The sequence below is a fragment of the Toxotes jaculatrix genome, chromosome 3, assembly GCF_017976425.1.
Source record: "Toxotes jaculatrix isolate fToxJac2 chromosome 3, fToxJac2.pri, whole genome shotgun sequence".
NCBI lineage: Eukaryota > Metazoa > Chordata > Actinopteri > Toxotidae > Toxotes > Toxotes jaculatrix.
Window position 1 is genome coordinate 8,376,052 of NC_054396.1, and position 144,179 is coordinate 8,520,230.

A 144,179-nucleotide genomic window follows, 5' to 3' on the forward strand; every position below is an offset into this window, starting at 1 on the left:
CTATTGGATGCTGAACAGCCTCAAGTTGATATGTATACTCAAAAATCTGCTGCTGATTTTATTCTTTTATTTGTTACATCATTCTATAGATGATAATGTTCATGTATTTTAATTGAAGAGGTTATTGTATATTTAAGTGTTATTTATTTTAAATTACATTAATGTTAAGAGAACTGTCCATTAAAGAACTCTACCATGAATTCCACTTTATGAAGAATGCTGCATGGATGTCTGCACAGTGTTATATATTTTCAGGGTTGGTGTGGCCTACAGGGATGGGTTGGTGGGGTGGTGGGGCTCAATGTGATATCTTTTCATGGGGCATAAAATCCCTGGAGGTGCCCCTGTACATAGGCCTATTTGTCTTCCATTTGCTGTCTGTCAGGAAGAGTATGATACAGTGTAAAGGTAACTTTGTGACAGCTAATACAGAAAAGTACCCATGCTACATGAGTCACTTGGTTGTCAAAGTCACTTTTCAAACTCTAATGGGTTACAGAACGTTTTAGGAGGTTGTTTTAGGAGGTCTGCTGTATAATAGGCATACTGAATGTTCTGTATCAGGCTGAGTGTAACTGCTTCTGCGAGTGAAAGTTGTACCAGTTTAGTTAAAAAAAATAAAACTGCTCTAAATGAGATAATAACGATAGGCCCTGGTCGACTGAGTCTCTCTAGAGAGAGACTCAGACTCCAACTAATAGATCCATGAGGGACAAAGAGTGAACAGGACACTCTTTGCAAAGCACCCTGGATGTTTGGCACAGACTCTTATGCATCCATATGCTTTCAGGGCTCATAGTTGTCGTTGTTCAGGCATCATGGCCATTTTAAATTTATGTCAGCCAGATTTTCTTGCAGTCATCGTGCAGTATGTCAAAACTATGACCATAAAGGCTTGTCGCACAAGACATTATGCTGCAATCCTCCACACTGTTGTTCTCTTTGACATCAAGCAGAATACCATGCTTATGAGATGTGAGAGGCTATTACATAATGTAGTTTATGTAGAGTAATTCTAATGGGTCCTTTATATGCATGTGAACATGTCATAAGAAGGAGCAGGTTGTGGATGGAGCTGCTGCTACATGATTTAATGACATGGGCAACTCACAGTTCTTAGGAAAACATTGTGATGTATGGCAGCTGGTTTTAACACAGCACCTTGTGTTACAGCAGGCAGGACTTTCTGCGTGGTCTGTCTGTCTCGTTGCTCTCATCAATGTGGCCTGACAAATAAAATGCATTGTGCTGATGGCTCAGGCAATAGTATCTCACTTCCAATGTGGATCAATGGCCATCGCCTTGAGACACAGACACCATTCTATTTGGGATGATAGCTTGGGGAAAAACAAGGTGGGGAAGGTAATACAAAATAGAAACACCCTGGATAGTCATGCCCAGGCACTGTCGTGGGAATAACATCTAAATTGATTTCTGCACCATGCCTCATGTTAACATTCCATTCGAGCAGCGGGGTTTGCTATACTGGTTACTTAAATAAAGGAAGACGCTCTGCCCTTTTGCGTGTTTGTGTGTCTCTGTGCTTGTTGCTAGGTTATGGTGATTTGCCAAACAGCGTAAGCTGCGGTGAGTTATATGCATTTGGGGTCAGAGTAGCACATTGTGGTAATTCGCACTAAATTCTGGTTTGATAACCTTAACAAGACTTGCAAAATGATTACAGGTTACACACAATTTTCTCTATAGTTTATGCAAGGAATGCCTGCTTGTGTTCTTGGCTCTGTACAGTGTAAGCATGGCACTTAAATTTCACCTGCCTAAGTGAAATGATAGCATTGAATCTAAATGAGGCGTGCCTGGCCCTCTAGAGTGGCTCTGTCTCCTCCAAGTCCAAAGACGGTGTCCTTCACAATGCCTGCTTGCCCTTGTCCCTCTCATTTGCGTAGCAGAGAACGAGGCAGCTCATTGGCTGACGGTGGAATTGGGAAAAGAGACTCCATCCTGCTCCTATTAGACGACCACCTTTACCATTCACCCAGACTCTGCTGAGAGCTGAGCCGTTTCTAACTCTGATCAAATAGTGTGTTAATATGACATTAATGAATTTATACACAGGTTAAATATATGCACATTAAACACTGCAGTGTAGGTAACGGCTAAAATCCATGTCTGCAGATTCAGAGTACCAGTTTGATTTTAGTAAATCTGGAACCAGTTTTTTTGCTTTACAAAATGAATGGAGTTCTCTTACACTGTGTTTAACAGCTAATTATTCTATTGTTGCTAATAATTAGCGTTGATCAAGTGGCATGTTGTACTGAGAGAGGAAACAATATGTTCGTTTCAGATGAATTTCCCAAATGTTACAGTACTTTGACTCGGCTGGACTGTCCCTATGTAAATAGTTTTTCTGTTCTATACTTTTGTATTGATTACTTTAGAGCTTTTTAATCATATAAAGCTCAAATGATTTTATGAATTGTGGTTGTGGTTTCATGCTTGGATTTTTGTGATATGTTTTTAACGAAAATGGACAGTGATTCAGTTTCAAAGGCAACGGAATGAAAAGGACTTTCAGTGAGAAGTCCTTGAAGCATGATATGATGTAGAGCACACAGAGCCGGGTAATGAATGAACAGAGACATTCATCTGGACAAATTCTGTGTGAAAGAGGTGAAAGTTTAAATTCGTTAAATTGTCCCTTAGTAAAATAATGTGAGTTTGTCTGACATTCACTGCACATAGGTGAACTAACACAGTCACAATGGACCACTGTAAACTTTTTCTTTAAATTGCTCAACCCACTGAGCTGGGGATCTTAGAGTTTGCATGTCCTCTCTGTGTCTGTGTGGGCACAGGTACAAAGACCTGTAGGTTAGGTGAAGTGTCCACTAACTTGATTTCATGCGATCCTGAATGGGATGAGTAGTGTATCTACGAAGAATCTCAGTTATCGAGTTATATTTTAGAAGCAGAAGTTCAACATCAAAGGGAAGTGGATCTAAGTGTTTTAGTCTTGAGGACATTATTCCATCCATCCTAGGTGTTAAATCAGTTGTGACTGGTGGTGATTCCGAGTCATTGGAAGCACTTTGGGTCAATCACACTTGTGACATGAGTGTTGAGGCTGTGTGAGGCTGTAAATGTCATGAGGCAGTCACATATGAATCATCAGGAGACTCTGTGAACTGCTGGTGTGGAGCAGTGGAACCTCTTGTAAGTTAAAATAATTCAAGATTCAACTTGAATGTGTTGTTCTGTTGTACGATCTGCTAAAAAATGTACTCACATTTATGGAATAGAAACTATAGATTAAGAAACACAGCCGGCTTAACAGAGACTGAAAGAGAAATATCGCATGAACCCAGTGACACAGCAAAACTTTTTGGTTTGTGTGTAGGCAAGACAAGTGCTCTAGTTATCCCTTCCGTCGTCCAAACTTTAGATAAGTTCACTGCATCATGCTGTGTGTGTGGGCAGGTTTAGACTGACGGCACAGTGCTTTGTCTCTGGCAGGCAGCCTGAAGGCCAGGCTGCTGTTGTGAACTCTTCATCCAAACTTGGACAGACAACATGAAATTTCATGTGGCCTTCACAAAAAATAAATAAATAAATAAATAAATAAATCAAAAAGAAAAATGGAAAACCATAATCTGTTCCTGGTTATTATAAACATGATGCAGATAACAAAGCTGCTAATACACTGGGAGAAAATATTTCCCCAAATTAAAATATGTATGCAGCACAGGTGATATTTTAAACATAACCAAACAAATGAAGAAATTCACTGACTGACAAGTGAGGTAAAAATAATCTATGTGATATGTGAGGTAATGCAGTCCAATATCAGAACACAGAGGGATTTTTATTGTACTGAATTGCACTGTGCTGGGGTTTCTATTTTCTGATCAGCCAGTACACAGGCATGTAAGAAAACCCCCGAAAAACATGCAGTTATGCTTCTTGGTTTTCATATGTGAAAGAGGAATTTTCATAAGTAAGTGTATTTTAAGCCCTCAAGGTGAACTGCGTGTCCTCATCCTCTTGGGATGGTCCCATTCTGACAACAGCAGACTGTTCGCACCGTCTGTGGTGACCAGAGAGAGAGAGAGAGAGACTCCTACATCCCCATGTGTGCTACCATGAAAAGGCCACGAAAACAAATGACTGAACGCTAATGTTTCTTTATGTTTCTATGTTATTGTACAATATATTTTTCGCACTGTTTGAGACTCAAGCTAAACCTATGTGACTGAAAAATATACGTGGTATGCTTTATATATTTGCCGCTTCCTCTACCTGATTCTTCTCTTTTCCGAAACCAGCTCTTGGTTTTTCATTATCAAGCGGCACACAATACAGAGTTATTGTGTTGATGTCGGTCCAGCTGTGTGGACACACTGCTGCGAAAAATGCTCTCTGTTTAATGGGAAAGTGCAAGGTCTGAAATCTCCTAGGGAGGTTGGTCTGTGACAACATCGGCGCCCCTGGTGGAATAAGGCCTGTCGTGCTCAACGCTCACATGCTCATGTATGTCATGATGGATCTTGTTGTTTGACCCTTTGCAAGTTGCTGTGTTTTGGGGTGAAATGGGAGGGGAAATAAAGAGAGGAAAACACTACAGTAAAACAGCAGAGAAATAAATTATCATTATGGCAGCTGCTGACAATCATAGGCTGGCAAGTCATTTGGCTGACAAGTGTACTGGTGGTTGGCGGGCATGGCGCAGTGTCATGGGATTAGGACAGTGATGTATTGTGTACCCATCAGAGTGTTCATTTGTTACAAACGGTGGCGTTGCAGCAGGGCACTGCTGGGTTTCACGTCACACTTTGTCGTTTGCCGTTTTGACCTTGTTTAGTTCTACAAACGTAAGACACCGATACACAAATGTAGCTGTGGGCTACTTTGCATTAGTAACAACTTTTTGATTTTTGTGACGACTACGGCGTCTTGTTAAGGATCACATCTTCCTCATTAACTTGTTAGTTGTGATGGTGCTGATACTGTGTATAATGACATGTAATTTTCCCACTTCTTACGTCCAGTGATTAAAAGGAGTTAATCAAAAATCTACCCTGACAAAAGACCGTCTGATATCATTACTTTTCATGGCAAATGGGCCTCAGGCAATAATGCCCAAAGTCACTGAACAGCTATCATTGAGACTAAGTTTTAGTGTCATTAATGATTTTGAGATGCTCTTAGTTGTCCAGCTCCAGTGGCTGTTCATTGTAAAGGCAACATTCACAGTGACTCATGCCCGTAATGACTATAATTATAGACTGCGAAGCCCCCACAGGTAAGGAGTATGCCCTTTCTACAAATTATAGGTTGCTATGCAAAATGATTAAAGAATATGAATGTGATAAAGTGCAAAGACAGGACGTGCTGTCAAAGAGCAGTGGAGGCTCCTGCTAAAAGCTCCTAAAAGCAACCAGGCATTTAACTTCGACGCAGGGCAAAAGTTTGGATTTTATGAGATACCCTTGGAAGTTAGTTATGCAAGTTTTATAAACAACACTGTCCAGTATCTTCTTCACACGTCTCGGCTGCATGAAAAAGGTTGTCCTTGCTGTCAGGTGTTGATTAGCCGTCCAGCGTGATGTGGACATGGCTGTCTTTGTGTCTCAGTGGGAGGTCGGCAGGACTTGATGGATGTCTCTCTTTTGAGATTGCACAGCACCGTGGAGAGGGAGGAGGACCCTGCCCCTGTTATCTTTTCATGCTGTGTTCCTTTCTGCTTTGCCTAAAATGGAGCAGGACCTCTCTCCACAGCATGACTCCATCATTTCTGGATAGAGCTAAGGAGTGCATAAAAGAGAATAAGAAAAAGCACCTCTTCCATTTCTGATCCCCAAGCACCTTTTAAGCAGAAATCCACTTAGAACTTGCATAAGTAGGGAGGGAAAAATCCCTTGATTTTTAACACAAGCACTGAATTTGAGGATAATCTTCACAGTACGTCATTGCGGGACGTCTATCTCACAGACTCTACGAACTCTCTCTAAAAATACACAGAGAAGCATTGGAAACACAGACAAATGCACACATACACTCACATATACTCGTTTACAGCAACAGAAAAGCACCCAGAGACACTCTCGTGCATACAGAGAAACTCATTCCCTGACTCATTTTCTTTTGCACAAGCTCAGAAAGACTGCAGGACAGTGAATCCTATTAGATATGAGAAAACAAAGAAGGGAACGGCTCATTGAAGAGGAAAAAAAATACGCTCTTGCTCCCTTAGCATATTCTTTCATGATTCTGGCAAGACCACTGGGAGATTGATGTGTCTGTCTTTTTCATACCTTCTGTGACTGCTCAGTGAGGCACCGGGCTCCATGAAACTAGCCAAATTCCTAAATGATGAATGTACACTCGTGCGTCCACTGGGAGAAGAAACAAATCTCATATCAGCCGGGAGAGGAGGCTGATATTGAAAATCATCTGGAATTTCGCCTGGCACGATATTGGAAATCTTTATTCTAATTGCATGAATGAATTGAATGTGCTGTTCTGATAAATCCACTCTGCCACCAAGGGAATTGTATAAATGAAGCATCACAGATTTGTTTGTGTGTTTACTGCATGTGTGTGTTTGACTGCCCGTAAGTCATTTTCATACTCGCCTTGTGCTGCTGTTGATTGCTTGTTTACTCAAGCAAAAACTCTGCTCACAGTGTTAACATATCATATAAATGAAACTCTTGACAAGATCTTCCACCCACATATTACAACATATCAAATAGTCATAAGATGAACATTTTTCAAAATATCAGTTACCATATGAAGGAATGGGAGACAGCATATCAGTATAGAAAACCAGTTTTATTTCTCATAAGGCTGTCCTGTAATGTACTTATATCTACTGGGGGGGTAACTGTATGTTTCTCCATCGTGACTAATACTTTCTCACTGTCATTTGGAATAAATCATCTTTCTCTCTCTCTCTCTCGCTCTCTGGTGTGTGAGAGGGAGATCTACACGACAAACATAGAAAAGCAGTCGTCCGTGACCACTCTCCACAGCAGAGACAGACACTAACTGTCCGATTATGGTCCCAGTTTTTCCGATGCTGCTCTGGGTCCCCGCCGTATCTGAGTGGAAAGCTCAGGGGTTGTTGTTTGTGCTGCTTTCTTTTGTGAGGCAGTTCTATACAGTGTTTTCCTCATCTTTACAGAAACTACAAGCATTTTCTGGCTTAACCAACAGCATTGCTGAATGACGAAAGTGACCAATACTTATTTTTATGATTCCGTTGTGGCTTTTTCCAATGCAAGCATACTGTACACTGCAAAGCAGTCCTATACACACCGTTATTGGGAGAGCAGCCTCTGGATTATATTCAGAGACTGATCAATATTCGGAGCTCCTAATAGAGTCTTAAATATATTTTTCAGCTTCTTGGATCTGTCATCTTATATGTAATGTATTTATATATGTATATGTACACAAATTATCTTACATACAAAGAAAAAAAGGAGTGCTCATGAATTTACATTGGGCATACCCACGAATAAAAGTCAAATTCAAATGTCCATCAAGGAGTTTGAAGGTGAGGTCATGTGGGCAGACCCTAAAGCTTCCCAAAGATTCTTCATTAACTCATTATAGGCTGCTTGTGGTCGCGTTCACGGAAAATCCAATGTTTTTCAGCTAAATCTCCTCTGTGTCTTCGCAGCAAAGCCATCCAGCTAAAGTAGTAAGTCCAATACAAATGCCCTCCACACAGAAATAAAAGGATATCAGGGTAATTTCTCTCCCACAGTTCCGTGGATCCCATGTTCAGGTCCATGTAAGCTCCTCAACCCGTTTACCTTCAGGCAGGCGGGGCAAATGTCTTCAAATAATGTTTTAACAACCTCTAAATAACCCCTGCTAAGCTGTTTCAGTTTTTGTGGGGGAGACAGAGTGAGGGAAACAGAGAGAGAGAGAGACTAGGTCGGAGACTGGCCACAGCTGTGTGGAAGAGGAGAGTAACCAACATGGGGCTCATTGATCAAACAGGGGATTAGTTTGGTTTCAAATCCTTGGCACCACGCGAGCAAAGCTGTTTTATCTGGGTGGATATCCTTTCTGTGGTCCCAGGTAATCCAGTCAGTAGCCGTGGATGTAATAGTTTTAGTCCGTTCGGTGGGAAGAGAAAGGTTAGATGAGGGGAAGAGCCTGGCACGCAGCCCTGCAATGGGAGCTCTCTGTTAGGTCCTGGGATGAATCTGCAACACAGAGGAGGAAGAGGAGAGGAGAGAAAACACACATACACTTAGATAGAACAAAGGCATACAAGTGTGCGAGGATTAGACCCTGAAGAATTGCTCCGTTCGCATGTTTCAAAAACAAGGGGAGTCTTTTGAACTGTGGAGGCTTTGTACAGCCCCGTCTCACCTCCTGGTTCCTGCCTCTACTGAAAACAGACGGCTTATATCCACATTTCAATGGTACATTGTGCAACCTTGAGACTGCTATTGAATGTCTTGCTTTTCAGCATCCTGTTCAACCTGAAGCTCAATAAAAACTGTGCACGATGTGTTAAACAGTTAAAGCAGTTGAGTTCTTTACCCTCTTATGACCGTCTACGCAGCAAAAGCATGTAAATGTTTGCCAGAATATTTCTTTAACTTTCTTTTATCACATTTTCCAGTTACTTTACTGCTTTAAGATCTTACAGCGAAGTAATCGGAAGTCACCTGCACACTGTGGGGCCAATTAGAAATCCCATAATCCTGTTCAACTAAGAAATACAGCCATGACATTTCCAGCAGGCTTGGCAGGTGGTAGCCAGGTGTGTGGATTTGATTGTGGACGGTGCTGCTTGGGACTCTGTGAGCTGTGGCACATAAGAGAGTCTCAGAGCTCCAATATGTTGGACATGCTAGCAAGAGAGCCAAATGATTTTATTAACCTTTTTTTTTTCCTCCCTGTGGATAGAGTGGTGTGCACCTGTACTCACTTACTGTATTGTATGTTATTTTGGGACTATGCTTCAGAGGACACTTGGGGAAGTAAGGGACTCTCAGACATCATAATTTGGGTTTGATTTTACATCAATGTTGAGTGCAAAAGGAAACATAATGCAGTGCAGTTACAGTGCTGGTTGACTGCATTTGATTTGATATTAAAAAAAATAAACTGCAAAAAAAAAAAAAAAATTTAGCAAGTAATTTGGTTCATTTTAGAGTCATAACCTATTCTTTGAAAAACACTGTGATTGGGGTGATTTTATTTTGCCAGTTTTCATTCAAAATTAACTTAATTTAAGAATTTTGTAGAATAACTAGCTCTGACTCTTTCCCCTCATCAAAATTGGTATGCTTTCAGTTCTGTTCGGATCCGACTAATGCACTTTCTTAGCTGAATGAAAATACAATTTGTATTTTGATTCAGATCCAGATCTCGATGGAGATGAATAATTTCGTAACATTTTCTATCACCAGAATAACTTATTTGCAGGACTGTACAGCTTTTGCAGGGGTGTGTGCTGAGAATTTTCTCATTTGATCTTGTTTGAGGACACTGATTCCAGAAAATTTCTGAAACAAGGGAGGCATCACTGCAAACAACCCCGCTGGCTGATTCTTTGATTCTTTCTTTTTTTTATTATTATTATTTTAGAGATCGAATGATTGTTAAGACAGATGTCATAAGAGCTTCCTCATAGCTCCATGTAAAACAAGCACAACTAATATACACAGTACGGACGTATTCTCCTTTGCTGAGTATATCATGCCTATTTAGGTTGCTGCACTGCAGCTGTTCCTCTGTGTGCTCCAAATAGCTTAAAAACCTCAGACTTAACATGTTGAGTTCTCTTTCAGGTCTTGTCACAGCGTTTTTCTCTGTACATATTTGCTCTTTTCTCTCGTGATCCTTAAACAAAGTACTCCGCTGGGCTCATCTGTCCGGCATTTGCATCTGTATCATCTACCGTACGACGACATATCAAAATGTTGGAGCAGAGAATGACCTCTGCAGGAACAAGAGCATCAACAGGTTACACATTACAGCTCACTCCCTCTCTCAGACACAATACACCTGAGGTTTGTTAGCGGCAGAAGAGGGTTTGTATGCAAATACTGTCATTTCAACCCACGTGTGTGTGTGTGTGTGAAAGGGTGTGTGTGTGTGTGGGGGGGCGTGGGTGTATGTGTGTGAGACTAAAAGTGTCCTCTGTTCTTTTTTGTCCTCTGTCTCTTCAAATGAACAGTGCAGCAGGTAGCAGCGGATTGCTCAAGGATTTCCTGCCTATCCCATCTTTGCTGGCAACTAAGCCATCTGCATTCTAATTTGCTGGCCGCATTAAATTGCAATTTACTCAGACTTCAGTTAGTAAAAGGAGCCAAGGACAATTGCCTTAGCAAAAGAATTTAGCGCAAACACAGCCTACCCTTTCCCCCCTTTCTCATTTAGTGCTGAACAAATCAATCATGCCAGCTGAGAAACCTCTTCAAACAGCACTAAAGAGCACCCTCTAAAAACAGAAGACTCCAGACAACAAAATACATCAAGATCCATTTAATGTGACATTGACAATGGAAAAAGCAAAGAAAACAGGTATAAATTAATCAGTAGCACTTGGAATGAACTCCTCCACCCTAGACCTGTATAAAAATGTCATGAGGATGACAACCTGGGCAGTCTTTGCAGCCATCTGTCGGCTTACGGTCTCGTACCACAATCTCAAAAAAAGTCATTTATTATTTATCCCAAATGACAGACTGTTTACCATATGTGTATGGTTTTATGTTTGTCTTCATAGTGACGTTATACAGGAGTGAAGGCGGAGGAGAAGTGTTGTCAAGCACAGAGGTGAAACAGATGATTTTCTCTGTGAAGTTGAACTGTGTCTGGCATGGCTGCTGGGAGTTCATTTTGATCAACTGCAGAGTGCGGTCTCCCGATTTGACAAATTAGATGGTGATGCATCTGCTGGCAGGTCACTTTTGCTCTGAAACTATCTCACAGATGGGCTACATCTTGTCACAGTGTGTTATTTTGCTTGAAAAAGTGGCCTCCGCTCCTTTTAATAAGGGACATGGCTTTCTGAACAGCACGTAAATCATGTTGGACTAGTTGGAGGGGACACACACTGTAAAGTGTGAAAGATGGTGGTGTAAAAGAGCCGATTCACTGGAGTGCAATGCTTAGCACTCACTAATATGAGCAATTACATACTCTTTAGTGGAACGGCTGTGGGCTTGCACATTTAAAACAACTATTGCATATGAGTAAGTGGTTATGCTGAAGTGTGAATTTACTTTATAAAAAAAAGCCATTAAAATTCATGTAATGCCTGATGAGGATAGTATTACGTATGTATACTGCTTTGATCCTAGTGACATGTTCATATTCACTCTAACACACTAATAGTGAGGTTATCAAGTGAACATAATTCTTTTCACTATCATCAAAAGCAGGGGAGAAGAATGAGTAGGAGAAAAGATGTTTTCATTACAGCCTCTCTCATTCTGCCTGTCTCTCTTAAGGTGTATAATTGTTTGGAGGGAGCAGAAATGGATTGATCTATTTAGCCAGTGGAGCGCGTAATGCAGATCTATGGTGGGCGAGTGTTTTGGAAGGTGCTCCCCAGCCTCGCTCTCACTGTGACTTCCACAAACAAAAGGGCCTGCCTTGTCTGCTGCTACAGAACAGGCAATGAAGGGCTCCCTCTCTGAAAGACATAAAGAAAGAAAAGAAGAAACATGGGTGTCAGGCACTGGCTTTGCTTGGCATCTTACTTTTCATGCCAATTTTTATGAAAGATGGTGATGACGTCTGTGTTGTTTGTGTGTGTGTGTGTGTGGGTGACCGTGTGTGCGCGTGCCTGCCTCATTTGCGCTTCACTGACACCTTTCAGAGCAAAATGAAAACCTGCAGGAAGTAAAATGGCTGAGGGAAAAAAGTAAAAGAAAAAAACACAAACAAAAAACAAACAAAAAGAAAAACAATGCTGTGTGTTGTGGGCTTACAGAGTTGTGACGAAATAAATACAAATGAGGCCCGAGAGCCAGGTGAATGAGGAATGTTGATTAAAAAAGGGAGCAGAGTGCAGGATAAAAGGCCTTTCATGTAGCCTGTGGGCTATGCTGTGTGCTGATAGCTGCTTCAACAAGACCCTCAGAGGGGGATCAGGATATCAAGTGGACTCTGATAAGAAGCCACATGACCAAAAGGGAAGAGGCCTGCCCGGGGGTCTCGCGCACACATGTGAGCATACACGCGCAAACACATACATATCAAACACATCAAACACACAACTAGGAGCAAACACAGAGAGGAGCAAGTAGCATGTCACAGATTAGTGTCTAATGGGATTGGCAGACTGGTGCAAGGCACTGTAATCAAGCCCACACACTGGCCGATAGCAAAAACAGGACACGGAACAAAGGAGGCAATGAAAGGAAGAGGGACTGATCCTGCCATTAAACACTGATCACAGACAGCAGGGTTCTGCTAACAGGCGGACCTGGCTTTCTGTGTGTGTTTCTACAGTCCTCTATGAATGCACTGCTACAGTACATGCTTCTTTACCGATCTACACTACACTTTAGTGATACGTGTGTCACTGTGAAAAAAAAAAAAAAAAACGCAGCAACTTAGGTTTTATTTATGCGTGTGCTGCCTGTGCTGGGTGATAAATATTTACAGTGGGTGGCGGTGCGTTCAGTATTTGTGTCACGCCTGCCTAATCATGCACAGCATGTAAACACACACTTGATTATTTCGAGCTGAGTATTTGGGTTAATGAGAAGTCATTGAACATGAGTTGGTCCCACTCCTACTGCCCGACACTCAAGTGCATACAGTGATGTGAGAGAGAGAGAGAGAGACGGGAAAACAGAAACAAAGAACAGCTTGAGAAAAAGACTAACCTTTACAGAAGCAAGAATGCAGCTCAATTTCTGTTGACGCATCCTCTGCATTTTGCTTCCGGAAGCTAAAAAGGGGAGTATGGCTGGGTGTTCTGCAAAGAGAGGGTCAAGAAAAAAGGACACGTGTGTATTGGGTAGAAAAGCTTCAGGCCTGACCTATGGTCTTCTTCTCTTAGGATTTTGATTAAATTACTGATTTTACTGAAGAGAATATGAAGAAAATAATTTGTTCCAAGTTATATAAAAGCAATCATCATTTCAGATTTACTTAGTTAAAACTGTGCAAAGGACTGAATTGAGAATTAGAGATGCATTCTTTAAAGTGAACCAAGTACTGCACCTTACCTTGACAGGCTGGCATAACCCCATTCGATCAACTTCCTTCTGAAAATTTTAAGCCTGTGGTGGCTGTGTGGGGGCCCAGTGAAAGCTTTATGCCTATCTGCTGGCATATAAATCCGCAGAACAACCTTGGGAAGCCCCGTGTGGTCTAACCTTCACTGGCTGTTCCCTGTTTTCCTACCATCACATTAGTCTCTGCTTCTATTCAAAGTCATTGTCACCAAGCGCTAAGAGAATACAGGAGGCGTGGGGGGGGTTCCTGATCGCGAGCAGGGGGGGGGCGTGAGTCAATTAAATGAATACAAATCGGGTGATCAACCTGTCAGAGAGTGCTGGACTGCTGGCTTCGAGGACTTAACTCCCTTCATTATTTTTGCATGCCGCATTTGGAGTCACTTTACAGAGCTGAAAGGCAGTGCAGAAGCACAGTGGCAGTTAACTTTATCTCTGAAAAGAGTGTAGCTCGAGGCAGAGCCCACCTGTTTGTTTACTGCCTGCTTTATGTTTGTTCTTTACTACTATGGGCCCTTAGACAGACTCCACCTTATTATACAGAGGGTAATCTCCGTGCAGTGTGACCCGTGCATGTCCTTTTTTACCCACAGGTTTGATTTTGTGTGTATTTGATTGTTCAGTAGCAGCGGGCAGTTGGCAGAGGAGCTTTGTTAAAGCATTTAATCAAAGTATTCAAACACAGCTTCTTGTTCTTTCTCGCGACTTCCTCATCGTCAGTCTAAGAAGAAAGGTTGAATAGTAAAGTAAAATCTCTCTGACATTTTAGGAATATACTGTGTGGAAATGGTGTGAGTGCACTGGTATGTGCACATGTGGATATGTATGCAACTGTGTTTATACCTGGGTTAAAATGTGCACGTACAGAACAGGCGTGTATTGTACATGTATTGTGTTGATTTGAGCATACATATAGATTCATGTCGGCTGAGGTGTGAGTCTGTGTGAGTCTGTGTGAGTCTGTGTGTGTGTGTGTGTGTGTGTGTGTGTGTGTGTGTGTGTGTGTGTGTGTGTGTGTGTGTGTGTGTGTGTGTGTGTGTGTGTGTGTTTGTGTCTGTGTGAGGTCTCACCCTTGTGGTCTTGATTTTGTTCCCAGAGGAGCACATCCATCCAGAGTTGTCAGGCAGAGTCTTACACTCTTCTCCCTCCAGACATGGTTCCATCTCACACCACCATTTCCCAATTACAATGGACGCTGGGGAAGGAGAGCACAAATATGCAACAAAGCAGGTTAGTTTACCACACAGAAACACACACTCATACACAAAGAAAAAGAGCCTTAAATGGGCATTAAAGTAAAAATACATAATAACATACAATTAAAACCATAAGGAGTAACAAGGAGTTTAAAATGTAGGTGTGGAATCATCACAGTCTCCCACGTAAACACATTTTGTGTACATATTCGACACAGGCACACTCGCTCCCACACACTATATTATGAGCAACTCCAGAGGAACACCCAGACGTGTCTCTAAATGAATGTTTTTCCTCTGCTTCGGCCTCAGAGCAATTGTATCGTTGCTGCATGGGTACTTTTGCTGTTGACAATAATGTATTATACCAACAGAAATTAATCATTATTTTGTTTTGATATAGCTACATTGCATGTAGGGGAGCAATCTCATTTTTAATCAAAACTAATTGCCTCTCATTAACTTCGACTGAATTCTTCCTCCAGCGATCTGACAAAAACAAATATGTTCTCATCTTCTCATCAAGATCTTGCTCTTTCTTTCTCTCTCTCGCTCGCTCGTTCTCCCTCACTCTGTCTCTCTCTCTGTTTGTGTTTCTGGGTGTGTGTCTGTGTGTTTTAGGTTTGAGATTATAAAAAATACTTTTCATGATAGGTGAGTAACCTGAGTGAAGACAAGTTAAATAAAGAATATATGTTCTTCTAATTGACTTACCACAGGCCATATGTTCAGTTAATCACATGAGGAAATGTGCTTCCCTGTTCTTTCACATCCAGTTGCACTGTATTTGAAATGTCTCAACTGTGTTACTTGTAACAGTATTTTATAACAAGTGAGCCAAAGAGTACTGTTGCAAAAATGCATTTTATATACAGAACTTGACTTTCAAAGTCAAGTTCTGATTAATTTATTAAGCATGATTTATTAACCATGACGTCTGAAAAACTTTTTGTTTTTAACACTCCTCTGTATCAGTAGTGATGATGTTTCTGACAGCAAGTGTGAAAAGTTCAAAGCAATTTCTCAAACGACAAGTCATCTTTCCCCCAACTATTTTTTTTCAGCATACAGTATATTTTCTTAAAATCTGTTGCTTAAATCTCCAAAGAGCATCTTTCCTTTTATCATGTTGACATAAAGACGATGTGAAGGTCAAATGATTGGGTGAATGCAATGCGTTAAACTAGTTTCATTTCATTTTTGAACCTTTTGGAAAAATGTTGTTTTTTTTTTCCCCCCTTCAGGCTGTGTTGCCAAGGTTACAGGCCAGCCACCAATCAATTGTGAGTATGAGCAACATGCCGTCTCCAACTGATGGAAGAAGACGTTAAGTGTAGTCCCTCACAGCACTGAGCGTGCTTCGGTTCTGTGTGAGTGCACACACACACACACACACACACACACACACACACACACACACACACACACACACACACACACACACACACACACACACACACACACACACCGGACATGGAGTTACACCCCACTGCTGTTTAGAGAACTTGCTGCATTTCCTGACTTCCTCCTTCGTTTTACCCTCCATGAGCCCTGAGGATACTGAATGCCAGAATCAGAGCATCCACTAACCAGCTGTGAACCCGCCCTTTGGCTTCACCCATGGCTGTTTACCTTATCCACTAATTACCACATGTTGGTCCATCATCCACTGTGCTCCTGCCATCTCGCTTTTTCTCCCTCTGTCTTCATCCATGGGCTAAATATACACTTCACATCCTTAATCATGTTTACATTCAGCTGCGTTTTAGCTGCAACACCATAACTATGCAGGAAGTCCTCGTTAAGTGGCAAATTATAACTAGGCTTGAGGAGATGTGTTTAATCAGTTCTATCGAGCGATGATGATGCGCCGCGACGCCGCCACTCTGTTTAGCCTCTTCTTCTCGCTGTGGAGAGTTGGGGGGAACCGAGCAAGTTGTTTTTCATCATACTACCAACTGCTGACGATTTATATTCGACAATGTGAATGCAGAATCCACTTGAAATTTAAAATGGTAAAGTAATACCTGCAAAACAAAAAAATCAATTCCTTCAAGTGGAACCAGAGGGAAAGCAGGAAAGAGACAGAAAAGGAAGAAAAACGAGGCAGGATATTAAAACACTGCCTCACACGAGCTGCTGAAACACGAGAGCTGCTTTGGATGAAAGTTGAATGGTATTTACTGTACTTCACAGTACTGAGTTCTCCTCACCCCCTGTGCCTTGAAATGTGTGCACATGAAGCATAGATAATTTATACACAGGGAGTCTAGAAAACGGCTGCATTTACATCGGCCTGGGAAGTTTCTGTTAGTATTATTTGTTGCAGCCAATACTTACTTCTGTGATGAGCAATATTAAATTCCTGCATAATGTTTTTCAGTTAGGGAAGAGTCAGAATACCTATTGGTTGTTGAATGTATTTTGTTGGGGAAAATTTCTCTGAGTGAATCTTAAATCTGAGTTTAACACGTGTATGTACGAGTGTGATTTTGTGAGATTACAGCCAGACTGGAAACCAGTCATGGTCCAATATGCAACTTACACAAGAGCGATGTGGAAATGAGGCAGAGGACATCCTGTGACTAGCGATGAAACTTTCAGTTTAATTTTCAGATTCAGTCTCAAGTCTGGATTTGAACAGATTTAATTCTACACATTTTTAACAAGGTATTTTAAGTTTTGTGTGGAAAAACCAGACCAGACACTAATTATCATTCTAATGATGACTTGTTCATCTTTTTATAGAGTTGCCTCATTTGAAGATTTTCTAAATGTTGTGGACACTGTCGAGTCCTGAGGCTGCGCTTAAGAAGCCTTCATGACTCTTTAGCTTGAAAATAAAATATCCAACCAGAGACAGCACTGCCTCCTCATTATCTGTATAGTATGCCCACAAGATCAAAGATGGATTACCAGAGTCTCGAGACATGTCACCATTCAGAAATTGTAAACTAGAGCAGGGTTGCAGTTCTGGGCTTATATAAATAAATTAAAAAAAGAAAAAATGAAAATTTATTCCACAGCATAGGCCAGATGATGTGGATAATCCACCATCTTTTGCACAACTCTAATTAATATCTTGACAGATTCCCATCCTGTAGTAAAAGGAGAGTAAAAGTTTAATGAGCAGCGCCTATGAAATACATCTCATAAATATTCAAATTTGATCTTTGCCTTAAAAACCTATTTCAGTCAATGTGGAAGGCAGCAGGCTCATCTCAGCACAACTTGACAACACCTTGTTAATGACGTGTCTGTTCGGATGGCCACGAGGAAAAGAACCAGACAGAGTCGAGCCTCATGTGAACACACGCATTTCATGTCTGTGGCTGTACCCGGGCCAGGACATCTGGCTCTGACCTTGACCAACGGAGAAGAGCCATTTCTGGGCCGAGGTCCATGCATCACTCTCTGGTGACCACTGACCTCCAACAGTCGTTTTACTTTAACTACTCCCTGTGCAATCGTCAGCATAGAGGGTATAACCTTTGTTCCAGCATCGGAAAACTTTACTCCTCCTCTGTGCCTGCACGGGAGTGAAGCAGGAGGGGGGATTACAGCAGGCCACTGTCCTACACCCTGCGTTGGGCTGACTATTAATTTTCAGACCCATCTCTTTAAGCTGAAAGCGTTCGATGTATGTGCACCAACACCTATTAACACCATCCTCACGTTACCATAAAGTAGCTGCTATGTACTGTCAAAGATGACAGATGGGGCTTGGAAAAATAAGCAAAGAAGAACCGAAAGAATGTTTGATTCAACGTGTTAGCAGGCTGGAGTCTTTAGCTTTGATGGACAAAGCAAGAGTGGGACTTGAATTGATTGAAAAACATGAAGCGATGGACCTTTTACAAGTGCATCTGTCAGATCACTGGTGAGCGGGCTCCGTGATGGATTGAACTTGCTGACACGTCCCTGCCAGGTAGCAGAATGTTTGAACACCTTGACGGATGAGGAAGAGAATTGATTTCTGTCCGTGTCAAAATGTGAATACGTGTCTTTGGGCTCAATGAATAGTTAATGGTTTTTAACTTGGAGCGGCCGCACAGCGCTTGGTGGACTTAATCATAGCAAAACAATGGCTTTTCATTTATGTCAGCTGTAGTGTTTGCTTTTTTTTTTTTTTTTTCCTGGCCAGTCACTTAGATGAGTTGCCTTCAGTCAAGATCTGGAGCAGAAAGCAATTAGGCTTTAAATTCTCAAGCCATTTGTTGGGTTAAATTTACAGTTTGTGGTGAAGGATCGATTCTTCCCACAGGATAACATCCAGCTCCATTTTTTCCCTTCACTGACTCACTCAGGTCATCTGGGAGTTTTTCTCTTCCCTTTTTACCTGAACAGTTTACGTCAGTGATCTGCATGTGCCCTGATTACTCAGTTACTAACCAAGCAAAAGGTCAATCAATCAATCAAATCAATCATTCATTCACATAATCATGCAAGTAAGCAAACAGTTCATTAATCAAATGATCCCTCTTTCGCTATACTAGAAGAATTACAGTGGACTGTTTGATTAAAAAAACACATTTCCATCTCAGTGAGACAGAGGTATGAGTGCAAGCTTTGTGCAACAGCAAAAAAAAAGTATTGGAAGGGTCAAGGGAGCATGAAGCAAATGAAGCAAGTGTATAATTACAGTGGGACTGAGACCTGGACCACTGAACCCGAGGTCAGCCTCAGATGGTCATTATTCTGCATTAATCTTTGCCTCTTTCAGAAAAGAGAGAGCCGGGGTTGATTAGCTATTCAGAAAATATTGTTTGGCTTTCTAATCACATGGCTTTAATGAATTTCTGAATTTGTAATGGCCATCCCGCAAATTTGAGGAACAATTCCTGCATTTTCATTTTCAGTGGGGTTTTTGAATTCAAATTAAGACTTAAAAATCCCTACAGAAGGTTTTACTAGTTTGAATGACCTCCGATTCATTCAGGTGAAAATGGAATGCACAGTTACACGGACAAACATCTGCAAAATTTATCAGGGATAATGCAAAATGATGGAATAACTCAGGGTCAAAAGTACTACAAAGAAAAATATGATGAATCTGTGTGTAAATTTTGAGCATCAATGAGCGAGTGATCAATGAGTAACTGTGTCTGTGGAGTTAGTGTGTGTGTGTGTGTGTATGTGTGTGTCTGTGTGTGCCTATTAATGGATGAACAATGACTCCTTTTGTTGTGTGGTTATTTCCTTTCTTTTGTGTGGGTACAAAAGCAGACTCACGAAAAATGTATCTCCCACACACTGACATAGATCTGCCCTATGTTTCTTTACCTCTCTGTCTCGATCGATACAACCACGAACTTGTTACTCCAGCAGTGAGAGCAAAAAGGAAATATGATGTTGTAAAAAAAAAAGAAGATAAAAACATAAGAAAAGAGGGAGAAAAAACAAAACTATGGAGACCTTTCAACTCCAGCTGAGGGTCAGATCCTCCCCTGGCAGGTTAAAGGTTGTGAGTCTAATCACATCACCACAATGCTGTGAGAGCTCTGTGGGATGTGACAAAGATGGAGGAGAAAACCTGCTTCACAATCATTATCTTCAACTTCTTGGAAGCCACAAACATCTGTTTTGACCCAGGAGGATTTCTATGTTTGTAAGTCTCTCCTTATGTCTGTCTATGTGCGTGTTTGTCAGTAAGAGAAAGGAGTTATTGTTTTCTATTGTACAGTATAATCTGCTCCTTCTGTCCATCCCCTCAGGCAGTATCTGCAGCAGGTTTGCGTGTAGCCAACAACATGCAGGAGGGGGGTGGGTAGGGGTGCAACAATATGACAGCCAAGCTGTGGGGGGCAAGGACATTATGATAAGAAGAGATGTCATCTTGGCTTTCTTGGCTGTCACCAGTTTGGACTTTGATATCCATGCAAGCAAGCACAAAGATTCATAAAGTCCTGCACATCAGATACGTCTATATGGACAAATCACATCAGGACAAGCTCTGTCTGATAAACTACCTTCTGGCTGATATCTATGATTACCCTGCTTGTAATGAAACTATTATGTTTTAAAGACCATATCAAACAGAGTGTCTTACTCTGGCATACTTCTGATATTTTGATTTCATTCATAATGTGCATCTGTGTGACCAGTAATGTATGTGGAAGAACTTGCAGGACTTCTTGTCCGTCCCTGCAAGTAGAGACCATGTGTGTCTCCCCCCCGGATGTATCTCAAATGTACCATGACAACCTGTCATGCTCGGCTATATGCGCCGGCAGCCAGACAGAAGGGTTCATTCCCCATCAGTGATCAGCGGCGAGCGGGCATCTGCGTGCATCTCTTGTTGAAAGAGTTTAGTGTTACAACAGCTACATGACAACATAAAGTGGTAGCATGTGTGCATATTAGGGCATCTGCGTGCATGGGCTGAGTAAATCAGTACATATGCACGTGTGTATCTTTGCGTATGTGTGTGTGTGCGTAGTCATACTGTGGCTGAAGGCTTTCACGTCTCATAGACTGGGATAAAGGCAGCGGTGCAGTGACGAGCGCCTAATCTGAGTCTGTGTGATCGGCCCGGTGAGGCTGGAGAGATATGAGCTTTTGACTTGTTAAAAGGAATGTTCTTCACTAAGAGCCTCGTTGGCCCTGACATAACTGGGGCATAGTTCTCCTTGTCAAAGCTAATAATCAATTCCCACTACAGGGATAATCTGACAGCAGACCCCCACTGAGCATGACGCCTTTCAACGCAAGCTGACGTCACATCCCCACATATTAATAACAACCAAAACAGTTTAGCAATAGCAACTGCAATAACCCCCATGGGGCTCATATTCACGAGATGGCGAACACTTGACAATGGGACTGATCTTCACTGCGTGCTTTGATGTTGGAGTTAGTTTGATGCTAATGACCGATAATACAGCAGATCATGGCGACTGCCTGCTTCTGCAAATTTGGACAAAGATAAAGGATTGTTCATTCCTCCAGGCTCTGTATGTGTGCCCAAACCAAATGACCTCTGAAGATACACTTCTGATTTGTTATATCAGAGCACTGGCTATTCTTCATTTTTTCTTTTTTCTTTTTTTTTTTTTGTTTAGGGAACACAACCTGTGTATGGTACAGTGGCGGCAGGTGTCCCCCAGGGGGTGGCGAGATGAGCTGGGCTGCGGCATCGTTCCTTATCTGGATGGAACATTAATAACGCTGGGACCTGGGGAGAGAGCTCCATCTGGGCCAGGCCGGTGCGCTGCTGAGGGGCCAGACCACTGACTCCGCAAGTCTATAATCCCTCACATAGTGCAACGGTGTCCTGCGGCGACCAGTTGACAAACACATACTTTCATGTGTAGCTTTCCTAGACAATCAAAACCCCTTAATGGAGTCTCCCCCCATCACCCCTCCGTGTCCATTTATTTTCACACTTACAAAAAAAGATTCCTTAATTAAATGGTGTGTTTGCAACGCCTGACACTTCTGACTACAAATGAGCTCTTATGAATAATCACATAATTATTTCTTTTGCCCTTCAGCCCTTACCCATGGTGGTTTCAGCGTTTGTTAAGTAACAAACAGTCTGATTCACTTTGAAGCAGGTGATAACCATCTATGAGAGGCCATAACGGCCCCAACTAAAGGAAATAAAAATTATTAAGAGGGCAGGTCACCTTAACTCTTTCCTGTGGTGCTCAGTAGCATGGCTTGCTGTTCAGTGGCTTGTCATTTCCATTTTTTCACCACTCCTTCTCTAAGTGCTTGTCAATCAATACACTAACAACAAGGATTCGCTCGCTGCGGGAGTCCGAAGCAGGGAGGCATGAAGTGTTAACAACGTCTCCCACTTCTCCACCTCTAGGCCTCAGTCCGTGTAATTTCGTTTTTGATTTCTATACCACAACTTCTTTGGATTTCTTTATCCTGGGATTTAAAAAAGGCCTATCGCATCAAGTTATACTCACCTTTTATTTTTCTAGTCAGCTAGCATGCTGTTCGTCTTAAGGACTGAGATGTAATTTTTAGTCGAGGGCAAAAAAATCTCTCAGTCTGATGTTAAGGTTTCCTGGTATTTTATCTGAAGTCTGTCTAGGCCATGTTTAGTGAAAAAGACAATCTGAATGGATACAAAAGCAGTCCAGAGTCCCTTGTCTGTTATGTGCGGCAGACGAGACAGTGTCTGGTTGTCTGCATCTCTGTACAAGGACAACACAGCCTGCTAAAAAAGCTACATCTCAAGGTCAGAGCTCTGTAAATGTTTCATTGAGGAGAGATGTCTCCAACCACAGGGCAAACACAACATCATTTTTTTGGTTTTCTTTTTTAAACAAAACCCAAGGACTAAAAATTTTCAGCTGTTCACTAAAAAGTTTTTTAGGGTTTTTGGGAATTTTTCATCCAAAGTTCTTTTGTGTCATCCTTTGGTCATACTTAATTCATATTATAGGATCTTCTTGCGTGTCAGCTGTGGCTAACCAACCCTGTGAAGCCCACTGTCTGGCCCTTCATGTAACATTCCTCATAATGAATGTATTTTTGGTGCCATTTCTTTGTGAGAAGGCAGTCAGAGGGTTATAACTTTGATCTCTGCCAAAGGTGGAGGTGAAAAGATCGAGACTGAGGAGCAATAAATGAGCTCCGTGGAGTGAGGGGGGCATCGCAGTTCTGTCTCAGTAGACTTGTGACTTCCTGTCAGATTTTTTTTTCCTCATGGAGCTACCTCTGCCTGATTGTTTTTCTCAGCTAAGGTAATTCAGGTGCACTAGCCTGGAGCTTCCCTGACTTGTGTTTATTAGTTATTCATTTCCATCAGCCTGAGCTGCCTTGGGCGATGTGATCTGCAACGTGCTCCTTGCTCAGGTGTTCAACAGCACAACTGGATCATCTTCTCTCTCCCATGATGCCCAGCAGCACAGCACTACTGGGTTTTTAATGGTTGAATGTATTTGTGTCATTATAAAATATCACAGAAAGACAGCAGAGAAAGTTATATGGGAATATGCTGTAGGTCTCAGTGTGAGGTGTTTATTAAAGCGTGTGAAGAATAAGTTCCACGTTGGAACTGTATTTCATTTCTGATATGAAAAGTATTTGGATTCTTTATTAAAGTAGAAGTAGCGATATCACATGGTAAAAATACTCAAGTAAAACTTCGGACTTCATTTTACTTCAGTCCACAAGTACTATCAACAAAATAGATAATTAGCATTGGTGCATTAACATGTAGGAAGTACTTTAATGTTGTACTTAGTTGAGATTTGTGGCGTTTAATATATAACAATGTTATTTTATAAATTGACCACATTTTTTATTTGTAAAACTTAATCTGAAACATAACTCCCAATTGCAGCTTTCTGATCTTTGTAGCAAAGTAAAAAGTATTAAAATATGATATATAAATTTTAGAAAATTGAAAAACTCAAGTAAAAGTACAGACACTTCCAAACTGTACTTAGGCACACTATTTGAGTAAATGTACTGTTGATTGCTGCAGTTTGAGAGATTGAGTCAATAGGAAATATCCAGTTCAATAAAGCATATGCCAAAGTAATACGATAATAAACCAAACTCAGACCTTCAGTGCAGTCACATGGAAAACTGGATTCGATCCTGATTTCTTGTAATTATTCTTATTCATATGACCTTTTTACACTGTATAATTTGGTTTAGAAAAATAATCATCCTAATTTTGTTTCATGGCGGTGTCCAGTTTTTGTTTTTTTTTTCTAATTTGACATTAAGTAGTTTCCATTACAGGAAAATACTTTTAATCAAAATACCTCTGCAGTGTAAAATTACTAACTACTGGTAGAACTAAATCTGTCACATCAAAAATCCCTTTTTTTTTGTTGCTGTTCATTAGGTTCCTCCTCTCTACATACGTACATACAAGGTCGTCACTGGATGTAATTTGTACATAACTTTTTTGTACACTAGGCTGGGTAGAACAGTTATCATAAATAATAGACAAGGACTTTCTCCCTCAAAAGAGCCTTCAGTAATAAAAAGTCAGCAGCAGCACAGTTTTAAAACAAATGAGTTGCGCTCACCATCCACACAGGAGGGTTTGTTGCGTGTCGTCCCGGCCACTTTCCCCGGTAAACAGGAGCACTTAACTGTCTGAGAACGCTCCTCGATACGATTCTTGTTACAGCATCGGTGGGCAGCAATCACCTCACACGTACCTCCCTCTGTAGACCGACAAACAGACACAGAGATACACAGTCAGTACATGTGACAGATTAAAAGGACACATATCAAAGATAATTAACTGAAGCAATCGCAGAGAGGTGCTGTAAGTTTTCATTGACTGACTATAGACTATAGATCGGAAGTATCTGTACTTTTACTTTTACTATACAATGTTTTTAACAGAAAAATCCAAATCCAAACCACAATAACATGAATGTTATTGTGTGACTACCACACATCATATCATGTGAGACACACTGCAGTACAATCACTGGGCACTGTAAGTATGTGTAACAAATTGGCCCTTGAGGCATCTCAATTATGTCATCTAATTGCCTCTCACTCAGTGCTGGCTGTCCTCACTCCATACCAATCAGCCCATGATGAAGCTCACAAAACACACTCAGTATGTATTAAGGTTCCTATTTTTCCATCCTTGATATCTTCCATGTTTTGTCAATATGATTAAAAAGGATGAATCTTTTTTTTTATTTCTGGACAACGTCAGTGAAGACTTGGCAATCATTAGACTTGACACATGACACAATACAGTCTTGGGTCATAGTACAGTAAAGCATTAAGTCCAAAGCATAGGTGATATCAGTCATAGCAAACGTTGTGCGATAGGTCCCAGTCTGACAAAGGAGGATGTCAAAAAAAGTCTGCGAAAAGAGAAGGCGATATGCGCCGATGGCGGTACTGGGTCAAAATAACAATAGGGAAGATTGCCCAGGGGAGGGAGAGGGGGTGATGGAGCTGAGGGACATCATGAAATGAGTGAGACAGGCAGAGAGAGAGAGAGAGAGAGAGAGAGAGAGAGAGAGAGAGAGAGAGAGAGAGAGAGCTAGAGGACAAGGTGTGTCTGGCTGCCAGGGACTGGCCATGCCAGTGAGTAATGAGAGAGCCACTGGAAGTGCCCCCTTCACACAATTATAAAGCGTGGGGCTAATGCAGCCAGAGGAGCTGCAGGAGAGAGGCCCTCCATCACCGCTCTCCCCTTTCCTTACGCCCCAGGAAAAACTCTTTATCTTCCCTTGACAGCCACCGCAACAGACACCAGCATCCAACAATTAAACTGGAGCTCATCCCAGGACAGAGGAAAGGAGAGGAGAGGAGAGGAGAGGATGGTTGAACTTATCCTATCCAATGTACAGAAAGGACAGTGCAAAAAGAAGGGGACATAACCATGTGCCACATTCCATTTTGCTTGTGACTTATTTTACTTGGCCATTCCAAGTTTTAAAGAGGACATCCTGCTGCCATGAGAAGATGCATTTGCTTCCACTGGCATGACAATAACCGGTGTGTGTTTCTCTGGCTGGGTTGGTTGTGCAAATGTTTAAAATGGCTCGGGTCATGAATTACAGAACTGAGCTCCCAGCAACCCAGACGGGTTTGGCAACAGTTTTCTTCTCCCATTCTCACCAATCTCTGCTGTGGCCAGACCAAAGGCTGCAGAGTCCTGGATTAAAAGGCAAACATTTGCGGTCCTCCTGTACTGTGCTGTCGTGCAGTATTAATGTCACTCTCTCAGCGCTTGTTGTTAGATATTTCTGGGCAGGAGGAGGCAGAACATAGACTATAAAAGTGAGGAGAAAAATCCCTTGAGTGTGCTAAAACCCCAAACTCCACAATGTGTTGGCTTGCTGAATATTTTACCGGCAGCTTCCTGACCTGCAGACTTGCTTTCAAGTCAAAGCATATCTCTGAATAAGTGAGGAGTTTACGTTGTGTCACAGAATACTGAATTGGGTTGAATCCCCTCAGCTAGCTTCAATGCCTGATTTGCAGGTTGGTACTACAGAGGTGTAACCAGCAAACATCTGACAAGGGACAACAAAAACACATTACTTATCATATTCATATCACGTGTTTGAATGTTACTTGTCCTGATCTGGGACTTTTGGATTTGATTCTTTAGTGGGATTTAAGCCACTGAATCAATTTTGTGTTTCCCCATTTCAGTTGGAGTTCACAAATTGACCATTTATGGCAAATTGTTGTACAGTTACAGTTATTGTTATATATTTTACTTTCAGACTTCTGACTGAATACATCTTTGGAAAAGATGTATTATTATGATTATTATGATGATTATTATCATTACTGCCATCATAATTCAGGAATAACCCTTATACACACACATAAGCACATGCCAGCATGTGCTTCAGCCATGGGGTGAAGTCCAGGGTGATCAGCCAGGTGGACATTAGGCGTGATCACTATGAACCATCTGGTATGTGGAGAAGAGAGCAGTGTAAATGGCTTCACGATGACTCTACTGGGCCACTCACAAGAGCCACTTAGACAACAAATGGCCACTTGGACTAGACATAATCCCATTCAGGTAGCAGGGAGCCCAGGGTGAAGTAAATGACCATCCATTATCTGTGTCTGAGCTTGTGTGCGTGTGTTGTGTATTTATGCATATGATGTTTCATAATGGATATTTTCTGCTCAAATGCACAATGGTAACGGTGCAGTCTGGCACAATATTGGATCATGACAACTTGAGACATGACTGCAGGTTGTGATGGATGTACTGCTCGGAGCCTGTCAGGCAGCTAAAGGGGTTAAACCAACCTGCTAAGATGGAATGGCTGGCTGTGCTCTCTAGCCTTTGGTGAGGGGAGGTGAAGGGCATCGATGGGACCGCTGACTGGTCATTTTTCTCTTGGTGGCCCACAGTGACAGCAGCCATTAAATGACTGGATGGGGTGATTATGTTTAAGGAAATCAATGCTTCATTGTTTTCAGCTTAGCCCAATGGCCAATTAGGAACTGTTAATGAGGTAGGGTTGTAAAATGTGGAGACAGATAGCGGGGGGATGGAGTGGAGGCTCAACATAAAAAGTCTCACTTCATATTAGAGTGTTTTCTGCACAGAACAAAGAGTTTGACATTTATGGTCCAAGGAGAGTTACAGGCACTGTGGAAAAGGCAAAATTCAGAGCTGAATGTGTACATAATTTATTACATTAACATAAATATACGACATTGGCCTGAGCATAGAACACCATATTTTTTAAATGAAAGTTACTTGAAAACTTGAGGATGGTCTTACATCCGAGGAGTAAACAATTTGCAAGAGATATTCTTTGTGTGCGGAGATAGCACTGGTCTTGTGTCAAAGTATGTTCCCTGAAAGTACTGCCTTATTGGTTGTTGTAACTGCCAGGAATTTCTGAAGGCTTGCGTAACATGCTCTGCCGCCACGGAGGAAATACATTCATGACCACTGATAACGAGTTAATAGCGCCTCCCGTTGTCTTTACTGCAGAAGCTGACCATGGGACAAATCGTCTGTCAAGCTGGTCAAAATTACTGCTGTCACACATGATGAGGAGCTCAAAAAGACAGTCTGAAAATTGCTAACTGCCAGAGAAAATCATTTTGACCTCTTCCAAGAGCCTGACAGGCTGGGGCGCCAGAAGTAGAGGGGGGGACAAGGGATTGGACCCCCACATTGCGCCCTTGTCCCACATTCTTTTTAAGTCGCGGATCACTGTATTTCTGTTTCAGTCATTCCGGTCCACTCTAAGACATAAGGTAAAATAAAGCAGGGAAACATATAATATAACATATAAAAATATTTATGCTATAGAATTTAAACTACAGAATTACAAATTAGTCCGACCAATTTATAGCCTTATCCCTGTGAGTAAAGGGAGCCAAAGTGATGAGGTTTCATGCAAGCACAGTTAGAAAATAAATGGAGCTATTTCAGTCCTCTTGTTTTTTTCCCCATAAGTAGGGTTCATTGTCACATACATTATCTGAAACTTTCTCTTTCTTCACTGTTTTCTTTATGAGAGAGGACGAGGTGATGTCCTGCTGCCACTTTATTTCTAAAGAGATCATCAGAAATGATCCTTGTTGTGAAGTCTCTGGTCTATCTCCTGCTACACACACACACATAGACACACACAACAACATTATTTTTGTTCATAAATTCAAGGTCACAGCAACAAACCCACAGCAATTCAGCAGAAGACTCCAGGCTTTACAGACAGTTTCTTTTTTATCTTTTGAGTGACAAAGAACGTACTCTGCTGGCAACTGATTGCCTTCTGATCTCACTGCATCTGGCACTTTTTTGACACAGAGATAAATGCAGGTGTTCATGACAATGTCACCACAAAAAACACAAACTCTTTCCACTACACCTTGGCTCAGCTTCAGCGTCAACAACTATAATCTATGCAGAGTACCCAAGAGCACTACTCACTGGCACACCATCAGCAAGCATTTCTGTCACCTCTTCTCTCTTTAACTCTCCTTAGCTCTCTCTCTCTCTCTCTCTCTCTCACACACGCTGCTTCTCTCACTGCTACAGTTATTAAGCAATGACATATGGCCGAGGGAAGGAATACAGCAGCCGGGAAAACTTAAGCCTTTCAAGGACTCGTCATAACAACTTAATCAGTATATACTCAGGTGAAAATGAGCCGTTTCCGCATGTTGGAGAGCCTGCTTTGTTTGCCTGCTTTGCCAGACAGGCAGCTGCTGCATCAACCACTGTCCATCTCTCTTCACAATTCATCCTTCTCCGTGGGCTTGCTGCTGTTCCCCAGTGCTTCTGTGTACCTGACAGCTATCCACTATCTTAGTGCTTCTAATTGTCAATTTACATCTCAGGTGGCAACAGGAATTATGGTTTCCATTGTCAGTAAATAATTGCAGGCACGTGTAGAGCACAGAAATGTAAATGTGACACTCGGTTCTTATTCAAGAAGCAGAGTGAGAGCTGCATTTCACATTATTGCTGAAAATGATGCACATTTGGAAGACAAATTGAAACTCTCACAGTTGCCAAATGCCTCTTTCAGTACAAAGTGAACAAAGTTGCTTTGTACTTTGTGCCAGACAAGTCGATTCAAACCCTCGCAAAGTTTTATTAAACAGCAGATTGTTTATTGAGTTGGTTTATTTCTGTCAACTTTTCTTTCTCTGAAATCATGCATAATGGAAAATGACCCGTTTTTTTTATCATGCACAGTTTGAAACATACTAAATTTCATCTGATTGAAAAGTTGTCAGATTTGTCCAATTTAAAAAAAAAAAAACTCTATTCTGTTTGTCCCAATTAGTTTTATGTTTTTCAGATTCGAGGGAAGAAAAAAGGAGGATATTAATGATCTGTTTCAAGAGGCAAAGGCATCAAAGTGGCTGCGGGCCAGCTGTCCCACCGCATATATGTTTAATGATGTTCATCAGAATTTTGCTTTTCATTACTTAAACATCAAGCTGGAACTTCATGAACACTCCCCCTGATTACTTAGGATAATGTTTAAACACGTTACAAAGCATCGCTGAGTGGATTCCAAATGGAGGCCTTAGAGGCAGTGCCAGGGACAACTTTTCATGTCCTTCCCCTTGGCAACTGATACGGTTTATATATTTTATCAGAAATTACACAACCCTCATTTACTGGTCAAATTCCTCTACCTCCGCATCCGGACCGGTTAAAGTGAACAGTGTTGAAGTGAAATCCCTGGAAGGAGCAGAATTAGACCTCAGTGCTATATTTTCATGATGGAGTATATCACTGCTGCTGTGCTAGTGCGCTCTAAATCACACCACATGGAGTATGGAGGGAATGGGTGAAGCAGCAAAAGTGCATGCATGGTGCATATTTCTGTGCATGTGCCACATATCAGAGCTATGCTGATACGCATTTTGCTGAACAGAGGAGGTAACGTGGACACTGACTGTGTGTGTTCACGCAAGAAAGCGTTGAACACCACAAACTCCTCTTAGAGTTAGGACATTCTTTGCAGTGGTGAAGACTCGAACCCCTGTCACTTGCTCTCACTTTGAAGCCCTCTCCCAGAGATCGAACTCTTGCCAATGAATAATAAAAAGCAGCCTCAAGGAGAAAGTCTACCAGAAGAGTTTGATCCACTCACTGCTAGACACATCTTTAGAAGCGGGAGGAATAGGAATGCCAGCTTTAGGACGTTTTACAGTGCGGATTATCTCCAAGAATAACAAACAAATTAATCTTAGGGATTGTTAGCCATTATTTATCTAATCTAAAAACCTTTTGAACCAATGTGTCACTGGTGAATCAGGAGCTGCAGTGGATTCTCCATTTATCAAGTGCCCATCAGCACCCTTCTGCAGTGATCCGTATGGTTTCTCTGACCTCAGCCAGAGTGAAGGCTTCAGGCTGGTTTCTCACTGACCCTTCTGTGGCCTGGATTTCACTTTCCTCCTGAGGCAGCATCACCCACAGTAATGGGAGTAGACAAACAAGTGGACATAGCAGCTATAGTAGTGCCTAGAGCTACCACAAACCTGAAGGAGAGCGGGGGAGAGAGGGGGGGAGAGAAGGGGGAGTAGGGAGACAGACACTCCAGAGCTCAAGCTGACTGACAGGAACCACTGACCCAGCTATACTGGAGTCACATGAATCAATGTTGTTTTTCCCCTCCGTTGGTATGGCTTACTTCTGAATCTAGCTATACTCTTACAGAATACTGAGTGCTATTCTACTACAGTGGGTCCAACTTAAAGAAACCTATTATGACTGGAGGAGAAAGGTGGAGACAAAAAAGACATAAAAAAGAAAAATCTTAGTATGCACCTTGCTTTTAACAGGCATTGCTCATGCAAGACATGGAAATAGGCTCCAGTTTACCAAATAGGAAAAGTATTGTGCAGCAATTGCACCATTGGTGGTAATAGTCTTGACATCTTTAACAGGTAATTCCATTAGTACAAATAAGAGATGCGAGGTGCTGCTGGCCACGGCCCTGGTCGATTCTTAATCACCTGTAAGGGTTTCCTCTCGTGGGCCCGTATGACTCCAATGCTCACATCTTTATGGTTATTAAAGTTAACGATTGCTGCGTGCCTCATTTACCAAGGCTCTATCAATACCAGTTCAGCACCATGAAATTACCCCAGTCCAGAGGGAACAGCGTGACAAACCGGATTAAGAAGGGCTCAGTAATGCCCTGGCATATATAACTCTCCGTGTCATGGACTCAGCCCGCCGCAAGAAGACCCACTGCCAAGCTCAAGCCTAGTGAAGGGAGGGGCACTACAGGGGCTGCTGACAACCATTATAGCTTAAATGTCAATCCTAGCTTTTATTACCCACATGGTTGTTCAGAAAAGTGATGAAGACTAATAGCTGGCAGGTAAAAAAAAAAAAAAAAAAAGAAAAAAGGCCACTTTGGAGAAAACACATTAAAAGTTCTCAGAAGTTACCTTACAGATGAATGGAGAAAGGGGGGTGATTATGGTAAATATATGCAGGATGTAACCTACTTCTGTGGTCTTTCAGGTGTAAGCATAACGTTGCTGGATACTCTTTTATGAGCACGACAGTTGCATTTTGTATGGAGATGGGCTTCATTGCATTTTAAATGTGGTATCAAAATAAAAACCTGCAGTAAAGGGGAGAGATGGCTTGTGTCCCTTCACTTACATCCCACTTATCTTATTTCCATGATAGAAGGGTGAGGCCAGAAATAGTGTAGTGCGATGTCAGAAACACTGTTGTATAGAATTTACTGTATGCTGTCGCACAGATGCACTAGACAAAGCCAGCAAGCGTTTGCCTATCACCTCTTGTTTCTCATTTTTGTCCCCTCATATTGTGTGTGTCTCTGTGTGTACACTTGTCTCTTTAAAAACCAACAGATCCACTGAGTCCAAGCCTGCAGGTGTGGCTGTACCTCTCTGTGTTTTACTGCACCCTGCAGTACAGTTGGTGGAGCCTGACCTCTATCCAATGTCCATATGACACAGGTCACTGCTCGCTCTAAATGAGAGTTGGATGGTGAAATGAGCAACTAAATTGTCCATTCAAAATCACAAAACTGCCTTTTTGAACGGCACCATAGAGCAGCCTTCAAAAAGTGACATTCCTTGGGAGAAAACAATTGGATGCGGTGAGCCCTGGAAAATGGCCTGAATCTAACCCATGGGTCTCAGTTCACCTCTTCTAAAAAAAAAAAAAAAAAAAGGGAGAAACAAAGGAAGAGGAAGGAAGAAGTTATGAAAATGGGTAAAAACTAAAGTTAGAAAATGCTATTTAAGTAATTTTAAGTAATTGTGTTTAGTATGACACAGGGTGTAGTTACTGTCTGGTCTGAGGTCTATTCTCAATATTGTGTGACACAGAATGACACAGTGGAGGAGGTGTGACACATGGTGGATGTCTCAACCAGCCATCACGCCATAATGGGGTTTCTGCGTGTGGGGTCTGGAACGATATGTCGGCCTAGGTTCAGGCAAGGTCTGCCTGGATTACACACAATGCATTATCTAACATGCATAATGCATCAACAGGCACTTAACATCAAATTATGGATGCATGCAAAAATTCCCAGAGTAGTGTATGTAGAGAAAGGGCACTTTGCTGTGCAAATAATCTGCCCACTTTCTGTAAAGCCAAGCAATCAGGGAGTTGCATGATTTTGCATGGAGCTGGGCTCCATATGCAATAAATGTTAATAAGCTCATATCCTTCTCACTGGCATGTTTGCATGTTTTAATGTTGCCTTTAAGCAATAAGGCAGTTGGCTACAGCTCACCGTCTGTCTGTTAATGTTCCTTCTCATTTATTTAATTATTTACTTATTCATTTCATTGTAAACACTTGCAGGCACAAACAGCATTTTAAATACACCATCACACATGCTGTACAAACACAGAATGCAATTGCAAATGTGGCTAAAAAATAGTGAAAAGCGAACCTGCTTTGCCTTGTAACTGGTTGAGATCCATTTGAGCCTGGTCTGGTCTTGAGCGTGTACAGTGTGCTATGCCTCGCTAGTTAAATATTCTAAAAAAGTGTCGAATGGTCAGGATCCATTAACAAACTCTTACAGGTTTTACCACGTTTTACCATTCGGTGAGTGCATTCCCTATTTAGGCCCGGTGTCATTGCCTGACATGTACATGACAAAGTGTTTTCCACTAAGCACCTCACTAAAACGGATATTGGCTTTTAAATGACGCATTCGTGAGATGATAATTGTATGGCAGAGCATTGATCACTTTCCCAAAGACTGACTTCCAAGAGATGATCAATCTAAGCAAGAGCAAAAGGGGGGAAAATCAATGTGCTAAACACTTAGCTCCTGTTTGACAATGCAGAGTAACGATGTCAGATGTGGCATTTAGTGGCTGACCTTGCTCTTGGTGGCGGCAAGGACGGGGGAGTCTTGTGGGCTGTGAAGAAGACAGGAGTGTGAGGCTGTCATAAAGAGCTATAATCTGTCATGACTGAAGAAATTTGATCCAAATTGATCAGGTGTTATTTCACACCTGCTTATTAGATGATAGGTCATACACTCAAGAATAACTTGAATTATGTTTTTTTCATCGTCACATTAATCCATGAATCAAACAAAGGACGCAAGGGTGATTCAACCAAGATGATGACTGTATGTCATTAGGTTCCCATTATTTCAAAAGTGGACATCTGATAAATTCTCTGTAGCTGTTACTTTTGCTCTTTCGTACACAGGACATACTTTAAGCTAGGTTATATTTTTGATATCACAATTTAAAATTACTTATTTTGAGCCTTTCACCACATCTTTGAATGTGCCTATCCAAAAAAACTATAAATACATTTGCCTCCTGACATGGTTGGACGATGCGTAGTACAATCAGGCTATTTTCCAGCAAAACCAGGCTTTAAGTTTCCAGCAAAAGAGGATTCACGGAGAGGATTTCCTAAATTCTGCATTCCCCGAGATAAAATGCAATTGTAGCCGCAGACAGCGTGGAAATGATTTGACAGGAGTCTTCGCTGTTAATTCTTACCGCTGTGAATGGTGTTTCTTTATGGTAGAAGCTAATTATTCTCATCATAAAGCAGAGCTGATACCTTTAGAGACAGGTTCTCAGCCCCATCAGAGAGCAGAATGGAGACTATTGAAAATACAGCACAGTACACAATGTACGCCAGATTAACTACAGGCCAAGTAGACATTGGACAATGGTAATCTATTTTTGTGTCACAGAGCACTAAACTGGGTTTTCAACCTATTTCTCTACCTTTGGGGAAGAATCATAGCTATGACAAATGACTATAAGCGAGACGAGAGATTTTGACGGGGGTAAGAATGAGCGGAGATGGGGAGCATAGTTATTTGCAGACTCTAAAATCAGAACAATATGAGAAGTGGGACACAATTTGGAATCAGATTACTCACAGCGATATCCATCAAAACACACAATTCAGTCACTCAATATCATTACTGTCGGCATGATAAGCTTTTAAGCTGGAGATAACATCTTGATGTGGTAACACAAATGGGAGGAGAGTCTCGGTCTCATCTGTTTCTATTGTTGAGGCCTCAGCAGAGAAAATGAACCATGTATCACAGCAATAAGTGAGATGATTTATTATAAAAAAAATGATTGATGAGTTTATCATTAACAAGCCACCATCTCACATCCCCACAGAAATGAAGACAACATTAAACCTTCCACATTATTGATATCTCTTTGAATCAATACTTAAATATTCTTTTTATTAAGAGTTTATTAAGAGCGTTTTTATATGAATCACGTTTTTTCTGTGTGCAGAAAAAAACATTGCAATCAAATGTGATTTAGGATTCCTGCAGCTTCTTAATAAACGTCATAACACTGGGAAGTCACTGAGCTGACTTCCTGAATGTGGGAGCTCTGCGAAAAGAAAAAACCCTAACTTTCACTCTTTTCTTTCTGACTTAGAGTGATTGCTTCATCTTACATAGCAATCCTGTGCCAAGAGGAATCAATCATGAACTGAAATATGCCATTCAGTCACAGAAACTATCCCCCATCTATGAGATTAAATATCAGCAGTAATGAATGACACAGGCTCTTGTGCACATTAATTATAAAGATTAGAATCATGACTTTGTTTTCAACTTGTGCCCAAGCCGATTCTCAAGGTCATTCTCTCTTATAAGTGGACTTTATTGCTAAGAAACACAGAGACAGAATGAATTAAATGTTTAAAAATTGTTTTCCATTCATTTTTATGTTGCCTCATAACTTGTTTATGCAGAGCTATGGTGAAAAAAACAAAACAAAAAACAACAACCAAATGAGCGAATTTTTACAATATTTCATTAACATTAAGACCCAATACCCACATACAGTGTATGTACCTTAGGCATTATATTGTCTCGTAACTGTGAAACCCTTAGAGATGAAATGAAAACTTGAATCTCCTCATCAGTCTTGCCTCCACATACCTGTAAATTTGATCTATGCCACCAGGGTGGACTGTGAAATCATGTGGCTGCACATCAAAGTGTGACTGCATCCACTGTGCATACTAATGCCAGAGCAATGCATGCACTGAGCTCTGTGATGGAGAGAGAGAAGAAGAAGAGGGAGAGGGAGAAAGCAAGAAAGCAACCAGAGAAAATTTCTCTTCAAAGAATAATAAATATATTGGAAAAACTGAATTATGTTGACATTTAGAGAATATTTTATTGGAGGAAAAAAAAATAAGGTTAAACACAATTTTCAGGTACACAAAAGGTCCTCCTTAACTAATTTTCCATGCTGGTATCTACCTTTTATCCATAGACTGTACTTGCAAAAATACCCCCCTCACTACAGCACACCAGCTTGGGAGGAGATATGGCTGGTGTGGTGCCAAAAGCAGCAGTCACCGTGTGTATCCTCTTTATCCATCATATCCGCTGCATCATTTCCCTGGTCATTGCCTGCGTACTGGTGGTGCTCCAAGTTGTGACTGTGGGATCAGAGCGAGAAGATAAATGATCGTCTTCTGGCAGACAGACGAGCTGCCTTGACAGGCAATGAAGAAAGGAGCCTCTGCACGGCACTTCAGTAGATGCTCTCCCTATATCTCTCTGTTCTGTCTCCCTCCATCCATCCATCCACCCATCTGTCCATCCATCCATCCATTGCTCTCCAAGGTAGGTCAAAAGAAAGATCCGGCTTGGCAGCTCATTCCTCACTCTGATGAAGCTGCTTGTTAGAGACTCATCAACTCCTCTCTGTCTCGCACACACACGCATGAACTGCAACACTATCTTTCACTTTAATACTTGTCTTAGAATGTCTCCATTTCACTTTTCACACTGCCTACCTTCCCTTCTCATGTTTCAGGTCTCATTAAGGACATCTCCAACAGTGGAGTGCATGAGGGAGGTGTAGCATCTGACCACACTGAACTGGGACGTGTTCAAAGAGGGCAGATTGCACCATGCATGAGCTCTCATTACTGCAGGTCACTTAGCAGAGGTCACTGAGGCTGAGTGGCCCCACTGGCTGGCAGCCATCGCAGTAAAAGTGCATTTTTGTCCTAAAAAAAAAAAAAAAAAAAAGCTTTGGGATGAGACGCATGCATGCCACAATGGAGAACATGCAAAAAAGGGGACATAAAAGTGATGTGTTTTGGGAGTACACACACACACACACACACACACACACACACACACACACACACACACACACACACACACACACGTACACATAAAAAGATCAGACTTTCAAAATGACTCTTACGTGTCACAATTACTGCAATTAAGTTTATCATACAAAGGAGGCATTCAGCACAGCACAAGCAAATGTTCCTAAATGGCAGCTAATGGAAATGTATTAGTTGTCTTCTGCTTGACACTATTGCAAAGAAGTGTATTTTTAATTAATTTCATCATGCAGTCATTTGTACAATAATTTTCACAAGATTGCTCCGATCTGTCAACACCTATGCACTCTAAACGGAAGAAAATGCAATAACGATATTTGCCAGCTGTTTCTTGCACACAAATCGAATTAGAGTGCAGCTCTCAAGGACAGCAACAGATGGTTGATCACAACAAGAGGTAAGTAAATCCCCAGTAGTTACTGTACAATCACACTCCCATGTTTATCTCCACAGACTCTTCTGGAAAAGCTCCATTAATTACCCATTTTCCCTACTAATGGCAATTTGTAAGAGTAAACTGCTGCATGTTTTTAACCAGACAGACTCGCTCCACTGCATACAATGGCAGCGTGTTTAAATGCGTTTAAAAAGTCTCCTATCTTTCTTTCTCAGAGTTGCTGTGGCTCAGGCAGATGCCAACTTCTTTTCAAAATAGAAATGTCTTCAGACCCGCCTGCTCTCTTTGGAATTTAATTAATCACCTTCAAATTTGGCATGTGGCCTTCTGACAATAGTGCCGCTTTTTGTTGACATCACAAGTGGAGCTTGACACGCCCCCTCTGGCTGACACACCTCTGTTGGCATCAGCTGGAGGGCGCCGATAAGACGAAGGAACAGGGTGAGACACAGACTGTGGCAGTGACGGTACCTGTATCTATAATATCTACTCTCAAAGCATAGCTGCACAGCAGTATCTCCTACAGAGGGACTTATAGGAGGAAGGACAAAGCTGATAATTTTTTATATTCAGTCAAGCACATAAACGAAAATTCTGGTTTCAAACAACCTGGTCATATTTGGCGTAGTTCTGACCACTTCTATCGGTAATAATGTGATTCTTCCTGCCTTTCCTTGCTGCAGCGATATCACAGTTTTCCCAGGTCTCGGCAGTTACTTTGGTGAATACAGTGTCACGACGAGGCTTCTGTGAGGCTATTTCACTTTTGACTGAATTGCTGACACTGTAAAGACGTCAATTTAGGATCTGGAAGAATTGGTCATTATTTTAGGATATGTCGTATATATAGACTTAATATACAACCAATTAAGTGATTTATTAATCCAAAATGAAAAAATCAATAAATTCATTGATATTGTTAATTATCCTGTGTTGCAGCTCTGCGAGAACGGCAGATGAAAAGGATGAGAAGAGACGGCGGAACAGGCAGTTGGATAAAAAGACAGATGGAACAGGTTGCCAGCCAGCAAGCTCGCCATACTGTTATGTCTCCTCGTATAACTCATCACAACGTACATTCCTTTTTTCTCCTTTCCTCGTCAACACTGGGTCTCTCACTGACCTTGTCCCAACTTTAACCAAAACTTTTTCCTAGAGGACACAGTTTAACAAAACTTTCCCACTGTATTTATTTGCTCCTCTTTCAGGAGACAAACAGGACCATGAATATGGGTCAGCCCTGCTGGAACACCTGAAAATTTTCAATTGCAAAATTATTGATGCAAAATCTGGCTGTGAAGAAGTGCCCTGAAAAACTCTTTAATCAGTTCAACACTTGAGGAAACCATTAGATTTTTGTCTCTAATGCAATCAAATGGAAGGAGGGAGCAGGGATTGTTCTTTCTGTTTTGACTCCAGCTTCCTCTAACATTGACATAACAGGCAATTGAAGAGGCGGAGAGCCAACAGGGAGGCATGGAAACCCTTAACATTAGCTATTGTGAAATCATTTGTCAAACCCCTTCTTAAACACAGTTAAGCACGACTCTCCTGTCATGCTCTTCAGTAACACTGCAGCCTTGGAAATACCACACAGTCTCCTCATCAAAGTGCACAGACAAACCTTGAGGAACACATGAAAAACACTGTAATCCGTCAACTCTGTTACACACAACTGCCAATCCGTGCATATACTGTACTGTCCTGTAAAAGCCATTCATGACTGTCACATATGACTCAGTGTAGATAGTACATTAGCAAGAGTAGCAGAAGTAATTTGGTCCGGTGAACTTTACTATGCACTGTCTCTGAGCATCTTTGTCACAGGTCCTGAAAGGTGTAGCAGATTTTTAGCAACATCTCTTCCTTGACTCAGGTGGTTTTGCCAACATACAAAGCATATTAAATGTTTAACATTATTTTCTAAACCACCATCAAATATAATTAAACCCACCTGGGTGGAGGAAGATCCAGTCCATTTTACAAATACAAATCTTTTACATTGTATTTATATTTTACAATACAAATACAATATAAACCCCTTCTTGTGTCTTGTAATTGAATTTTCTCATGTAAATTTAATTTACAGGTTTACAAAGGTTAATTTACAGCTACAGACTTTGAAATTATACGTGAACGTCACTTTACTCAAAATCTTTTTTTAAACTATTTTGAGCCCACAGTGTTAAATCAGAACACCTTGTCATATCCTGCCTTCCAACAACCTCCATTATGTTGGAAGGCATATGGACGAACTAATTAGGAACACTCTGTTCTTTGCCACAGAGTGCTGGCTCCCAGCTCTGGGCCACTGACTACACTGGCCAGGTAATGAGCTGAGCTGGCGACATGCGAGCCCCTGTTTGCTGCTACGGGGGACGCCCAGCTAAGACCTCCATACTGGAGACGTGTTCTTTCAACACGTACAGCGGCATGTGGCAAGGTACGCCGTGCTGCCCCCACAGCAAAGCACTGTTCACTCAGTGTTAATGAATCAATCAATTTCTCCCAGATAAATCACAGTGAACGCCTCGCAACGGCCGACTGTCACCATGATGAATTCCTTCATTTCATGTAATAAGCTGGCTGGGAAGTGATTTATCCCTGGTGCGCAGGCGGCTATACACAGCAGTGGACAGAGGCGAGAGATACAAAATGAAGTGTACTATGTCGGTGAAATATTTCCCATGCAGGCAGTGAATAAGGTTGAGCTGCAGGAAAATCACTTAAGTCCAAAATCCAGTCGATATCAAAAGATTTCACTCAATCTCTGGTTGAGGCAGCCAGTTGGGGTATTCGGTTGAACGGCTGATCTTGCGCGGCACTGAGGGGTCCCTGAGTGACTGTGGGCCAAAACACATTTCCTGACATCACCATATAGCTTGGTGACATTTGGCTTGAATTATTCACTGGGTCTTTTCAAGGCTCATGTTCTCTCTGCTCCTTATATTACAGAATGAGACAAAGATAAGTGGGAGTAAGAACTACATTCTAATGCTATTGATTGCCTTTGCTCTGCCCTCGTTCAGGGCCAAGATTAAGAGCTGTTGTGATTTTTTTAAATGCACTCCTCTTCTCTGGCTAAGTAGGAGACTCTGCGTGCTCATCAATTTAAACCACAGCTGAGCTCACAGCATCGCACGTAACAATCTCCTCTCTGATTGTGAAAAGGGACTGATGTGAGTGTTATGGTTTTGTGCTGATCCCAATTAAGTGATGCTATTACTAGACTGAAGTCCATTTGCCATTTGACCCACAAAACTTAAAATACTACATCAACAGCAGAGCAAGCAGCACATATCAGTGAGTATTATTTTCACTGCAAAGACATTTGGATGTTCTTGTCCAGTTATTTTTTGACTACATAATTAAATTGATATTTGCAAAAGAAAAAAAAAGAACAGAGCAAGATAGAAGGGAAATGAAATGAATTAAATGAATTAATGTCACCCTTATGAAACTAATGCTGTATGAATAAAGAATGTCTACGTCTATAATAATAATTTATCACATTTATATTAAAAATTGATAAAAGATTTATACTGACCAAACTCTTTTCGACATGTAAAAATATCCTCCACTTTAATTTATGACTCATTAGGACCCTATAACAGTGAAAGTAATAATATTATTTCATAGTTTTCTGCAGAGTGAGAAAATTGGAAGCAAGGCATTAGGTGGAGAGTGGTCAATAAATGAAAATAAAATTACTTTGTGAACCGTCAAAAGAGGGTCCAGAAGCCCTTACCCTGAGTAATCTGTTTCAACTAATCAGCTATGCAGGGACGCTTTGAATGCATGTATACTGGATGGATACTTGTGAATATCTGTGGTGTAATTTAAACAGTTTTTCCACATGGTACCAAAAAGTAAAGCATTTAAAATAGACGTCTTTTTCATTGTGAACACAGAGTTACTTTTTTGATTCCTCCTTATCCAAAACTCAAAGTTCCCAAATGAAGCCCCCCCGTATTAGCCCCTGAGGAGCTGTGTGGTCCTCCACCTCAGCATTACTAACCCCTTTATGGTGCAATCTGATAATTAATTAAAAATAAATGAGATATTCCCTGAACTTATGGGCTGTAGAAATCGAAAGGTGATGTAGGAGGCTCTGCTTTAATGACTTAGCGTGATAATTAAGAAGCTGTCACCGTCTGTTACCTTGTCATTGTATGTGAGCATGTGTGACTGTGCGTGTCTGCCTGTGTGAACGTGTGTGTGAATAGATCCGAGCCCCCTAATCATTTAATATGTGTCTGAGGTCTCAATTGAGTTCAAAGGTCACCATTTAATTATACTGCAGCAAATACTTAATTTTCAATTATGATGGCGCCAGGGAGCTCACCTTGAAAAAGGACGACTCAGAGACAGGCGGACGGGGCCCTTCTAACCTTTTCAGAAGTGGTTTTTATTTTTTTTGAAACACCGGAGTTTGTCAGTGCGGTTGATTTGCATGGGGCTGTGGCATAATGAAGGTCTCCTGTTGGTGACCCTTTTTAGTTGTGACTTAGGGGTCATGTTGCAGGGATAAACTCCAGCTGCAAAGGAATCTGTCTTTCACTGGGGCAATTAGCGCATGCACACACACACACACTCTTTCAGTTACACACAAAAGCTTGCTTGTACACAAACACGCCGCTTAGAGAAACATTTATCCTTGTTTTTAGGTAAGAGTAAGTCACACGCAAACACTCCCTTTAGGTAACTGGTGAACAAAAGAAAACTGAATTTGGAGCAAGAAATGCTGACACACAGTATAAAGGGAACAGGGTCACGACACAGTTGGGCGACTATTGTTTGAGTCATTATTCAAAACATAATTTTCACTATGGGAAATTACCTGCAGTGGTGAAACTGCTATTCAATTATAATGTCCCATGTTTGAATTGAAGTCAAAGGAAGTGACTAGAACTGGAACACTGTCAAGTGGCAGGTTTGACAATGTACTTAAGCTCAGTTCAGGCGCTGAGCCACATTAGCAGAAACATTAATGTCCATAAGGCTGAAAGTGGCAGTTTTTTCTTCAGGGTATGACTTAAATATAAAGCTGAGAAGTTTGGAAATTTTTTTTTCCAGCAGAAATGAGGTTAGCATTATGCAAACTTGCCCATTTTATGTTGCCTCAAATCTTCTCAGAGTGGCAGCCAATAGACAGCACTCAGCGGGACGCTTTCCTCCGAGCAGTTGGCATCGCTGAGCCCAAGCAGTGGGACAGTCTCACAACACAATGAGTGATGAAATGGCTCCCGCACCACGCTCACTGCCTTGTTCACTTTCCCTCTTCCTCCCCCCTCCTTGTCTGTTTCTCTCTCACTCTCTCTTTTTCCTGAATCCACCACTTCAACTGAAAGCCTCCCTTGTTCTCAGCATTGAAGAGCGGATGCAGGTTGAAAGACATTTCTTTTTTCTTCATCTCAGCGAGAAAATGAGTCTGTTTCTGGCACTGGTAGTGAAACAGCTTTTACAGCTTTCAGGTAGAGTATGTGGGTGCCAGTTCTCAACATTTCCATTCTGCCAGATATACAGGTTCCCCCCACCCCAACAACCACCACACACACAGACACACTTTTCCCACCGCCAAACACTGTCACCTTTCTTACTCAACTGTTACAAAAAAAGGAGTGAGGGTGGAAAGACGAGAAGGATGAGGATTTTTTTTTTTTTTTGTTGAATGATATTTCCTCTGTTCTGTTTGTTCGATTCAAATGCTGCTCATTTATCAGGCGGAACTACCTGCCAAACAGGAGAGAAAATACACAATAGCTAAATCCCCACAGAGGTACAGAGAGAGGAGGAGGAGGAGGTGGAGGAGGAGGAGGTGGAGGAAGGAAGGAAGGACAGAAGGCAGTAACCAGCCCCGTTTCCACTGGTTGACTCACTTTTGTCACAACTGGACCCAGTCTGCCTTTTACTCTCTCTCTCTCTCTCTCTCTCTCTCTCTCTCTCTCTCTCTCTTTCTCCTCTTTCTATAACACCTACACTTGAACACCTCAGTCTAAAGTGACATCCGTCTGCATCATGAATGCAACCTTCACATCAACAGGAGAACAGCAAAGGTCAGTGATGCTGACTAAAATTTTGTTTATTCATGTACTGAACATAACTTCCAACGCAGGGTGGGTGTATTTATTTATGACATATACTTTATATAGTAAAACAAGCATATTAATGATTTTGTTTCACATCCTTTGTTGTGATCACCTTTAAAGGGTAGGCTATTTTTAAGTTAGATATTTAAATATTTTTAAGTATTAGTATAATTCTCTCCTGTCATGTAATTAATATAGTTATAATCACTATTATCATTCCCCACGCTGAATTTAAGAAACATTCCCAGCGTAACCCTACCCCTCAACCAAATGTTTGACTTTAAAATAAAAGAAATATATATTTTTTCACATTAATTTGATTTATTTACCTGTTCAGATAATATTTTCCAGTTAATTTTATACCCCTATATCATACCCAACAGTCATGTAATGATGGGATCAATACATGGTATGGAGAGCAGGAATAATTCCAGCATCCAGTTCCTCCTTCAATATACACTACATATGACATGTGAGTGTTGCTTATCCAAACCCACCCTTCCACGTCTGAGTGAATTTCACTGACTATTTTTACATTGTTCTAACCCTCAGTTGTGACTGAAGCTCTGAAGCAGCTCTCATTTCAAACACATTTTCTCCGGAAGAAGATTTCTGCTGCATACACCAGCTGGCACTTTACCAAACAGTTTCAGCTATGTACAATATAACCGCTGTTTTGCTTCACTTTGTTCAAAATTGCGTTTTTAAGCCAAACAATTTGGAGAATGTGTGTGTTCTTCTGGGACACAGCAATTGCCAATGCATGTGTGTAACTGAGCAGACTGTTACTAATTTCCTTTTTCTGTTTTCACCTGTTCCCTCTCTTTATTGGCAGAAGAGACCTTGAGGCTCTGTCTTCTCTCCAGCACTAGGGACCCTTTAGACATCCAAGCAGCACCTGGATTGCATGCTAAGATATGTGGCAGCTGTGACATTTCAAATACTGAAAGAGAGGGAGCAAGGAAAAGAGGGGGGCAGGCATTCAGGGAGTTGTGTCTACCTTTCACTGCTTATTGAAGGCATCAGTATCTGCATGTATCCACTGAGGTTCCTATGTGCACTGGACATCAAAAGTGCGTTTTTCTTGTGTGTAGCTTCCTCCTACTCACGTGGGCAAACCCACAGGGGTGTGAAATTTCAAGAGGTAGGGGGTCTACCAGGGTCTCAGTTGAACTGCAAATTGAAATGCACTATTTAATATAATCAAAGCAAGTAGTTAGAGACCGACTGTAAGTGAGAAAAGCAGAGAAGATGACAGTAGTGGTGGTTGTGGTCGTGGGGGGGGGGCCTTGTTAGTTTCCCACAGAGGTTTATCGCTGGGTAGTCAGAGCATTCCAGGGTGCTCCCTTTTTCTCCTGTTAGTGGTTTAATTAGAGATTCAACAGCATCGGAACAGACGAGGGAGAGTGGCATAAGGGCCGATGTGGAATGAGACAGAGAAGGTTACCGAGCAAAGAAACTCTTTGTGCTTGTTCTTGAGGCACAAATTGCAATGCCTTGTTTGTATTGGATTAATCAGCAACTGTCCTACAATTGAGAGCCGGAATATTTATTCTGCAGACAAGCTGATAGCACTAATGATGATAATAATAACAACAATAACAACAGTCGAGTCTCTTGGGAAAGCCTTTTCTGTGGGCATTTCTTCAATAATTACATGATACATACCCATAATTCAGCACTAATGTGTTGTGAAAAATAGCGGGGGCTGAGAGGTAGGTTACACAACCGAGGGAGGCTGAAGTCTGAAAATAAACCAGGCAGATCTAACATGAGGCTGCACTACTGTAGGACTCTGTATTTAAGAGATAAAGCAGCTGAAAGGCAAAAATAATGATCCCACTGAGACATGGGTGGCCCCTGAAAATGCAAATTATGGTTTTAGTTCCTATGGATGCCACAGTGTGGCCTGTGTGCCTGTGGCCCCCACACCATCCCTGAGGCGAGGCCAAACTGCTTCGAAAAGGGCGTCTGGTTTTACCCCATGCTTGGCTTGTCCAGGCCTGTGATCGATGCAGGCCTTTTTGAAACAGCAGTACTCATTGCGTTTAAGACCACATACTTGAGTTATGAATGTTTCATTCAGGAGACTAAATATGAACAGGCTGGGTGAGAGCCTCTCCAAGAGCACTGGGGAACAGAAGATTCATGCATGCTAATAATGGCCTCACAGAGGGTGGAAGAGAAAAAGAGGACGATAGTAAGAAAGAGGAAAACAACCACATCATCAATTCACTTCTGGCTTCAGTATTTCATTCAATCCTTTTCTTCTATGTGTTTCTACGCTTTCTGTCAATCACTCAAAATTCTTGTTACCAGCAACAAAAATTCTGCGACAAGCTTCCAAAAAACAGAGAAATCACATGCGCAGCTTCGACTAAACCAGCACAGCAATAGATCCATCTTGTTGACTTGAGAGACGTGGGGAATAGTTTTTTTTTTGCTGCAGTGACATGCTGGCCTGTCGTATCTGAATTGAGGCAAGATTTATCAATATAACATTTGCTGCAGTGGTGGCTGACAAGTCCTGCTGTGTCCCACTGTGAGATCTGCACGCAGGGGGAGGTGGAGTTGGTTGGGGTGGAATAAAACCCACAGCGTCAGTAAGTCACACCAACTCACCTTGCTCTGCACTCTTGATCTGACACGCCCCCCCCCCCCCCCCTCGGTGAGGTGAGGAGGAAGCCCCAACACACTCCATGTTAGGAGTTAGGAGTGGAAAAGATTGGAAAACCATTCATCCATGTGCCAAGAAATGTCACATCCACGGGAAGATAGTGATAGCTTTACATGTTCAAGCGGTGACATGAGTGTATTTTCCATTGGTTGCCCAGTAATGTTGGGACAGCAGCTGTGATATGTGCTAGGTGTGACATAATTTAGACACACACACACACACTCCCTCACTTAAACTCAATGTGACTCTTTGGCGTCAAGTCCCATCCATGCTGAATAGTTCCTCTCACCGTGAGCAGCTTATGATTTGTGGTGAACTGAGGCACACTAGCTGCTTAATGGAGTTGAACAGGATGGAGGAGTCTCGTTCTCATCTGCCAGTGAGAGACATTCGCACACACAGAGAGACTGATAGAAAGAAAGGGAACAGAGAGAGAGAGAGAGAGGGAGGGGGAAGGGAAGAGAGAAAGGATGGGAAGGGGAGATCCACTGGAATGTGTCAAATGTTGCATGAATCACTAAATGCTTCCTTCTCTAATTGGCTCTATTGAGTGCATCAGCGTCCCCTGTGGTGGGGGGCCAAATGCCTCCCAATGCATGCGTGTGTGTGCGTCTCACATCTAACACTCAAACGTGATGGCGATCAAAGGATTGCCACTGTGCGTACAGTGAGTCATGAAGTGATACTGTCAGCTCCACTAAGGCTCAGATCCTTGTATGCAAACGTATGATGGATCTCAGGACTACTGTGCAAGAGATCTACAACGCTTTATTCCAACAGTTGAAAGGATGACATCCGTGTCGAACAGACATTCAAAGTGAATACCAAAGGCCCTTGTCCCGGTCCATCATATAGAATGAGCAAATCTTGACAGTGTGATTTCAGTTTCATGCAAAAGCACTTAAGCATTCCTGACATAAACACAGGCAAGCACACATTAAACCACACACTCACTATAACGTGTGCGCACACACCATTGAAGTATGAAGAAGGCTCATAAGGATACCACCAAAAAGGTGAATTGGGGCAGAAAAAAAATGCTTCAGGTTTAACTTTTGTGATTAATGGCTTTCAGTGGCTTACATCACCATTACATCATTTTCACCAGGCACTTATTAAGTATTCATGGATTCTCCAATCCCTGCATTGTTAAAGTGGCCATAATCTTCCTGCTGTGTGTGCAACAATTGAAACCGACAGAGCAAAACGCAAAAACACACTGAGTGTAACTCTAACATTTGTATTTTATGGAACATGGGATATAAAAGAAATGACAGCATTTATGATACATTGTAATTGAATAACATCATTAGGCATAGATGCATTCATCATTTGTGTAATATATTCATGAATAAATAACAAATGTCATATTCAATGATTTTTGCAACAATGGCCTGTGTATTCAGTTGGACAGTGTTTACTAATGCACATTTAAACACTAAGAATACAAGTGATAAATAATAATTTGCCTCTGCACTCGATGGCCTGTATTCAGTTTTCTCATTCTGTCATATTGCTGAGTGCAAGTCTTATTGTAAAAGCTTGTGGCTTTACTCACATGGCTCACCATGTAGTTAATGCTTAAGCTTATTCACTGCGGTATCTTATGTACACAGTAAGACATGATGCCATGCTGATGCATGCACGTGCAGTGCAGTGTGAATGCTTCTTTTTTCCTAACAATTTGCCTTCTTAAATGTGTGTATACCTGTAGGCAGGAGGTTACTGTACTGCGTGGGCAGTCGGCACATGGCGAGTAGTTGTTTTCAAATCAGCATGCAGCTTGATCAGCCTCCTCTCCTCAACTGCACATCTGGGATGTTGTATGGTGGTCGTCAACAGGGTCTGTGTCAGTGCATGTGGGTGTGGCGAGGGATGGAGGGGGTATTGAAGGTCATCACGACCACATGTTCACAATAGGCAGGCTCACATGCAACTGACTGGGCCAGACACACTCTTGTAGGCATGTTGGCAGTGTTCACACTCACACAAAAGAGTTGGCCATGTGAGAGGCAGACTTACAAGCATATGGACTCCTGCAGCTTGATGCATGTGGGCTAGGACAAACTGTTTATGGATTTTGTTTAACCTACAAATATTTTTGACAGTGAAAAGTGTCAAATAATAAAATACTTAACATTACAGTTGCAGGACATGTTTGTTATATCTGTACATAATGTATGAAACAATATGAAAAATACAGGCTCCTCTACATTGCCCCTAGGTGTGAGTGTGTACGTGTGTGGTTGTCTGTCTTTGTGTGTCGGCCCTGCGATTGACTGGCGACCAGTCCAGGGTGTACCCCGCCTCCTGCCCGTAGTCAGCTGGGATAGGCGCCAGCTCCCCCACGACCCTGACGGATCAAGTGGTATAGAAAATGGATGGATGGAATATAAAAAATAGGTATTACTGAACAGGCAGTAAAACTTAAAATAGAGTAGGATAATGAGAGGATATGGCCATTATCACACATGAGCTTAGTATACTCTTGTGGAAGGTAATAGTTCTCAGAAATGTTCTAGGTAGATTGAAGATGGTTTTAAAAAGGTCCAATATTAAAGTGATAAAAGCATGGCCTGATGCTCTGTGTGCATTGTAATTCCTATTTGTGAATGAATAAACCTAAAATTTCAGATAGTTTAGATTGTTGGCAACGTTTCTGTTCTTAGTTTTCTAGTTTGCTGTTTGGAGCAGAATGGGATGTAAATGAGTTTAATTTCTAGATGAGAAAAACTAATTGACAACTAATCAGACAAACTTGCTGCTAACTTAAAAAAAGACATTATGGATTATAATTGTAGCTCTGAGTCATTCAAACATCTTTTACAGGACATATTTGCTTTTGACTGTTGCGCAAACTCAAATTGCACTTCACTTTATATAACGCATTCCAAATGTGTGCAGATGGCACGTGGATTGAAATATTTAAAGAACAGATGTTGGTATAAACTGAGCTCTCATCTGGCTCTTAATTAACAGCGGACTGCAGTAGTCTGTAAAATATACAAACAGCTCAAAACAGAACAATAGCATCAAGCAGTTTCCCATGTCCATTCACAAAAGCCGACAGAACTGGTGACAGAAACTAGAGTTACTATTGTTTTAAACAAGCTGGGGGGGGATGCAAGAATATTTAAGCGTTTTTAAAGCATTTTTGTGCATTTTATGTCTTTAATAGGGAGACAACAAGATAGAAATGAACCCTAAGTTGTTCATTTGTTGAGTAACCAAGATAAGTGAAGATGCCCTCGATGGGTTAATTTTGACATGCATTCCAGCTGTTCTCTGGTGAGAAGCTGAGTGGTTGACATGGTTGTCTTCTGTTCGGAAGTGTTGTTATGGTTCGGTTGTATGTTTCTTCCCATTCCCTAGTCTTCTGTCCAAATGCCCGGGGGGAGTCAATATAACAGGTAAGGGTCTGACTCTGGGGATGGCCTGAGTGCACAGATAACCCACTGATTGATAGAATACACTTCTACCAACACAAGGTGTAGGTAATTGCAAAAATGTGCACATGCACAGACACACAAACACAACATCATATACTGGAGGAAACTGCACAGTGGAAAGAATTAAGGAAAAAGGATGGTTTCTGGTTAAAAAAAAACATCCTTGTCTCTGACAAACCTCTGAAACTCTGGGTAATTCTCAACCCTCTGACCTCACTCTTCTCTTGCACCACTTGAGGCTGCTGGAAATAAACCTAGAGGACCCGTGGTGTACCCTGACCACTCTGTCTTAGCTAAAACTGCCAGGCCTCACCTCAAGAGAGACCTAATATCCTCAGATGTACAAAAACGGAGCCCTCCAGGCATTTGGCTCTCCCTTACCTATCTGAAAGCCCTTACAGTCATCACAGACTTTCACTAAAAACAACAATCCAGGGGATAAACATTCCAGCTGCAGTAAACACTGCCAAACAACATGTGTGCACAGTAACCCTGTTTTGCAACCATGAACCTCTAAAACTCCATTTAGTCTAACTTTGCTAACTTAACTTGGCTTCCCTCAAGCCATAGAGCTGGCAATGATCAGAGCACAGTCATTAAAGGAATAACACTCGGGGAACATCAATAAATGCCCAGAAGGCTCTTGGTTCAGGTCAATCATTCCAGTCAGTTAACGGTCTCCAAACAACAGGGCAAATTCATCATAGGGCTTAATCACATTGGGCAAGTCCACATTTCGCCTCAGAACAATATCCGCTAACGACATTAGCGAAGGGCCAGTAATATGATGTGATTTCCTGCTGTCACACAGAGGTGCTGATCGATGGTCGGGATGAGTGGAGCATAATTCAGGGAAACCCAATGTTCGAGTACAAATGTGTCTACCTATGTGTGTATGTGGACGTGTACCAACCACACAGTACGGGATTAAAAAGTATGGTACCTCAGTCTATGATAAATAAATAAAAAAACACCTTGGTTTGCTAACTTTTTAAGACCAAGGCAACACTAAATGTCACGCTAGTATGGCTAAAACATGTTGGCATATCGCTTTGAGTTTGTCTATTTTTGCTGTTTGCTGGAAGTGAGACTAATATGTTTTTTTTTCTTGAATGGGAAAAAAAAGAAGTATTTCTGGGGTCAACAGATTGAATTAACCTTTAAGAAGAAAAGCGTCATGGAGAAAAAAGAGAAGCAGAGAAATCCTTCAGTGAACCCATGGATGCACTTACACACACAGAATACAGTATCAGTTCCCTGTGAACTGAGCCCAGTCACTGTGCTTCCCTCCAAGGAAGGACTCCAATTCAAGTCCCATAGGGTGCACATCACTTGTGCCAATAATTGCTGGGTTTGCAGTTGAATTCTTGGGAGCTCAGATCAACAACAGATCCCACATATATCCTCGACACAGAATAAATCTGTAATAACTGAGTTCCCTTCACTATCCACAAACGGTAACTAAAGCTGTGGTGGTGAGACATGAATTGTAATTTTGCTGTCATTGTTAAAACCCACATCATTAGCCATGAACCTTTTCATTAACATGACTGGATCCAAAGCGGTGTATTATCAATTTTCAGAATGGAAATGAATCATTAGTATGATGTCCCTTCCAAGTCAGTGATTTTTATGAGCAAAATACTGAATCTAGATATTCAGTGGGGAGGCAAGGATTTTTATTTGAACTGTGCAACTGCAAAATTCTGACAAAGGCAGCAATTTTAGCAGTGTTTTGAGTTTTGAGGTGGTGACCACATTTATGCATCTCCTGTATTAGTTACACTTCACTATGTTGAGTCCCAGGGTCAAGCTGGGTCTCAGATGTGTGGTCCTGTGCTGAGCAGTCACTGAACAGTAACGTTTTTGGATGTTCCGTGATATTTAAGCGTTACTGGGCTCTTGAGCGGGGAGAGCTCAGCGTAGGCAGTCTGTCCGCTCTGCTACCTCGCTGACAGGCGAGCAATGGTCCCTGGATCCAGGCCTCTGTGGCTCCCCACCTCCTCCCCTTCCACCACACACCACCTACACCTCCCCAGCAGCACCTCCATCCATATTCACAGCCGCCTGCTCCCTGTCATTTTCGCCTTCCTGAGCCTCCACTGCTGCCCAGCTTCATTGTCACTCAGCTGGGGATGGGTGACCAGGCAAGCAGGGAGGGGTCCAGGGCCTGAATAATGGTTACTCCATCTCCTACCAAGAGAGACCAGCAGTCCGTTTAGAGGCAATCTTAGAGTGCCTATGAACACAGACTCCTGAGACACGCACACAATAAAAGTGTGAAAACAACAGGGGGAAAAAAGCAAAATGGCGTAAAAAAGAAGGCAGCGGAGAGCTCACAAAGAAAACAAAGGAAAATGTGTTTCTCCTCTAACAGTCTCCACAGCTGTTATTATCTGTGGCTCCATGCAATTACCACATCATATAGTTATTCAGCAAAATGAAAAACATAACACCACAATGCACCGCCACAACACAGACACTAATGCTGCAGTATCTGAACACATCACAGCCAAAATTTTGTGGCAAGGCAGCGTAGACTGGCCCTAAAAACAAACCAAAAATTGAAAAAAAAAAAAGACTGTGAGATTTCCTCTGTCTTCTTGCTCCGGAGGTCTGATGTAGTGAGCAGCATGGTGCAGGACATCCCTGCAGCTCTTGTCCAAGCACAGCTGCCCTCTGATGGTGGTCCCATACTGACTGGTGAACATTACCGGTCGGGCTCCAGCTGATGTCCCTTGACAACGTCTGATCAATCACGGCAGCTCATTACCAATCACCCCCCCCCCCCCCCCCCCCCCCCCGCAGATAACAGCAGGCTGTGGGGTACCACCTTGGAGTAACCTTGGATATTTAAAGTAACTGTTTACACAGCCCCTATATATGCCAGCCTGCTCAAGTTTACACTGTTGGTAGATGCTGTAGGTGGGCCTGATTTTATAAAGAAACACACCTGCTGAGTAATTGTTGTAAGGCTTGTGGGAGCTGGCAGCTCTCTACTGTCTGATCCAGCTTTGTGCCTGGGCCAGGTAGCTGTCAGCTCTGGTCTGGTCAGCTGGTGGGCTGGCAGCAAGCAGCATCATGGCAGAGAGGGCGTGCTGTGGTTCACCTGGGCACTGGGGCTCACACCCATCCATCCTCAACAGTGAGCTGTGAGGACAAGATGTGACAGAGGACCTGTCACACCTCTGGTGGAAGGTCAGTCTTGATGGAGGGTGCCCTGCAGCAGATGCACCATAATGAAGGGCAAGGTTAATGTGCCTGGCTTTACACTGGGGTACATTGCTTTGTCAAAAATTAACAGAGGACAGCTCAGTTGAACCTAAGAGCAAGCAGGTTGTCGACAGGCTTGCAAATCTAGAATGACCTTAATTGCAACCTCTGCGGTGGTTAATACACCTATGAGTCCAAAAACATTATGACCGTTCACAGATGAAGCTAATAACGCTGATTATCTTGTGACAACAACACATATCAGGACCTGGGATATATCATACAATACAAATGAAGCTCTCATAGGACAGTGTGTCGGATGCAAAAGAAACAGGCAGGTGTGAAGATATGAGTGACTTTGACAGGGGCCAAATCATCATGGCCACATGATCGGGTTGGAGCATCTCCGAAAGGGCAGGACTCACGGGGTGCTCCTGTCCAGCTGTGGTGAGTGCCTACTGACAGTGGTCTGAGGAAGGACAAAACCACAAACCCGTGACAAGGTGTTGGGGGATGTGGTGGAACAAGTCCCATGTACATACATTCGTTGGTTCAGAGCTGTTATGGCGAGATGCAAAGGTCCAACATCACGTTAGGCATAGGTAGTTGTAATGTCCTGGCACATGTGTAAATGTTTGTTTTATATACGTTTGTGTGGAACAGTGGCTTAAAAAGAACACCCCCCTATATATTTGTTTATTTATTTTGACATTTACTACTTGTTAATGGTTTAATCTGCTTATATGTTGATTTATTTATTTAACTAATTATCGTGGCTCAAAGGAAATGGTTGAGGCATTATAAAATCTTTCACCACAAGAGGGCGTTTGTGGTTTGGGGTTGCTCCGGGTCAGCAGACATTGTGTTGTTCCGGTGACGCTAAGACGAGCGCATGATTTACGGTGCCGCTGTACTTCTGTGTTTACAGGTAAGCAAGCCACAAAACTCACATAAGTAAATGTGAATTAGCGTCTCTTAGGGTCAGAGTCTAAGGAGTGTTGACCGTTTATTCCTTTGTTGTGTGTGTGTGTTAATGTTGAGTCGTAGTTGTTAGTTATTCCGCGCCAGCAGCTGGGCAAACACTTGTTGAGAGGACGCACGCGTGTTGTTTTATATGCTGTACCATAAACCTGTAAACAATGTCGCCAATGGGCAGGAGCAACAATACTTATATTTTTTACGTCATTATATTGTTTGTGCCTCAGTTTGCTGTTTGTATATATATATATATATATATAAGTATGTATTGATGTAAGTTTGCCTAAGTTAAGACGTTAACACGTGATTGTGTTGTTCCGGTGAAGCTATAAGAGGAGCGCATGATTTACCATGCCACTGCGTGTGTTTACAGAAAAGTAAAACAACCTACAACTCCCAGCACACTGTGGTTCAATCAAGTGTAATGCACTTGTTTACTGTATATGTTTGTTACCGTAAATAGCTCCAGTATACTTTGTGAACAGGACATGTGCTCTGTTCTCTCCTGACATATATGCCCCATCAAATCAAGGCCATGGCCATTATCTACCTCACCTATAAAAAAGAAAGCTACTGTAACAAATGTCAAAACTGCTGAAGCTATAACTTTGCTTTCCTGTAGATGCTACGTGTCTGCAGCAGCAAAGAACTGATGCTTTTATGTGGCAGACGTTGAACTGGAACTGTAGATCCACAATTACAGGTTAACCTTAGCTGTCACTGCAGGTCAGATAATAGATAATATTAGTTGATTGTGGCTTCTGTGGGACACTATGCTTGTTTACAGGATACAGAAACAAAATCAATTATCAGTGAGCTCTTAACTGATAGCATGCTGGGATACAAATTATGCCACTGACAAGTTTAAAGATTTCACAGAGGATTATCTCAAGAGAGCAGGTGGAAGTTTTCACAGGGAACACAATTTGGGGACAGAATTGTAAGAATAGTAAAAGAATTTGCCGTGGAGTAATGCTAGTTCATTTCAATGATGGAGGGAAGCTATTTGATTCTTGCATTCTTAAGAGCTTTCTGAACCAGGGTGTTTTCATCAGGGACCTGGAGCTCGCCTTTTTTTTCCACTTCCATGCTCATCGTTTTGTCATTCTGTTCTATTCTGGTACTGTCGATCTGCTAATGTGCACATCAGCTTGTTTATTAATATAGCTGCCAAAGCTGGAGCCATGGGTTAGCAGTTTTACAAGAGATGCCACTGTCACATTCCCAACATACCTCCCTGGGACATTCAGAGAAAAACACGAGTAGAACGTCCCACTTCCAGATAGTTTCTCCAGAGATGGCTGGTGCTAACAGCATTATCATTATACAGACATGTGCAGCTGAAAATTAACACAGAATTAAAAATTTATGAGGAAATTGTGAGAGTAAACTCCCAACAGTACACTTTCTTCATCTTCATAAAACGCTTCACATGCCACAGGCCTGGCATGGGAGACAAATACTGGAAAAGGTGTATTTTACACAGTGTACTGGAATAGAATGGTAAATATTGCAGCACCAAGTCAATGAAATGGATGTCACAGTGGGACTTGTGTGTCCACAGCTGTAGCCTGAAGGTACAACAGTGGAGTTCAACACCAAACGGAATTCTCTCTCGCGCGCGCTCTCCACTCTGAAGTCCAGTCTGCTCTATATAAAGCACCATGTCAGTGAAATTCACTTGGACAGCTACACGTTTTTCTATTTTTTTTCCTAGGGCTGTATCATACTCTCAGATCATTTATAAATGAGTTGGCGGGATGTCTGCATCACGAGACATGCCTGAGCACGGCGAGAGCACCGTAATAGACACACTAGCTCTGGCTGGGTGTCAGTTTTCTCTGGTGAAGTGGGTTGCGGTGAGGCTTATTATGTAGAATCACAGTACCAGCCATGTAAATTTTTTCTCCTCATCTTGGGCCTAAGTGCCAATTGTCAGTGTGAAATTCAACGGAAGGCGAAGAAATAACAGGCAGGAAAGATATTTTCATGCTCATACACATATTAGCACACGCTTACTGCATGTCCATGCATTCATAAAGCATTCACTCCGCATTGACGTAAACCATATCTGAATAATCCTTACAGTTACTGCAGGAAAGGGTGAAAAGGGGAACATAGCTGTAAGAGCAGGTCAACAAAAGGACTCCATGGCTCAGAGAGTGTGGGATTAATGCAATGAGGCGAGATGGTTGAGGCTGAACTATGTGTCTATTCATAGGCATCCATTTAAGAGCTGATATGAGGTGATTTATATGTTTGTGACCCAAGGTAGTAGGAGGTGAGTTGTGCAGCTCTCATTACATGCACATGCAGTTCAGATCTTTGAGTGATTATGCAGAAAGTTTGAAGTTAATAACTTTTGACGTATTTCTGTTTCGGGTAATTGAAAATTGCAAGTCAGCACTGTCAGAGAAAATGGACAGCATCAGCCTTCGTGCAGTCATCCGCTACCTCAGGGTTATCACCCAAGGAGGTCCTTGGACTGAATTGACCTGATACGGCACCGTCAGGCTGCTAACTTTTCTCCAAGGTGAAGAAGGAGCTCAGTGGTCGCCATTTTGACAGTGACGTTATTGCTGCTGTGGACCACCTTCTGGAGGTCCAAGATGAAGAAGGGATCTGTTTGCTCCACAGCTGCTGAACTAAGTGCATAAGCGTAGGAGGGGACCATGTTTAAAAATAGATATGCCAATGTTTTCTGACTCCTTCTACCTTAGGCTACAAACTTATAAATTATTGTATGTGTGGTCCACTGTAGGTTATAGTCTGAACCCAGCAACAGACATCAGATGCTCCAGTGCCAAGATTTAACAGCCTACAAAATGTCCGTGGTAGACAGCAAGAGAGAGGTTATGTCTGCGTGTGGGATGACAGGTCCAGCTACCTGAAGGTTGAAGGTGTACTGGTGTCAGTCATACTGTGCCTTACATGCTTGGGGGTTTTGGTGTCCATCTCTCCTATCATCAGTGACCTCCGCCTGTAGTTCTGTCATAACATGTGTAACATCTGTTCATGTACCAGAGATCTTCAGTTTTCTACAGTCAAGGTCATCTGTGCTTCAGGGGTTGGGGGATCTGCAAAACACTCTAAGGGTCTTGGGTAACGGTGGGAAATATGTTGAGCTTGCCTGAAAAAGCTGCTTGTCAGCAATTTGCTACACAGAGGTGGGGTCAGTGCATCTGGACATGCTGGTGCTGCTACTGCTGATCACAGGGGGACATGTGAAGGAGCCACCGTGGAGGGCACATGTTCCATCACAGAAGGCCCGACCTTTGACAGCCATGTCAGAAAATTGGGTTTTGAATGTAAACATCCTCTTCAGGAGCTGGGAGAAATGACTGTTCCAATGCTGTCTGAGTAGCTTTAAGATCGTGGTCTAGTGTGATCAAGCTTTAATGACATCTCACATAATAGTTAAAATATTAAGGCAAATGCAGCTTCTGAATGTCAACACAAATGCTGCAAGCTTTTAAAACAGCAGCAAAGTACTTTTTCTCTCTTTTCACAGTTGTGTATTGTTACAGCACAGTGGTAGAAGTGAAACAGTTGCATAACAATTGATCAAACCCCTCATTGTAAATGGCTGAACATTGCTGTCTGGCCAAATTTACCTGGAGGCTTGAGACTAGAGTTGTGGGTAGACGTGAGGCCTGCTTCCCCCTGGCTCTGACAGGGGCCCGTGGGCTGCCCAGGGCCACTTGACATCATTTCTAGCCCCAGTTCCCTTTCATCTCCATTATTTATAGACTTGGAGCAGAGGAACAATCTCCCTTGCGGCAGCTCATTGGGCTTATGTCTCCACTCCCTCCCCATTACACAGAACCTTTATTTACACAGACATCACTGGTTAAGCACTGGCCTCACAGGGACAATGCTGTAAGCCTTCCATCTTTGCCTTCTGTGTAATATACTACAGCGTGAGGGAGAGGGAACGGGGACTTAGCGTTCCACCGTGAGCAGCAAGAGAATTTATCAAGTTTTGAGAAACCAGTCTTTGTGCTTTGTATCCTTGCAATAGCTCTCAACTAGATGTCATCATCTTGCAATGTCCTTATGTTTTCAAAGTCTGTTATCCTAAAGGGAGAGAGAAATCAACTGAGAAAGCAACTTCGAACCTGAACTAATCCTGCTACAGTTTCATTTGAAATTTTCCATCTGTCACATTTACATCTTAAAAAAAATACTAATCAAGCAACTATGACAGACGTTTTAAAAAAGAAAAAAAAAAAAGGAAAATATACAGAAAACTCATGGAAAGAAGAGCTGGGTGGGGTAGATTTCAGATTCAGATTAGATTTATTTGCCATTTGCACAGATACTGGGGCAGCACAGGTACACTGGAAATTTAAGCAGGTCTCTCAGTGTCAACTTTGTAAAAAATACACAGTATATATACATATTGTATTTAACTAATAATACTACTAATAATAAATAAATAAATAAATTTATTGCACAAAGCAAATATACAGCTATATATTCATACTGAGCTTGATAATAAAGAATAAGACAGTTGCACAGAAATAATATAATTTCTGCACAAGGATAACAATTACATTAACTGCCAATAAATAAAGGACTAGGGAAAACTGTATGACAGAGATAAAGATATGAGAGTGGGAGAGGGGTGAGACAGTTAAATACAAAAACAAGATCTGTAAGGTGTGTGAGTTTTTGTGTGGTGTTAAGTGTAAGCACCCATCGTGTGAATGAGGTGGGGGATGTGGTATTTCCCCCCAGCCTTAATGTCAGCTGGAAAAAAAACTGTTATAGAGGCGTGCCTTGTGAGCAGTGAAGCTCTGTGGCCTGTGTTGTCTTAGGTTGTATCCAGAGTTCTTCCACCCCAACAAAGAGTGAGCTGGGCGATGTTGGTCACTCAGGATGCTCTGTGTTTTTTTCCTGCAGTGTTGTGTGTAGTGTGTGTCCATGAAGGGGAGGTCAGAGTCGATGATTCTCTCAGCCGTCTTGATGACTCGTTGAAGAGCCTGGGCGGTGTTGCCAAACCTCACAGTGATGCCGCCAGTGAGAATGAGTCCTCTGTAGCACTTGGTGAGGGGCTGACGGCTGAGTCTGGCCTCCGTCAGCAGCTGGATGAAGTAAAGCCGTTTGCTGTGCTTTCTTTCTTTGGGATTTTGTTCGCCAGTTGTCTGGATGATGACTCATCCCCACCTTCGATGAGGTCAAGGATGGCCATGTCATCTGCATTTTTAATTATGAGATTGTTATACTGTGTGGAAACATTGTCAGAAGTCTACAGGGCATTGAGTTTGGGACTGACGTAGCAGCCCTGGAGGATTCCTGTTCTGATTGTGAACTCAGCAGAGACCTAACCACCTGTGGTTTGCCTGTAAGGAAATCCAGAATCCACTTACAGGTGGGTGTTTGCACTCCAAGGTCTGCCAGCTTCACAATCAGCTTCATTGGTCGGATGGTGTTGAAGGCAGAGCTGTGATTCAGAAAGAGCATGCATGCATATGTTCCGTCCACTGCTTTGTTTTGGGGGGGGAGGCAAACTGTAGGTGATCCACCGTATCTGGAACCACAGAGTTTATGGATTTGAGAACCAGCTTTTCTAAGCAGTTCATGGCAAATGGAGTGAATGCTACCGAAATGAAGTCATTCGTTGTGGATGTGTTTGGTTTTTTAGGGACCGGTACTATAATGGAGGACTTGAAGGACTGTGGGACTGCCGTCTGTGTGACAGAGGCATTAAAAATGTCTTGTGTACACACCTGCCAGCTGTTCAGCACCAGCCTTGTGGGAGTCCTGCTTCAGAGCCTCAAGAACCTGTGTGTGTGTGTGTGTGTCACCTGGAGTGCAGTCTCCTCAGGGTTACAGAGAGATTTTGTGGGGATGTCTCTGTTCAGTCTGTCAAATCTGGCATAGAAACTGTTCATGTTCCTCCTGTAGTAGGTGAAACTGGATTCCCTGCTACATACATGTTGTTATCCAGGTAGCAGATCTCAAGTTTTTTAGGAAAATGGCCTTTTTGGAGCTTTGATGGAGTTTTGTGGCTCATATCAGGCCTGCTTATACTCCATGATCTTCATATGCACAGTGGGGTCCAAAAGTCTGAGACACTACCTTTGTCTAGTCATCCGACTGAAGAGGTTGTCCATTTTACTGTCCAGAGGCTTCACCGTGGCAAACAGTATGACCGAGAGGGTTAGCTTTCCTCTGCTAACCAGGCACTGGAGTCTCCACGTGGCACTTCCTTGTCTGCCTCCGGTTGCCAGGAAAGCACTCTGATATGGTATGGCTCGCTGTCAGTCCTGCATATGATTTAGCTCAGGGAAAGAGTTGAGCACGCCAAGGTTAAAATATCCTCTGTGACCCAGTTCACCTAGTTCTTTTAAAGTCGCCCAGTCGTACTTAACATGAGTCCTTAAGTACCGCACAAAAAAGGAAAGGAGAGACAGAACTAAAGAGCAAACTACATAAAGGTAAAGACGTCTCTGGGAAATACTTGGACAAAGCAGACTTTTTAAATCAAAAAGTGTCATGATGTAAAGAGAGAGGAAGGGGTTAACAGACGGTGAAAGAGAAATGCCAGGATGAGTATTGTGCATCCTACTTTATCTTACTCTAAAATATCAAAGGGTAATGTTAGGAGCTTTTGTCATCCTGATTTAAATACAAAGCAGCTAGATGGCTTTGTAGGACAGCAGGAAGACACAGTTGTCCCCTTCGGGGTGACACATCCAAAAACAGCCCATCAATCTCCAGACCTGCTGTGTCTGGGTCAGCTGCTTTGGAATTCTATGTGAATGCCAGCACTGATGAAACCTGATGCTGGCCAATTCTACTTTTCTACTTTGAATAATCAGGTAAAATTGCATGATGTATTAGGTGTCAACTTAATTCCATATGACTGTGTATGTGTCTGCATGAGTGCCTCAGTGTGTGTACATACTGTATGTGTCAGCGACGCCACATGTTAAACCATGTATGAAAGTAATTACATCCCTGGAATGAACCAATGTAAAAACTTGAGGATGCAATTATGCTCCCATTGAATAACTCATCCTTCCTGGCAAGAGCTAATTGCATTAAAATGGATTGTGTATAGTCCTCTAGCATGAGGCATTAAGATTAACGCCAGGAGAGTTAATAGTGTGTCATCTCCTGAGCCCTCCCACCCCCAAAACTAACCATCCGCCCCCTCTCCCCACAATCTCTAATATAAGATTAGAAGCAGGGAGAAAAAGAGAGTGCAGGAAGATAGAAAAACATGTTCTGTTTCTCCTCTCAGCATCTGCTCTCCCAGCTGGGAAAACACCCAAGCTATTCATCAGGCTCCATGCTGCTGTCTGCATGTATTCAACTCACTCAAAGGTCACAGCGTTAAAACACCAATCTGAAATCCTCTGGCCTGTTTTTAGAGCTCCGTCCCTTCAAATAGACCAAACCTTTAGGCCAAACTTATTTACATACAACACAGACGGGTGTGGGTAGATATATGCATTTCTGCATCATTTATCAACCTCTATTTTTCCTCTGTGTTTGGTGGCCCAGGGTCCTGTTGACAATATGCCTTCTCCCTTCTCCCGTACTCCAATATGCAAATTAATTTGTTTCACTTTTTGTGCATTTTAGATTTAAAATTCAACTTTCTAAGGTGTGTCCTACACGGTACTGCTACTGAAATCGGTCATGTGCGTCGACACACAGGAGTCCTCTGAGTACAGCTACCTGTTCTCTCTGAGGTACAAGTGTTAGGTGCGTGATCTGTGAGGCAGCTTACACTCATACACACTCGGGGTCCGAGAAAATGTGTGTGTGCTCAGTTGTAACACTCCCAAATGGCTCAACGCGCTGTGTCATAGTTCCCTGTCAGGCCCTCAGCGCTCCACCAGGCAGCTAATGCCTTGAAGAAATGGGCTCCCGAGCTCAACATTAATCCCTACAGCATTTCTGTCCTCACTTCCCTCCTTCCTTCCTGTCAGAGCAAATTTAATGTGAAACATATTAACAAGAACACGGGCCCTTGTAATTGTTTGGGCTCTGGTGGATCCCAAGTCGTGATAACAGCAGTTAGCCATGTGGCTGTAATGCCGGCGTACCAAAACTTCTAGCAAGTGGGGGCAAATCCTCACTAATGGCTGCTGAGATATGTTGAAAAAGAAACACAATTTCTCAGTTAAATGATGTGTAAAACAGATCCCACACAGGGGATGTTCCTCAGTTTTGTTTTTTCTTTTTTTTTTTTTGCTCTCTCTATTCTAGGAAGAGCCATCTTCGAAGTTCTTGGCTCATTTCCACAAAGCATTTTCTCACCCATAAATACTGTATATAAAACATAAAATATACATTCTGCGCAGCATTAAATTTAGGAACTGCTGCTTTTTTTTTTTGGGATGTTATGCACACAGTTTACTGTTTTAACAAGCAGTTCTAATCTTGAAGGGTGGACGTAACACTGAAAGATTAATCAATTTACGGTGATTCCGGCACTGACACAGAGACTCAAATGATAAAAAGTGTAGTCAGTGATTCATATTTCCTGCTTAAAACATCAGACATTTTGGGATCTCAGCTGTTGTTTCAAAGGACAATAATGAGGATTATTCATCGAACATTTATTATTAATTAATCATTAATTAAAACAAGACTGCTATAATGTAAATCTGTTACTATGAAATCATGAAGCTTTCAGCTAACACTGATTTCCACGAATTGTACAAATTATTTGTTTAAAGCTGAAGAGTGAAATAATCCGTTTGATGACTCAAAATCCGTGATGTTATCATTTAACTGTCCCAGAGATCTTGAAATTACTGCTGGATTTCCAACAAATCCAACAAACAATTCAACTGGAGGCTTCTTTAAATGTATCTGCTAAAAATAATAATAATAACAATAAAAGAACAAAAACAGCACATCTGAAATGTAGCTATTAAGCCATATTTTTGGGATGAGGAATGAGAATGAATGCTCAATCCAAAATTATTTCTCCATTCAGTACATAGAAAAGGAAGCACTAGGCTCAGGCTCTTACTCCACTGGACTGTGTGCCAAACCAATAATTCATGTTTTTAGTCTCTGAATTGCAATATGAAACATAAGTGGCAGTTAAGCTAACTGGTCTGGATGAAGGTCACTGTCTTACCGAAGAGAACAAAAGCAGAGACGAGTGTCTGAGAGTAAGTGTCTTTTTGTGAAAATAGATTGCTGCAAAAATTTGAAAGATTGTTAAAGTCCTCTGCCTGTGTGAGTGTTATGTTTTCAATATGTTTTGTTTGTTTCTTTGAATTAATTTAAAAACATTTATCAATAGTATAAACCTATTATGAAGTAATAGAGTAACAGCAGCTGATGTTAATACCATTGCTTTTGCTATGAAACGACTCATATACACAAATGCATTTTCATTGTTGCACCGCGAGACTACAGATGTAACTGATAGATTTGCCACATGAGATGAAAAAGTGGTTAATTTATGGGCAAATGAAAAACAAATCTATTCTGGTCAAAAAGGCTAAAGCCATAGAGTTAAAGCTGTGCATGTTTTATCTAAATGAATTGGATTATGTTATTTATTTTTGACTCTTCTGGTAGATTTATTACACATAATTTCAGCACCATGCACTGTTCATACAGCCTGGTACAGAATGAGACACACTAGCCCTGATTTCCACGCCTCTCCTCATGTGGAGGCAGTGGAAGATGTTACATGACCTTGTATTTACATTATCATCAACAGTGGATTTATTAAAAATCATCTTAAAGTTCTGATAAAAACTATGAAACAGCCACCCCTGACAAAAAATATGACAAAAATGTTCTCTGGCAGTGGAGGACTCTCTGTCCACGTGGTTGAGATAAGCCTTTTATTTACTTGAATCAGTCAAAGCCATCATGAGACAAGGTGGCACACATTGCTGCTACAGCTATGTATTATGAATATGTTTATGATCTAACAACATGCTCCACTGTGTTGTTCATTGATTCTGTTTTTACATTCAGAGTAACTATGCTGGCTCTGAGCGTTTTAATGTAACAGTGCTGCAGACTAAAGCTGAGGAAACACCAATCAGTGGCAGTCAGGCTGCTAAAACCCTGCACATCTTTTTTACTGGGACCTATAAGGGAGACATATATACTTAATTAATATCTTCTGGTCTGTAGATGTTGACAGTGTGCTGACAGTCAGAGGGTGTATGTGTCCATGGATACAGTACCAATATCTGAGTGCATGTACCTCTTCAGAGAAACGGTCAGGGAACGTACAATTCCAATGTGTGAGACTTAAAAGCTGTGGGGAAGGGTGATAAACTTAATAAGGGCTATAAAATTATTTTTCCAGGGTGTAACAACAACCTCAGGAAGAGGCTAATTGTAATGCGCTGTTATATCCTGGCTATTAAGTTAACAACAGGTTTAATGAATTCCTGCAATGGTAATGCCATGAAACAAATCAGTCTTTGAGTCTGTCTAAAAACGAAGCACTGAAATTGGAGCAGAAATCAATCAGTAGCCCTACGAGCTGGATGCACCCTGGTTCTCATTTGATATTTCCAACTATACTGAGCTGTAAAACCTTAGTTAGACCTTTTACTGGTGGATGGCTGTGAGAGAGGTTGTATAACAATCCCCATGCCTTAATTAAAGCTATTCTTACTGTATGATTTATTCGATATCTTGTCCTCACTGGAGCCAGGTTCAGTGTGCTGCGAGTCTAACCACATTTCACATTCCACAAGAACTGACTTAACATGTAGAGAGCTAAAAGACTTATTTTCAATGATATCAGCATAGTAACCACATGCTTGAGGGCATCTGAGTTCACTTTGAATCATTCAAAGCTCAGTCAGACTTCATCCGGCCAACTGACTCCCCGACATAGTTGGATGCATCTGTTCCACTGGTTTCCAGTCATGGAGGAATTGCAGATTTTGCATGATGCCATTCAACCCATAAGACGTAAACACTTACTTTTCCATCTGAGAACTTTGCATGCTACCAGATAAAATATTACTGGTTCAACGAACTAGACGAACAGCTAATACTTGGGGAAAAGAAGCGCAGGAAAAAGGGCTGCTTTTGCCATGTGTTGATTTGAATGACCTGACAGCAATCACGCCCAAACAGACACTGGGAAACAACAGCTGTAGTTTTGGGCGAGCGTACCGACTTGACGCCGTGGTTTCCAGAGAAGACATTTGCAGCCCACGGCGCGTCACTTCCATGTCGCTTAGGCGGCCGTGCATGTGAATGTGCTGCCATGAGCGAGGGGCAGACGTGTTTTTATGTGATTAAGAAGATCTTACAGCCAGTGCAGGGAGAGTACATGGTCTCGCTATTGATTTGGCCCTGGGTTCTCCTGCTGTGGTTGTTTATTGGCCCTTGACTTCGCTTTTGTGCTGAGGAGACACCTGCAGAGTCCTGACTGCCAGCTGACAGACCAGATTCCTGAGCTCATGGCTGGATGGCGGCCCACCCAATAAAAACCCACAGGAGCACACATGCTCCGGGAAGGTGTGAAACCTTCCCTTTGTGTGTCCGTGTGACTGTGCACCTACCAACTGTCTGTCTGTGTCACTGGACACATTTCTGATGTGTGTGTTCAGATTTGTGTATGTTTGTGTTCGCTGAGTTCCTATCGACCGATAGCAGCGCGATGAGAGTTAAATCTAAGCAGCCCAGGGAAGTGTGGATTAATCGAAGGCGCTGGCAGACAGATTTCTCTGTGACTGCAGACAGAACCAGTCAGACAGCTGGTCAGTCAATGCCTCTTTTTCAATACATATCTGTGTGTGTGTGTGTGTGTGTGTGTGTGTGTGTGTGTGTGTGTGTGTGTGTGTGTGTGAGCGCGTGTTGAAAACAGCCTCCACCCCTCATCCCCACAGACTATGGGGGTCTAAGTCTCAGTGTTTCAGAGCAGTTCAGGCACTGTTACTCTGAATAAATAATGCTGTCAAAATGTATCTGTTAGTTTAAAGCAATGTGATAACCCAAAGAGAAAGTGAAAGAATTTATTTTGAATCCAGCTTTTTTAAACATGCTGACGCTGGAGGCTCTTGTCTTAAGGAGGAAAGCTCAGTTTTGTTTAGTTATTTATTTCCTTTTTTTTTAACCTCAGAAAAAAAGCAAAGTAAATTCCATCCCCTACCTTTTAGAGAAGAAACCCATTAGGCCTGGGACAAATGGCTGATGGGACAGGAAAGACTCAATAATTCAACAACCATTGTTTCCTCTGATGTGCACCATGGTCTCAATTGACCTCTGCTCCTCTGTTGTTTTTCCTCTACCGGCTTGATGGATCTCCTCACTATGAAACAAGTTTTGGAAGACTCTAAAGACCTCAAGAATATAAATAAAAACATAGCTAGAGGCAGCAGCTGTAGTGACTGCATTACGTATAAATACGCACACACGCATGTCAGCCAAAATGAAACAAGCAGACAGAGAAACACACACAGATAAGTGCACATGCCCTGGACTTCTACATAAATCAACTCCTATCTGTTTATCAACGACAGGCGAGGCTCTGCCCCACAGCTTATCGGTCACTCAATGATAAATTAATTACTTGAGCACTGCTAGTCTCTCCACTATAGCTACAGGCTTATCTCCACCATACGATGAACTTGCATGCATGTATAAGTGAACACACAGGCTCACACAGAGGTCCAAAGCACGGTAACCCCAGTTGGAAAGTCATAATCAAATCTCTTTCTCTCCCATTAAAGAGCTTATTAGACTGCTGAATCTCCTGTTGTCGCTGACTTCAGTGGTTTAATAAACACATCAACAACAAAATGTGGATGTGTGTGTATGTACTGTACTAAAACACAACTATGGTAACCATTAATATGCACGACAGCCCAACAACTCACCAGAGGAACGTACTGTAAAAGCTTGTAATGAGGTGGCAGGGCATTTGGCAATCACTCACATTTTTTACTCAATTATCCAACAGCTATAACTGCCGGCTGACAAGTTTGACCAAATTAAGGGCTGTGGTACAACATCCAGCACTAATTACTGGATGGATGCTTTGTGCTTGTAACATGTGGACCTGCAACACCTGGAACAACCATTGTCTACAGGGCAACTGGGAAACCAGTGTTTGGACTGGGGACCATTGCATTACATACATTTCCATGTGTGGATCTGAAACCAGATTAAGATTAGGGTGGATTACTTACTTAGAATTGTGAGTTAACCTGGACTAAGTTTCCAACAAGTCTTTGACCCATAGGAATGTAACAGCAGCAGACGTCCCCTGACCTTTGTGGTCATGATTATAATAGTATATATATGTGGTTAAGGTTGTGGAATGGACAAATGTTTGGCTGGGTTTAGGAAAAGATCACAGTCTGGGTTAAAATGTGTTTACTGCTATTATCATCCTTCATTAAACTGTTTCATAATGTATTTAAAGGAGGCAGAAAAGGCAGATGACCTGTAAAGTTCCCCAGTTGTCCTTCAAGGTGTAAGTTATTCACTTCAACACTTTGACAATGAAATCTTATCTACAGGCTGAGTGTTGTGCAATTCAGCATGGGGCTTGTGTAATTATTGCTTTGAGTAATTATTTTTTTTCTCCAGTAGGCAAAGACTAATCCATCATATTGATAGTCCACATAGATCCCTATGGGGAGTGCACGTTCACTGAATATTTATATGTGGTGAACCACATTTTACTGAGTCATTCATTGAAACTGTGCGAGGTGATGTTCTTTTCTTCCGAGCCGAAGCAAAGACTTCCTCAACAGCCAGAAACAAAGTGGTTTTTTTTTTTCCTCCCCACTATATTTGGCTCATTGATGGTTTTTCATCTGTGAACTGGGGGTATCACAAAATTCTTCATCTGAAAAACAGAATAACTATTTCACTCGCGTCTTTTGGGGACAGGGCATTTGGGAATGATCTCAAGCATTATTCAAGGCCCTTAATAAACCAATACTATCACTGGGGTAGATGAAAGCAGACTCTCCCACACATCCAACAGTTCAGAGCCCAAAGTACTGTAAGATGATGCACAGAGATGTTTCTGGTCCTGTCTGGCCATGGCCAATTGGATTAGTTGAACCAGTGATAAACTATAAATGTGAAGGTCTTTCTCTGTGTAACACCAGCATGGTGGCAGGCAGATTAAAAGCCTCTTCCTCTTCATAGAAATGCAAAAAGGCGAACAAGTGAGACAGACGAAAAAAAAAAATCCTTTTAGTAAGAGAGGCGCCGGCTGTGCCTTTAGTGGCAATAAGCCTTCATAAGACCACTTGGCTCACAATACATAATGTAAAACTAGCTGGCTGTGGAAGCTATGCTATCATTGGAGAGGTGATGCATGATGGATGGAAACTTAACTCTGCCTACAAAGGCTGAACTCTGTGAGGAGGGGAAGCTGCTAAGCCGCGCAGACAGCATCTTAAGTTCCATCTGCTGCATCGCTGTTGGTTAACCAATTTTAACTTCGTTCCTGCGGGAGCTATCGGCTACCTACAGCACGAGGTCAAATTCTGTGTCAGTGTTGCCCCAACTCTTTAATCTGCACCAGAATAAAACCTATTATGATGGAGCCTAGAAGAGAGTGAACAGAGCACTTGCGCTGCATAATTCCAATCAGCTCATACGCTTCATCACACGCACTGAATGTGCTGAATATTCAGACATATAGCTTTTCCACTGTCTCGCACACAGTGAAGAGCGGTGTGAAAAAGCCTTATCGTCATCACAGAAATCTGATTAATTTAAAACTAAAACCTCATATATAGTGACAAAACGTACATTATAAGAACCAGCATACCAGTCTTTACATACAATAGTGTACGTTGTAAGATGTAATCAGCTGTTACTGATACGATTTACATAACATAATACGTCACTGTTTTATATAATAATGTACCTAAATATTGCACCTACAAGAAACCTAGATATAGCCCCAACCACGCAGCACGCGCCTACACCAACGCATTCACCCACACACATGCAGGCATTGTGTGTTTCTATTACACACGTTTTGTTCCCGTCTCCTGTTTTGTTCTCTACTGTAATTGGAAAACCAGTGAAGGCATTCTGGGAAACATGACCACACAGCCAGGGGAGGGCATCCAGGCAGAAGATATTAAAATGTATAAGTTTCAAGTTTTTTTTTTTTTTTTTGTTGGTGGTGCTGGTGATGTGCAGTTCAGAGTTAGGTGGGGGTATGCCACGCACCAGAGTGGAGGGGGCAGTCATCTTCTCACATAGCCCTGCGGTGTCTTCCCACGTCTGTCCCGGACGATTATCTCATGGGCATGCTAAAGTTTAACACTGATGAAAGCTGACTGACATCATGAGAAATTAATGTTACACATCAGCCAGAGTGCTCCTGCAGCTCAGGGTGGAGAAATTTAGATCTTTTACTTTTCCTTTAGCGAGGTGGATGGTGGTTTGACAGTTGGGTATTTGTGTGTGTGTGTGTGTGTGTGTGTGTGGGAGGGTAGTGGGTAGGATTATAGCATGTGGTATTCACGCGAGGGATATGGGTTATGGGTATGTGCGGTTTAAGATCTCACGAATTACTCTATTTTTCACATAAAGTTTATTAATTCCTTCATTATTCTTAAAGTGTGGCACACCATAAGAATATTTCCTATGTGTTTATATAAGTTTGCCTGAAAATACAAAGGTTATTTAACAACACTGGCCACAACCATGTCAATGGTCTCTGCAGATTAATTAGTGCAAAGACATCCCCACCTTCAGACTAACACCTAACTTGTGTTCTCGTTATGCGCCAGGTCTTTAATTGGCCGAGAGGCTTTCTGTTCTATGCTATTTTTACTGCCAAACATTTTTGTTTTGTTATCTCCTCTTTTATGCAGTGTCAGCCTGTACAGAGCCTGCACCCACAGTTCAAACAGTGATGTATCTGCTAAAGATGTGTCTGAAACCTTAATGTGTGTTGTTAAAAAAAACAAAAAAACAAAACAGAACTCATCTCACAGAGGAACATTACAAGTTACTTTGTTGAGCAACTTACAGTATACGCTGGACTTAATTACTGCTATAGCCAAACTGCCCATCGTCAGCATTCAGCAGGAGAGATCAGAGAGTTGACTTCTTTGTTCTTCTGGCTAATTAGTATGTATATGTAACAGCGGTGGATACTAAGTGTTGTAAAAATCATTATCATGAGAAGCATAAGTCTCAGAATACACGATAATTTTACACAGTGCTCCACTCTACACAGCTCTAATGTCTTAGTAGCAGATTTCTAGGTATATACACACAATCATTCAAATGTTTGTTTAACTGTCAGTTTCTTTCTTCCGTTGCTGCCCTTTGAAATCACTCATATATTAAAAAAATAAATAAAATGTTGTAACCCTCTTCTTGCCTTATTAATTCATGCCCTGTTTTCTGTGTGGCAGCTGGTGAGACAATAGGGTGGGGACTCCTATCTCCTCTGCTCATTGTGTAGCTGTCTGTGTATTACTTTGTAATCTGTTGTTTTTTTTATGCTATCTACTGCAGGGTGGGGCGGTGGGGGGGGGGCATCTTGCGGGCGGTGGGTTGGATGAAAGCTGGTGGGACAATTTATCATTCTGTTTCTCCCTTGTCAAGTCAAAACCCGAGACTGTTCTTCTCTTAGCCAAAGAGCAGTGATAACAATAGGCAAACAGTCGAGCCATTTCTAACATCTGTATTTCACACGCAATCCCCCGCTGACTGGGGTTTGAACATTCCCCCCACAGCCCCTGACACAGCAAGCTGCCTGCCTCCTTACTTTGGCAGTTGTTGCACACAAACATACACAGAGACACACGCCAGGAGCTTGCACATACCCCAGCAGAGATGCAGATAAACAGTTGAATAGATAAGGAGCCAGCAAGATGAAATGTAAAAACAATTTGACTTGACATACCACATACATGCTCGCACTCCTCCTCCTCCCTCTCTCCTCTATGCTTGCAATAAGAGCATCATCTCTGTTGTTGTCTTTGTCAAGCTGTGGTACTGTGAATAGATGCTTTTAGAAATGAGATGAGAGATCACAAGTAATTAAAAGTGAAGACATGGAGAAGGAAGTGGTGCCCCCCCTTTATGACCATACAGAAATAAGTACCCACAAGTCTTTTAGCAGTAGGAGAGCCATGCAGGAGTGAAACATGTTCAACACACACACACACACACATCAGTGTGGATTAAATGTTGGACAAACACCCAAGACCCACCACAGCAAGACAAATACAACTTTGGTTCAATTCAAGTGTAATTTCTGCTAACTATGCAACTATGTTTCCTGTGGGCATCATTTTGTCATTCACCTCACAAAATATGCCTGGAGACATTTTTTCTCCCTCTTGAGCACACGAGTTCTTTTCTATGCTGGAATTTCTAGCACTGAAAGTGTGGCTGTTTGTGGCAACTTTTCTGGTGTCAAAAAATGTACCTGCCTGGGAAGGAAAAAAAAAAAAAAAAGAAATCTCACTAAAGATTTTGATCCAACATTTTGTGACTCTCTGGCATTTGTAAAAAGTGTGTTCTGCAGTGAGGAATAGATATATAGTCCAAGACGTGAGTCTGAATAAAATTTTTAGTCTTGGTCAAAGGGGCTTTTACTGTGTCTGCTATTGACATTGTCGGAGGCTAAAAGTCTCCAGAGCTGCATGTTGGGTATCCTACTGAAAAAGGTACAGACAACTTTTGTCTGTACCGTGTTGTACTTAATGTAAGTCATCTAGAATATTTGAAATGAATACATTTGTCAAAAGTGATGTCCAGGAACTATGCCACATTTGTGTTACAGGATTTCGGCATCAAAAGGAGCAAGTCACCAGACAATTAACATCTGAATCAGCAGACACAGGGTGAAACACAGCAACATCTGATTTGGAACTGACCATAAACATCAGCTCAGGTCTGAGGCCCAAACAGGAAAAGTGAAGCTGCCTTGGTGCCAGAGGTGAGCACAAGTTCTTGTTCTTTGCCTCACTTCAGTGTGTCTATTTTATGTTACTTCTACATTTCAGAATGCAATATTAGTACTTTTTACTCCAGTGTAATTTATTTATGAGCATTAGTTACTAGTTACTTTTCAAATATAGATGTAAAATATAAAATATATAAAATATTACAATAGAATAGACAAAATATAATGTTATCAGTTATATTTAATTTATAATTAATTAGTATTCATATTAATCATAACATTAATTATTTGGTTATATTTAAATAATTGATCAAATATGATGCATTGTTATAGATTAAACTACCCGACATAAAAGCATCAGTACTGCAAGTCCCTTTATATATTACACTATAAATGGTGCTATTTTGCATATGAAGTACTTTGATACTTTAACATTTTGACTAATACATATTTCAGAGTACTTCACTAAAATCTTGAAGGCTTGACTTAGGGCACCAGTACTGTGTTACTGCTAATTTTACTTGAGAAAAAGTTCCCAGTACTTCTTCCATCACTGCCTGGCCACCCTCAACAAATCTAGTCAAAACATATTTAATCTTTAAAAAGTAGAAATGGAGCAAAATCTTCAGGAAAAAAAAAAAAGAATTCTGAATGTTCAGCAGGTAACCATGCTGTTCCCTCTGCACTATATGACCTGGGTCTGAACTGACTGAGCCACTGTTGGAGTGCTGCTGCAGTGACACAGCCAAAACAAGGACAAATTTGAGGACAAATTTAAGTTGTCTGTAACAGTACTTTTGCCTTATCTCTTAACATTCAGTACACCTTCATTTAGAGTTAGTGTGCTACAGAAAGAGTGTCCAAAGCACACAACCACAAAGCTGCAAGTGAGCAACAAAGCAGAGATCTAGGTTAGACCTCATCAGCCAGGCTTCTCGGGCTACATATTCCCTCCTTAAAGGTTTAAAGAGAAGTGATGATGACAGCACAGGTGTGGTTAGTGGCAGCAGATCCCATCCATTAGGAAACTAAGGACTCCTCTACTGCCCTATTTATACAACTTCACCTCCTTTTCCGACCGTTTTTCACTCTGACAGATCCTGCGCAGTCACTGCTTCTCTTGTTGTATTCTCTCCCTTATCACACTGTTTTCATCAGTTACTTCTTTATTTATATTTCTTTATTTATTTATTTATCTTTTCCCAAAAGCGTTTAGACTATGCAAACACTTTTCACTGCCTCTGGCAGTTTGGCTGGAGTTTGTCTTCTTTCCCTAAAATGAATATATAAGCATTTTGGATTTATTGTTGAAGCTAAAGTATAAATTATTTACACATTTATAAGTTAGAGTCTCCCCCACCCTAAAAACAATGAGGGGAAGCAGACTTGCATGGTTTATAATAATTGTTCAAGTTGGATCTTTTGCAGTTTGGCTCATAGTCTTATCACAAAGACAGTTTTTACCCAGCAGGGCATATTATTTCCATTTTAATTTAGACTCAAGTTGCATTCTCTTCCACTCTTCACATGCCAGTGCACCATCAAGGTCACAGATCTGCACCAGCAAATCAAAACACACATTCAAACTTCCTTCAGTCTCATCGCTCACCTTTGCATATTTCAGTTTCCACTACAGTGCATTATATTGAAGTTAAATAAACCTGCAGAAACCTCCAGTTAGCTTTGTGAAGTTGTCCCATTGAGTGAACAAGCTGTCTCTGCCAAATAGATGAACAGCGCAAATGGTACAAGTTTCTGCCAATTTGCATGATGAGAAAATGATATGCTGGGCAATGGCCCTGGTGTTGATGAAAAGAAATATGGAAAATAGTTTCTATATTTAGCATCCCCATGAGCATTCAGTTGGGGGTGGCTCTGGCTCAAATTCACGCTGCTTTCTGTGAGCACTGGGATGAAACATTGGTAGTGGCTGTTAAACACAGACATGGTAATCTACAATTTCAGGAATTGCTTTCTTGTCCTTAAGTGACACTGAATCACGCAGCAGAGATATCTCAGGGTGTAAAATGAAAAAAGGAGGTGTGTGAAGCACGAAATACATCAATTTTCATTTTTATGATAGATGTGGTTGGGGGGTATAATAAATGTCCAGCACTGGGGTGTAAGGGCTAGGAGCCGAGCCCTGAGTGGGCCCCTTTAGTACCATCAGGTAGTGATTACCGTTCAGGCCATCATCAGTGCAATACAGTCTCCCATCGCTGCCTGGTCCAGTCCTCTCTTCTACTCACACCAGGAGAGAGCCAAGCAGCCTGATTATGACATATACAAGTACAGGTGCAGTGTGTGTGTGTGTGTGTGTGTGTGTGTGTGTGTGCTGTGCGCATGTGTGTTTAGACAGATTATAGTGTATACTCTGCAGGCATACTGCTGTAGCCTCCACCTCTGATTAACTCAGTGGGGGTAAAATGACTGTGAGGGCTGCATGGGGACTGGGATGAAGAAGGCTTGGAAAGGAAAATAATAGTGCAGAGAAGAAGTGGGGCTGGATGGGAGAGTGGGTGGACAATTTGATGATGAGACTGTCCATTGTGTGTGTGTGTGTGTGGGTGCATTTTAGTGTGTATAGATGGTATCAAACTGTTTGAGACACTTTAAGAAAACAACTTATGTACAACAAACTCTTAACCGGCAGCATATTTTAACATTGCAATCTTTTTTATTCAATTTATTTATATGCAAATTCAAAAGCATAATGGACTATTATTTTAGTGTAAGCATGATAGACAAAAATACTTTTGTTCTATTGCAGGCTTTTCACAGAGGCAGAGCATGATGGAGTGACTCGAACTTTATAAATATTTTCTGTTGCTCTGGTTCTGTAAAACCATCATTGCAGAACTTGGCATTTTCCATTACAGCTTGACAGCTTCTCTCTGAAGTTTGAAAACATCGCCTCATATTTTTCTCAAGCCCTTTGGTCCTCAGCCTCATAACTGGGCTAGGAAAATCCAAGGCAACAAGTTGAGCCTAATAGGCAATTAGCTTTTCAATAAGCCCTACTCACTGTGATTACTGGACTACATTAGTCTGTGATTCTCGGTAAGAAATGCTTGCAAGCTAGATAATCACAGCCATATTTGAAAGTAATTAAAGTTTTGGTGCAGTCAAAAGTATTTAGCAGGTAGAGGTTATGTTTATGAAGCACGCGTTGGTACACAAGCACTCCAAGAAGCAAAGTGAATACAGTGAATTTAAGTATTTTTTTTTTTTACCACCAGACCGAGAACAGAGCATTTCTCTGGGGGTGCTCAGTTCAGGTTCACTTCACACATTTCGTGTTGTCTCTACACAACACTCGCTGACACGGCCCCTTCCCACTCTCATTCTCAAAGACTTCATAGTGCATGCCTCTGCTTCTCAGTGTCCCTGGCCTCTCCTTGGCTCCCCCCACATCTCTTCCTGTTTCCTTGCATCAGCTCCATTTTTGTCTCTGAGTGTCTGTGAGAGCTCCAGTCGTTCACCCGCTCCAGCCTGAGCCAAAGGATCGATGAGCGACCGGGCCTCTTACTGTAATCACTGACCCGTTCCCCAGCCACCATTTGGCCCCTGACCTCCTTTTCCTCAGCTCTGAGCACAGAGCTTTATTTCTGCAGAGCCAGGTCCAAGAGGTCGTAATGATTTCAGCTCACTTGGGTTACAGCCCCTGAGCCGCCTCAAACTCTAAATGTCGTGACAGATTTTGCTCCCATTATTATCCACGGCCCTTACTTCACACTGCTGGCATAACTCAGACAGATTAGCAGCATATACACACCAAGAACACAACAAGTTGTTTAGTTGACGGCAGCCTGGACGTAGCCTTTGTTTGATACAGGGGCTACATACAAAGGCAAAGTTTGTGACAGATTTACAATCCATCCCTCACTGACCAGATGCTTTGTGTAGCTGAGGAGTTTCTTCCTCTGAGAGCCTCAAGTATCTAGGCTACATACCTGGGGGTGTTTTGATAAATCATAACTTACGTAGTCCAGATATCTGTTTCCATGGCAACCCTCAACCCTTGTGCATAGAATCTGCAGGGCTGCATAGCATAGCATGGCTCTCAGCAACTAAGAGCAACAATTGTAACACACTTCCTTAACAACTAGTGAGAGAGGGATGAGAATTTGATTGATGTTCAGGGTCAAGTAAATAAAGGGTTATTTTCACGTTTGCATCCTGCCACTGTGTGTGTCACTGGACCTCGCCCTGCTTCTGGCTCGACAGTTCATCAGGTGAAGATCCTTTAGGGTGAAAGTGTAGTGTTTTGCTCAGGCCCAAGGATGCTCTTCTGAAAATACTCCTTGCTCAATAGCTGCTGAAATCAGATGGCAGAAAAGAGATTCTAGCTAATTAAGTGTTAGGCAATAAGGGCATAGCTGTCAGAGGAAGCTTTATGTCTAGCAAAGTGACAGCACTACTGATGCTGAATAACAACATCGGTGGTGTGGTAACGTTTGAAGAACAGGTTTTGTGCATAATGCGGGAGGTTGATAGGGTCGTTATTTACAATAACAGCACTCTCCCTGAGATGTTGAATACTTAATCCATCATCTGTGAATCATCTACAAAGAGTGATTTATTCCTCAGTGTCTGCTGCTACTGCTCCTCCGCACAGAGAGCTGATAGCAATCATGTCAAATCCTGCTGGTTTTAGAACTTGCATTTGTGGAGGCATGTTGATACTCTCTATAGCACTCGTGTTATTTCCATGTGCAGTGAATCATTCAATTATAATGAAATGAAAGGAGTTTCCCACTGATCTGCACAGTCATATATGCAAATCTCCTGCGTATCGTCATGTTGTCTGGATGTGATGTGATCAGCAATGTCTGAGTATTGTGTATGCATCTTTAATCTACACTCGCTCGCTGCTTGTTGCATATGACTTAATTCAGCTGAATCTTCAAACAGACTCAGAAATATGTGCTGAGAGAGGGCTGAATGAGTTAAAAGACACTTGACTTTACTTATTGCAAAGCAAGAAGACAATGTTTGCTTCACCTCAAGAGACACTGGCTGGCTCAGTGCTTCGCTGATGTTTAATTTGGAGGTTTACATTATGTTTTTGTGCTGTTGTTTTTTTATCTTGTTATGTTCTATTGTGTTACTTCCTAACAACAATGGCATTTAAGATAGCAAGTGGAACATCTAATATTTCTAAACTTCAGTAAAAACACATTTATCATGTTGACATCACAATAATCACATTAAACATCCTCATTATTTGCACACTGGAAAGCTTGGTACACTAACATCTATGCCCGGATGGGTTTGAAAATATTAAGACAGTAAAAATTAATTTATGGCTAATCTGTGATGTGCTGCAATGCATGTAACACTGAACTGAGAATCCCTGCTTTATGAAATAATAATAAAATTTTCTGTGGCAGTGTGTGCACGGTGTCAAAGCAGGATTTAGGTTTCAGTCTGGTCACCAGGCGTGCGAAGGGGACGCCCTGTTAGCTCCCATTAGCCAGTGGGCTGCCTTGTCACTCGATATTAGCATCACCCAGTGTCCACCAGGCCCTCAACCAAAGGTGAATCAGAGCCAAAGCTGCCATTTCTTACTATGGTGCCCAGACTCAGTCACTTTTTTTTTTTTCTCACTCATCTCTTATATGCTCTTCATCTTTTTTTTCCCTTGCCCTCACATTCCTATACAGTAAATCAGTCATATAACTGCAAGCAGCACACAATATTCTTTGCTTTGCAGCACATGCAGTTTGTTTTTAACATTGCAAGCTTAAAGAGTGCAGTGAGCAGCAAACACAATGGAACAAAAATGCAGAGACTGGATGCAGAAATGGAGGGCTAAAACCAGCCATTGTTTACTCTCTGAGGAGCCTAGCTTAGAGGTTGCATTAGGTGCTTAAAAAAGAATTTGTTTATCCCGGTGTATAGTCGGTAAATAATAAATAATGAATTAACTGATTCCTTTCTTCAGGGGTCCTTTGCTTTGAAGCAAGGTGGGCTTTGAAAACTTTGGCATCAGAGAGAATTTTGCCAGGTAGCTGCCTAATTACACTTCCAAGGCCTGGCTGTCTAATAGATTCTAGTTTTTAACTATCACAAAAGCTGCAGTCTACAGCCGTAGTAGGGATTAATAACACTTTTGTTTGCCAAAGTATTATTTTTAACTGAACCCATGTCTACACAATCAAAGCAGAGTCAGGGTATTTTTACACTTTTTTATGAAGTATAAAAAGGCATATAACATATTGTTACCCAGTATGCAAGTCAGTTTTAGATGCTGATAATTTATAGTGTTGATGTTTAATATGCAGAGGATCAGAGCCTGGCTGCACATGCAGGGTGATTCATGTTCAAACCCAGATCAAGTGTTGACTTTTATCTGACACAGACAAGGAAACATTTGATCAATATCTGTATCAGTTGTTCTGAAACATTTATAGGATACATGCTCTTGTCTCTACACTCTCTCTCTTTTCTCCAGCCTTTTTGTCTCTTTCCATCAGATATTTTCTGTTTCACCACGATATCCAATAATATTTCTCTCTTATAATTCACCCTGGACAATCATTCAAAAACCAAATTATATAAGAGCTTCCTTGCCTCCAACAGGACTCGTCTTAGCATAATGGAATCAGAAAATTCATAGTATCCTCTCTGGATAATCAAGAGTTATTTGTGCGTTTTTGAGTGGGAGGATTGTCAGTGTGACTACTCGACTGACTAATAAATTGTGACATTCAGGCGCAGTGGCCGAGCATCGTAAAAGATATGTATCTCAATAAGTAATCATCAGCAGCTCATGAGAGGAGAAGGTCTTTATGAAACATCACCAATTATATCTAATTATATGTAACATTGTGTCAAAGCACATGCCTTCAAGAAGTAAAGGAAGGGAGCACAGTTATGGGGGTTTGCATAGATTACAGATGATAACAAGGAGGTTGGCGATCAAATGCAATGACTGTAATATGACAATAATCTGATATAATTACATGTAGATGAGTCATTATTTGTGTGTTTGCTCATCTCTCAGATAGTGAGGCAAAAAGAGACCAGCACATTTAATGAGCTGGGAGGCGCAGACAGACAGGGTATCGCCGACTGAATGAGAACGAGCTTTAGGAGGTCAGGGTGGAGGGGTCCAGACTACCACGCTGAAATGTTGACGTTACAAGAGATGCATGCAATCGTTGTGCAAAAATGAACAATGTTTAACATGAATATGCATCTGTGCAGAAGCGCACACTCTCACATACACACACACATAAACCCACCCAAGCCATACGCCGCCTCACACAAGAGAGAGCACAGCACGTCCACTTGCAAGTAAATGAACCAGCAAATATCTCAGCATGCACACATCAATGTTAAGTGCCTCTCTTCTACGTGAAAAAAGTTAACTTACACCTCATGTCGCCAAGACAGAGGACTGCAGCATCTCTAAACTCAGTTTGAAGAATGGCAGGGAAAAAAAAAAATCAAATGATGTGTTGGTGCATTGCATTTTACAATGGAGCCAGACATTCCATCAAAGCTAAAAAGCATTCTTGACTTTCTCTTGACATTGCCCAATTCTCTTGTCTGAGTCACGCTAATGTGAGTGATTGTGAGTATACCAGTGTGGGTGTGTTTAATGTCCCAGCAGTTAAGACTAGTAGTGTAAACAGGCAGCCTCGCACCATCTGTTTCTTTATGATCTCTGGTTTGCCTGTGTCTAAGTTACTACATCCTCTCGCTTCCCTCTTAGTGGTAGCTCTCTAGAGACGACGCTAAAACTGAGGCCTTACTTTTAAAGAGCCACATCCACTATAACATAAAAGCTTAAACTGTCTCCCATTTTAGCCAACCTGGCTTGTGGGTTCATCCCATAAGTGGTAATGGGTTAGTGAGAGGACAGCCTGTGGTAAAGCATCCTAGTTAACAGGCGTTAACTGAGGCGTTTGTGTGTCTAAACTTGCATTATTTAGAATTTCTGTGTGAGACTCAACTCCTGCAGACTGCATTTCCTACTACTGCTCTCTCTCTCTCTCTCTCTCTCTCTCTCTCTCTCTCTCTCTCTCTCTCTCTCTCTCTCTCTCTCTCTCTCTCTCTCTCTCTCTCTCTCTCTCATCGTGTGTGTCTCTAATTCTGATTTCACTCACGGATCTCTTGGATCTCCTCACCACCCCCTGTACCACTAAGACTCTCCTTGTTTAATCTATCATTTAAGAGCATTAGTTAGAACGAGGCCTATTAAGGAAAAAAAAAACACCCTGGCCAATCCTCTCCCTGGCAAGTGTGTTTTTTTTACTGGAGGGATAAAAGTCTGCTGTAATCTCTCACCCTTTCTGGAGGTGCTAGGTTAAGTAGGTTAGCAATGATTTGGCATTTTGGAGTGCAGAAACAGGAGACATTAAAAGCCCTCACTAGTATGCTACATATTAAGATTGGATTCCTTTAGAGTCAGGCTTGCAGTATTGTAGACAACTAAGGAGCAGGGGAAGAAAATGTGGAAGCACTGTAGAGCGGTGAAAGAGGAGCTGCGTATCAGGGTGCTGCTGATTATCCTGTTGTTCTGTTCGGATTTCTCATATCATATGGATTTGCAGCTTACAAGCCCTGATAGCTCTGTTGCTCATAATGTGTGTTAGCGAGCATGACTGTATCTGTGAATGTGTGCTTGGGTGGTTGTGTGCAGTTTGCACACTGTGTGTGTGTGCGTCTGAGTACATGTAGGTAATATCTTTGTTTTCATCTCCAAGGGGCCTTAGCAGCTCGTGTGTCTCAACCATGACGGACAGGGCCCAAGTGGTTTTCCCAGCGTGCTGCTGATCCCGTCACATCATCATGAAATGTTGATAGCGCTGCAATCGGGAAGTCGAAGACTGTTTGGTTGGCGTGCTCCTTACAGGCAGCTCTGCTCATTGATTTGTGCTTGGGTTTTTAAGGGTTTGGGTTTCCTAACGATTCACCTGCGGTTCTTTTCCTCTTTGACCAGAAAGAGCGCACCCTAGGGATGTTACTGTACGCTATATCTGTTTGGCCTATCTCTGCAGCAGTAAGCCTAAGACACTCCCTGATACTGTAAAATTCAGATCTGTCTACATAAAGTATCAGCCTGGCACCCCGCAGGAAGGCACACATAGCATCAGCGTTTTACATCAGCCAATGAAAAGATCCAAGCTAGTGTTGCAAATACAGGTGAAGTGTGATGATACTGGTCGCACAATGTGTCAAGAAGAAAAACCTATTTGGAATCATGCTTGCCAATCATTTCAGTTGTTCACAACTATTCTGGATATAAAAGTATTACCAATTACCTGCTATTTTTTAGAGGTAATTTAGAGGTCTCCATCAGTCATATGAATCCGAAAGGCTCGAACTAATAAGTGTGACTCCCTTTCATGAAAGGCAGCTGTTGTGTTTTAATAATGACAGATATGACGTCCAAGTTGAAAGAGGAATTATGTATCTGGGAGACGTGAGACTGATTGACACAGCCGCTAGAGCTGTCTAATAATTGCATCTGACTCCTTCAACAAACAGAAAGAAGACAAGGTGTCGAGTGGGAGGATAATGGCTGAGAACATCAAAGCATTAGTGGCAGTTCTGCAACTTTGTATACAGAGTGCTTTGCTAACGCTGTTATCAGCGTGTCGTGTCACTCACACAGCTCTTAACAGCCAATCACACTGTAAGTAATGCACTGATCTGAGGTGACTCTGTGGATTATGGACCTCAAGGTAATCATAGTGGAATACTTATTTTTTTTATCATCCATGGAGTAATCATCCTCTAGTTCACAATAGCCAAATAGCCCCTTTTAGTTGACATGACCTCCGTCTGAGACCAAAGAGCTTTTTTTTTTTCTTTGTGGTATTAGTTGAACAAAAAGGAGTCTGATATAAGTCTGTCTGGTTTTGTAATGGCTTGCAGCCACAGGGACATGGGCTTGTTCATTGGAAATCTTAAACAAAGCACAAGGTCTTTTGGCCCTGTCTGATTTGGGAGTGGGGATAGCAGGATTGGCTATTATCTCACGGGGGTTGCTGCTGAGGAGCATCGGGAGGCTGCAGCCAGACCCCAGGTGCACCGTCGTACACAGAGGAAATTGAGCAAACAGGAGATAAGTGAGATGGAGGGCTGTCTCTCTCTGTAGGGCCGCGTCACGTAACCATCCCTCACTATTAGGTTTCCACTCCTCTCTCCTTGCCTCTCATTCCCTCTCTGCCCTCCTCTCCCTCTCTCTCCTCTCTCCTCTGCTATCGGACGAAATATCAGTCCAGACTAAGTGTTTGGTGGTGAAGGGCGTCGTGGGAGAGCGGTCCTTTTCAGTTCCCCCTCCACACATGGCAGTGTACATTTTTACTGCTTTAATTTAATAAATTTAACAATATTTTCATGCTATTTTCAACACATTGCTGTTCTGGATTACTCATCTAAATTATCTGATTCATTCATTCTGATCCACTTTGCTTTGTTATCCTTTAAATCCCATCCGGCTGCGGTTGCATATGCTATGCCTGCAAATGTTTCACAATACAAGCCCTGTTAAGAAATGAAGGGCTCCTGGCCCCTGTGGAGTGCTAGAGGGCTTTTAATTTGAAGCAGGTACAGGAAGTGGTGAGTTTGTATTAATGGCATAATGCAGAAATTGTAACACGGCAAATGGGAGCAGATAAAAACAAGGCTTCCGACTAAAATTTGACCAATTATACTTATGAAACAGAGGGAATTATAAATAAAGGACTGACTAATACAAACCTGCCTCACTTTCTGCAGTTGAAATTAAAAAAAGAAAACTCGGTAGGTTAGTTATTTTCAGTGACAGTTATAACTGTCACTGAATATATACAGTTATAACTGTATTTTTTTTAGTGGGTGCTAAATTAAGCCCTCAGCAGTTTGCCTGTCTCAGATGCTTCACTCAACAACATAACACCAGCCTAACTGCACCTGTGTATGTGACTCAGTCAAAGTTAGTGAGTTTTTTTGTGTGAAGTGAGTCTCTCCTATGTGAGAGAAGTACCCGCTTGTTGCCACAGCCAAAGAAAAGTGAAGTCACACTACTTTAGTCAGCCATAAAATGTGTAGATAAACTCAGGTTGCAGTATAGTAGTTACTGAGCCAGGAAAAGAGCTAGGCTAACTCAGTGGGAAGGACCTAAAAGAACCAGGAGAGAGATGCGTCACGGCCCCCCACCTAACTAAATATCTACCTCATCTGGTTTTCTCTTCCTTGGAAAATACCTAAGTTCATTTTATTACAGCTTTATAAGAGTCTCTGCAAACTGACAAGGTAATATAGTCAATTAGTGCAGTTTCTGCAAGTTCTGTAATGTACCGACAGCGGGCGAGGCAGGAATTGGTCTTCCCGGGCGAGTCACCAAGGCGTTGGATTGGATGATTGATTTATTTTTGCCCTGGTGGGGAAGAGAAAAAAAAAAAAAGATTTTGGAGTGGCGGAGAAATGTTACCAGCGGAAACTCTGGCTGTGCAGTTCATACTATAAATATGATGCACTGACATGGGTGAAGGTGGGAGGTAGCAACGGGAACAGAAGGGAAGGCATTTACGGTCTATGCAGCAGCTTGTGCTGAAACACCCTGAGGCAAGTGAATAAACAGAATGCTCAGACAATGCTCAGTCAATGCCTGCGTTGGCAGTACAGAAATGTGGCAGACAGGCGAGTCAGAGAGCAAGACAAGTCGCATTGTGGTGGTCCACCACGGTCTAGCCTGGCACATAAATGAACTGAACATTATTAGAATCAACACATGCATAAACATGCTCAGCATCTGTGTCAGCTGTCGGAGGTGTACCCCCACCCACCCACCCACCCACCCAGAGGAGATGGCAGCGACAGAGACAGGGGATGAGGGGTGGCCCGTGGTGGTCATCACAGCATCTCACAAGCCTGCTGGAACAGAGCGGTAGTGGCAGGCTCCAGATGTGTCAGGGCTCGGGGGCCCCGCTCGCATGTCTCCACCCATCACATACCCCCAGAGTGGGTGGAAAGATGAAGGGAGGTGGTCGCTTCTGGCTTGAATACATCACTTAGATTGAGAAGGAGGGAGATGGTTGCATGCCTCAGAACGTATTGTCTCGTTTTGGGAGGAAAAGATGGGAAATGTGGGGGCAGTTAATGACTGGTGTGTTATCTGTGTTGTACGCTGGAGAGAGAGCAGATGTGCTTGTCTATCTTTTGTGTGGCAGAAAAAAAAAAGAATGAGTTGTGAAGAAAAGTAAGACTTTGGTGAGTTATCTCAATAAAAAATAGAACTGTACCTACTGTATTCAGGAGCAGCTTACATAAGGAGAGATGATAAAAATGTCACCATGTTGCATCATGCTGGTGGCCAGCCAACCTTTACTGTCAGTGATAAAAAGCTTTTCTTTTTCCCTCTTTGCCAGAATCTGTCGTTAGCCTCATTAAAAATAATTATAATGAAATAAATTTAAATAAAACTGTGTAAATACTGTGTAAATGAAGGGAATGGTTAACGGTCACCCCCATGCACATCCACAGGCCTGAAGAAAATCAGCTGTGTGTTAAATGCACCGTGTGTTATGTGCCCGATAGTTATCATTACCTCACTGTCAGTGGAATCTTGTGCTTTTCCTTCCATGGCAGCCATGTTAACTTGTCTCGCTTGTGTGTGGGTGACATTATCATGAAAACACTGAACAAGTGGGAGGCTACTCGGTCTGCACTGACATGTGTAGTGTCATGACAGACTGGTGATATGCTCATTACAGCAATTGCATGTGTAGATGCCACATCCGCATGCCAAACCATGTCAATATTTCCTGCCATTTTTTTTTCTTTGTGAAATTTATTTCATTTCCAACCCTGCAGCAACTACCATCATCCTCTTACATCACACATCACCCCACTCCTGGCCTCTGACCCACTTAACTCCATACAATCCCAAGGAAAACATCTGCAGTAGGAGGAGGGAAGGACAACAACAGCAACCCTATAGCTCTCCCTTTTTGCACTCTATTCCTGCCTTTTCTCTCCATCTCTCTGTCTGTCTATGTCTGTCTGTGTATCAGCACAGGCAAGATTTATTAGTTCCTGGAAGTTGTTATGCCCAAAACATACTGAATCAATCTTCATTAGTCATTGGTCAGCGTGAGCTCAGGCAGAGGAAAAAAGAGGCTCCTGTCACCTGCAAAGATATCTAGGGCCATTTTGATAGATTCTCAGAGGAACTGACCTTTGTTGTAGCCAGTGGGGGCTCAGGAGGTGATTGAGGAGCCACTTGGCCCTGGTTTATTGAGTGTTTATTGAGTACTTGCTAAATCTTTGGGCTGATTGTTCAGTTGTTCTCTTTTTCCGACAATCAAATCATCAAAAACAGTATTTTGTGTCTATGATACACTAGAGACAAGGAGGACAAGATCCAGTTACATTCTAGTGTGTAAATTATTGATGAATGGTAATATTCAGTATGTGTGTGTGAAGATTCTCAGTTGTCCAGGTCATGGTCATCCAGGGGCAACCAGAATTGGCTGGAAGATTGGAAGAGGTTTCACCTCTCATCCAAGAGGCTTCCTCAGTTCTGACTGACTGTTGAGGAGGTATTTAACCTCTGCTGGGTTGTTAATGACGTCACTTGGTTTGTTAGTGCTCCTGGCTGTTAGTGGAGGAATGAAGGAGGCTATCTACATTAAAGCAGAGAAACCATCTCACAACAGAGGACGAGGTCTATGACACCACTGAAGAAGAAACCTCTTGGATGAAAGGTGAAACGTCCTCACCTCTACAACCAAATCCAGCTGTCCTCGATTCAACTCTTCCTGAGTGATTTTCAACACTTTCTATGTTCAAGAGAGAGATATAGGAGGGAGTTCCAGCTGTACTGATTATTCCTGATGAATCCTTAAGTGAAAGTGAGCGTGACTGAACATACATGTGGAAGAGTATGTGTACTTGTCCTTGTATTTTATCTACAAGGGCTTATGCGGCCGTGCAGGTTACAGTCATCCGTTTTCGTTCCGTTTATGTTAGTTTGAATCTTCTACTTCTATGAGACTGGCAGCCCACCTGCTACAAAAGCCTTAGTAGCTTATCCCTCATTACATGTGCGTGTGTGTGTGCGTGCGTGTGTGTGTGTGTGTGTAATGGGGGAGATTAGGTTAAAGCTCATCTAAAGCACAAATGTATGCTCTCGCTGAGTGTAGACATGTCACCATACTAAAGCCAATCAGCTCTGAGTTACACTGAGACAGGCGAATAAGTAGAGTTCTATGGTTTATTACTTCACCTATTATTGCAAACAGGCATCCAGCTGGTCCAGCAGATGAGCCTGTTATACCCCAGTATGTGTGTTTAGGTGTGTGTATGAGAGAATTAACAACAGAGGATGGCGGTAAGAAAGAGCATCTGAGGCAGCCATTCTCTTCCCACTGTAGATTTTCTCCTATCCTAATACTAATGTTCCCATCTTATAAAGTGCTATTGAATCAAAAAGAGGGCAAGGTGAAGTCTGGTAGACCAAGAGAAGCAGCAGATAAAGAAGCTATAGAGTGAGAAGCTTATTTTCTTTTCATTTAGTCCCAAGTGGTGATTTCGCGGCTCCAATCGATGTCGGGTAATAAATAAATAAAACAAACATAATGTGAATCTGTTTCTTTTAGATTAGCACACAATAGAGAGAGGCCTCACCATATCTTAATGCGAGGGGAAAGAGGGAAAAAAAATCTCTGAACTTTCTCCTGATAATGGAGAGTTTATTACAGTAAATAAAGCATTCCCTCGTTTCCTGTTTGCTAAAGCTGATATTTTGTAAGGTGTCACTGGCAGTCTGCAGCGGTTTTTCCGGCCAAATACACAGCGCGGTTCAGTGCTGGTGTGAATGCTTAAAACACATTCCCTGGGAGAGCATTTGTTCATGAATACCATTTACTGACATTATGATCCCCCAGCACTTGCATGCAGCTTGCTGAAATGTGTGAGGAGGGAGGAAAACTTGATTTTCATCTAATGCTCCACACTCCGCTTTTTTTTTTTTTTTTTTAGACCAAGCCAACGGTCCAATTATAGGGAGTGGAAAGTAGCGAGGAGAGGCAGAGTGGCGAGTATCGGAATACAATTTATGAATCATTAAGAGAGAGGGGGCATTAATATTTCATGGCCCTTAGACCACCAACAAGTGTTGGAGTGGATTCAGTAAACAGACATGTGCACACTCACATGTGTGTGCACGCACTGCTGCTGTAGCCTCGGCTGCGTCTATGCAGCACTGGATGTATTCACGCACAACCGCACCCTGCACTATAATGTAAATACACATATGCTTAGCCTCACACGCACATGTACTATAAACACACACTAAAATCCCTCTGGAGGAATTTTAATTGCCGTCTGTGGGGGTGACACAGTGGGTAATGTGAAATCAACCCCCCAGCGCAGTCTTCTCACCCTCACTATCTTCGCATTGGCTTCTACTCCAAAATGCTCGCTGCTCACTCCTCTCTCCCCTCAACCCTTAAGCATAATTACTCCTCTATCTACAGACAGAGTATTGGTTTCCTCTAACTAAAGAGCAGCAGGCTCCTGCTTCCTCCTATCACTCCAGACCTTAGCTGGGTCGCCTCTCCTAATCACCCACTAAAAGCCTGGAACTATATCAAAGGGTATGTGTGTCCACTCACTTGTGTGTGCTGGTAGAGGTGTATCTGTTTGTATGAGCACTTGCGGGTGAGATGTGCGCTCATTTGCGTAAGGGTGTCCCCCCCCCCCCCCCCCCCCCCACACACACACACACACACACACACACACACTGGGTATTGTGTGTTAGATCAAAGCATAAACCCCTCTGGGCTTGACACACTCTAGCAAGGCTGCTGCAGCGTCGAAGCTGAGCCGCAGTAATTCTGCTGATACTGTATGCTGCTATTAAAAAAAAAGAAAAAAAAAAAAGTTGAGTGGGGGAGTGAGCTTTTTTTGAACAATGGGGGATCACAGAATTCTCTCATTGTTCTGCGGAGGTGGTATGTATGTGTGTGTTGACGGGATAGGAAAGATGGCGGGGGCGCTCGGGGAGAAGAAAGTGATATGTGTTCAGTTATAGATCTCACCTCTCATGCCTCTTTCCTGAAACATTCCCCTGGGTAGAGAGGACGTTAGGATTTCTACAGAGGCTGGACAGTGTGGGTCACTGTTGAGAGAAAGCTTTGCTGATGGCCAACACTGAGCCCATGAAACCGCGTGTGAAAAATAAAAAAATAAAACAAGCCGGAACAGCTACAGCACATATGCTCCAAGGGGAATACAGTAGCTGAACAGAATGTACAACAAGGCCCCCAGTCGTATTTAGATTTCACAGGGAAAGTGTGAAAATTTTTTTTCACCTCATCTCCAGCTTTGTGTCTTCAGCTCTTTTCTATCCTTTACAGGGAATAACAGGTACGTGCTTTACCGAAAGGGGTGAGATGACACAGCGACTGCTGGGTGTGGAGCAGCTGCGGCTGCTGTTGATGGGGCAAGACAGGAGAATTTCAGGGGAGACTACAGAATGAATATTTTCTCTGTTCCTGGCAACTCCACTCATCTTGGCCACTGGTCGAGGGTCTTGGAGCGAAGTGGTGCTGGGAGTTGCAGACATCAGGGTGGCACTGCAGGTGTCATATTTTGTGTCACTTTCTGTTTTGGTCTTCTATCTCAGACGGGTGGCAGTGGGAAACAGGAGAGATGGCTAAATCAAGAGAAGGGGTCGTTGAGGTAGTGGGTCAGGCCACACAAGAGGGAGGTGCCTTCCCACCTCTCTTTTTCTCCTGCACACTCATTCATTTTGCCTTCTTCCTTTGTTCCTTATCCACAGGAGAGCGGGGGCTTTTGGAATAGCAAAGGAGGACTTTTGGCAGGGGCCTCTGTGGGAGGACAGGTATAGAAAGGGGGACGCTTCTCTAAATCAATCTCTCGATCTCTCTCCCTCCTTCTCTTTTCTTTCTTAATGCTCCCTGGCTTTAGCATGGGAGCCAGATGAATAATGGAGTGAATCATGACCTTTGCAGTGTGGGTTCAGGTCAGCTCTGGCATCCTACTGATCTGATGAGCGCTTTTGATCCAAGCCACCCCAGAGTGCAAAGAGACCCAGAGAAGCAAAAACCCTCTGATAGACTATTCTGTATATGGTTTGCCACTCTGATCCCTAAAATGACATTATTTACCTCAAAGTGGATCCACAAAAAGCAGAAGAAAAAAAAAGAAATTTTCGCTGCAGCTGTCACTGCATCATCCATGGCTTATAATACAACTTGGAACAAAGTCTGTTTGTTTTCTGTGCTGCTGAATTATTGGCCTGGAGCCAATATGACAGTCCCCGCACCACTAAGTGAGGTGTGAACACATGTGAACATAAGCTAAAAAAAAAAATGTGTCTTTTGTCTCATATGAGCCATATCCCTTTTTCACGTGTCGAAGTCGCCTTCATATAACAGAATGACAAATCAATCCACAAGATTAAAATAAAAGAGAAGCTGTGATTCTCTTTTATTTTAATCTTGTGGATTAAAATAAAAGAGAATCACAGCTTCTCTTTTATTTTAATCTACAAGATTAAAATAAAAGAGAAGCTGTGATTTGACGATTATAAAAGATTTGCTCAGCTCGATAAATGTGCATTGCCCTGGCCTTACCTTGCACTCTGCAGCACATAACTGACCTCCCAGGCAAAGCTCTTGCTCTTTTCACACCATACACCTTCTCTCCACCTTTGCCCTGGGGAATCCTCTCTCAGTGAAGACTTAAATAACACACTCACACATCAGGGAAAGGGAGAGGTGGACGGAAAAGTGCAAGGCAAAGGTGATAGAGAGAAAGCACAAAAAAAGAAAAAGAGAGAGGGCGCACCTGTCTCAGCAGGCCTGAGTGGGGAGATGATAGCCTGATTAAAACCAGATGTAGAGTGTGAAAAACATCGATCACACAAAACACTCTCTTCACCTTGGCCACAGAGTCCCAAGATGTGAGAGATATTAAAAAATCATGAGGAGTCAATCCCCTCAGTTATGTCAGGGATGGGGAAGTGAAGGTGTGAGAGAGGGAGAGAGAGTATTTCGATGGATGGAGAGAAGTCTTTAAGTGTTCCTGCCAAGTGGAGTGTGAAGTAAGGTCAGGAGAGCTGCATGCCAGAGTGCAGAGAGGAGGTGAGGAGAGGAGAGGAGTCCCCTCGTTCAAAGAAGGGAAAGCTCTGTCACCGTAAGAAAAAAAGTCACAGCATCCTAGACTGATTCACATAACGCAGTTCAAAACAATACAAAATTATGATTAGGCCTAATAATAGAGTCAAAATTAATACATTATCCTAGAATTTAACTTCATCTTTTGCAATAGTTGAAAAAAAATCTTCCTTGCCAAGTTGCTGTGTTGACAGGTGGCTGGATTTTGCGGTGTGTTGTCTAACAACAGGTGACGCAGTTGCAGTAGTAGCTGGGGGACTGTTTGTGCTCCCAGAGTGTTAGGTTTGTGTTATCAACCTTGGAAAAGGACTGATGAGTCATTTTGGTGCAGATGGGTTCATTCTCTCCCACTCTTCCTTTCATTTAAAACACAGAGGGGGAAGTAAAAGAGACAAAGTGAGACGGTCTACCACCTGTGTTACATTTGTCCCCAAATTGTGCTAAGTAATCAGCTGCAGTGAGACAAGTCAGAGGTGTGGTAATTCGTCAACTGCAGACAGTATTAATTTTGTTAATGAAAACTAGGATGAAAAATATTCGATGACTAATTCTTTTTCATAACAGAAAAATTAAGAAAAACTAAAAAATAATGTCAAACGGATGTGTTTTAATGCAAAGTCTTTTTCAACAACCTGCATCTGTGGAATCAAACTGTATCTCCTGATTAGTAAAACAGTTTCTTCCGCTTTTCAAATGATGATTTAGCCACTTGACTTGATGCACTACTAATAATAAGAAACACCTCGATACTTACAAAACCTAGACTAAAATTATAAATAAAAATCAAACGACTGAAATTTGACTAAAAAAACGTTCAGACTAAAACTAAATCAATATGTGTTGCCAAAATTTACCTTGGCTGGAGAAAGTGCAAACAAACCAAGGTGAGAAACACAACAGAAACACTTTGGAGGCAAAGGTGTGTTTTTTATTTTTCCACAGTAAATGCTTTTGTTTAAAAGCTCTGATGTTATGCACCTTTTCAGACCTGGATTTTTTTCTCAAAAATACGGTTTTATTTTCTTAGTGTGTTTTATACACACGTACATAAACACACACCATTCACAAATGGGATCAAAGGCCTGGCGGAGTTGAACACAGTGCCCAGTAAGTGTTGCTGCCCCTGCGTAAATGAGTGTCAATTTACTCGTGTTGTTGTTGTTGCTGCTGTTGAGCCCTATGAGCTGTGTGATCATGTTCAAATGCAGGGAAATGGAGGGAACAAATGGATTTTAGGAGAAAGGATAGCTCTCAGATCTCCACACCGCTCGCAGCTGAATCCATTGGCCACTGAACATTGCTCTGTGACAGACGCTCATTGCTTTTGAAACATGCCATCTGTAATTTTAGTTGCAGGTGCATGTACACTGGAAATGTGTGCAGTGACATTCAGCCACACAACCATGGATACACACATATTTATGCAGCTCTTCCCCTCTGCAGTAAAAAGCGTGACTATTGCACAGGTTCAATTGTGAAGCACAGTGTAGACACGCCTACCTGTTTTTGGGAATTTCAGCCCTTCAGAAAAAGGTCGTACTGTTAATTTGAAAACTACCGGATGCTAATTGTTAGATTTAGCTTTGTTGCTCAGCGTGAATTAAAGATCCAGAGTTAAAGTTTGGTTTCTGAGCCATTCATTTTTCTGAGATGAACTCCCTTCTTTCTGGGAAAAAGAAAAAAGAAAACCACAAATTTTACATTGAATTGTGGATACAACAACTTTAATGCTTTTACACGTTAAAGATCAATTTTGTAGCCCTTGCCTTTTTAAGCTGTGCTCAACACTATGCACCATATGTTTCCATTCTGTTCCTGCTTAGTCCATCCACTTCTCGAGTTAAGATCCTGGAGAGACAATTTGTGCAGTCCATTAAGGGCTTATGAATTGGATTTAGACCAGCAGACTGGTGTGAATGGAGGGTCTAAGCACACAAGCTGACAGCCACCACTCCCCACACGCATTTTCACTCTGTGAATAGTGTCGGCTCGATGTTGGCTTGCGTCTCAAACATACGTACAGTAACTCGTTAGCACAGTCCAGAGCTCACGGCTCTATTCACAACAGAAGCACAATAGAAACTTGGCTGTCTATCGACTGACATCTATTCTATGCTGTGCACAGGCCTGTGCAGGGAGTGTGCTGTTCGTTAAAGAAACAAAAGACACTTTAGTCTCATCGAAGTAGTGCTGAATGACTGGGCGGACGTGTTTCTTTGGGTGTCAAAGAACAAAAACTTGTGTCGCGTCACTAATATGATCTTGCACATTCAGTGAACAGCTTTTAATCTGAGCGGAGGTATGAGGAAGAGCTCGACACTTTTCTGCTTTTGATATGCAAGTGTTTATTCTGCTCTAAGTTTTAATATAGCTTGTGATAAGGGGAAAAGAAAAAAAATAAGTGCATGCTTAAATTTCCAATTTTTTGTGATTTCGATTTCTGTTTCATGTCAACAAGCCTTGTTTACTTCCAAGTCAAAATAAAAACATGCCTGGTTATAAATAACTAAATAATTCAGTGCCAAACCCTGTGGGGTGGTTTACCACGAACACCACACATCTATACATAATATCATACAAGGGCTCATGTCCTGAGCTAACATACAGATGTGCGATGTATTTATACAAACTACAGATATGCTGGTTCAAAGTAATCCAGATCATGTGGTGGTAATTTATTAATAAGACTAAGTTCTTGAGGTTAAAATTCAGATCTGAAATTGAATTATGATACCCTTCGAAAGAGATAGATACTAATGAATTGGACATGCATGATGAATGCTGAGTAAATCCCCTCCTGGCTCTTAAAACTGCAGTCCAGTCTGTCTTTCATTTAAACAGAATGAACAGCAGTATTCATATTTAAATACTGAGGCTGTGTTTGATACTGCCGCCATTATTAGGGTTGTAAAGTAAAGCAGCCAAAGGGAAAATTGCCAACAGTTCATGTGGTTTTCTACAGAGTCTGTGGAATAAGTCTTAATTACAAACAACTAGCTTGAATTCCTGTTTCAAGCCATTCTAATAAATATTTTCATTCTGGTTCAGTGGTAACGTTTCCTATCAGCATGATCCCTCCTTTTGTCATTGCTTCTGTAACTATCTTTGAATAACGCTGATTGTGGGGGCTATTAAAAGCAGGCACATAAGTCTTTCTTTCAGAACTACGAAGCTAATTTTGCTGCAGACCCAACCGTGCCAACGGCAATGCATTTCAACACCATGCCTCTCACATAACACACGAGTATGAATACTGTATGTATGTACATATTCAGTGATGTGTGTGCACACTGAAGTGACTAGGCAATAAATGTGAAATAAGGGCAGTACAGAGGGCATTTTGCTTTTAAACATATTTCATGTTTTAGATCAGCCAGTTGCTGTTAAAGGTGAGCCAAAACATTGGTTTGATATTGTTAAACCTACTGTGAATTTGATGCAATCACCCTAGAAGTGTCTGTAGCACCAGAGGCATTAAATATTAATTTCCCCACTTAGGATCCACTGATTCAGAGAGAAAGTGGAAGCCATGGGGCACTTAATGGGATACTTATCACACTTACTCCGATAGGCCCACTGCTTATCTTGCTATTTAACACTTGCCATACTCACAATCATGTTGCATAGTTTTTCATCAACACTAGGCTGAGACATCTGCTTTGGGTCTTTGTGTGTAGAAGCTGAAGTGTTTGCACATTTGTGTGTTTTTCTCTCTTCATTTAAACACATGGATGGTGCAAACGCAAGTGTCTGGGAGTGTGCGTGCGTGTGCATCTGTGTGTGGTTTAGTGCCTAACCGCAGCTGGATTTTTACAGTGGCCTGTTAAATGCCCAATATCAAAACTAGGCCCTGCAGAGCTGTCAGCCACACGGCAAGCAATAGGCCTAATATCTCACATGGACCGCGGATTAGTTTCTGTCTGTTGCTCAGGGTGAAATGTGTAATCTCGTATCTGAGAAGTGGGAGGGAGAGGGGAAGGAGGAAGGAGGGGATTCTCGCCATTAACGTCTAACCTTTTAAAAATGGATTTGCAATTGTGACGAGATAAGGAACTGAATGTGATCCTGAAAATTTCTCCACCCCGTGACAAGAAACAGGGAGAGAAGGAAGGGGTAGACAATCAGAGTGTTCATTGTGAAGTTAACACTGCGCTTAAGATGTCGGCTTTCATCTCATTCCAAATGTGTGTACAGAGGAGATTAACACTGTGTGTACTTAGCATATGTTCTGTGTTGGACTGATTAAGTTAGACTATTTTGACAATGCAGCACAAAGCTCTTCCCATTAAAATCTAACACCTTTAAAAGCAGCTGGACACCATCTGTATGAGTGGCAATGATAGAAAGTAATGAAAACAAGTGTGTTTGGGTGACGTTACTCAACAAAATCATAGCTGATATCTAACTCTGATAAAGAAATACATGTTGTTCCATTTAAATCTGTTTAGTAATCATACAAATAGGCTGGAGACCAGCTCTAACACTATGAGCTCTACTGAATCACACTCAGCCGTACAAAGCGTTGGCATTATTTTATATCTTTTTATTATTATCAAGAAATCCCGTTAAAAGACCAAAATCAATAATGGAATAATCCACTAACAAGTATTGTGTGTATGGCCAGAGTCTGATGTAGCACATGGCTCCAAGCCATACAACTTAATTATCATCCATCATCTCACAGTGGCCATGCTGACATGCTCATGTAGCAAGAAAAATGTTTATTCAACATTTCAGCTTAGCGTGTTAGCGTGCTAAGAGTTAATATTTAATATTTAAATATTTCTAACAGGTATTTGGTCAGCAACCAAATTACTGATTAAACTGAAATTCTGACCTGATTATGTCACTGGATAAAATATTAAGGATCATCAAGTGATTAAAATTCATCTGGTGAGGAACATGAAGGTCTGAACGTGCTATATTTGATTTGAACCAAATTTTGTGGCAATCCATCCAAAAGATGACAAGGTGTCTCACTAAAAAACAAAAATGTCAACCTCATGGTGGGACAAGAAGAAATGTCAGAGGATCATCAAAGTCAGTGGCAATAACAGGAAGTGCAGTGGCTGCACTCAAAAAATTACACGATACACAATTCGCTTTTTACGCAGCGTTGCTTGTGATGTGGCACAAGGATCATCTGTAGAAATGGGTCTTTCAGTGCATTGTCATTGCATCAGACATTGCATGAAGACAACCTCTACAGACACAAAGTCAGAGAAGAAATCCATTGCTCACAAAACTGCAAGATTAAACTTTGCCAAAGAACATGCAAAGAAGCCTGATGAATGTTGGCAGCACTAACTTTCGTCAGATGAAATCAAAATGAATTTGTTTGGATGAGATGGGGGTCCAGCATGTCTGGCTGTGAGACATGTAGGTGGGAGCGTGCTGATATGGGGCTGCATGAGTGCAAAAGGTGTAAGGGAGATGACATTTATAGATGGCATTGTGAATACGGGTTTTTATACCAAAATACTCAATGAAAAGATGACTCAAGAAGCTTAGCGGGAGAAGAATTTTCCAACATGACAATGGTCCCAACCACAATGAATAAAAAAAAAAATATTTTTTTAAATCACACGAGAGTTTGTAAAGAAGAAAAAGGTGAAAACTATGACGTGGACAAGTGTGTCCCCTGACTGTATCCAAAGAACACCAGGGAGTAGAGCAGCTGCAAAGAATAAAAAGAATAATCTGTGAAGAACAACATAATATCTCTCCACAGATTTCTGCAAGATCATCTATGGCCAAAGGGCTTCAAATCTGTCATAAAAAATCAAGGCAGACATACTGAAAAAAAATGATAAAAATGTAATATTAAAGAATGGAATCTCTGTCAAACAATTCTGCTTTTAAAATGAATTGGCTTCATTCTTCTACAGCTTTTCCAAAAACAAATTAAATTGTATTACATGGACAGTATTTATAATTACTGAATATTTTAGTGAGTTTGACCTGGAGTGTACTTATTTTTGTTGTACACTGTAGGTGACCGTACTACTGAATGCCAGCACACAGTACTTTTTAAAAGGTTCAAGTTTTCACTGCCTGGCAGACTGAGAGTATGGCCTGCTCATAAAGACCCAATAACAACATCTCTTAGTTGCTCCTGGCCCACCATTACAGCACCTCCCTGATCAAATGGATGCCATCTGTCTGGCCGGGCTTCAGCAACAGCACTGCAGCAAGCCGGTTGGCTGGCTCAGACATCCTATCTTGTTCTTTTGCATACACAAAAGCTCATTCTCTTCCCCCTCCCCTCTTTCTTGCAAACACACAGGCACACATAAACAGGTGGATCCAGCCAGACATGCAAATGTCCAGAGGAAAATGTTGCGAGATGGCAACTAGCATCTTGCTGGGAATGAGATGTAACGGGTAAATGATGATCGATGGTAGTGTAGTCAATGGACAGGGGACGTGAGATTGATTGGCCAAATTTTCTCGCTGTTCAAACACAATGCTGTCTCCTCCAACTGGCAGAAAGGTTTGAACAAGATCCACACATCCACAGAAAACATGAATCTAATTGTCTTCCCTCTCACTTTCAGCCACAAAGCACAGGCACAAGCATTCTTCCTGGCTAACAATAAGAGATTAGAAAGATTAGCAAGTCATTACCTTATGGTTCGTAAATATTTTACCCTATTATCAATGTTAGACCTACAAGTTGTGCCTCTTGCATTGCTTTGTATCCTTCACATGTACAGTATGAGAGCCACAGTCCTCCTTTAAGACTACATAATCCCCTCTTGCTCATGAAAAGGAATATGAGACTGTTTTTATCGCTGCTGTCCTATGCGTAAGACACTCATTACGAGTGCCCTTGCAGAGAGAGCCGGGATCTGTTCGCCTTCCTCATCCAAACTCAGGATGAAATGGTATGTTCACAAGAGACTGTAAGACCTTACGAGGGGCTCATATTCACCTCCCAGTATCGCCAGTACTACTAACGTTGGCACCTCTGGCTAGAGAGTGAGAAAGAAGTCCCCTCATCTCCAGTGCCTGTGTTGAATAACACCTGTGAGGCACAACTCTGGGGCTTTCATCCCCTCAGGCTCCATTAAATCTCCCCTCAGTGATTCAGCACTGAAGTGGTACTCAGGTTAATTCCAGATGTCTACGTCCTATTCTGATGGTAGTAGGTAAAATATTTATCACACAAACTGTTTGAGAGGATGGTTCTCACTGACACAATTGAATGTCTTGCTCAATAGGTTAGTGTGTCATATGCTTGGATATGGTGTAGTGGTTGACATTCATTACACGCGAGCGGTGATATAAAGGATGACAAGAGCACACGACCGAGTTCAGCATTAAATGTTAAACTGTTTAAATAGTTATTTGTGCATGCAGACCAATTAAGGCCAAAGCTTATTTTCACTATCAATTAATCTGCCGATTATTTTCCTGAGGAATCAGTTCATCATTATGTCAGGAAATGTCTGAATTTAGCTAACAATATTCTTATTAATTTCACAGAGACCAGGGTGGCGTCTTCAGGTTTTTTCATTTATCTGACCAACAGTCCAAAACCCAAAGATATTCAGTTTACAATCACGCTTAACAAAGAAAAGCATCAGATTATCACATTTGATAAATTAGAAACATTAAGTGCATTTTTGCTTGAACAACTATAGAAACAATTTATTGATAAACACAAACCATCAGTGATTTATTTTCTGTTAACTGGCTAATCAATCAGCTACTAGTTTCAGCTCAACTCTTCGGCCAGTGTTTTTTGTTCCTTATTGTGTTTTTTCTTATCATTATTGTTGATGGCGTTCACATAGTTTGTTTGTTTGTTTGTTTTGATTTTCATATCAGTTTATGCATTTACAGACCTTTCAGAATATTTCATGCAGAGTTCTGATCGAAGCCAGAAAGTCCAAAATCAATATAGATCTTGTTTTGACCAGACCAGACCACTGCAGCATTTAATGACCCCAACCTTCATTGAAACTACATTACACTTTCATAACACATTACACAAACATTACACTGACTGCTGACATCTTTTGTAATTGCCATACACTGTGCTTACTGTGCGTCTCCTAAAGCAACAACCTTTCTTAAACATGCAGCCATTAAATTTATTCCCACACCCCTTTATCTTTATTTGATGCATCTTTGTGAGCCAGAACAGAAGTTCATTTCAAGATCAATTTGACATTGTAAAGTTTGTTCTGCAAAACAAGTTCTGCAAAATAATGACACAGCATTAGATAACAGTGTGCCGTGCACTGTAAAATGATTTAGGTTACATAAACTAGACATGAACTGATGGAAACTGGGTAATACTCTAAATGACACTGCTATTCTACTGTAAGAAAAGACACCAACAGAAAGAATGTCTGACAGTATATTGTGGAACTGGAAGATGTATGACACATATCTAATACCAAGCTATCAAAAGGTTAAGGTACAATCTGACACAAGTTTCAAGGCTGAAAATGTGACAATACTATTGTACCAGAGTCTATACTTGAGTGGGAATGACACGTTTTCTGTTTGCACATCTCAAACCAAGACACAACGGCTCTGTTCATACCTTACATTAACATGCATCTCAGGTGATCCGATCACAAGTGCACAGGTCTAAGTACGTCAGCTCCCGCCTGGCATTGAAATGCGTCTCCACATGCATCTCAAGTGACCACTTGTGATCGGATCTCACGTCCCTGCTATATATGCAAATAAACAAATACATCATTTATGTCTGCTAAGACCAAATGCGTTGTTGTTTTTAACTGGTGAAAGAAGTAGAAGAATCAGAAGAAGAAGAAAAACGAAATCAAAACAACACAGCCTTTGTCTATTCCTTCCCATGTTCCAGGCAAACCAAATTGCCCAGGCTGTTTGATGGACTCGTCATTTACCTATATGGGCTTTTTAAAAATGTTCAGATGTCCTAGACAAAGCCACCTTATGCAATAAGAGAATGTTAATGAGTACATACATCTGCTCACACAGAGGAGGTCAGGTGGTCCTTGACTGTGGCCCAGGACACATTCACTTACACACTTCTAGAAGAATATGTCGGTATGTATTCTTCCCAGAACAATTCTAAATGTGGTTTGAGCAAAGCCTCTTGGGTGCGTTCACACCTTTTTATTAGAGATCCACATGTGATCGCATCACCCAAGAACCGTGTTAATGTCAGGTGTGAACAGAGCCAATGCTGCGATACACAAACAGATACACAACACACACAGCCCCTTAATGTTTGGCAGGGTGGATGTCACAATGTCAGACAGATATTCTCCATGTCTACATCTAATGAGTCTCAAATGGGGCTTGTTCAGGGGTTTCTCTCTTCTTCACCACTCTGCCCTCCCTCCTCCTCTTCATGAGCTAAATATTCCTTTGCCAACACCCTGCTTAGGGTTTATTCCCCTACCCTCTGGTGTATACCACCAACCACATTACAGCAGTGGAACAAAGAGTCATAGCTCTTTGAATATGTACCCCCTTAAGCCTGCCCCAATTGCAGCTGTGGGTGACATTTCCCATTTGCTGAAGAGCCAAGAGGGGAAAAAAAAAAACCACAAGTCTGTTTGCCTGTCTGTCTGCCTTCTCATGTGAATCATCCAAAACTGTAATAACATCACTACAGCAACACGTTGCCACTCAGACACCTTGCACATCAGCCCAGACAGCATGTGCACAGCTCCCCTGTAGCCCAACAAACTCTAAGAAAAAGCATCAGCTGCTGAAACCATAAGTCATGTTAAAATAATGCTCTGTCATGTATGAGCAATTAATAACAGCATGTGTGCATATCAATCCTGCAATCAGACAGCAGATAAAGGTGTGGAAGTGCAACATAAGTGAATAATACTGGTGACTGTGGCTAATGTGAATGTTGAGACAGAGCCAGCTTCACCTCTTTCTGCCAGCCATCTCCTGATGCACATTCTGCAAAAAGGCAAAAAGAAAAAAGAAAAGAAAAAAAAAGGTGTAGCATGCAAGCTAAACAGAGGTGCTGAACACTCCACTGAATGTATCACAAAACATTTCTGTATTTTATTCATGGTTCAATCAAAGACTTACGCTTTGATTGTGCCTAAGAGAAGAGGGGGAGTCGTGTTGAGATGGGAGCGCAGCTCTGTGCGAGGCTTGCACTCAGCAATACAGGGGAAGAGGTGGAATGTAATACTAAAAGCTAATATACAGTAAGTGAGCCAGAGGTACTTCTTTTTCTCTTCAGCGAAACATCACACTGTTACTCTGCTTCTTTGCATCTGCTGCGAGGGAAACTAAAGCCCTTGATCCTGACGAGAGCAGAGCACATTGGCTCAGCTCTGAGCCCACTTTTCATTACATGCACATACAGGAACACAGGCCATCAATAGGGGAAAAAATACTAACTTGCTTGTAAGAAAAGAGAAACGAAGCTGCATTTAGCTTATCTAAGAAAATCATTTTTGCAGCATGAAATAAGTAACATTAAAATGCATCTTGATGTTAATCACATATGTCTAGTATATTGATTTTCCTGCTTCTCCATTTGCTTTTGTATGGACTACAGGTTTTAACCAGCGCAGTTTGCTTTTGGGCAAAATGTTGGGCACAGATATGCCATTTAATCTCCCCATGCTTCTGTTTTGTGGATGCGAGGGATGGAATTATTTTGCACCATGACTTAGTTTGAATGTCCTACAAAAGTAAAAACTCAGCAGCAAGATTATAAAAAGTGTTCTTTTTGTTTCTCTTTCATGAAGGAGCTTAAGCTCACAGGCCTTGATGTGGATTCAACTCCACAAGGACGGAGAAAAAAACATATTATGATAAAAGATGAGGTGAGGGATCCAGTTATACATCAGTACAGTTCCAGCACTTTTTATTTAGCATGCATGCGTACCTTGCAGTTTATGCCTTGGAGAGGGCTGAAATCCACAAGGACGGGAAAAAGATGTTATGATCAAAGACGGCATGTGGAAAGGTATTCAGTTCTATCAGCTCAGTTCCAATAACACTCCTATTTTGTACACATGTGCCATCCTCATATTTTTGTTGATGCCTTCGGGGAAAGGGTTGAACAAGTTCCTTAGAGTAGACATTAATCCTCATTTAAACTCAACTCACAAAACCTACAGAAAGAGGGTCAAAAGGTCCTTTTGCTGGAAAAGCCTAGTAGCTCATACCACTTAAACCTCTGGGATGTGAGATGAGGAAGAGAAAATCCTGCATAGCCTGTCTGGCTGTCTGAGGTTCTAAATAATATTTCAGAATACACACTGCCAACTTTGCTCAGTTTCCCAAGATAATTGAAGTTAAACATGTCCTTTTTGGCAATGCCACAGAGGAAGCTGACGTATAGAGGAGTGTGTGAGTAAAAGAGCGGGACTGGGATTAGACCCAAGGCAGATGAGCTGTGCGGCTAATAGGCAGACCGCGGAACGACAAAGACGAAGAGCATAAAAGTGAGGAGGGAGAGAGTGTGCGAGAGAGAGAGGAAGCTCCTCTGGGTCATTAGGCTACAGACAGACACATGCAGGTGCCACCTCATCCTTCATTCTCTCACTCTCCTGGCCAACAGGCACAGAGCAGGAAGGTATGAGGGCACTGAGCCATGCTCACTGAACCTGACATGTGCTGGAGATACTGTGGCAAATGAAGATACATTGCAGGCCCAGCGGATACTAATTGTCCTCCTACATTTTCAACAGTCTGTCACCATTCTCGCCACGTACAGTACAACTGACTGGCACATTTAATACAAGATACACAATAGTGTGAAAAACACAACATGGTGGCTGATACAGATTAAAATAAGATATCCTGTCTATTTATTTAGGCATTTGGCTGTGTCCATCTTCTCTGTGTCGTATTCCATACAGCAGTGATGAACAGTTAGCTGTGACATCTCGACCTAACTTCCATTATTAGAGCGTCTGCTGTCAGATAAAGCTGTGATAAGACAATACAGTGCTGCCTCGGCACCGCAGCCACATAGATTCATCCAGACACATCAGACAAGACAAATAGACCTCAGCTAATGCTGACAGAGCACCCTGGGTGGAAAATTTAGACAGACTTTCAATCATACGTTTGACAAGTGGGGACATATTCAAGCAAGAGGATTTCTGTTTCCATAATTCCAAACCCCATAATCCATTTTTGGCCCCTGTCAGGGCTCGAATGAATGATTCACTGGGCTGAACTGAGAATGCAAGTCACCTTGGTAACAAATTGAATATATGCATCTCAAATTTCATGTTATTAGGAGTGTGAAAACAAATCTGAAACACAGAAGGTGCAAAGATGAAGTGATTGTCGCACATTTTGTCAATGTATGCAAACAAGGTGTGTTCACATGTAGAAAGATAGTATGACAGGAAAAAAGAAATCAATTTTAAACTTGCATTAGGTGATTTTCTGGCCACAACAAGCTGTAAACACAATGCTGACATTTTAAAAATGTTAAAGTCCATATAGCAAACTTGTTTCTGTTCATATCCATCAGACATAGACCAACATTAGCTTTCAAAATTCATTGTCTTTTGTTAGCTTTGTGTTAGTCTCCACCACACAACACTGTCAGAGCCCTGACACTGAACCATAACAGTAAAACTGACAGAGCTGAGGGATACTGCAGAGTAGGCTAATAATTCTCTGTGGGTTTATCACTATGAGGAACTTCTTTCACCAGTAGTCATGTGATCCATTGTTAATATCAAAATATTTATTATGAGTGCTTTAAAGCAGAAATACTGATTTTTTTTTTAATCTATTAATATTTCAGAGTCTAAAATATCAGTGAACGAGGAATTGATCAATTCAAACCAGAGGCAAAAGATGAAATTCAAAATCAATGATTCTCTCTGTGTCTATTTCAACATATCAGAAGTGAAGCCATAAAAGACGGAAGCATGGGTGAAATATTTTCTTGCTCCTGGCACTCTGCAAGTCCTGGCTACAGACAATGGAGGTCAACATGCAAGTTTCCTTTGGATTCTGTTGGCTCTATTTTCACATTTCCTAATTTGCGACATAAAAGCCATGCTGAAAATAATTTATGTTTTGCTTGTCCCACTAGAGTCTTACAAAAAGTGACTGCAAAAAGCAAACAAAACAAAACAAAAAAAAACAGAGAAGTGAAATTCTTTAGAAACTAAATTAGTAGTACGGTTAAGACAACATAATTTGACTGCCACTGGGTAAATGAGCTGCTGGGACAAAGTGAGTCCCCTGCAAACGAAACACTCAATGAGTAACATTTGTCCCCCGCAGTGGTTTTAAATGATGCCACGAGGTAGCTCTGCTGCATCACAATTACCTGGCAGTGTCTCTTTGCCCCATTAACATAAGCAAGCTATTTCACTTCCGTGAGATGCCACTAAAGGGCCTGAGGGGCCTAGAGGTGATAGAGAAGCTGCATAAGATACGAATGAATAAAGATGATAATGATCTATGATATAGTAACTTTTGGTTGCTCTGTTTAATGTAAGTAAAATGGATGTGCTGAATGAATAAAATCTGACAGGAAAAAGTACACATAGAGGACAATTTCAACTAGATGAAAATAGGCTGACTGTGAGACATGCATGTCATGGTACTGCAAGGCAGTTGGGTTCTTTGGACAGTCTGTGTGGCTGGTTTGTCCATTTTCTCACACTTCAATTTATTGAAAATAAATGGGGGAATGAGCCACCTGTTGTAAATAGCACCTGTACACTCTGCCTGACATAATTATCTGAGATCAGACAAGAATAGGATCTAATCTGCTACCATCTAATCTCAGTCAAGGAGGTTGAAAATGCACATTCACTTAAAGGTTTGTGATGAGAAAGACCGCTGAGTAAATAAATACTAATGACACGGCAATATTGCCAGAGGTGGAATGAAGACTGTTTCCCAAGATAACATGAAACTGTGAGAAAACAGAGATCATTTCTCACTGGGTGTCTCACTTATTGCTGTCAAACACTCAGGCAAACAAAAACCTAATTGAATGTTGACCAAACCCCGCCCCCAACAACAGCTTAGCAACCGTAACTAAGGACAGGCAACGACACAGCCAATCAAGCTTTTTTTAGTTAGGAGCTATAATCTATTCCTAAAAAGTGTGGACAGTGGTGTCTTCTTCAGCCTTTACAAAACCAAAGAGACAAGAGCAAAAGTAATAAGGAATAGACTGAAGTGTGTTTGTCTTCTCTAATATAAGCTGAAAATCTTAGCATGTCCGGCTAATTAGCTCACTACCAACAGGAGTTAGTTCCAAAGGCGTGCGTCGGTAGCTATTATTTTGTAAGGTTACAGGTAACGTTAGAAAAATAGGACTGGAACATCCATTGTGTGGGCGCTTAGCATGACAATAGCATATTTAGAGTTTTAGTAATAGCATTAGCTACAGCTGATTAGCGATAATTATCATTTCAGCTGACAAAATCCAAGACAATCAGAAATAAAAAGCCTGCTTTTGTTTACCTCCATTTGCAATCAAAGACAATGTTTTAACTAGAATGGCACTCAGCAGAGCACATACCTCTGCCACTGCCAAATATTGACAAAAAATACCCTGGCAATGTTAAAGGAAGTGATGAATAATTCCTGGAGCAGCACCAAAATTTAATGTGTTCTTCCCTGGCCCATGCCCCATCCCTCCACCAAGTTTGGTGAAAATCGGTTCTACACTTTTTGCGTAATCCTCCTGGCAAATAAACAAACAAACAAACAAACAAACAAACAAACAAACAAACAAACAAACAAACCAACAAACAAACCAACAAACAGACACGGATGAAAACATAACCTCCTTGGCGGAGGTAATAATTGCAAACTTCGACTGGTACATCTATCACTGTACACTGTTAATGTGCCGTGAGAGAACGCAAAGCTTGGCAGGCAGTGGTAACTAAGGAGGCAGGGCTTAGTGAACAGTCAATTAAATAGAAACATATGCAGCAAGTGGTGAGTAAAGAGAGAATTTATAACTTCTGGTCTGCTTCCTCAGTGGAGCTCACCTCTAAGTGAATATCTGATTATGTGTGGAGGAAAAAGTCAAGAAATGGTACACAGGCCATAGAAACTGCCAATTCAACCTCCACTCCTCCCTCCCCTCTTGCTGGCCATAAAACGCAGTGTAATAGGATTCCTAAGCTTTTCCAGTGACTGCTTCCACTATCACACAGACATTTAAGTGCACTAATCCATGACAAATTGTCTCATCTGATCCATGACAAATCGTCTGAGGGGCCGATAGAGGCGAAGAGATGGAGGGAGGGAGGGAGGGAGGGGGGGGGGGACAAGAGGATGGAGGGCTGGGGGAAGAGGCCAGGCGCGGCACCTGAGTGATCAGGCAGTTATTGCCTAGTTTTTTGGAAAGGTTGCGTTCATTACCTCAAAGGACACGCTGTGTGATAGAGAGAGAGAGAGATCACGTAGTGCTGATGAGCTCTCTACCTAAGCCCACAGTTTTCAAAGCAATTATAATCCCATGTGGAGGTAGATTATAGGATTTGAGTTCCTCTGTTGGCAAGAGGCAGGATTTGTAGATGTCATGTTCGCAAAATGAATGATTCTAATTAAATTTATGTCGTATATAATTTATGATTTTCATCAGCCTGTAGTTTAATTTAGCTCTGACGGAGGTGGTTTTACATGATACGCATACAATAAATATTTAGTTATTAATGCAACAAAAAAAAAAGCACAGATAAAAAAAAACATGGCAACCTGCAATCTCATAAAAAGCTATTCCACAACAGGTCAGTAATGACAGTAATGATTTGGATATGTGTGTGTGTGTGTGTGTGTGCAAATTAATGTGTGCCTTATACTGTATGTTGCTGTATTTCCACATGAGCCAATGCTGCCAGCCAGATCAAACAATTTTTTTCATCCACTCTACAAAATTATGATTAAGGCATCATCCATTCAAGAGGCTGTAATTTAATTGAATTTTCTTTCACCATCAATTCTCACACTAATTAGTCCCCACAGTTTAATGGGGATGTAAATAAACCTGATTTAATGGAAAAACAAAAACACACAGAGCGTATATGGACAGCTGTTTTTGTGGATGGATCTGCCGCTCATACTGTAAAAGCTTACACCTCCACAGAGGAAGTGAAGCAGCAAGATTACCACTTTGAAGATGACTGTGTTAAGCAAAAGTGCATGTTCGCTTCTGTGTTTCTGCCACGAAGACTGAGCTATTGTAATGAGGACCCTGAGAACTATGGAAATGAGTTCCAAGTTGAAAACACTGCTGTGTGCATTCAGTTCGTAAGCCAGTGAAGCTAATTTCTTAACATTCCCAAACAGTGCCAGAAAAATCATCAATCTTCTAAAGCAGCCATCCGCTCAGCAATGGAAAGAAAGAGTAACCAAAAAAAAATAAATCAATTTATACCGTGTGTATATATGGCTTCCAGACTTCCCCCCACCTTGTCCTCATTTACAAAAAAAGACAGCTATCCTAAATCAAGCTCAAGGTTTATTTCAAAACTCTATATTTTGTCAGATTTTCCATTCCTCAGAAAACTCCAAACCTTAGATCTAAAGTTAAAATATTGGAGCTTCAGTGGATACATGAAGCGAAAATGCAGCACTACAGTATTTTGACAGGTTGTGTTCTTAAAGCATCTTTATATTTACCAAAGACATCCCTGCTTATGAGCACACTGTTGCTCTTGTTTGACCATCTTGGCTAATCAAAGTAATTACATGTTTTCTTCCACCTCAAAGACTTTGCTACACTGAGGGAGCATTATGGCACATTGAACAATGAGCTCATTAAAATGCCTTCCAATCATGTGTAATTAGACTTTACAAGCCATTTCAAACCAGTGGATAAAAACATAACAGCAGCACCACTGCATTAGTTATCGGCCTTTTCAGCTATTAACCCAGTTTGTGCTGTCATGTGTAACATTTTTCATGTACATGCAAAATCAGCATGCCTATGGTTGCCAGTCACTGCTGAATCCTATTTCATTTCGGCCTTTGATTATGATACTCTTTCAAATGAACAGCAGGTAACTTACACAATAAGTGGTTTAATGCAGAGTTGTGTAAAGGTGCACGTATGCAGTACTGCCTCTTCATCATGGCTGACAAAAAAAAAAAAAAAAAGGTCAAACAAAATGTCAGCCACAGACTGCTATCAAAGTGTAACAGGCCAGTAGAGTTAGTTTTACAGCTGCACCTGGAACAGGAATCATGCTGTTCTATTAGATCTGAGACTCTCTTAAACTACCCTGTCATAGTCATAATAAAACAAAGCAGCAGCTCAGGTGTTGTTATATTCAGTCTGCCCCTCTGGGTATTATACATTATGAACATGGCTACTGTATGCGTACTTCAGCTGAACAAGGGTAAATAAATACAGCACCCGCGAAGAGTAACTTATTGACAATATGGTACAACAAGGAGTAGACAACACATTATGGAGCACTTTCAATTTTAACGATAGAAGACACCAAATCTACAGTAACTACTGCCAGCAATGCACTGACAGTGTAAATTGGTTGCACTTTTACTGACTTGTGATGGAGCCCAGTACTATGTGCTGTCAAGAGCGGCCTGGTTTATGTGGCAGCAGTCTTGGCAGTGAGAACTTGTGCTCGCTGTGTTGGCAGGTGGGGAGAGCGCAGAGCCGGGCTTGTGTGTGTCATGTCACATTCAGCTCATCTGTCAATGTAGTGGATTATTTCTTGAGAGACCAGAATTGGCTGCCCAGAATCAGGCCGCCATCAATCTTCAGCCGCATGAGCAGGATGCAGGGGAGGCTGTGTGAAGCAGGGGCTCATGGGAAAGCGAGCGGCGCCGCTTCCTGAGCAGGTGACGAAGCAGTCAGGCAACTCGTTACTCAATCTCCGCCTCGGTGGTGACTATGCCGATTTGTCACGGAAACATAAATAAATAAATAAATAAATATGATCTTGAAACTTTATCTTCACAGTCACTTTTTTTTTTTTGTGTGTTGTTGTTTCGGGATGCACTGTCAGCTCACCGTTACAGGCGGCGAATAAGCTGATTTCTCAAACATTGTTAGATGCTTCAACAGGCTAGAGGATTACATCTGTACCTATCCCTACATGACCTTCACTTCCCCTCCTTAGATACCCACACAACCCCTTGTCTGTGTATCTTTGTCTATGTGGGAACATTTGTGAGTTTTTGTACCACTCTCAGACTCTCAGACAGTCGGCTGGGCTGCGTGCCAAGATCCACAAAAATTTATTTCAGGACACGGTTTCTTACAAAACACCAACCCAATATTCCACTTCAAGACTTATGCTTATGATTGTCCTGAAGACAATACAGTAGCACAGCATGCCACAGTGCAAGGCACAGGAAAGCCGCTTCACCTATCTTATCAAGAAATTTTAAAGATAATAAATCAATAATCTGAGTAAATGCACATGTGAGTCAAAGATAAGATACTATTTCTTTTCATCTTTTATCAGCACAAAACATGTTTTCAATCCCATAAATCACAAGCTTCAATGAAGAAATCATTCCACAACTTAGTTTACAGTATGTCAGACAGTATATCACAGTTTCATCTTTTAGAAACACAGAAACATTATTTGATTACAGAAAACAGCAAAGCATGAAAACCAATGGATTCTTCAAGGCAAGACATCTCTTTTTTTTTTTTTTTTTGCCACGTCCTACATATCCATATCTATTTATATCTGAGGGCTCTGGCCTCAATGAAACCAGAGAGCTTCTCAAATTATAAAATCAATTCTAATTCAAATATTCATCATAGCATTTCAATTCTGAGAGAGCAGTTCTGGTTAAATCGGTTAACGCCACTCCACGGCTGAGTAAGATTGATGTCAGCTTAATCCTCTTAAAAAAACATGATATACAGTAAATTGTACAGTTGCCGAGCAGCAAGGGAAAAAAAGAGAAAAAACTGAAATGAGCGCCCAGTTATAAAATATCATAATATATCCTAAGATCATGATTGTCAGCAGCAATTATGGCTGTCATATATCACAGTTTATTTGATTTTAAAAGTTTTCTAGAGAGTACACTCTAACAGACTTGCTGTGAATGCTGGTGTTTTAAGTATCTCTATTTTGATTATCTCTTAGTGTTATTACTTAAAACTGAGTAAGTAAGTCCCAATAATGTAAATGGAGTCTGAGACGTTAAAGTGAGCAGGGTGTGTGTTTATCTTCCGTCTCTACAATATAAGTTTGCATCCTCTCAGACCTGACGTGTCCAGAACACAGCTCCAGTATCCCCAGAGGACCCATGGAAATACCACACCGCAAGAGCCTCAGTGAGCGGATGCTTTGTGAATGTGCAAGAATGTACATGTCCGTACCCTCCTTTGCGTTGTATGCAGTAAGTGTATGAGATGATCTGTCTGACAGGAAACCTTCCAGAGACGACTCTCAGCCATAACCACCCTTTGCCTGAAGAGTAGACTCTTCTAGGTCTTCGCTGGAGGTGGTGGTTGGAGGAGGGGGCTGGGGGGACTATTTTTTTCCCTTCTTCCCCTTTGGGACCACTGCATTATTCAAAAGACACTTACTGAGCCTTGCACTTCCTTGTACATCTTTGGCACCAAGCTCGACTTGGTGTCAAAAAAAAAAGAAAGAAAAAGAGAAAAAAAAAACACAAGAAAAACTGGAAGCTAGCCTTTAAAAATTCATTCAGAGCTCTCTGTCGCTCATCCCTCACCCTCTTGTTCCAATTAACGGGACCGGGATACTTTGAGAACTTTCTATCATAGCTGGGATTTTCATGTGTCAGCTGTTCCATCGCAAAAAGCAAGCCAATTGCTGCGACATGCTGCTTAAAGTCACCAGTGTTTAACACAAGCATGGACGATTCAGGGCTGGATTTTTTTCCCACTTGCTGTGCTTCAATTACTGTCTTTTAGCTTGGCAATGCAACACACACAAAGAGAACCAAGCAGAAGATAGCATCAATGTTTAACAGCCGCTTGGCTTCCAGAGAGAGAGCCCCACTCTGCACAAGGGTTCAGCATGGGACTCACACTCATTGTTAGAAGCTTAAAGAAAGCCTTTGCTTTGCTCGAAAAAACCTTTGCCTTCCCTGTTACACTCCCACATACACCATAAGCAATGCTGGTAAGCTTCTCCATAATCAGAGAATTAGAACCGCCTCGGTGTCTACCCTTCCCTTTTGCCCCTACAGTGTAGAAGGCGTCAAGCTTAATTGCCAAACGTTTCCAGTGCAAAAGAGGGAAACATAATTGTCATTTCCATCTAAGCCACAGTGATCAAAGCTCCCTTGGTTACCAGCACAGTAATAGGGATTTTTGCCTACAGCTTGTCCTACTCGCAACAGTCTGCCAGCAAGATTCAGGGTGCAGTAGTCGAGAATTCCTCACCGCACACAAAAATCAAATCCCTACCAGCTAACTCGCAATGTTTCAAGATGCTCTTTGTCTAACAAGGCATCCACATTCAGATTTAAACACAAGCGTGCAGCTCAGCCAAATAACCAAAGTCCAGCAACCACATTACTTCCATAAATATCACAAAATGTATGCAGATAGACAGATTTGAGTATGACTAAATACAAGAATGTAACATGCAATTAGAAGCGCAATTAGTAGTCTTCCCCTTCGCTTATCTTGTATGACTGTGAGCATGGTGAATCATCATGTTACAGTACAGTGCTGTGGCAAATCATTCTGACTTACTGCAGCAATCTCTTGCTGTTGCTTTTAAACAGCCAAAGCTGAGAAGTGCTGCCCGTCTCACACTGTAACACTGTCCTGTGAAGCTGAAATCTGTCAAAGAGGCACACGTACCCAGGGTGAGAATGTCGGTGCGACCGGGCCGGGCCACATGGTGCTGCTGGATGGTCTGGTACAGTGTGGCCTGGCACAACAACAGGAAGCCGAGGCTAATCCACATGGCCAACAACCAGGACATGGTAAGGCCGAGTCTGCAGAAAGAAACACAGCAGGAGGGAAACAACAGGAGAACAGGGACAGGGTTGTATTACAGTGTGTCTCCATACATATTTACAACGCACACATCGTGTTTAATTTACTGTCAAACAAAAGAAAGAAACAAGAATACTACCACGTCTTCTGAAATACTGTGTTATCAACTAGAAATATTTAGACCAATATGTCTACTAGCATGATTTATTTACACGTACGCACATGGGTATTTTCTCATAATAACACTCGAAATGAAAAGCAAAAGATGGGCCAGAGGCTTCAAGGAAAAAACCCTGCAGAGAAAAGACTCAAACAAATGATCAAACACAAATTTAATCATGTCAATATCTGTCTTGACCAAACCTGCTGTATTCTAAAAGAACTCATACCACAGCAAAATAACAGATGAAATGCAGGAGAGAGAAAATAACCTGCTGCGATCTCTTTGTCAGACTAATCATTTTATAATGGGCTATGTCATCTTTTTATGAAAACTACAGTGCCATTAACGACATCACTGGAGCCCTGAATATTCTGAAAAGTTTATAAAAAGGTTTCATTTCTAAGTACAAACAGCCTTTTTTTTATTTTTGGCAGATTTGTTCGGTGACTGCCTAATGGCTGGTGAGGGCCAGCATATGGAGACACGCCTTAGCCCTCATTGAATAATGAGGCTCTCCTCCTCTCCAGGTGTTATTAGCTCCTCTCTGCATTCAGGACCCTGCAGTGGGGAAATTTAAAATCATCACCCTACCTCGTCTAAAACAAACTGTGTGCTTGGGGTGTTTGGACTCCCTGCCTCAGACTTTTAAAACGGCACGTCCACATCCTATTCAGTGAGACTGTTTATTGGCTGTTTGGAAAAATTGAGAAATCTTGGACGGATGACCAGTTTTGAGAGGGATATTTTCACTGTATCTCTCAGGCTCTGGCTGCATTTGTTTTAGTTTTTTAGTTTTTTTTTTTTTTACTTTTCACTGAGAACGTGATTTTCTGTGTGAATCTGATGCTCTAATGTAACAGTGTGAAGTTAATACTCCTTTAATCTTTGATTCTGCCAAAACTTAAAACATAAGTGAGGACCATAAAGCAGACTATGAGCCCCAGGGAGTCTGTTCAATAAATACATCAAAAATAACTGATTTCACATTTGAATAAGGAGCGTGTGTAGTCATAAATGAAGAAAGTGCCATGAAAGCAGGCCTGATCCAGTAGGTTATTCCCAGAGAGCACCAAAGCCACTGCTTGCTTGCCTGTTTGCTCAAACTAGACTCCACTTTCTATGCATCTCAGATTAAAGCTATTAGGCTACTAAATGTTGCCCGTGTGTTGTGTGCCCCTGGTGACATTGAGACTGCTTAATATCCAGCGAAAATTAAGCATATAATTATGAACAGCACATTGTAAATCCCCACCCCTGCACTAAATCCAGCATAATCCGCGGTTTTTGTGCAAATGTGTACTGGTCCCATGGGCATGTTTTCCCTCTTCTTCTTCTTCTTCTTCTTTTTTTTTTTTTTTTTTTTTTTTTTAAACCACACAATATTTTATTTCTGCTCTCCGAGCTGGCTTCATATTCCAAAGAATCGTTTGCGCTTACACAGCTAACTGCATATTGCACAGAGACCCCGAGCTCCTCCCCGGTTCTCCCGAAAATAGTATGTGGTTCTAACCGGCAGCGTTTTACCAGAGGTGAACACGCACGGCAGACTTTAAATAAAACAAGCGAGCACGGCACATATCATTTTAAAGGAACTTCAGAGGAAAACAAAGCAGATTTCAAGAAAACAGAGCGGAACTCTTGTTCTTAGAGCCTCATTTGCCCAGCGCAAGTAAGCCTTTTTTTTTTTTTTTTTACAAACAGGCTATCCATCTCGGTCTCCGTGCGAAAAAAAAGAGACACATTCAAAGCAGTTTACTTTCAGTTCTGTTGTTGTGCCACGTAAAACGAGGGAGCAGCTATCCCCACATGCGTAAATCCGGCGTCAGATAGTGGATGCGGTGGAAGAGTAGAAGCAGCAGACACACCTGCAGGCGCATAACCCACCGGCGCACCTGCGTGCAGCATCGATTTCACAAGCTTAGACTCGTTTTGTTTCCTGCTCTTCTCCTGGAGACAACTTTAGCGCTGACTCCCAAAAGCGTACGTGTGTGAGCGTAAAGAGGAAACCGCTCCGGATGATAGAGATGTCTGAACGTAATTCAGGCTGCCATAAGAACTTTTTGCATTTTATTAGATGCACTTAGAGTATTTATTTCAGGATGTCGTCAAGATGACTGCATCGTATTTATCCCCATTTAAACGCCATGTAAGCACGAAGTTAAAACTTATATAACATAGTCAAAAACAACATTGGTGTTATGATATACAGGATGTTTTAATAGAAGGTGTTTTTCTATTTTCAGCTCTTGCATAAAGTCTGAGCCCAGTCATCTTTACTCAGCTCAGACACATTTTTCTATTTCGTGGGAAACGTATCGATAAGATATACCGTTGTCCTGGGAGATCAACCCCATACCCCACCCATCCCATCCCCAAACATCCTCGAAAGTTCCACACCCTTACCTGAGCAGTGCGTTCAGGAGGAAATGGGCTCAGTCTGAATCACAGCCTGCCTGTCTGCCCAGCAGACTCACTCCTCTGTCTTAAATCCATCCATACTTTGAAGCCTTGGGATTCCCGCGCGAAATTCCAGTACTCAAGATAAACCGAGCGCCGCACAAAATGAGCTAAAACGCTGTTCTTTTTTTTCTCCTCAGTATCCCCCTCCTGTGGACCCCTGCTGCTCAGTCCCTTTTCGAAATCCTTGGCAACACAAAACAGTCACCAAAAGCAAAACACCCAGGGGTCTGTGTCACACAGTGGCCAGGATGTGAGGGATGGAAGGCTGATCATGTCACTGCTGTATCAGCCACATACGCGCAGATCTCTTCTCCTCTTCCTTCCTTCAGTCTGTGTGTCTTCTTCTCCGTCAGTAGAACTCCTGTGTTGTGATGGCAGGGAAATTTACCCCCCCTCGCTTGTCGTCTCCTTCTCACGCGTGCAGCGGAAGGCTCCAGTGGAATGACTGCTCTGTCTGCTCTTGGCTGCGTCCCCCCATTGAGAAGCTGTGCTGATAGTGTGAGCCTCAGTGCTCTCTCCAGCGCACTAAGTAGAGTCTGTGTCAGAGAGGCAGAGCGAGTGTGTGAGTGAGCGTGCGCGCGTGTGTGTATGTGTGTGTGTGTATTACAATGTACCCCAGCTGGAAAGAGAAAGAGAGAGAGAGAGAGAGAGAGAGAGAGAGAGAAAGCTGAGAGAGAGTCAGATCACATGTCTTAAAGCAAGACTGCCCACTCCTGCATCAAGACTTCATCTGCAAATGAAGCATGCTTTATTAACCCACTCCTCTGTACATCCCAACATCCCATCCACAATGTCACGAGACATACCAGTGTTGCCTTTAGCTCACTTTGTATGTGTCTGAGTGTATTCATGTGCACATGTATGTGTCTGAGTTGGAGGAGGGTGTGCAGGGAGGATGACTGAATGTGCCTCTTTTAGTCATCGCCCTCAAGCATTTGAGGGGCGAGAGTGAAACATGCTCCAAGCGCAGCACTTTTAATAGAAAGCAGAGTGTCTCATCAGAGATCTGCAATCACCATATTACCCATTAAGAGCTGGCTGTGCTCTTTCTACCTTTTTTTGTGTGTGTGTGTGTGTGTGTGTGTGTGATGAGTGAGGGTTTTGTTTTTTCTATGGCCAGCCCCCCTTTTGGATGTTGTCCACCCCTGAAACAAACTTGCATTTGCAGTGGCAGCCTGAGTCTATGAGCATCCCTCTGTCACTTGCTCACAAACTGAATCTGCTGGCTCTGAAGGAGAGACAGCCACTGTCTTTTGTATGCGCGTGTGTGTATTTGCGTGGGCGTATGCCTGAGCGTGTTTGCACTGTGCCCGAGCCATGCAGGCACAACACATTTCCCTCCATATGGAGGAGCTCCCCTTTAACTCATTATACTGTTAACCAGAGATTTACAGTATATGCCAATCCTACGCACCTGCCATGGCTGACTCACTCACAGTCTGACATTTCACAGAAAATGAACTCGGTGCTACTCACAACAATACACAGCTGAGGGGCTAAACAAGCTGGCAGACAGTGAGTTAGTGCTGTTTCTGTGGGGGAGTGCAGACAGATGAACTTAATGATGAATATCAAGATAAACTTTGTCTCAGAGCTGTTATCTGCACTCTGTTTTCTTTGCATGCTATGATTTGCGTGAACACAGCACCATCCACGTATGTCTCGGAGAGATGTGCAAAATTATCAGCTTCCTGATTGGCTGTCATTATCCACTTACCCAGGTTTGCCCTGTGCCATGCCTGGACCATCCCTGCTGCTGCTGCTATCACTTCTGCTTGTTCTTTATACGCCATAGTGTGATTTGACAGCCAGATGCGCATAGCCCCACAGAGTTACAATCTGCAGGGGAGAGAGGGGCTGAAAGTAGAAAAACACAGTGTAACAAAATGGAGGAAGAGATGTGGAGGGGGATTTATTATTTCTACTGTAGGATTACCCAAAGTGTGATGTGAGTGGGGAAAGTAGCTGTTAACAGAGACCTCCTCTTACCTCGCTGAAAACTGGGCAAAAATAAATAAATAAAAAATAAAATAATAGTGGTGTGGTTGTAATTCCTGGATGTGTTTTTAACCACATGCTGATGTTTTTGCCTTTGGACCGTGTCCTCTGTATTCACATAGTTCTGTAATAATCTGATGGATGAATAGTGAAGCTGCCATCTGCATCTCCATTGGGTAAAGCACCGCCACGTGTTAAGTGACCAGATTCACATTAAGCAGGAACTGCAGAGTAATTACCACACTGATTAGTGTTTCTACACTGTCAAGCTATATTTACACAAAATGGCTTGATTACCAATAAATAGGCTTATTTGTATTTATGCATATTTGTTGATATTTCCTTTTGTAAGGAGCGTTAATAGCACTCACGCTTAAATTTCATTTTGTCTTCAACGCTTAATGTCTTTATGATCTGTCCCATTAGACTGAGATGAAGGCGTGAAATGAAACAGGCCCACAAACAAGCCTCAGAGGAGAACTTAAGATTGAAGGCATCCAATTACTACATGTTCCTTTCAGCAATGTGCAGCACCAGCACAAGTGTCCCATTTGTATCTTAATTTTTTTTTTTTTTCCAGTTGTTAACTTGTTGCAGTCTCCTATTTTTCATTCTGCGTCAGTCCGAGCTATGTTGGGAGAATGGACTGGACATGAGAATTTCACAGTAATTCTGGACTGTTGTCGTGGTCCTGCTCTTCTCTGTCTCCCTTCTCAGGGGCTTCCATCATTTCCAAACAGCTGTTGCCTCAGTCTGTGCCAAGACCTAACCACAACCGACCAATCACTGGCCAACTCTGTGTTTGGAACTGGGCAGCCATGTTAAACAGCAGCGTTTGCCAATATCACTGTCCCACTCTCTGTCTGTCACTCTCTTTCTTTCTGTTTCTCCCTCTGGCTAATAAAATCCTTCCTTCCAATGCAGCCAACAAGCTTCAATATGCACCCGCTAGCAGTAACAAAATACCAATTTAAGCCCACCCCCCTAAGCAGCTTTCTGCTTTCCTATAAGAAATGAGTCCTTGTCCACTAGTATTCCTGCATACTTTACATCATTTCTCACTGGAGCAAACCAAGCATTTCTTCATCTGATGAGGAGAGTTGTTGTGTTAGTAAATCTACTCTCTGTAGACACTCGCTGCATAAAACATTGTATTGGAGAGAAAGGCAGAGTGACACAGGCAGGCAGAGAAAGAAAACAGCAAGAAAGAAGGAGAGATTAAGGCAGGCAGGGAAAATTCATTTGGAGGAAGTATGCAGCAGCAACTCTTGCTCACTGGTGGACGGTGAAGGGAAGAACATGATTAATGAAATGAAGGAGTCTGATCTATAGTAATAATTTATTTCACATTCATCAGACCGTTCGTTTTCTGCTTTTGCTCACAGGTGTTCATCACTGAAGGAATCTGGCTTTGAGGATACTGTCGCTATGTAACAGTGTAAAAGGAAACATTGGTGGATATAAAGTGCTCCACACATAAACCTCTCAGGCTTTACCTTCAGATTTTCTCTTCTGTCAGCAGATCGTGTGAGAATAAACGCTAACATGTTTATATGAACTCTTAAAGGATCTGATACGCAGTTCCACAAAAGCAAACTGTTATTTCAAAGCCATGAACATAAATGGGTTTTGTTGTCACTTCCCTAAGTACTTTCTCATTTTCATAAAGACGCAAATTCAAGTCAATTAGTTAGTCAATGTCACACTACTCTATAAGTGAACCCTTTTCATTCACTGGGGTTTATGTTCTATAACAAAGGCATACGTTGTCTGACATTACACCACTTCAAAAAAACTAAAGGAGGACGTCTGTTTAAGTGGTTGGGCATGGCTGTCTGCACAGCTTTCCCTTACAGTTCCATCAGTGCAGGGCGTATTTAGCATTAGCATTTGAGCCTTAACAGTGTTTTGCCTGTGCTTGTTGTTATGACCTGCTTGCTGTAGCCCTTTCGATTTGTTTGCCTGGTCTGACTGCCCTCACACTGCTGGCTGTAAGCCTGCCTTTCCACAATGAAATGATTGTTTTTACTATACCTGCACTGTCTCTGCTGAGACTGCTTTTTGTTTCCAGCTCTGTCATCATCTGTTATAACAGGCCACTGGGTATAGTATGTACCTTACTTATTTAACCATTTTCTAAAAAAAATAAAAAATAAAAAAACCTGGACTTGTGCTGTGTAGAGTGAGCAACCAGCAAACTTTCTACAACTCACCTCTGTGGGTACCTGTGATCTCTCCATCCCTGCCTCTGACATTGCTCCATCAGCTCCTGCTGTTTGGGCTTCCTCAATCTGATCTTCCCAGGGCACATTCAGCTTGGCTTTGAACCTTCTGATAGTCTTACCACAATCAGGTTTCACTGTTATCAGTGTAATTGTGTCAGGAAAATTTGAGCTACCTGCCCAAATGCAGCTGCCCTGGGTTGCTGCACTGAGTACACCTGTTGGTACCTTGGTTTGTGGTTGAGGCTTCTCGCCTGCTTGTGTGGAAAAAGAACTTCACATCACCACGTCCAAGATGTACAATGTGTGGAACTTTAACTGCTATTTACTAGTATGTGCAAATCCTCTATCTGCTCATACATTTATGTAAAATATGAGGTTCTTTATCACTGTCTGGCATGGGGGCATATTTATGCTGATGAACATATGACAAGAACTATAAATCTCGGCACACAAAACAGCATCTTCACAACTTTGTTGCAGGCGAGTGTCAGTCTACTACTCTTAATACCTAATGTCATCTAGTAAGCACTGAGACGCCAGGCTTTTACATCAAATGAGGGCATTAAAATTCACAAGTGAACTACTGAGTAGTTTATTTTTGATGTTGTCCATGTCATTCGTTCAGTCATTTGCAAACTGCTGACCCAAGACATATGACTCCACTGCTCATTTTAAGATCGTGTTAAATTAAGCAGAATTCAAGAAACAGGACTTTTCAATTCTATTTACATCAAGTCATTACATTCTTCTTTCCGGGACTAGATCAAAGTCAGCGTCATGTTGTATACATGCTGTATGCTCATACATATTGTCGAGAAACAGCCCTGCAGGGAGGAAATATAACCAAATCATATGCATACAAAAATATCCAGTCTGGCATGAGTTCAGTTTTTTTGTTTGTTTAAATATAAAGCACTTCAGGAGGCCTGCTTTGTTTTGTGAAGAGCTTTACAAATCATAGTTGTTAGCACTGTCAAATTGGCTTTCACTTGTTTATTAATGTGTACCTTTGAGATAATTTATTACTTACAGCATCTTTGCACTCAGACTTACTGAAATTGCTTTAAATGCTTTTTATGTGTTGTATGTTATTAAAGAATATGTGTGCTTGTGACTCTCTACCCAAACTCCTAGGGAATATTACTCACCACATATTCAATCATATACTGTAGGTAGCAGTGAAAATAAGTTGCGGGGTGGGGTTTTTGTGTTTGAAGTAGGTCAGAAATTCTTTGCTGGTAATGCGCTGGGACTCACCAGGTCTCAGCAGGGGACATTTTCTTTCCCTTGCCGGTTCAGGATGGAGGAGTAATTGAGCGCTAGACGACTCTTCTCCTGGAGACGATGGCAGCCATGGAAATGTCCCCTCACAGACCAATAAAAATGTCCTCTCCTTCTTGCTGTAATTGGACCAGGGACAGTGGGGTTGGGTTCTGGCCCGAGGAGACCACCTGTGGAAATGCTTTGCTCAATACACTACTATTAAACTGATGAGACAGGGGACTTGCTGAGAGAAAAAAGTGTGATAAAAAGAGTGATGCTGATCAGAGCAAGGAGACAAAAAAAAGCTGTAGCCACTGCTTTTCACTTTTCAAATTGGAAAGGTAGAAGATATGTAATTGCTCAAGGCTTCCTGTCAATGCTCCTAAACACTACTTAATTGATTTTAGAAATTAGTGTAGTATTCAGAGTAAGGAAGAAGTGAGTGATTTATTTGACTGCTTGATAATACATATTGGGACGGTGCCATGCCAAAACTCAGGATTGGAGCACCTGAATCAAAATTTCAAACGTTAACAATGAAATGAAAGGTTGGATGCCGCAAACATGAAAACTCTCTGTGAACATTTCTGGGAAAATTCTCTGTGCGTTGTAAACATCCATAATAAGTTACCTAGCAACAAAATTCATTTTACATTATTTTCACATCCAGCTACTAGTGTCAATTTTTGAACCTGCATTAATCGATTTTTTTTTTGGCCCCCTCGGGGGGCTTCAAAACAAGCTGTAAACAAGACATTGACAAATTTTTACCTCATAAAGTTGATATGGTGAGCGTGTAGTGAGCGGTTTCCTATTTACACATCCAGCACACGTGGAACTGCATTACCATTCACTTGACAACTCTTGGAGAAAAAAATAGAGCTCTTTAGCAACTAAATGCTCCTCTGGTGTTCAACGACTAATCACTAACTAGCACAGTTCAACACCTTTTTTTCCCCTTAATCTTTTTCTTATTTAGCCAAGACCAAAACCTTATTCTCTCATTGTTACCTAACCTTAGATCCCAAAGTCAATCTCTACACTCAACCTTTGCTGTCTTTAAATAACACTGTCACGTGATGAACGGCACAAAATGTTTTTTTAGTATATTAGGAACAATGCATATTGATCAGTACTGAGAATTTTAAAACACTGACAGTGTGCCAGGGTAACAGCATGAATATCAGGCTCTTTTCACTTTTGGTACTGGGCAGGTAGCATACGGTTGATTTATGAGGTTTTTTTTGCTGAAAATAGTTGATCAGAGTGTGAGGATGAACCAAAACATTAAAGTTAAAAGCCCTAGAGACCAAAAAAAAAAAAAAGAGTAAAGTTGGTAAAACTCTCTGTAGAAGTGAGGGGGCCTGCAGAGTTGCAGGACTGGGTTCATCACTACAAGTGACCCCTTTCACATTACACAGTTATTTATTCCATTACTAATATAAAAATATTGATTAGCACAGCTTTAAAGAAACACAGTTTGTCACTATGTTTTTTTTTTAATCTGCAAAGCGAAACTAAAACTGTCTGAAAGGTCATGTAGAAAAGAAGCATATCAGAGTCAGTGACGTGTTTTCTCAGCTGTGTTTCACTGTATTCATCTGGACACAGTGTTGGAGAAGAACAGGTTTCATCCTATCCCAACCTGTACAAAAGGGCATGATCCCTTTCAGCAAGACTCACTCTTCACTCAGGTTGTCTTAAAAACAGACAGATCACAGACAGGAGACGGATTCAATTCCTCACACACAGGGTTACTGATTTTGTGGAAGAACAGACTGAGATAAAAGTAAGAGAGAGGGAAACAAGAGATAGAGGGTAGAGAGAAGCTGGCAGCAGATAGAGTGAAACAGGTAAGGCATTCACACTGGAGCTCCATTCAAACATTCATCTGGCTTCTCTCTCTTCTGCTGCATTCATGCTGCACAGCCAATTCCAGGGCAATGAGCCAGCTGTATGCTTCTCAAGGTAAGAGAGTGAATAGAGCGGTACAATCTTTGGTTGATGCTGAGGAGGGACAGAGCCTACACACACTGACCTTCCTTATGCCAGCTTTACTTCAGCAGGGGAGGAGGGTTTCATAAAGGGATTATTCCGCTCAGTCACCTTTGACCTGTCTGGCTGCCTTCCACAACAGCTCAAGCTGCCTGTCCATCACTCAAAGAGAAGCAGAAAGAGAGGGAGATAAGAGGAGAGATGGTTTCAACCTGTGGGAAGGGATTAAACCCTCTGTTGCTTTGCTGGGAAGTAAAAGGGGGATCGAACAACTGAGTTGTCAGCGACTTCATCGGTTGCCTTGTGACTCGGCAGGTCAGCGTAATATGGAGGAACTGAAGTGACCTTTTTCATCATCCACGAGACAAGGGTGTTTAATGTTTTCCCTCTGCTGACAATTATGATCTGTCAAAAGTGGCGGTGAAGCCCTGCGGAAAAATTCAGGCGCTGAATGCCAAACACCCAGAGTTGCATTTTCCATTGCAATCCACTGGAGTTGGAGGGGGACTTCCAACTCTTCATTGAGAGGTACTAGGGATGACTCAGCCATACTTGAAAGCAGCATTATAGAGCACACGTCTGTTAGACTGACTCACTAAATCTGGATAATAACGACTGCAATTTAATCCAGGAGCTGAGTACAGCCACTAAGAGCACGCAACAGCAGGAACTTGTTTTTTCCCCATCCCTTCAACCTTCAGAACAGGTCATAAAAAGCATCACTGAAAAACATCTATAGAAAACCATAGATAAATCCTCATATGTTATATCATAAGTGTATGTGGGGAATGACGTGATAGAAGCCTGTTTTGTTGTCTGAATGCTTCGAACTCTTAAGGCCATACCTGACCATAGCAGACAGTTGATGTTCTGGATGACAATGAGCCAGTGAGCTGTAACCACTCACTCCAGCAGAACAAAATCTCCTACAAGTCTCAAAGGAAAGAGCTACAAGGGAAGCATCCAATTCCACCTTTCTTTCAGCAATCGTCTGCCAGGCACACAAGAATGAAAGAAGCAGGATTGAGAGGGCGAGAAAGCAAAGGAGATTGAGACATAGAGAGGAGAGATGGGGGAGGAGGAGGAAGCAGGCAAAACATGAATGCATGAAGTAGTGTAAGCAGGAAGCAGAGATAGAACGAAAGCTGGTGAGAGCACAGGGGATTTTCTCCTTTACACTCTCTCATTTCTCCTCCTCTGGCAATGCAGTGGTTATTCACTACATCCCTTTCTTCTCCTGGTGGGATGGAAGGGAAATGGGCTCTTAACTGGGTTTCCATACATCACCTACTGACACTGATGCTTGTGGTTTTGCAGTGACGACATCTGATGTTTCTTTTTGTAATCAATTATTTACAGAGTATCTAAAGAGTCTTGCAATTCATCACAGGTAATTGCAGTGCATCACACCTGCCACTGATCACGTCAGCACCCTCTTTCTCTCTTTCAACGTTGTTTTAAATGGTCGGAGGAAAGTTGGTGAATGTCTCTGACAGTTTGAGTGGTGAAATGGTAGAAAGGGAACTGAGCGATTTACCTTTCATTAGCCCGAACCCCATTAGTAGTAACAACTCTTCATGTTAAAGTTAGTTCAAACTCACGGTTGTCACTGTCAGTCCCAAACAGCTAGAGAAATGTGTGTTAGCTGCAGTTAGCTAGCAGGCAACGCACCCAACAAATGTGTATGGAGTATGTGTTTGAGTTTGTTCATGACAACTCTGACTGCACCCACGAACTTTAATTCTGTTATTCTGTCTTTATCCTATTCCTCTCACCCATTTGTTAAGGAAGTAGAAACACAAAGCATCAAGATCACAAGCTCCCAAACTGAAACATTTCACCCACTTGTCTCTTTCTAAGGACTTTGTATGTAATCACGCCACATCTAAAGTGCATTTTGCTTTTTGCCTGAAGTCAGCTTTAGGGAGGAGATCATGGATAGTCGGTGTGTAAAGTGTTTGACTGTGACACCAGAGACACTGACCAACAGTCAGTGTTACTTTATTTGAGCTAAGGCCCTAAAAAATTTTGAAGCACGTTTTAGTCATGGCCATGACCTTTCAGCAGCCCTACCCAAGCAGATTTAGTTGCTCAAACTTATGCTAACCTCAACCAAAGTGTTGTCAGATGAGAAAACATGTTTCGGTTGTTTTGAAAGGCAGTTAGGAATGACCTATTCTGTTCTCAGTAGGCTTCTGCCTTGTGTCTTGAGTCCTGATAATGTAGCACAAACAAATGAGACTCATGAAGAAGTACTTCACATTGAGATGGAAGCTGGGTCTACCTTTAGCCCACAGGGTGGATTAAGTTGTCATCCAGTGCGGAAATATGTTTAATTTTCTCCTCATTGTGCCTGCCCCCCAGCAAGAGCTTTCACAGTCTGATTGCTTTTACAAGAAACTAATGCAATATGATTACATTATGAGGAAATCCAATAAATATATTAACCTTTACAAATCAAAACATGTCCTGGCAGTTGCTGTTTTCCTAAAATGGTTGGATTAAACAAACACATACTTATCATCTTCCACTTTTACTGGGTTGTCCAGTGTTTATTCAGTCAGTGAACCTGTTGCTCCTCTCCACTGAATGAAAATAATAGAAATGTTCATGTAAAATCTAGCGTTTACTCACCCTTGTCAGAAAGGAAGGACTTTATTTCAAATGCCACAGACATGTAGCACAAACACTCAAAAATTCACCCTAGACATCCTATTTTTCTTTATAACACACATTACAGTGAATTGATGAATTTTGTATGCACATGACCTTCTCCACGCTCATTATTTCATTCAGCCTGTATGAAGTTCATGTCAGTATCTCTGAGGCAGATCAAGACAGAGCTGACAGGAAAACAGGAGGTGGGGTTAATATGTAAAAGGATGTAAGAGGAGACTGTAAAATTGGTAGTGAGAGCAAGCTGAATTATGGCAAGATGATCATGGGGAACAAGGTGAAGACAGCAGCAAGAGACGGGGAAGCATGAGGGGAGGGGAGAGAGGTCTGATTGACAATTTGCATCCTCTTCAGAGGGTATCAGGGGACATGATTGAATCCAGTCAGGCTGAACCCATTAGGGGAGCGCTGCTGTCGGAGGCCGAGCAGAAAGCCATTCACCGGCACCCAGTCCCTGCTCTTCACCGGTCTCCATTTATATTCATGCCGGGGCTGAGTTATTGAGGAAGAGGAGTGAGAGAGAGAGAGAGAGAGAGAGAGAGAAAGAGGGACTAAAGTGAGCCTCGTCCAGCCATCCATTTGCTATTTGTGAGCCGTGAAGTTCTTACCCGCTGCCAAGATCGCTCACTTAACCTGTGTGCGACTGATCCCATTTGCATGTGATTTTCATGGGTCAATATGTCTATAAATTGGATTCAAATTGTAGACATGTAACATCTCAAACCACTTAAAAGCACTGGGAAAAACCATTAAAAAGCTCTGTGGAAAATGCAAAGGACATTTGCATTTTGAGCAGTTTAACATGTCTCTTCTCATTAAAATGCCTTGACAATGTTGCCATAGCTGAAACCTATCTGGTGCGTTTTATTGGAAGACAGCTATGTGACACATTTTGGTTGAACTGAGGCAATCACTTAACTGAAGGTTTTCCTTTGTACTTCTCAGTAGATCCCTGGGCACGATGAGAGCAGCTGAGATATAACACGCTTGAAGGGGTGATAAGCTGCAATGGCCGAGGGACGCTGGGAACAGTTGCTGACAGCCATCCCACCCCTCATGTCTCTATTCACCTCAGCCAGACAGCTGATCCAGAGCAGCCCGAGAGTTTGACTAGGTGACAAAGAAGGTGGAGTGTTGTTGAGAGTCATCCATGTGTCGCCATTTATCTCACAAACACAGCACATATGCCCAAAGCTACAGTATTTTGGTCTGTACCAGCCAGCTGTCAAAGCGGAGACGATGGGACCACACCGTCAGACTTCTCTTTCTTCTCAAGAGTGAAAATCAGGAGTCAGTAGAGAAGATTTCATCCTTTGTTTGTCAATGCTTGGATTGGACCTTTTGTTATGTTCAGCAGTTGTGCGTGACTCAGAAGTAAGCAACAAAATAGGGACACTGTGGTATTAGAAAACAGTTGCATTCATATTTTAGTCTGTACCTTAGGAGTGCACTCAGTAGGACGCCAAATTGCCTATTAGGCTGTTTTTATAGAAGCCGCCATGGCGCCACTAATCCAGTTTTTATGCATTTACTCCTTGCTTTGATGTAATTATCAAAACACAAATTTGATAAGCCCATTCAGAGTATTTTGAGAATCCAGCAGTGGCTGAAATAATATTTAATATCATAAATATAGAGGTCATTTGAAGGAGTGGAAATTAGATGGATACATGTGCTCATGGGACCACTGTGAAGTGGACTAGCCATATGCATGGTCCTTTAACTGTACATGCAGCAATACATCTGTTCCTAATATGACTGTCTTTTATCTCCCTTGGTCTTTTCTCTCTCTCCCCGTCTGCCTCTCATTCCCTGTCTCCTGCTTCTTCCTCTGTGTCCCTGAGGTTTAAAATAGTCACAGAGGGATCATGTTCGAGTTATGAATGTCCCAATTAGCAGGAGGTGGAGGGAGAGTCTTGAAAGTGGTACTCAAGTGACTGGTGCAAAAACATTGCCAGGCCATAGTTTTATTTAGGCAGGCTTAATGCAGGCTATTGACTTCTCTGTGAGGACCAGGATTAGGTCAAATATACTTCACTCACTAATGCATGCCTAATGGTTCCACTATAGATTAGCCATAAAAGTGGATGATCATAAATATTGCTGGATTTTAAAACATTTATGAGTGAAATCCAATGCCCTGCTTCTAAAATTGTGAGTCACTAAGCAGAGGCACTGGATTTAGTTATATGCTTCATGCTGAAAAGTAGTGGTATAATATTTGGACTCAGCACAACTACATCGATTCCAACATCGTTCAGTATCACTCTGCGAGATGCGTTATTGTTTTGGTTGTTTTGCAGTCGACTGTGTGGCACTTTTTCTCCAGCTGGCATATCCATAGCAGAGTAATGATAGAGGGGGGAACAGCACGTCTCTAGGCTTCCAGAGTTGACATGTTCATGCTGGATTACCATGGTTACTTCTGTCTTCTGTGGCATAGCTACTGACAAGTGTCGGCTTCACCTGTCACAAGCTCATCTGTCACCTTTGACCCCTGGAAGAAATTTAAGTAAGGGGCCGCGGAGCTCAATTTCAGAAATCCAGAGACATTCACACAACATTGTCAGTCCTCTATGATTGAAAACAAGAGTGAAACTACCATATGTGGCAGAGTTGTAGTCAACAAGAATTTCCTGCCAGTTGTGGTTTGACAAATGTCTCTGCTTGTAGGAGTCAAGTCGAAAAAATTTCTTCATCCACCCTGATGACGGCTTCGGCTGCTTTCATACCTAACCTGCTTGGTTCAGTTAACATGAACTCTGGTGCTTTTGCCTGTTATGTACGGTTCATTTAGGCTGTAGAGGTGATCAATACACGTAAGAACAAATCTTTAACAGTCAATCTTTAAACTGAGCTGGATATCCTGAAACATCCATTGTCACTGAACGAATCAGCCGCTGAGCTAGAACTCCTTCTGCTGATTGTAACAGCAAATAACAGAGGTCTCTTGTATCCTGCTCTGTTTATTTTAGGTGAAATGTTGTGGCCACACAGTAATTACGCTCCTGTAATAATAAGGTGCCATGTGCCTCTCTTGAGTGTGTTACAGGCGCAGCCTGAGATGGCTGGGAAAGGGCCTGGACATACCTGTGTGTGTGTGTGTGTGTGTGTGTGTGTGACGTTCAGGTATGGCAGAGAAAGTCCCGCGAGAAAGGGCAGCGAGAGAATGTGTTCGAGGGGCGACATGTTGAACCCCCGTGGGTGAAGATATGCAGCAGAAAAAGTGTTTAGAAAAGCTCAGGGCTACAGTTGTATCGGCCTCTGTCCCTGTCAGGTGAAAAGGAAATATAGGAGTATGAAAAGGAGTATAAAATAAAGTTTGTGTTATGACCGGGTCTCCTCTCCAGTGGTACCCCGACTTATGATTAGCGTGTTACCAGCTAAGCTACGAGCCACAAGAAAAGTAGATAAAAGCGGCCAGAGCGCTCCCAACTACGGTTTGGAGCCGTCCGGACTGGTTCAGGTAACACTGGGGGCTCGTCCGGGATCGCCTCTGAAAAAGTTTGGCCGCGGGGCGCGAGGATAACGTCGGGGCAAGTCCAAGCGCCATAACTAACCCGTTGTTGGCGGATATAAGAGAAACTGTTCGGACTAATATGGACTTTGTTTATCACGCTGACGGAGGATACGCCGGTGAGTGGAACAGCAGTAACCTGTTCCTGACGGACATGGAGCTGGCGGCGGGCGATGTTCGGACTTCGCGATGCGGCGGTGCATGGCTGCTCACCCCGCCACCCTCGGCGTCCACCAACCCCTTTATATCAACAGTAAAGCCGCACAACGCAAACAGGTGGTGAGTGTGAAACTTTTCAAAAAGACTGTGACTATACTAGGAGTGTAGAAGGAGCGCTTTGTTATGGTATGAGGAAAAGCCAAAATGTTAAGTGTTAACCCTTTCACTCCCAGAAACGGTGACTGCGATGCAGCGACGAGCTCCACTGTTGTGGCCCAAGCATTATTCCCTCAGCAGCCTGTAACAAGTGCCTCTCGGTTAGTTTGTTAAAGACCAGTGTGAAAACAATCTGGGCAAAAACTAAAAGTCAGCAAAATACTTTTTTTTTTTCAGACCAAAGTCCAAGTCCAGACCAAAGGAGCCAAACTGTGTGAAAGCACCTTAATATGGGAAAGTACAGGGCTGTAGTCCCACTGTTTAATGTCCGTGTCCACTGCAACTTGTGCAACAATTGGTCAACAAGTCCTTCACTATATAGATTGTTTGTTGTGACCCTCTGAGGTGACCCATAGGAACGTCTCATGAATTAGTGCCCCTGTGGCATATCAGGCCTTGGTTATCATGCTTATTGAATGGTCACATTTTGGTTAGGTTTGAGCTACTTCGATGGGTTCAGGGAAATATCCTGGTTTGGGTTAAAGTACTTTATTATGGTTAGAGGACCTTGGTCATCATGCTTACTATAATAAACACACAGTTAAGGTTGTGGTCATGGTCAAAAGAAACATTGATGACAATGACTAAGGGAAACAAACAGCTGTCTCCTGTGTCAAAGTCCGGTGTTTTGCTGACTCATCCATCCACCCCAATCTCCTCCCTATGATTTTTCTGCAACATCACCTGACTTCCTTATTTTCTCCCATAATAATTACAACCACCGCAAGAGGTTTGCTAATAATAAAATGTAACTATGGGTAATAATCAGCTGCTGGCACAGGTGAGCTACAGGGTTGTTTTTTTTAGGGGAGGACAATCTCGGTATCTATGCATCGTCAGAGAATTAGACATGTTCATTACATATTTTCTCCTTTTATAGCTTTATGAATCAGTTGCTGACTTATCTTAAGCACATAATGCTATATGCATGAATCTCACCGCTCACTTTTCTGCTGCTGTTCTCATCTTCCCCACTCGTCCCACACATTATCCCTGCAACAGATAAATACATCTCTCCGTCTCTTCTTCTCCCCCCCCCCCCCCCCCCCCCCCCCCCCCCGGTCTCTGTTTTACACAAACACACACACAAACAACCACCTGCACACATGTCACAGACAAAAACAAACAGTTTGTTTAAACAAGCGCTGCTCTTTTGTTCCCTGCTGTGAGTGGGGTCAGGAACAGGCTGGCAGCAGATAGTGTGTGTCCAATGGATCGCTGCTCTGGAGTCAATTAACTGGGATCTGTGCAAATGAACAGAACAAGGGCGTAATCAGCTCCAATCTCCTGCTAAGTCCTGCCTCCTGACTCATCTATTAAAGCATGCTGGTAAATTGACTGTTCTGGACTTTAATGGGATGAATCTTAAGTGGTGGAGGTTGGAGACGGCTAAGAAACACAGGCAGGCAGATAGTAACAGTAAGAGAGATGTGGAGAAAAGATAGAGAGTCCCAGACTATGTCGGCCTAATGAAATGAGTTTCTGGGCACGGTCTGCTCGGATAACCTCCTCCTCTACTACACCGCATCAGCGTAGGCATTATAAAACAGAGCAGGGTGTATTACAAGTGTTTTTAATTAATTACCTTTTCGTAGCCACAAACACAGCTTCAGTCACTCTGCGCCACTGCCCCCAAACACTAATCCAGGAAATCCATGCTGACAATCCTCTCAAGGCTGTCCTCTTCCCTTAACGTTCTTTTCCCCTGCCCATTTTACGCGTGGAAATCCACTGGTGACATTTTAGGTCAGAGATGATTTCCCAAGTGTGATTCAGCTGCCCCTCCTCTAACCAGTGAGAAGATCAAATAGTTCACTGTAACGCTACGATGAGAGATAATGAAATGTGTTTACTGCTCACTACCTGCCATTTACCAACCAACTCACACCTCTTTCTCCGTATACATTTATGCATTACCAACCTACTGTACTGTGTGTATATATAATCCTGTGCCCCTGGGCAAGGCTGCACATCGTCCTCTGCCCTTAGAATAATTTGTGTACATTTACGCAACATGAGGTCTGTATAATTATCTTAATATACATAATGCAGCAAGTCATCAGAGGTAACTTTCAAACTGCTTTCCTCCACTTCCCTCACTTTCAGTGCAATAAGTAAATGCATCATAACTGTGCATTAGTGGCATCTTGACTCAAATGAATCGACAACAGGCCTTGCTCTATTTCCTGCTGAGACAAAGAGACTGTGTGGCCTTGGCTTTTTTCATCCAATTAATCTGTAGAACGGAGACAGGGTGAGAGGCAGAGAGAAGAAGGGGGAAATGATCAAAGAACTTTCTTCGTTTGAAACTTTTCACAACCATCCACTATATATCAGAGTCCTTTAAAAGTCGGACTGTCCATTTCGCCTGTAAAAATAGTAAAATGCATTTAACAGCCTTGGTAAAATAAAGCTTAAAAACTAAAACAATGAAAGTCTAACCCTGCACTGTGTACCAGCTGTGACATTAGAAGTGAGTAAAACTTTCAAATAAAATATGTCTGCCTTGTTCCTCATATATTTCATTTCAGTGGTGTTCTGTTCAGTGAGCGGTGCAATAGAAGTTTGAATCATTTTTAAAGGCCTGTAAATCGAATCTGTGGATTGGACACAATGGGGAAAAGGGGAAGAAAGGGCACAGTCATCAGCAGGCTGCGAGATATTAGAAGCTCCTCTTATAGGAAGGCTCGGCGCTTCCGTCAATGTCAGCTGGCACAATAGAGCTGGATCTGGGCTGGGGAACTCGCCAGTTATTTCATTGTTATTTGGTTCAGCCTATGTTCTTATTCTTCTCCTGGTAATATCCCCAAGGAAATGGAAGGTGCTGCTGTGTTGTCACAGACATGTCTGTCAAGTTGTGAGCCGCATAAAAATACAATATGTGAATACACAGAACAACATTTTCAGGTGTGTTTACACTTGTGGTTGACTTTTCACTTTGCGTCTTAAGTTCTGTCTGACATTTTTATCTTAAGGGGGTTATTTACATGAAACTGTTGTTTGACAAGTGTGTTTTATGTTTTGGTTTACTTTTTTGTTTGATCAATCTGTTTCAGGCCCCAGGGGAAAAAAGAAAGAAGAAGGTCTTATTATCAAAGTCCAGACTTGGTTCTTAATGGTTCAAGCTGCAAACAACCAATCAGAGTTTGCAGTATTTGCACCAAGCAAGTTCTGCCTCTTTCATGTGTCACTTCACTGCTCTGTGACTGAGGAGGGAGATTGTAAAATCATAAATCTGACATTTGAAACCTCACAACTGATGAGTCTATTGCAAACATTGTAAATGGCTTGTCTTTTTTTTTTCTCACTTTAGTGAAACGTAGATTTTTAGCATAAGCTATCATACTTCAAAGATTGTGATTACACTGCTCATGCAGAATTAATGTAATTAGTAATTGAACTTTAGAGATTACAGCACTTACTGCCGGAGTTTTAATTCAAGGAACTCTGAGTAATTTTTTTTTCTTGCTGCTTGTTGCTGTCGTGCTCCCACCGAGGTTTGTGGGTGTTTTGCTTGTTACTTTTGTGTTTCAGTAGACATAAACTGATGACAGGGATTGCCTTCAAAGCTCAGACTCTGGCGACTGAAGATAACTTTGGCTTGTCCAGACAGAAATGTAAGAGGCAGATTTTCGGGGCAGTAATTAATGCAGTGACTTTGAATGTCAAAATGAAGTAAGACTAGACTGGAGGAAAGACTTGATTTTCAATCAGCTTAAGTAGGTAGAACCTTATCATTTCAGCAAAATAAGTAGATCTCAGCATTAGTAGGTGTGGTTGTACATGTTCTAACCCCGCCCCCCCCTTTTTAAAAATGTGATGGGTTTTGATATTATATATTTAGGGTGCCCATTTTATGACAAATAAAAGAGAAGTTTGCTGAATATCAGTTTTGCTATCGAGGATGTGAAAGCTTTGAAGCTCAATATCTCAAAATCACTCAGAAAATATCTTGTCTCAGTCAAGCACTCCAAAAGATCTGACAGGAGGGAACAAAGTTTAGTGTGTGTTCATCACCATTTTCACGCTGTGGTTAAACAACAACTACAGCAACATTGCAGAAACATCCAGACCTATTGAGCTCGTCTGTGTCAGGCTTGTGTACATGAACCCCGTAGGATCCATCTCTCTGTTACTCCAGCTCTCTGATGAGCTGTGCGTCTCTGACCCAATAAAAAACTCTTGGAGCTCCGCTGACAGCTCTGTGCTGCAGAGGGCTCTGATCAAAAAGAGCTACAGCCATTCTAATAGCCACATCTCATTGCATTATATTTCACACAGTAAATACGGCAGTGGCCCAGTGAAATTTAGGACACTGAGCCGACAGCCCATTTTTTAACCTAGGTGGAGCTTTTCCATGTAAAAACGGGACAGCGTGATAGATTTATACTCACCTTGTGGAGAATGTTGGAGCTGCTAAGTAGCAGGTTCTGGAAGTTGACATCCTTTATTGACTTTCTAGCAAGGCCTTTAAAGTCTTCACACGTAAACATGCCACACATACACTGAAAATATGACAAAAGGTTTTTACGAATAATAAAATAATTCTGAAATCTGGCCATATGTGGTATAAATTAAGGCATTTGTTATTGTATGGTGACACGGACATGTGACCTTGAAGTGTTTTGTGTTGTTGTTGCCTGTCAGCAGTTAGCACCAGCCATTTTGTTTTATTTCCAAGAGAAGGATTTGGAAGAATTTATCTTTACACCTCATATAGCACCCGATCTTTAGCCTTTGCTTCAGCGGCAGCGCAAAAATCTTTGTCATGTACTTTTCTGTGCCATCTTCAGTTCAGTTTTTTTTTTTTTTCTTCTTTTTGGCAGCGGAGTCAGTCACAGCAGATATCAAGGGCATAAGCAGATAACCAGATAATCCCACTTCAAGCTTCATTCCTGTGAGGTAGCACACAAAGTGTTCAATTGTCTTCAAGAGATTCGGCTCAGAAAGAATCCAGCTGCTCCTCTGACAGCTTGGCTGACACAGCCCTCTAGTCTGAGGAGGGTGATGTTAGGGTTCATTTATTGGTCGGGACTTTACACAAAGACAAGGCTCCTTTCACAAACCTTAAGCAGGTCTATGTGGGATCAGTTTTTTTTTATACTTCATCAGACTTTTCCTACTTTAGAACACCGATCATGCATGTATGAGGCATTTTCTAACTGTACTTGTGTAAGATTTTCCACTGGAAATATTAAAACCCTGGCAGTGAGGATCTAATGATTTCTAAATTGAGCTGAAATCGGGCGATGTTATCCTTTAATGGAAGCCGTGAGGAAAGCATTTCTCTAATGAGGCAGTTGAGCTGGAAAAGGGAATGATGGAGAGCTCAGTCAGGTGTGTTGCACTTTGTGGGAGTCTGGTTTGAAGTAGTGCTTTGAATATGATATTGCATGGAAATAAACAAGACTGTAAAATATGAGACAGATAGATCTCTTTGGTGGAAACACCTCATTAATTAAGCAACTGCTATATCTTCCATCTAATCATAGTCTCTATGATTGCAGTGAAAGCTGTTTGATTCAAAAACACCAAGGTAAATCTAAATTTTAACTTTTTTGTCCACCATCCCTGAAACAAGTTAATTTTTTTTTTTTTTAATTACAATGCTACAATATATCAGACAGCTGAGCTAAGGAGCGAAGGAGTAAAGGAGCCAAACTGATTTCATTACTCGCAGAGAGGATATGACCGACTGAGGAAATGCCACTTCAGGAATCCCACGGGTGCCCCATGTTCTGCCACGCACCCTGCACACTTAATGGAATCTGTGCACTTCTGGTTTCCATGGAGCTGAAATGTCAGAGGAGTAATGTGGACATCCCCCCCCTGACACTGTTGACTTAATTAAAGATCCTGGACACATCCTAGAGATACCTAGAGGAAAAACAATGGGTTGATGGGGATGTTTGGTGACATGTTCCTGTGTCACATGGTTATTGTAAATGTAGCATTGTACAGGAATAATAGGCCAATGTTGTGTTCATTGTATCACTAATGATGTGTCAGGGACATAAATGCCTCAACTCATGATGTTGTTGTTGTTATTGTGAGAAAATACAATGTGCAGTACATTTTATACCGTGCACGCCGCTCTCAGCACTAACTAATGGTAGAAAGCTACAATGTATTCATGAGATGTAAGTACACAGTTGTAAGATGTTGTACAAAGTTGCTGCCTGGTATTAAAAAAAAAATGCATGAGCCACTTCTTCTTGCCTGCTGTACACAACCTGGTTGTGGTTCATATTGTGGCCCCAGGCTCCAGAATATCATTTATTGACTCATCGAGTCTCATCCGATCCAGGGCGTGTGTGTTTACATGTGTGTCTCAGTGCTGAAGGCTAGCAGACTTTTACATTAATGTCAGATTTAAACATGAATAAAGCACAGAAATAAGAAGTTGAAATCGTGTTAGTAAATGTTTCTGATACTTTTCCCCGGATGTAATGATGTGGAATAAGTTCTGACTCAGACGGCACCTTGTTGCTAAATAGCAGCTTCAAAGAATGGATAAATCAGGTAGCCTCTGGTACATGCATGCTGGTTAACTTCCTGTGTTTATGGGACTGTGGTTTCGCCAGGCCCAGTATAAGAGAGCTGGATTGCTGACCAGCTGCTTGGCCCTGGCTGCACTGAACATGCAGCAAACACCCCGAGGTTTGTATCCCTGTAATGCCGGCTGATGAATTTGCAACTACATTGATATTCTCCCACTCAGAACTGCGAGCACACTGGAGCACCTTTTAGCATATGGTGGGAGACCAGGAATAGTTCTGACCTAGTTGGAGTTTCTGTACTTCACCATCAAACTTCTCTCTCCCTCTAGATTCTGGGATCCCATGTACTGGGTTCCACAGCCAAGTATCTTCTCTAACTTTTTTTGTAGTTCCCTTCAAAAAGTACTCATTTTTACAAGCTGTACTTCAGCTTTCATAAATTTTAGACAACTACGCTGTAGGTTGTATGACTCAACGTCAACCTCAAAATGTCTTTATGGTTCGACTATCAATAGTTGCTTAGTATTGTGAAACTGATACAGATTACAGAATACAGATTTTGCCACAAACCTCTCTTGCCAAGAAAGAACTGCAGCATAAAATAATATTTTTATTATGTAAAAGATCTTGAAAAACACAGCTGTTTTCACCATGCACTCCACAATATGACTGAAGCCAATTCGCTTAATACTGTTTTTCATTATTTTCTGATGTGGATCGAAAGATCCCCATGCAGTTCTGACTATTGATTGACAAGCTGGGGGTTCTAAGAGCTTTGACAAACAGATATAAGTGGAAACAATCCATGCTGGCCACATCGAGGGTAGTGTCCATTTATATACATGAAGGTCAGTCAATCAATAGTTGGTATTAAAACAAGAAACACAAGGTGATGCTTTGTCAGATCAATGTGCGAGCAATCTATCGCTGTAACTCCACAAAGTTCTGACCTTTTCAGTAAAATTCAAAATCTCGTATCGCTCGGTGCCTATTTTTTCATTTTTTCCTGTTTTGGCTTTGAAGTTCACGGCAAGCATCAATTTTAAAATTAAATCGAAGGCTTAAATTATTTGCGAGGAACATATTTAACACGCTTAAACATTCACATGCAAACGCACGGATCAACAGTCCAGATGAACTTAGGTTACAACAACGGAGATGAATCATTCATGAATCTTGCGTGTAGCTGAAAGAAGAAAGTTGTTTTATGAATATGCTATAAACTAAGGTTCATGTTAGATGTCACAGAAAAGGTTTATCGTTTCTGTTGACTTTAATGTGGTTGCCAGCAAAGAGGCCTTTGTGCATGATAGTTCAGCACCATGAACAGCTCCTCACCAACCGCTGTTCATGTTGCAGTTTGAGTTCAGCACCACGGACAGCTCCCACAGCTGAGGCTGTCTGATGTGGCCTGAGCGCTTTTCTCCCTGTGCAGCTCTCATGGCCTGTTACAGCACCATCATCAGAGACCTTGTGGCTACCCTTTAGATTTCTGCTCGTGTCCTAGCTAAGCTGGAACACTTTGGCCTTGTGCGCTGTCTTTGTGTCCCTTTTATGGTGACCTTCTCCCTGTGAATACAATGCCTGCTTGATTAGCTGCACCTGGATTCTTTCTGAGACGGTCTTAAATTGACAATTGTCTTTTGAAACATTTGAGAGCATTCCAAGATAAAGCCTCAGCACAACATGTCTATCCTTGGGTGTGCTGTGTATTAGTCTGTGAACCGGTCTCCTTCACAGCACTAAAGCCTTGTCTGATTCTGATTCACTGTTTTTCACAGACACTGTAAGTCACACAAACAAGCCCACAGCAAGTGTCTACTCTCCTGGGTAGCTTAGGCTTTTGGTGAAACTCTTACTACACTTATTGCGATATAGCAATGTGTAGCGCTTTGTCTACCTGTGCTGCATAGCAATGCATCAAACGCACATGGTTTTGTAAAGCAGATAGAGGCTTTGACTTCCTGAGGAGTGCTACATACTATTCCACATAGATATTCAAATTTGCTGGCGGAGTTCTCAATCAAATGCTAATTAAGTTGTTCTGCAGGCTCTAAATCTTGTACTTGGGAGAAGTATTGCATTGTGGCTACCTCATGTAAATGGCCAGTAAGTGACCTGGAGAGGTGCAGAGAGCTCTTGAAGTTGATGTGAACCCCAAGTGTAATGCCTGCTGCAGCGATAAGGCCTTGTTTCTGCCCCCCACACCCCAACTGCAATAAGCTAAAAATTGACTGGCACTATCTAAGCCTCTGGCGATTATCTGACGTGCCAGAGGGTTCATGCCGCAAAGACTAATTAGTTTCATTAACTTGCATTCAAGATAAAAAACAATTGCTTTCATGTAATTGAAATGCTGATTTTCCTATCCCTCAGCTCTGCCCTCACCGCTGCCTCATCTCATTCTTCTCTCGGTGCTATATCTGTACCCCGGCCCGCCCCTCCTCCTCTGTACTTCAGGTTGATCTTCCCCCCACCCCCCCTTAGCCTTTTTGCTAATTAATTTTGTTATACACTAACACCTCATCAGTTTTGTGAGCTCCTGTGAAAATGATCCTGGTGTCTGAGTGCTTATTTTTGGGGGTGTCACATTCTATTCGGTGATCTTCGCAGCTTCGTAAACTGAAACTTTTTATTAGTGTGTGTTAATCAACTCACAATATTAGGTACAAATTCTTGAAAAAAATAAAATAAAAAAAAAAACAAGCAGAGCAAAGCATCCCCGGGCATGGCAAGACTTGTGATGCTCACAGAAAAAAAAAGCGGAAGGTGATCATCTAGTAAATTAGATTTTTTTTTCTTTTATTATAGTAAGTTAAACTTTGGTGTGATGTTTTTGGTTTTTCTGCAGAGACAGCTTGTCACTCAAACAGCTTGAGTGTCTGCAGAGAATGTAATTTTCTTTTTCTTTCTTTCTTTTTTTTTTAACATTGTTCAAGCAGATCCTATTTTTATTTAAAATAAACCAGTATTTTGGGACCATGATCCTGAAATGCACAATTCCTGGTAGCTTGTTTTTCTCAAATGTAGATGACACTGTTTAAGAGCAAATACCATTCATTCATTATTCATTATGTACTGTAGCCACATGTTAAGTTAACTTTTCACTTGCAATGGAGCAGGAAACAAAACATTTCCTGATAAGAACAGAGGGAATCAACAGCCATGTATTAGATTATGTGTTATCAAAAGTTATTACTGTCACCATTATTGTCACCCATCATCACCCCAGCTAGCAACTCCAGCCCTAATCAGCATCATTATTATCATCTCCATAATGAACAGCAGCAGCAATAAAAGTTGCAGCAACAACTGCAACAGAAACAACATGATGGCTGATGTTAACAGCTGGCATCTTCATCATGAAATGTCACTTTTCATTCAAGAGGAACTCCAGCGAGTCTAGTCAAACAGTGATCCAATAAGACAGCGTGGACAGTATCTCCTGGACTTTAAACTCACATTAGACACACATGAGTGCTTATCGACAAGGCTGTAAATATCAGTGGAGCTGGATTCGAGGCCACTGCAAATGACACACTCTTCTCTTTTCACAGAATTGAAATTACTAAGCAATTCTTGCTGCACTGCACACTTTATGTTCTCCTCTCACCTCTGCTCTTTTATATTTCAGTACGTTTCTGTGCTTTCTTACTTTTCAGTAATCAGTGTCTCATCTGTGGGTTCTACCCAAGAAGAATGGATTTTGGGATTTGCAGGCGAACAAAATGTCTGAAAGGTCTGAGCGTTTCTCAGACTGCTAGGTTACATATCCTCATAAGTATAATAGCATTTAAATGATTGTGTTTTGGTCTGTATCAGGGCCTAACAAAATGTTAAATTACAGTCAAGAAGAGAGCTGTTGAAGCAATGCAAGACATCTAAAAGAGCTTCCATTTTTTATAAAATTTAGTCAGATTTTATGTAGATCTAACAGATGTTTTTTTTTTTTTAGTTTTCACTGTGAAATATCTTAAATTCTATTTCATGGTCTGGCCCACCACTTTGCACAAACATTCACAGATCCCAGAGGATGAATCCTAGAAACTCATTTTTACTCTGGTACCACCATGAGGTTGACATTTGTGCTTCTGAGTGAATTCTCTTAACAACAAACGATTAGATTGTCATAACATTTAGTACACAGATTCACATCTTCCTCATGATGAGTTGTAATAACTCTGATGATCCCTTAACTTTTTTTAATAGTCCCATCAGGTTAAGAATTTTCATTTGTGTGGAGTCCAGTATCTTGGGGGGGGGCATGAACTGCAGGGTTGTCATTTCTGGCTGGGAATCTTTGTTACATCTCTCACGTTTCCTGTCATCTCTCTACTGGCATAAAGGTATAAAATGTCCCCTCAGGGCCTTATACCTTTGAGGCTCCTACCAGCCCCTTACAACGCCAACACACATAACTCTCATAGCCTCACAGAGATGCTACAGAGGGTGTTTCTCCCTTAAACAACCAAAACCCCTTTTAATGGGTAGCACCAACCCGCTCCCGCCTCCTCTCTCCACTTCACCTGCTGTCTTTGTCCACTACCTCTCTTCAAATACGGAGTCATATTGTTCACTATGGAAACAAGGTTGCAGCTTACTGAACCCAACGCCCCCTACTCTGCTCACTTTGCATATGATTTACCCTTTTCCTCTCCTCTTTAGCGCTCGTGGGCCTCCGGTCTTTTATAACAAAATAGATGAGGGATGACGTGAGTGATTTTGTTTGGTATTGTTTGGAAAGTGACACACACCAGGGTTTGACAGGGAGGCACAGCAGGGACTGACTCGGGCCTGTTTGCCCTCTGAAGAGATATCGGCATTTCAACCAGAGGGGTCTGTGCTCATCATTAATGACCTTTTCAAACACACAGGCTGAATACATTGTATTGAGGCTGCACTGTCAAACCTCTTGCTAGCCCAGGGCTGCTTTGTTCTCTGAAGTGTTTAGGGCTGTATAAATCAAAGATTTTAAGATTTTGATATCTTGCCTTTTACCAACAACACAGAAGTGACAGACATAGGCATGAATAGGAAAAGAGCTGCAGTGCTGTTTCTGATGTTTAGTATGTGTAATTTGCCAGGAGCCATAAACAAACATAAATATAAATATATAAAGAGATTTTTATTGAGTAGCTTGAGAGGCAAGGAGTCATTATTTGTTTGCAACTACAATGTATTTACAAGTTTATAGTCTTCAATAAATGACTTAATGGTATGCTGTTAACATTTATGGGCTTTTTGAGGCTGGCTTAAGGCTGGTTAGTTGTAATTTTGGTTCAATGGGAAATCTCTCAAAATGTATTCTTATTAAACTGTATACATAAATATTGACACCTAAATTCCAAGTATCTGCAGAAAACTCTCTGCAACTCTTTAAATTTTGCAGTTTGCAGGAGGGTTTCAGAGGTGAATGTGCAGAAAAAGATTATGTGCAATGAATGATTATTGGTTAAAGATCTAATTTGTAAGATTTGGGGGTATCTAATGGCAGAAATGGAACATAATGTTCATAATTATGTTTTTATTAATGTATAATCACCAACACCTAAGAATCGTTGTGTTTTCATTAGCCAAGAATAAGCTGTTCATATCTACAAGGATAGGGTTACTCACTTGGTTGCAATGTGCAACCTCACCGCTAGATACCACTAAATCCTACACACTGGTCCTTTAATACGAACAGAAAGTGGCAGTAATAAAGCACCACAGGACAAACAGACAGACTGACTGGCAGGCACTTCCTCCCTCTGAAGCATTACTTCCTGCATTTCCATTTCAATCAGCAGCAGCCTCCTGGGAGGCCCCGGAGCCTGGGTAGGAGGAGTCAAGCCCCCTCATTGCCAACAGTAGTTAGCATCGAGCAGCACAGCCTGGTGTCTCTGTGTTGTGCTCCTTCTGCTGCTATTCTCTTTCACACCTGTGAGGAACCACAGAGAGTTTGTATGCAGCACAATCTCCCTCTTTCCCATCCTCCAAATCTCACTATCTCCCCACCCACCCCCATCCCTCTTCCTTTGCAAACACCTCGCTATCTTTAAGCACAATGTGATAACACCAAACTTTCCTACCATACTACACACAGAAGTTCGAAGTCTTACTAAACTTTGCTTCCACTTTCCCACAGTCATCACTATACTAAGTGGAAAATAATTGAATGCCTCAAACTATGAGGACTACACAGTAGATTCTTGTCTGGCCCGGAGGCTTGTTTCCTCTCAGTTCAGTCATGGGTCATTTGAGTTGGTCATTAAACATTAGTGTCTCGTGGCATTGGAAGTGGAGATCCTATTTGGGGGTGTAATCTAGCCATATAATCCAGGTTAAAAGGTGGCTGCAGCTCTCCAAACACTACGGATGTCTCCTCTATGTATGTGACATGCGTTGCCACATACGCCTGGCTGTGCTGAGGAGTCGAAGCAGCACTTTCTGTCTGTAAGTGGGATGCACTGATGCTCACTGACATAAATAGGTCCTGCATATTTGGTAAAACATCGCCTGGATATATTTGGAGGTGTTACAATAAAGCCTCCATCTGCTCTGTCTCCCTCTCCTTCTCCCTGCGTTTTATGTAAGACTCTCACAACTAAAATGTTTTATCTCTTTGTGCAAATGAATTGCAGTGTAACAGCTCCTTAATATTCCCATTGTTTATTCAGGGACCGTCACAGACAATATCCTCTTGAATGCAGATGTGCTTAAGAAGAATGTGGATAAAGTGATAAGAAAAAAAATTAGGCTGGAGTAAATGATTCTCCAGCTCTTTCCTTCCGGGTCTCATTCTCTCTCCCTATTTGCTGTCAATACTGTAAGTAAGATGAAAGGGCTGTTTAGGTGAAATACAATAAAGACATTTCTGCCTCCGGGTCCTCTGGCTTTGGATCGATGGCTGCCAGGCATGTTTTCCTGTAACTAACATACATGAATACCATTAGAAGATGGATCTGTAGTTAGTCACAAAGATTTTTTTCTGCCGTGATTTCAGAGCAGCCATGCACGAGGAGAACGTTACCTCACCGAGCTTTGTTGTGATCCTCGAGGCTAAGGCTGAAGATAAAGGGTATATTTTAAATGTCAGAGAGATGATTCTTTACATTGACACACACATTACGTTGGATTATTTTTGTTTGCTATAGGAGCCCATGCAATGATATCTGCGGCTCAGCTCCATGAAAAACCTATTGATCTTTCTATAACAGACTGAATATAAGCTCATGCACGCAGACAACAGTCAAGCATTAAATAGGGTTAGATTTTTTCTTTCTTTCTTTAAAAAAAAAAAAAAAGAAAAACATGCTACAAAATAAGCTTTCACACTTCTACACTCCATGGCTGAAGAATGCTGTGCCAAAACAATTTTGCCTCAGGAGTGAAATCAATATCAGAGACATATGGCTGAAAGATACACAAAGCTTCCAAACCTATTGCCTTTGAAATTTACCGTATGATAAAAAGGGTGTGTTTTTACAAACCCCAACTGTGTTAAAGAATGGCATGAAAAATGCAGTTTGACAGGTGGAGTGAATAACTCACTGTAATTCTTTACAGGAGGCAAATGGTGATGATGCTTTAACACTTTTCTCCAGCCCATGAAAAAGCTCTAAAGCCAAACTAACCCAGCAAATCAGCTCATCTGTAACAGTCTTTCTCACTAAAATTCATAGTTGGCTTCATTAGTAACACTTGCACGGTTTGTATTAATTAACATGACAAAATGCATTAATTAATGAAAAAAAAGTGGCATGGACAAATGGTCTTCATGCAAGCTAAGTATTTAATAAATATATGCGAAAAGTGTAAATGTGTTTAAAGAGTAATTGTTTTTCGCCCTCCCTGGATCAAAGTTTGTTTCAAAGTGCTTTTCACCCCTGACCCTCCTCAGAAGTTATCTGTTACACGAGCAACCACACCCACCAGCCATGTCACAATGTACCGACTACACCCTTTAGTACATGTCTGCATCACTGCAGTGAGGTTAACTTCTTCCTTAATGGTTAACAGTTGCACTCCTGAAGCAAAGTTTTATCTAATGAAAAAAAAAATTAAAGGAATTTTAGACATTTCAGAATCAGAATCAGAAACAAGTCCCCAACACACGCAAGCGAAACGTACCAAATAAAAAGAAAGAAAGTACTAAGAGAGGACAGTCTGTACAAATAATGTGCAATGTTGCACTATTCAGTAATAAAATCAAGAAGGCTGGCACAGTGTGATGACAGAAGACTAACCTGTGTGAGAAGTTCAGTAAACCCAACAAGAGAACATCAAGTATCAACATTTTCAGGAAGTCTGTGTTAAGCAAGAATGTGGTTCTCATCTGCCAATTTCTTAAAGAAAGTTGAATGTTAAGCCAAAGGTTAGAGAGGCTCAGACACATCTGCCCAACAGACGTGTTCTCGTTGGTTCAAATGACTAAGTAAAAAATAAAACAAAAAACTATTTGATTTAGGTTTTTATCCTACAGCCACAAAGTCATACAGACTATAGCCACATAGTCTATTTGTATCAGTCTTCGAGCCAGCAGCAGTTGGTAGCTGCAAAGAAATGAGATAGAATGACTTTGGCTTGATGTGGGTGTGAAGATCTGATACCACAGCTAAATATTTGTTTGTCTGTTGTTGTCTAGTCGATCTCGTTGCGTTTGTGTGCGTATCTTTCTATGAATATTGCTGGGCACATTCTGCTCCTGTGTGGAAAATATGCTTACAATTCACTACTCCTGTTTTTATTTCCCTTTCTGCTGGCAACACAAGACATCTTATGAGAGCACACGGCTTTTAAATAAACCGAGCAAGTGTTTGATGTGTAAATGTGTATTCCAGACATGTAAATAGAATGCTATCAGCTTCTCAGCATCTGTCTGTCTGTCAGAGTTTTGACTTGTCACCAATGTTCTTTGCCTTCTTCATCTATGCGCACTTCTCTCTTATGTATGTTTCCTTTCTGCCTTGACAAGAAAGCAAACTGGCAAGTGTAGCCTGAGGCAGAGCAAGTGAGCCTTTGTTTAAAAGGTTATGCATTTGTGTTCGTTCTGATAGAGAACTTACAAACCCAGTGGATTAGAAACTATTAGAAACTGTTTCATCTGGGACAAAGTGATCACACATGTATCTGCATATGACAAAGAAAGCAGTAAAATTATATGCTGAGGATGTTCTTGTTGGCTATGGAACAACTTTATGACTGAGGTTAAACAATCATTTTTAATCAAAACAACGTTTCACTAGCATCATCATAAATACACATATGGCCATTCATGCACACACACGTGTACATACATGCTCAGCAACAAAACATACATTAATGGACCATTGCAGTTTTAGTTTTAGTTTTAGTGAAATTTGATTTTTTTTTCTTGAGTATGATCTTATTCCATACTCCATCTGTACATTCAGTATGGTCCAAACGGAGCAGCCACAACAGTGCAGTTCTCTTAACTAATGAAAGAGCAGTGTGCACAAACTAACATGCAATCCTGCTCATGAGCTCAGCAGGATGCAGACAGTGTATTTAGTCATATTTTGGTGAAAAGCCTTCAACATACTGAGTGGATGCACAAAGGAATTCATGAAAAAGAATTTTTATGGATGTTTTGATACGTTTTCTGAAAACTGATCACAGCAGCAGTTTTCTATGAAGACACAAACTAGAGAGGTTTTAGATCTGCCTTTCAAATTTACAGGGGGCGCATGTTTCATGCTGAAAAGATCCATTTTAAGTGAAATATCACTTTAAGACAACATTTACCACAAACTACAATCCGTAATTATATTCCACAGTCAGTACAGTACAGCTTCAGCATCCATATTCGCACAACTGTGAGAGCAACTGCAGCAGTAACTCAAACTTCAAGTCCGAGAAAATGTTTTAAGAAGGAAAAAAAAACATATTATCTACGTCTTTATCACACCGTCATGCAGCAGAGTCCTAGTTTTCCATATTTTAACTATCATACATAGGCATGTTTTACTTTTAATCTTTAGAGCACTGTTCTTTTGTCTTACACACACACACACACACGTACACATACGTTTACACACTGTTGACATTTAAAATAACACGAGTTAAAGGAAATGGTAGTACAGTTCAGAAGTGTTTATTATTCATGTGCATCTCTCTTTACACACGTCAACATACTGTATTTCCTCATTTTTTAGTTTCTCTGAAAACCTGCTGCTTGTTTTAATAACATTTATTTAGAATGAATGCCACTTTAATTCTCTCAAGACCCGCAGTGTATGGTGTGTGTGTGTGTGCGTGCGTGTGTGTGTGTGTACTTCCTAAAGAACAAGATTAAAAACATATACGTACGTCTTGTGTTCTTATTTCCTTTC

General features: G+C 41.7%; 1 protein-coding gene across 2 annotated transcripts; it reads right to left on the reverse strand.

Moving 5' to 3' along the window:
- Window positions 1-12,901: 12,901 nt before the first annotated feature.
- Window positions 12,902-110,665, reverse strand: LOC121179435 (chemokine-like protein TAFA-1). Of its 2 annotated transcripts, none has more exons than XM_041034299.1 (4): window positions 110,536-110,665; window positions 24,391-24,531; window positions 14,261-14,385; window positions 12,902-12,928 (listed from the first exon to the last, which is right to left on the reverse strand). In XM_041034299.1, the coding sequence occupies exons 1-4, from the start codon at window positions 110,657-110,659 to the stop codon at window positions 12,902-12,904; spliced, it is 417 nt and encodes a 138-aa protein (XP_040890233.1). In that variant the 5' UTR covers window positions 110,660-110,665. The 2 variants fall into 2 exon arrangements, with proteins under 2 accessions (XP_040890233.1, XP_040890232.1); XM_041034298.1 differs by lacking the exon at window positions 12,902-12,928 and adding an exon at window positions 14,109-14,127 and having other exon boundaries at window positions 14,184-14,385.
- Window positions 110,666-144,179: the final 33,514 nt, after the last annotated feature.

What these genes read in the sequence shown, in the direction of transcription:
- LOC121179435 (XM_041034298.1), bottom strand. Translation starts at nt 110,659, where the DNA reads ATGTCCTGGTTGTTGGCCATGTGGATTAGCCTCGGCTTCCTGTTGTTG. An exon ending in CACCGACATTCTCACCCTGG is followed by an intron (nt 24,532 to 110,535) that starts GTACGTGTGCCT and finishes GTCGGTCTACAG; the next exon opens with AGGGAGGTACGTGTGAGGTG. An exon ending in CAAACCCTCCTGTGTGGATG is followed by an intron (nt 14,386 to 24,390) that starts GTGAGCGCAACT and finishes CTCCTTCCCCAG; the next exon opens with CGTCCATTGTAATTGGGAAA.